This window comes from Pelmatolapia mariae, linkage group LG23 (assembly GCF_036321145.2).
Source record: "Pelmatolapia mariae isolate MD_Pm_ZW linkage group LG23, Pm_UMD_F_2, whole genome shotgun sequence".
Lineage (NCBI taxonomy): Eukaryota > Metazoa > Chordata > Actinopteri > Cichliformes > Cichlidae > Pelmatolapia > Pelmatolapia mariae.
The window spans coordinates 6,241,069-6,385,247 of NC_086246.1; the positions used below are offsets into that span (position 1 = coordinate 6,241,069).

Here is a 144,179-nt window from a genome sequence, read left to right on the forward strand (position 1 = left end):
GATCGTTTGAGTTTGAGACCTGAAGTAGAGTTTGGACCTGGAAACGGCTGCTGTGACTCCACATCCACTGGGAAGCTGACCTCCATTAGTTTTGATCTTCCTCTAAATGCATTTTTCTGCTGTCATACACACAGAAACCATGTCTGGTGAAGGTTTCTGGAGACCACCTCTGTCTTTCAGCTTAAAAAAAAACTACGCACAGCGCCATTGGTTGTCAATGTTTGTCAACAAGGCAAGCAGGTGATTTTCTCTTTCATCTTCTTTACTACAACTCCTGTGATGTAGCTGACCATTTCCTCTTTGTATTCAGAGAAGTTGCATACATCTGGGAGGTCAGGAATCAAGTGATCTTCTGGGTCATTTACTTCCACAAAGTGCACTTCCATTCTGCAATCAACATTTACAGCTGCAGATGTTGAATTGAGGATGTAACTGTTGTCTCGAAGTAAACAACTGCCTGTGGCCATTTTAACTTGGTGCCTAAAAAGTAAATGTTTGTAGGCTCCCTGAACTGTCTGGCATTGGGATTATGGCAGCGAAGAAGAGCTCAAAGTGATCTTGACTCAGTTTGTAGATCAGAAGATACCTGCATGGGGCATCGGTCCTCTCAACATGTTCATTATAGATCTTAAGTGCATCTACCCCATTAGCAAGGAAGACATATATGGCAGTCTTCTTTTTTTGTTGTATGAAGTGGCACCATCTTGTTATACTGCTGAACCTCCAACCAACAAAGCAAGTTTTCTGTATCCTTCAAGATGGTCTCAGCTCTGTGTTTAGTTGTTGGCTTAATTGGAGCTTTGTAACCTTTTCCAAGTGGATTACGGCTGTTGAGCACATCAAAAGCTGGATTTACAGTGCACACAAACCCCACAGTTGCAGCACAACCTTTAAACTCATCCAACTTCAAGCCTTGCTCACAGAACTCCATTGAGTCCGCTACACTTCTGCTGAAGAGCTGGAGGTGGAATTTCATTTTTTGTTTTCTCCACTGTAAATGAGCCATTTTTAGTCTGTTACCTAGTCGCACACTAGTCGCAGGGCTTCAAAGCACTTCCACTTAACCTTCCTTCCTTCTTCTGTCTCAAATTCCATTCAAGATGCAAAGGCATTACAAAGAAGCTTTAGAATATGGCACTCGTCCAGGATCACAAGCATTTTTTGTGTGGGATTCTCTGGATGAAAGAAGTAGGGCTTCATGTTGTCGATATTTAAGTCTGCGCCAAGTTCCCTTATCATGGCGAGGTTACTTGTAAGTGTGTTGGCGTGGAGCATATAACCAGTAAAGGTGACTAAAGGATGTTGACAACGCCACCTGGGGAGGGAGTTATAACCCAGGAGAGATTTCTATAGCCAATGCAAATGTTATACTAGTTACCAAAGCCCACAGGCTCATTATTAGCAAGCAGAGGTGAGGCAGGTCAATTTTCCAAATAAAAATTTATTAGGGAATACTACTAAAAGCATAGAGCTGTAAAATCAGAGAATTTCTTAAGGTAGCAGGGCTGACAATGCAAGACCATTAAAACACTTTATTAATAAACAATGAACGAATCGCTACCTTATCTTGGTGGAGGGGTTTGTGTGTCCCAGGGATCCCAGGGGCTATGTTGTCTGGGGGCATTTGCCCCCTGGTAGGGTCTCCCATGGCAAATTGGTCCTGGGTGAGGGACCAGACAAAGAGCGATTCAGAAGACCCCCATGAAAAGAGCATCGAGGGAACAGTTCACCCTGCCCGGGATAGTTACCGGGGCCCCGCCCTGGAGCCAGACCCGGGGAGGGTGCCCGAGGGCAAGTGTCTGGTGGCTGGGCCTTAGTCCATGGGGCCTGGCCGGGCACAGCCCGAAAAAGGGACATGCACCCATATTCCTGCATGCCCACCACCCACAGGAGGCACCCTAGGGGTCGGGTGCAATGTGAGCCGGGCGGTGGCCAGGAGCGGAGGTCCTGGCGGACCGATCCCCGGCTACCAAGACTGGCAATTGCGACATGGAATGTCACCTCTCTGGTGAGGAAGGAGCCTGAGCTAGTGCGTGAGGTTGAGAGGTACCGGCTAGATATAGTCGGGCTCACCTCAACGCATGGCCTGGGCTCTGGAACCAGCCTCCTGGAGAGGAGCTGGACTCTGTCTCAGTCTGGAGTTGCCCCTGGTGAGAGGCGTCGGACTGGGGTGGCCATCTTGGTATCCCCTCGGCTTGCTGCTAGTATGTTGGGGTTTCTCCCAGTGGACGAGAGGGTTTGTTCCCTTCGCCTTCGGGTCAGGGAATGGGTCCTGACTGTCGTCTGTGCTTATGCGCTGAGTGGCAGTTCAGAGTACCCAGCCTTCTTTGAATCCCTGGGTGGGGCACTTGAGGGTGCTCCTCCTGGGGACTCTGTTGTCCTACTGGGAGACTTCAGTGCTCATGTGGGCAATGACAGTGAGACCTGGAAGGGCGTGATTGGGAGGAACGCCCTCTCTGATCTGAACCCGAGCTGTGTTTTGTTATTGCAGTTCTGTGCCAACCACAGTTTGGCCATAACGAACACCATGTTCGAACATAAGAATGTCCATCCGTGCACGTGGCACCAGGACACTCTAGGTCACAGGTCGATGATCGATTTTGTAATCGTATCACCAGTGCCAGTGTCCTGCAGGTTTTAGATCTCACACCTGAAACAAATGATTATTTCATTACCAGGCCTCTGGAGAACTTCAAGACATGTTGAGGAGGTCATTTAGGGTGGATGTGGCTCAGGTGGTAGAGCAGATCAGCTACTGACTGGAAACTTGGTGGTTCGATCCTTGGCTTCACCAGTCTGCATGCCAAATATCCTTGGGCACGATACTAACCCCAAGTTGCTCTCTGATGTGTCCGTCGGAGTGTGAATGTGTGTGATTGCTTAGATTGTACTTAAGTATAGAAGGAAGTGGGTGTGACTGGGTGAAAGAGGCATGTTGTATACAGCGCTTTGAGTACTCTGGGGGAGTAGAAAAGTGCTATATAAGAATCAGTCCATTTACCATTTAGCCATTTAAATGTCTAAAACCAGCAGGACACCGGCCCTTGAGACCTGGAGTTGGACACCCCGAGTTTTGGGCAAGTTTCTTCTTCAAAAAAGTAACTGAGTTAGTAACTGAGTTACAAGATTCTGAAAGTAATTAATTACTTGAAAAGTAACTATTGCGTTACTTTTAAAAAAAATGTTTAACCCTCTGGGGTCCAGGGTATAATTGGCCATTTTTCACTACTTTGATGTTTCCTCTACATTTCACCGTTAAAAACTATTTACTTTGCCTTGTTTGGTATCATTCTTTTCAGCACAACCTCACGTCTCTGAATTTACAGTCATGTTTTCATTTTGACATACTGTATTAACACAATTGATCTAAAATCAGACAAAAACCATAAAATCAGAGTAGAAAAAGTTATATTTTTACTGTAACAACCACAAACATGTTTAATGAATCATATTTCATAACTTTAAATGCAAATATATCAATTGTCAGTTTTAAAATCATATGCACAGGTTTTGCAAACAACAAAGTTATTTGCAGCCATTTACCTTTTATCCTTTTTTAATAACCATTTCAAACTATTTACAGAACAATCAGCTGTTCTGCATTCAATAAGATGCCACACAAATTATTTGTGTCACTCCAAAAACATAATTTCTGTCCACTATAAAGGAGAACATCACAGCCTGATACCTGCAGGTCTGACAGCAGCAGGTGTATCACTCCTGTTTCTACCTGGAGACAGCAGTCGCCTCATCGTTCTGACACACAACACAAAACTATCCACAACACTACACACTAACTACACAAGACAACACATTAACTACACACTCCAAACACGCTAAACGTCACAAATCTCTCACATCTCAAAACTCGCTCTCTCTTTTTCTGCTGTCTCTCTCTCTCTCTCTCTCTCTCTCTCGCCGTCACTCCTAAATCTTCCCCCTCTTCCTAAACAACCAAATGTCACGTATATATTATTTATCATGACTCTGGTTTTACGTGGCCTATCAACACAATTTATAAACTGGTATATATCACCTTGTTGCTTTGTCATCTTGAAGTGTTCATGTGATTGACTTACCACGACTACTTTATTCTTCCTCAGTCAAACAGCAGCACTCATGCGATTGTTTTGCCCCCTGAGCTCCAGGTGTTGTGCTAGACAGTGATCACGATTACCGTCCGCGGGAGCGCGCAGCTGCTTAAAGCTGTAGCACCCAGATTACTTACAGCTACTTCCGTGCAACTGATATAAGCTGCGGTAAACTGAACACAGCTTCAACTGTCTGTTTGTTGAAAAATAGTAACGCGACCGCATTTTCTTGTTAGTAACGGTAACGCCGTTGTAACGATAGGAATAGTAATTAGTTAGATTACTCGTTATTTAAAAACGTAACGCCGTTAGTAACGCCGTTATTCCCATCACTGGACACCCCTGACCTAAAGGGAATAATTCATGAATTTTGAAATAGATTCCAAAGCTAAAAGATCTGAATCTCGCTTCAAACCTTAACTCAGTGTATTTTCAGGATTAATCCCCTTCTTTTCACTTTAGTGTTTTATTTTATTTATTCAAGCAAGTCGTACTGCTTTGTTTGTGCCACACTTTAATAGGTTATTCATATGCTAATAAATAGAAACAGGCAATTTTGCCTTTTGCTTCCTGCTTATTACACAGAAACTACCACAGGTAATTGAGTGGTAATAACTTTCACATTATTACTCCCAGTTTTTGGGCCCTTATTATCCAATTACACACATTTCAGCTTAATATTACTTAACTGTAACCACTGTTGATACCATGATATTACTTGGATATTAAGTGGTTATTACTTTGATAATTGAGTGGTAATAACTTTAAAGAAATTGCCACATTATTCCATTCTTGTTCCTGCCTAATATTACCACTTTATTAATAAACTGTAATAGAAAGTGCTACCTAAAAGGTTAAATGCTATTTTAACATGCCAGAGTTAAATGCCCGAGTTAAATAGTGAAAAGGGCATTTTATTTTCTACTTTTTTATGATTTTAAGTACTAAAATCATAGAAGTACTAACTCCCATTCACACACACTGATGGATGAATTGGAGAGCAACTTGGGCTTAATATAATGCCCAAGGATACTTGCCATGCAGACTGGAAAATTCACTTACTGGAGGTATACATTTTCTTCCAATCCTGAGCAAATCACACCCAGGCAATATTTAATACAACCTTCACTTAACTAGTTGCTACATCAAAAGTCAATTATAATGATTGGTAATCAAAGAGGTACCTTTCCTGTTAAACTATAAAAGCTGGAACTACATATGAAAATGTTTCCCCATGATAGCAATCCATTTCATTTCAAAATGATATTATAACAAGCTTTCGTTTTTTATAACATGCACATGTTATTCGTTCCTAACATCATCATCCTAAAATTAATACAAGATCCTATAAACTGTGAAAGGTCAATTAAACAGGTTGCCAAAGTAAGAAAGTTGACATAACACAGATTTTCTGCATCACAGACAATCCCCACTGCAACCATCACTAAGACTAATCAGCTGATCTACACCACGGCATCAGTGATCATGGAGATGCTTGGGTACAGTGAACAGCCACAAGGTGCAGTGCCCTCCATGAAGAAGGAGACTAGAGGCTAGGATCAAGGTAGCACAGAGGGAAGTTAGCCAAGTATAGCAAGCGGTCCATAGCTGAGGACTTGGAAACTGCCAAGCAACGACTCACAGCCAAAGACTCCAGGCAACACTGCAGACATCGAGGACAGCTGTGATTCCCATTGCCTGAGGGAATCCTACAGGCAAATGGGAAGAAGGAACATGAGAAGTAGATCTCAGTCCAGAAGAGCGGAGTCCTGGGAACAGCAACGATACTGTGCCGGACCCTCAAGCTGCCAGGCCTCTGGTACAGGACCCGAGCTTGAAGTGTGTGTGTCTGTGAGAGACTGTATTATAAGTATATATTTAACAATATATTTTCCCAAGTAATGTGCAACAACCATCAGGAGTTTTGTTTTATTTCTATCAAAAGTTGTTTTTGTGGTGCAACTTTTGATATTTGCTCAGTCCATGAAAATAGCATTTTCTTATTTTTGTGACTGAAATGTCATGTTTAAAAGTTTTCTACACATTTAATTTTATATTTTTTCCCAAATCTAACTACAGAGTATAAAGAAACTGTCAGAAGTTGTCTTTGGAAATGCACATTCTTAAATATTGTACTTTACAGGTGGTCTTTTCATATTTTAATGAAGCAACACTCACCTATATTACAGATCCTGATTCATTTTGATGATAAAACTGGTAAAAAGCATTATTTTAATAATCTTTCATGTTCAAACACAATGTAGATAAAAAGGACACCTGCAGATGGATTTCTAACTTCCTCACAATCAGGACCCATTAGTGAGGAGCGTCTATCTGAGTCCTCATTCAGTACATCTGCTTAGCTATCTATTGCTTTGTGTAGAGCCACATACACAGGGGACAAAATAATTGTTGTGTCTATTATTGTATCTATCAGATGCTTCTTGGGCCTCTGCCAGTAGGCTTGCTGCCATGTATCCTGTCATTCATTGCTCGGTCAGTCACCTTACATCCCGCGTTCACTAAAGTAAAAAACAACAATAAAAAGGAATAGATGTCAGTATAAAAATGACACTCGGCTAACAGTGGAAATTGAAAAAACTCTTTTTACCATATAAAGAGAGAATGCTGACCTGACTTATGTCTGGTGTGTTTGATGGAGAATATACTCTTGTATGAGATAAGTGATGGAGTCAGCACTGTACCAAACAAAGTGGCCCTGTGTCAGTTGGCTCTTTTTGCTGTCAGTCCAGTAGCATCTGATCCCAATTACAAGTTCACTCTACTTGGTCTGTTCCACCTTCCCTACTGCAGAGAAAAGCATTCTGCCTGCCAAGCCCCGACACTGATGCCATCACTCCGGCACAAACAAACCCTGTTTTTCTTTTTCAGCTCAGCGCGTCACATGTCAGGTCTGGCTTTCAGTGTCAGTAGAGTGACAACAGAGAAAAGAAGGGCTAGTTGATGTGGAGTTTTCCATCGAGGGTGAGACAGCAAGTGCTCTGAGTGGGACCGATTCTTCCAGACACAGAATTCCAAGGATGGCTATAATGTGTGTTTGTGTTCCACTTATCCCAATCAGAACTGCAGTTGGGCTGGATCCTGTGCCTGCTCTCATGGCTAATCTTGGTCACCAATCTTTGGTGGGGGTAAACAAATTAAGCTTTTGTGTCATTAATTTTAGTTTATGTGTGAAACTCTGTTCAGAGTATTAGAGTTTTAAACTTTGGACAATAAATTCTTACATTCCCAAAGCATAGATTTGAGGTTATCCATCATAACTACTTACTAGTTCATTTTATCTCATGTTAATTAAAATATCAAATGATATGGTTAATTCCATTCAAATCCAGGATGAACTCAGTGTTCAGTCAAATTGCTGAGATCCATGAATTCACTGTGAATGTTTTATTACACATACATTATGTCAGTCACATGTATTTTTTGTATATTTTATGTAAAACTTGTTGTCACAACAATGTGCTTGGTGTAACCCCGGATGAAAATTTTGTTTGGACAGAGCTTGGAAAAGCATGTCCAGACAACCACCTAGTCCAGGAACTCCGGAGTTCCACTATGAAGCTGTGTTGAGACATGGATAAAGGCAAGGCAAGCATTTAAAACCTTCCCACTGAGTGTTTTAAAGACCACAGTGTTCTCAAAAATTGGAAGTCTGAAAACCCAGGCTTCAATGTTGCATTGGGCAGCTGGTCAAACTAAGGAAAATAGGTCCCTGGTGAGGGTGTTGAGCAGCGCCTCCATAAATGTTAAAACAAGTACAATGTATCCTCTGCATAGATGAGAGAATTAACCAGAAAGGACAACCACCTCAGCAGCACTCTGTTAATGAGAGCAACGTGTCCTCAGTGCAGAAGGCAGAGCCTGAAGCAACAGGGAACGCTCACTCATTGCCTTGGCAGAAGTTGTGGAGGTGCTTAAAAGTCTCCCAGTGATTCTTGAGATAAGGGACAAAACATGTCTGCAGATAAAACCCAATTTTGGGGTTAAAAATATGCACACAAATGTTAACCCAACTGACTAAAAGACAAACCAAGGCAATGTTTATACAACAAAACTATGATTTTGCATTTTTTATACATATATATTTATTTTAAATGGTACAATACATTATCAGTACCTTAAAAATCCATTGTCCAGAAGCAGGTGTGATAATATTAAAATACAGAAAAAATAAATAAAAGTAATGTAAAATTAAACATCATGGCTCTCTTCACTAAGTATTTAAGTCAATACCTTATATAATATCAAAATATGATATTGAAAATGTATTTTTACATATTTTTTAAGTGATTAAAATCGTGTCCAGAGTTTTTGTCAACACCATCAGATTTTTTTTAAAAGTACAAAAAAATCAGGAATTATTGTGGGCAGCTTACACTCTGAGGACCCCTTTACCACTTCCTGTTTGATACACATGCCATGAGGTCACTGCTGTGATAAGTTTTTTATTTTTATTTCATTTATTGCACACCTTTCTGATAAAACTCTGTGTCACAACCACAGTGTGTCAACACCACAGTCGATGAAATGCAGGATTTAATCATTTTTTTTGGTAAAAAGAGCTTCATTTAGGTAGATTGTAGAGGCCATAAGCAACTGATGAAAACAAGATGGCTTCTGTCAGAAAAACATGTGTTATGAGAGGAAGTAGGGTATTTTGTCAGCACCATCAGATGTCAACACCATCAGGATTTTTGTCTGACGGTGTTGACCCGTTTTCTAATGGTGTTGACAAATGCCACAAAAGTGTGCTATTCATCAATTATAATAAGTTATTTTTATTAATATTTCAGTCATATTACTTCCTGTGTATTTTACTGATATTTCTGCTTTTCAGACGTGTCGAATATTATCAAATTTGCCGTATCTTGAATCTCATTGTTTATGTATACATTATTAATCCTGTAGGAAAATGCTTAGTCCTCTGCATTTAACCCATTCACTCAGTGATGCAGTGGGCAGCTACAAATCCAGGATAGCCGCTGCTTGTTGGATTGGAATGCCAAACTTTCCGATCATTTGGCATCTACTGAGCTATCTCTGCCCCGAGAGCTGGTCTTTAAGTGATGATGTATGAATCCTGCTTCCAGGCCTAAACTACTCTGTGTTTATTAAGCCTGTTGTGCTGTTAAAATGTTTTAATGCTTTTTATCTTGTTCTAAACCCTGCATTAACTTTTATCAAAAAAGTTAGCATTCATCCTCCAGCTTCACTGTGTTTATGCTATGCTAACATAGCTGTGTCGCTAGCAATCACATAGCACATTATTATATACCAGCTAGTCCAGCTTCAGTAAGCCGACAAAAGTCACTGCTGTTTAGTTTTCTGTCTTCATTTATGTTGGAATGTAGGTGGAGACCAGCGAGCTAACTTCTAACTCCATTAAATTTCATATACTCTGTTTTCATGGATGCCTGGGTGTTACCCCTGATAGAGCAGCCACACTGATCATTTTATCAAAGATGAAAGAATTTAGACAGTTTGTAACTCTCGGTGATGCCGCAGAGTTCCTTTGACTTTGGGATCTGCAGCGGAGTTTGGACCTGGAAACGACTAATGACATCAGACTTAAAGACCGGATAGCATCTCTATTGCTTAATACATAATTGTGTTGTGAATATTCATCCTTAATCTGTATAAATGGATATGGTTCAGAAAAATTATAGTAATTACAAAATGGTACATTTCAGGCTAGAATGGCAAAGGGGAACCTGTCAGCGGGAGGAACGAAAGAGAAGGAACAGGGAGGATCAAAAACGGAGAAAAAAAATTAACAGCCTGAGTTGAAGAAAGAGGAAAGGGGGAAACATAAAGAACATCAGTGATCTGAAAGAAAGAGAAAAAAGGCAGAAGAGAAGGTTTTGGAAACAAGCACAGAGACACAAAAGGAGAGAAAGTCCAGCAGGGTCTAAACACACAACCACAGAGTACTTTAGGAATCAACGAGTAGCAGGCAGCTACTGGCTGGTGAACTATTAAGATGTAGAACTTGACATGTGCAAAAACAGAATTGTTATGATGTGTCTTGTGATATTACATAAGTTGTTAAGGTTTAATGGTCATTTTGAAAGAAATAATATCTTGTTTTCTCCTAGTGTGTCACCACCGTCAGATTTATGTCACCACCGTCAGCACCTTCTCAACTCCATAATATGGAGTTTTGGTTTATTTTTCTGTTTTGGAGAACCATATATTTTCCTCTCTCATGATCTTCCAATAAAAATACATAATGTTCTCAATAAATGTGTCATTTGCATGCTGCTAAATATGTTTGTTTCTTATAGAGATTAAATACAAGCTTCTGAAAATATGTATGACTGTAACTCTAATAATAAAAAGCCAAAACAATCTTACTTTTAAACGTGGTATAATTAGTTTGAAAACATATGTGCATAAACAGCAGAACAGAGAAGCTGCTAATAGTCAAAATAGCTGAAACAACTTAATTTAAAATATTGATTTTTACATTTCTTTGTGTCTGATGGTGTTGACAAAAACCTTGAACTTCTCCAGCAAAAACATAAATTATTAAAAAATGTTACACCTGGGAGATCGTACCAAAACACGGTGAGACAGCCAAAACTTTGTGTAACAATTATATGTAAATATGTTTTTGAAAAATATATTTTAGAAAATTAAAACCTGTTTTGTCCCTAATCTCAGGAATCTCCACGTTTGCAAAGCACCAAGTTTGGAGATTTGCAGTGAGATGCTGTTGGGCCAAAGCCCTGGTTTGTTTTTCAATGTTGTCTGGGGTTTGGAGACATAACCTATAGAGTAGCAGACTAGGCTGCTGGTTCCCATCTTCAAAAAAGTGAAATGGTTGTCAGGCTGCTCTGACACCCTCTCTACATGAACTTCAGGGTACTGGAAAGGAGCTTCAGGTTATTGTTGAACTTTGGATGCAGAAAAAGCTCAAACATCCTTTGGGAGTTTGGGGTAGATTCTCGATTTCTTCATATTGAAAGGAGCCAGCTGAGGAGGTTGGGGGACTGATCAGAGATCTGTGTCCCTCTGGAGATTTTCTGGGTATATCATACTGGGATTAGAAGTAAAAATCATGGATGGACAAATTAAATTTATGAATGACTTTGTAAATAAGAGATTTTACTTTTTCACTTTGTCATTTAGGATTACTGAAAAGAAACTGGTCAAAAATGCGAATTTGATTAATTTAGAAGTAAACACTATAAAGTGTGCATGTGAAGGGGTTTGAGTAATATCTGAAGTATAAACAGCAAAGTTGTTGCTTTGAAGTTGCTCGGCTGGGGCATTTCTTTGTGAAGTTTGGTAATTCTCTCTGTGCATGCGTGGGTTTTTCTCCTGGTGCTGTGCTTAACTCCCACAGGTCAAAGATATGTTGTTTGATGCTTTTGAAGCACACTGAGCTTACATGTGATCAAATGTGCATCATAAGTATAATTTCTATTCTATTTCCAGTGTATAAAATCATTTACTGTGTGGAAAAAGAAGAAAAGAAGAAAAATCATATACTCTTATTAGCACTGAAATGAATGAAATATCAAAAAAGAAAAAGTCTGTTAAGGTGCAATTCATTTCTTCCATACCTGGAACTTACAGCAGCATGAAAATGTTTGGCCATTACTTTTTCATTTTATCATTCTGTGCAGTGAGTGTGCAGCTTTTGTTAAATGCTGAAAAAGAGACATGCACTGATGGATTGTACAACCTGGCGTCCCACGTGGAACCTGAGGCTTTTTGCGAGGCCAGCTAAGGGCACCAGCACCAACTCTCTGAATGAATCCTCCTGAGATTGAGCCAAAACATGTGAGAGCTGCAGCTCATCCCTCATTATTGATGTGTAGAAGGCCCTGCAGGCCTTCAATTCACACTGTGCTGTGATTTCTTACTGTCAGTTTTTCTTTGTCTGCTATTTGCATGATACACTGGGGATAAGAGCCCTGAAGCTGGAAACATGAGTGTTGCACTGGTCTTCTGCTGCAAGAATATCATACTCTTTCTCTGTGCAAATATGTGTTACTGTCTAACAAAAAAAGAAGGGATAACATGGCAAACAGAAGTCTGCTGACTGATGACACTGGAATAATTAAGAGGCCGTTCAAGTAGTTCTTCAATCATCACTCACTAGGATATATTCATGTTCAATGAGAAGCAAGAAAAAAACTTCCTCTGCAGGATTTTTTTGACATGGCCCCAAATTAAAGCACAGTAACAATTACTAAAACATCAATAATAGTTTAAAGAGCACATTCCCCTTGCTAATTAGCATGCCAGTGTCACCTCTTCTCCAACTCAATAATGTGACGGTGTGCATACAGATCATTTGTGGGTGTGAAGCTCTGCTAATGAAAACATTAGGCACCATCATTAAAAACTCTGGATCTGTCCATATATAATTGTATATCATCATAACCCACAGGCTGATTAAAACCGTGACTACAGTAATTAATGTGTCATTATGAAGTGCACAGTTCAACCATATGCTGCTGTCTTTGACCTCTTTGACCAGTTAGATGGAGTTAGTGTAAAGTTAACTGAATTAGGCTAATGGTTAAATATGGATATGTAGAGACTAGCCTGAAGCTCTGAGACATTTTTTCATTGCAGACTGTGAAGATGCTACAACATGACTATACTACAGCGCAGTGGTGGAGTGCCTCATGTGGAGCCTGGATGGGTAATTTATAGTATTTTTTCTTCAAAAGTAATTAATATTTAATCCCTCTTCTGCTTTCCTCTGCCATTTGCTAAGACCTTTTCATTCAGTTTGAAAGTACTGCATCACCGAGAGCTAGCTGATTAGGGAGAGACTATTATCCCCATCACATCATGTATAATGTGATATAATTTTATTATGATAAACACATATGCAAATGTTCAAATGTTTTGGTTAATAAGATCTAAAGTTTAAGAAAAAAAAATCTCAAAATGTTTTTTGTCTTCTCACATGCACGTTGAATGGGCTCCCAGCTGTGCACAGACCCATCTGCACTGCTTAGAATAATGCCCATTGGATAATCAGACTAGAAGCAATGTTTGAAAAATAATAATTTATTTTGCAAGTTCGGTTTTAACAGAAGACATAACTGCAACACTGATTACGTGTCTATTGGAACATAGTGCAAAGTGATACTTTTACTGTACTAGTGTAGGGCCTGTTCAAAACATGCCTTTTTGGAATATTGTGACTTTCAGCATGAGTGAGTGATTGGAGTCATTCATGGCAGAAGGGACAAGAATGTCAACAATATGTGCTGTTTGATTGCCAAAATGTAGCTATAGTTTGAAATACTGATCTTTAAATAGCTACTATTGACTGTTTCCTTGTCACGAGGGGCCACAGCAGTGGGTGGCTGTTTGATTTGGCAGTTTTACACTGGATTCCCTGCCTGACACAACCCCAAAGGGGATTTGTGTCTCCAGCTGTTGAACCAATAACTTTTCACAAATGTAATAACCACTCCACCATAGAGGCAACAAACATCAGTTTTGCAATCAAGATATATAACATAATCTAGGTTGATATTGTGTGTTATTCTAGCATTTAATGTTACTAAGGTTAGTTGTGGAGTTCCAAAGGGTTCCATGCTAAAGGTCCAATTGTTTACACTGTACATGCTTCACCAAGGCAGAAGGAGGCATAGCATCAATTACCTCTAGGCTAGACTATAGTTATTCGAGGTCCTGAATAATCTTGAATAAACAGGCCCCATCTTATCTTAAAGACCCCATAGTACCATATCACTGCAACAGAGCACTTTGCTCTCAGACTGTTGGTTTACTTGTGGTTTCTGGGATATTTAAAAGTAGAATGGGAGGCAGAGCCTTCAGCTTTCAGGTCCCTCTTCAGTAAAACTAGCTCCCAGTTTGGATTTAGGAGACAGACACCCTTCTGTACTTTTAAGATTAGGCTTAAAACTTTTCTTTTTGATGAATAATATGTAGGACTGGATCAGGTGACCCTGAATCTTCCCTTAGCTAGGCTGCCATAGGCCTAGGCTGCTGGGAGAGTATTTCTGTCACGGCTGGGGCAGCAGTCGTTTTGTGGAATGAGGGAAAGAGGACCCAAAATGCAGGCAAGCGACGGATGATATGAGTGAGAGTTTATTTACAGAGTGGCAGGGTGACAAAAATGGGCAATGAATGAGGCTAAGGAACAAGATACCAAGAGGTACAGAGAAACACGGAGAAAACGCAGACGAGCCGACAACGAGCACAGACCGACACCCACTAAATATACACACACAAGGTAATCGGGTAATCACACACAGGAGGGAAGAACAGCTGATCCTAATACACATGATGACTGAAGGACACAAGCTGAACACAATGACAACAGACACAGACCTTCAGAATAGAACAGGAAATCCAGAACACGAACCTTCAAAGTAAAACAGGAAACACACAGACTGTTTTACAACACAAACACGGGGACATGAACAGAGCACCGAGGACAGACACAGGTAGGGCTGATAAAACACTAAACTCCAGGTTCAACCCTAAACTAATACAAAATCAGAATAAACACAAGGCACAAAATGAACTCCAAGGAAACACAAAACGCTGGGTCAAACTGACCCAGGATCATGACAATTTCTTCTTCCCTCACCTTTTTTCACTCACTATATATTTAGAAGCCACTCTGAATGTAATCATTAATCATTTTTAATTTCATCCACAGTGTGCCTTTTATCCTGTTTTCCTCCCTTCAACCCCAACCAGTCACAACATATGGCCCTACATATAGTAGCAAAGCATATAGTTAGGGCTGGATCAGGTGACCCTTTACGAATTTCTTTAACTAAATCCTTAGTTTGCATTTTAGACCTCATTCCTACAAGACTGCTCGAAGAAGGTGACCATTAAATAATGCTTCAGTTTCAAATATGTTTAATCTATCTTGATTAGCAGACTACATGGCTGGCTTTTAAGGTGGCAGCAATTAAACCATTACTCAAAAAGCCTTTATTTGATGCAGCTGAGTTAGTTTATTATAGATTGATTTCTAACCTGCTTTTATTAAAAAACAAATTCTTGAAAGAGTAGTTATAAAACGGTTAACTTATAATTTGCAGAGGAATGGTTTATTTGAAGAGTTTCAGTCAGGATTCAAATGTATCATAGCAGAGAAACGGTACTAGTGAAGTGTCTCGATGCATGCTCAATCATCCAGGTAAGGAAATCCCAAAAAGTTCATCTGGACATAACGTTTTCTCCCACTGAAAACGTTATGTCCAGATTATAGAATCAACTTTCTGGGAGCACGAGTTAGGTTAAGAACGGGTTGAAAGTGGATTCAGTGTTCTTTGCCCTACAATATAAAATGCCTTGAGGTGACTTTTGTTGTGAATTTGAACTAAATATATAAAACTGTATTCAATTGAATATCAAAAAATGACAAAGCTAATGTAGTCTGGGGCAGCATGCATGTGTATGGGTTCTCTCCGGGTACTCCGGCGCCCTCCCGCACTCCAAAGACATGCAGTTTGTGCAATTAGGGTAATTAAATCTTGCCCATACGTGTGAATGTCAGTGCAAATTATTGTCTCCTTGTATCACCCTGTGATAGACTGGCAGGCTGTCCGGACTGGAATAGCGCCCCCCCCCCCAAACAACCCGACCAGTGGATGGATGGATGGATGGATGTTTCAGTATTTGCTTTGCTTTCTTTGTATCATGGTCTTGGCTAGTTTCAGCTGTGTCTTGTTCCCCAACTGAGTCCCCGAGGCGCCTTCTCATAATTCCCTTATATGTAGGGTAACTGCATGTAATATGTAATTATAAAGGAATTTAACAGCCTATTTCTTTTGTAGTTTTTTTTATGTTTGCCATTTGTCCTTCTGTGGTCTTTCCCTTTACTGTGTCACAGACATCTCCATACAACTTAATTAAATGTTAGAAACGTGCAGGTTAAACTGAAAACTAAAGCATTGACATTTCTTTAATTCCACAATTCGCGACAGATCACAAACGCATATGCACATGAAAAAATCTGTTTCACAATAAAGTGCACAATCAATACATAGGTTATTCATTTTTAATGAATTAAAAATGTACTATTTTAGAGTTACCACTCTTTACAATCATATCTCTTAATCACACTGTTCCAGTATAAAAATGACATTCAGTCTCCCACCCCAGCACCAAGATGCTTTTTTTTTTTTAAATTTACACGGGAGGCTTAATTACTGATTTATATTTCTCTAATTATTTTTACCTTATTTTATTTTATTATTTTTCTATTTAATTAAACATGCCTTTTCAAGCTTAATCCCAGCAAAGGATAAAAATATGGAGTAGAGAACAGGGTGCTAGTAGTAGACCAGCCAGTTCTGGCATTCTCTGTGTTTGATCTGCATGGTGCTGAGCAATGAGCACAGGTCCAACTAAAGGATTGTGGGACCTCATGCCACTGTCATGGAGTTTGTTTCTCACAGTTCTAACTGGTGTCACAAACTGGGCTGCACGACTATGACAAAAACCTGCAGATGCATCGAAATGTTGTCCAAAAAATGATTTTATTTTAAGTAAACAAAATAAAACAAAACAAAAAAAAGAAACCTTACACAAACCATGGCATGTGTAGTCAGTACAATCAGTGGTATAGAGGAATCCATGGGTGGAGGAATGGTGCATGCAATGTTGTTTAATGCTAAACCAAACTAACCCAAACCAAAGGCTACTAAAGTCCAGCAGGGTATCTCAGGGGAAGCATCACCTAGCATCTAAGCTTTGAAGGCTTTTATACAGCACTGGCCACAGGTATTGCAAGTGTCACTAATTGGGAACGGAAACTCCCAGTTAGTGAGTTGGGGGTCTGCATGCAGATAAGACACACAAACAGGCAAAAAGGAGTCGTCAATAGGATCTCCGTCCCCTGATACCAATTAAACTTCTCGGAAAAGAGACTGACTGGCCTATCACCCTGTTCATCTGTTCGCATCAGCCCAGCTCCTACACCCACATAACTTGCAGCTACCATCAAAGGCTTCTTGGCAATCTGCTGACAACGCAGTTGAGCATTTTCCTGGAATGCCAAACGGCATCACTTTATAAGAATATAGCCCGGATGGAAAAATAAACATTGTCACTTCCTGTGCTCTTCGACAAGGGAACCTGCTAATAGCCTTTCAATAGATCAAACTTGCTGATATACTTGGCCGCACCAACCTGGTTCATACTGTCCTCCATGCGAGGCAATGGAAAGGAGTCTGGTCTTGTGACCCTGTTCACCTATCCAAAGTCAGTACAGAACCTAGGTGTGTTATCACTCTTAGGCACCAATTAACATGGAGATGCCCAGCTATATGAAAAAGGCCAACCAAGGTCATGTTTAACCATGTATTCCACCTCAGCATCCAGATATTCACGCTTCTTGGGAGAAACTTTATAAAAATGCTGTACATCCCCTACATAGATATCATACTCTGCCCAGTCTGTAGAAGGCACATCATCAAACAAACCTGAATACTTTTAGTTTAATGGCCCAAAGAGTCTCTTCAGGCACCCAGACAATAACCCCTCACCTGGTTCAAGAACAACGTCAGTACATTCCCTTGCAATGGCATTTATTGCACCAGCCACAAAAACAGGATACACAATTGTCTCCTTTTCTTGGGAGACAGGACAGGATTTTTTTTTGGCTCTTGGCGAAGGTGGTCGCACTTTTCTCCCTCTCCCTTATCTTTCCTGCTTGGCTTCTCATGTCCTTGTCTAGTCTTGTCTACTTTTCTACTTTTACCCTGGAAGAGTCTCACGGTCTGTTCTATAAAACCTAAAAGAGGAATTATGGATTTGATCAACTGGTCCCTGAATGCAATTGACACCCTCTTCTCAACGAGAAGCCTGCGTTCAGGAGAGCCCGAGTGTCCTGAAGGGACGTTCCCTGTCGGATACACGAAGAACGGGTGGAGGAACATTCATGGTGTTGTGATGTGGAGATTTATGTGCTTTCTGTGCATAGGAGTTCTTTTTTTAGTTTTCTGTTTTCACACTGACCTCTTATGTTTTGGTTCTGTGTTTGTATTATGCCTCTAAGTTCAGTCAATGTATTTCCTGTTTTATTGTGAATGTCCGTGTCTTATGCCGGCGTTTTCAGTTTCAGTTTTCCCTGTCTCGTCAGGTCAATTAGGCTGAGCTGTGTCTCCCTCCTGTTTGCCACTCTGCGTCTCCCTCTGTGTGTATGTATAGTGTGTGTCCTCTTGTGCTCGTCACTGGTTCGTCTGCGTTATTTCCCTGCATCTCCATTTCAAGTTTCTAGGTTTCAAGGTTTCAGGTCTGTTTTTGGTTAGTTTTTCCCAGTTTAGGTTATTCTTAGGTTTTGTTTCATGCCTACTACATTCCTGTTTGTTTCTCCTATCGTATTAGTAAAGCTCACTCACTTCAGAAGCTGCCTGCATCTTGGGTCCTTTATTAAAACCCACATGGCTTGCCCGTGACACATGTGATGTCTGTGCTATGTATGTATGGTCGGGAGGGTCCTGCGCTTTCCCACACAACACACACTGCAAAAGCAAAATCTGTTCAGTCCTACCACTTTCCTGCCTCGGTCACACGTTCAAATAAGTAGGATCTTCTGTCTTTCTAGCTCCCACCTTTGTTTTTCCTTTTCATGTGACATTTGCAACAACATTAGCTCTTTCTGCTGCTCAAAAATCAAGTTTCCTGGTGACACTCCCAGTGGCTGTATTAATGGCTGACCAGTTCTTTGTCAACCAACTGCAACTTAATCCCAGAATTTATGTTGTCTTTACGACACTTATTACCAAGAACATTCAAATCAAGTTCATACTCATCTACAGCTCTCAAAAGCTGGTCTCTTTAGTGCAACTATCCAGGAAACTTTCATATGGCGCAACAACATATTCCTCTGTTCCTTCCATGACTCTTCAAGGAGTAGGCAGAGAAACAGAGTCAACAAAAACAATGTTGCCCCAGGTCAGTTAATGCACTGAAAGACAAATATCCCTCTCTAAAGTGAACGCCCTATCTCACACTATCTACATCATAGATGGTGACTCAGGAGGGGAAAGCGGTGCTCTACCTGCACTGTGTGTAGTGTGGGTGGAGCGCTGCTGGAAGGAGTGCTTCGAGGACCTCCTTAATCCCACTGGTACGTCCAGTAGCGGATTTAGATACGGGCGACACGGGCGGTTGCCCGGGGCGGCATCGTGGTGGGGGGCGGCATCACGGGCATCGGCAAAAAAAAAAAAATTGCTCGTACTCATGCTGCCCCGACATCAGCCAGCGCATACTGGGAATGGCATAGGCACCGATCGATTTTCTATCGCCCATTTGCTGGGAGTAAGGGCGCCCTCCGTTTGCCTGCTGCTTGCGGCACAGGGAGGAGAGGGCGGGGCGGCGGGGCGGCGGGGGATTCTCTGGGTGGCTGGAGCAGCGTCTAATAACCAACTTGCAAAATAAAACAAAATAAAAACAAACCAACAACACGAAAACAGCAGACATTATGATACAGACTTATAATTTGCACCGATGTTTGTTCGAAATTCTATACGCGAAAAGTGAGCGCGAGAGCCCTCGGTGCGCCTGCTCGCTGCTGAAGTCAAAGTAAACTTTATTGTCATCTCCGCTACATACAGTCCAGTATATAAAGAGACGAGACGACGAGGCTCCAGTTACAGCAGTGCAAGTAAACAAACAATAAATATAAGAAGAGTAAGAAAATAAATATACACTTTAAAGGGATCAATAACAATTTAAAATGTATATTTTATATTTTGTTGATTTAAAGTCTCACACACAACCCGTTTTTAAAGTTTAAAAAAAAGAGAAAAGAGGAGGAGTGTAGCGACTTCCACAGTCGCTAGAGGCCGGGGATGGAGCCTATTTGCCTGACACGCTGTCAACTGTACGCAATAATGCGAGAGGTGGAATTGCTTGCTTGTTTATTAAAGTGCTTGAAAAGTTTACAGAGCAATGTGATCGGCTCGCGATTCAAACTCTTAAAACATCACAGCTCTAATGCAACAAGGGGAAACTCGTTGTGCTGCGGTCAACAAAAACTACGGCTACCCAGCCCTCCTCTCTGTCAAAATCAAACGAGTGAAAGACAGACTGACAACGCCCTCTTAATGTCACCGCTAGCACCCACGTGACTCCCGTTACACATCACCATAGCAACCAAACAAATGAAAACCCAGTGATCATTAAAATTCAATACATTTAATTATGGCTCCTACAAGGAGAAACGAGCAAAAGCTACAGGTAAGCAGATGTGTCATTGGATAATGGCAGGTCATGTATCCTAAAACATTAAGAATCAGAATACTTTCTTAATCCCTAAGGAAATTATGTGGGTTACAGTTCCTCCAAGAAGAAATGGTAAAATAGTAACAGTAAGAGACTAAACTCCAAACAATATATACAATAATATAATATTAATTAGTCAGTGTCAATTGTTGATTTGTCCTGTTCTCATTGTATGACGAATTATGATGTCTGTTTGGTAGCCGTTTGCATACTATGCATACTCTCTCTCTCTTCATATATAGGGTCATATATGTGCGTGTGTGTGTGTGTGTGTGCGTGCGTGTGTGGGGGGGGGCCAGAGGGCGTGTTCTCCCGGGGTGCCAAACAGGCTAGGACCGCCACTGGGTACGTCTTCTGTGGAGGAAGCAGAGTCTGGGGATGAAGGGGATGACCCGCCAGTCTCCGGGGACGAGGTGACTGAGGCAGTTAAACAACTCTTTGGTGGCAGAGCCCCTGGTGTGGATGAGGTCCGCCCTGAGTTTCTGAAGGCTCTGGATGTTGTAGGGCTGTCCTGGTTGACACAGCTCTACAATGTTGCATGGAGATCCGGGGCGGTATCTCTGGACTGGCAGACCGGGGTGGTGGTTCCCATCTTTAAGAAAGGGGTGTGTTCCAACTATAGGTGGATCACACTCCTCAGCCTTCCTTGGAAAGTCTTTGCCAGGGTGCTGGAAAGGAGAGTCCGTCCGTTAGTCAAACCTCGGATACAGGAGGAACAATGTGGTTTTTGTCCTGGTTGTGGAACACTGGACCAGTTCTCTATCCTCTCAAGGATACTTGTGGGTGCATGGGAGTTTGCCCAACCAGTCTACATGTGTTTTGTGGACTTGGAGAAGGCATTCGACCGTGTCCCTTGGAGTGTCCTGTGGGAGGTGCTGCGGGAGTATGGGGTGTCTGGCCCATTGTTACGGTTCATTCGATCCCTGTACAACTGTTGCAAGAGCTCAGCAATTACGATAGCAATAACTACTCTGGGCTCTTCCTGGGTGAGGTGTTCCGGGCATGTCCCACTGGGAGGAGGCCCCGGGGCAGACCCAAGACACGCTGGAGAGATTATATCTCTCAGCTGGCCTTGGAACACCTTGGTGTTCCCCCGGACAAGCTGGAGGGGGTGGCTGGGGAGAGAGAGGTCTGAGCATCTCTGCTTAGGCTGCTGCCCCTGTGACCCGGCCCCGGATAAGCAGAAGAAGATGGATGGATGGATGGATAAATAAAACAAAACAAAAACAAAGAAACCTTACACAAACCAAGGCATGTGCAGTCAGTACAATCAGTGGTGTAGAGAAGTGCATGGGTAGAAGAATGGTGTATGCAATGTTGTCTAATGCAAAAGTAACCAAGATCCATCAGGGTGTCTCAGGGGAGAGCACCACCCAGTACCTTAGCTCTGAAGGCTTTTATAGAGCACCAACACACTGGGCCCAGGTGTTGCCAGTCTCACTAAGTGGAAATGGGAACTCCACCCCTCCAATACCTGCAGACAAGACACACAAACAGGCCAAAAGTAAGGCAGGGTGGAGTGGGTCATCACACTGGTGGCCCACTGGAGGTGATCTTGTGGGAGTGACAGTGTTTTGTTTAATCCCTCATGCCCAGAGAAGCAGATGCCAGTTCTGTGACTGGGTTGATGCCCTTTTCCAGTCCTCTCCCACTCTCCTTATGTAGCAGCCTATATCATGGTATCTCTGCCACACTCTCCCATTATGATGGCACTAGACTACCTGAATGGACGTCTCATACTACCAGTAGTGACAACCACAGTAACAAAAAGCAAAACTAGAAACAAAATCAGTCAGGACTGATATGGAGAGGGCAATGGTGCAAACATTTTTCACCTACCTTTTTCTCAGGTACGTAGGTTTCATAGGCATGTTTCCTGTAACCAGCCTTGAGTGTTTTTTACTGTATGTTTATAGCCCCTCAATGTACTGAATGTATGAAACGCAGCATTTTTTAATGCAAGGGTAATACTGAATTCTTGTCCCATACTGAAAAAGATTCACTTAGGAACAAACCTTTACTTAACTTAATCTCAACTAATGGTTTGAGGCTCCTGTGGTCTACATCACCTGCTAAAATGATCTAATTTCACAGAAATTAGGAGTGACCACCCTCACCACAATTAATCTACATAAATATCTGTACACACAGCTCCTACCTTCCACCCAGAGAGCCTGAAGTCTAATCATGAATTTGAGATCAACAGCTCAACATTCCTCTTGGCCTCCCTCGGTGATAGCAATCTGAAATGCTCCTCTGCTGTCTGTTTTATCTGTGTTAATATGGCTCATTACTCCCCAAGACTTGCTTTTAGCCGCTGGTGAGGAAAGATGTAGGACACCTTCAGATCCTCCCCATGTCCTATCAGCCTGCACTGCTCATCTCCATGTCCTCATTGGGAGAGAATATCAGCAGATGTGTGTGTTTTAAGAACTGTGTTTATCCAGAGAGAGCTGCTGTGCTCACTGCTGTTTTTCAGTTATTTCCTGCTCTCACACACTCTGTGCATCGACACCTGGGAGCTGCCTTTAAGTATATCACTCAGGAGCAATAGGATGGAAGCTGCTGAGCGAAGCAGGAGTGTTACTCATCACCTTCTCCTCCCACACAGTTCTTCAGCCACTGCTGTGAAATACAACATGCCAAGATGCTTGTAAATGCTCATCTGGCTGTCCTGAAGAAGAAACAATGCACTGGCAAAAAAAAAAGAGGCCAAGAAGCATTTCTTCTTCTTAAACTGTGATGCACAGTTTAAGAATATTGCTAAAATATTTACATTACTGATTTGTACTTTAATAATATTTTTGTTTCCAAATACTAGAAATCATAGAAAGAAATACTAAAGCTGAAAACAAGGATTAACAACAGGCTACAATGAGCTGCCTTATTTCCAATGTTGCATGTCATCAGATGATTTTGGGTTACAGATTTGTGGTCGTAACTGAGGGTGTACGTAGGGAGCTGAACAGGATACAACTGCCCCACCCCTGCAGTGTATCAAATCCACAGTGGTCAGGGAGTTATGTGATTAATCAGGGTGATTTTTACTACGCTGGAGTTGGACATGTACACTGAATTGACTTCACCATCAGCAAGAAGTATCGCTCTTGTCATCCTTTAGAGCACATGTGTCAAAGTCAAGGCCCGCGGGCCACATCTGGCCCGGTGTACATTTATATCCGGCCCGCGAGATCATTTTATATAGATGCACTATTATTGTTATGCATGGCCCGGCGATATGAGGCGCTAATAATATACAAACTACAGATCCCATAATGCAGCGCTGCAGCCTCCTTGCTGAACGCTAGGCTAACCGGGAATATTCCCGCGTCAATCAAGTCAAACTTCTGTTGAAGCTAGCCGCTCACAATGGTGGAGAGAAAAGTTGATTCTGAAAGCAGAGCCTTTCAGCGCCAGTGGGTGACTGAATATATGTTTAGTGGAGCTAATGTGGCTGTAATGAAGGAATTTAATTTAAGACGGCACTACGAGACAAAACGTAAGCTGAAAAACCTAAATGCAGAGCAGAAACTACAGAAAGTAGAAGTCTAAAGAAGAATCTGACATTTCAGCAGACTTTTTTCACCAGAGCAAAATCACAAAGTGAAGCTGTTGTGAAAACAAGTTTTATTGTAGCAGAGGAGCCAAATCAGCCTGGTACCACTCTGAAGAGCTGCAGGATGAAGCTGTGCGACGTCTTGTGTCCAGACAAAACGCAGATTTTGGCAAATATGAGCCTGAGGAGAAATACGATTGCTGATCGGGTTTGTGAGATGGCCACTGATTTAAGAACACAGTTGTGTGAAAGAAGCAAAAACTTTATTGCATACTCTCTTGCTGTGGATGAAAGTATAGACATGATGGACATTGCACAGCTGGCCATCTTCATCCGTGGAGAGGAAATATTGAACATTAAATCGATGCACGGGACAACGACAGGAAAAGACATTTTTGAAAACGTATGTCAAAGTGTAACCGACATGAAACTGCCCTGGGACAAACTTGTTGGACTTACAACAGATGGAGCGCCGGTGTTGTGCGGTGAAAAAAGCGGACTAGTCAGCAGGATGCGAGTAAAGATGCAGGAGGAGAACTGTACCGGTGAGTTATCAGCATATCACTGCATCATACACCAGGAAAGGCTGTGTGGTAAAGTCCTAAAAATGGAGCATGTAATGATCACCGTAACGCAAACCGTGAATTTTATCTGAGCTAAAAGATTAAATCACCGTCAATTTCAGGCTTTTATGTGGGAAATAGATTCAGAGTTTGCCGACATTCCTCATCATACAGAGGTCCGTTGGCTGAGTTGGGATAAAAATTCTCAATAGAGTTTTTGAGCTCAGCAAGGAAATCTGTCAGTTCATGGACATGACATGTATGATGCAGTGAAGGCATTTCAAGTGAAGCTGTCACAAATGCACCAGTGCAACCTGCCTCACTTTCCCTGTTGCAGTAATGTTGAACCAAGTCAGCGGACTTTGCTGAACTGCACCTGTGCAGACTCAGATGGAGCTGCAGTGTAATGATGCACTCAAGGGAAAGTACGACACTGAATGGGCCGCACAGTTTATTAGTTCCATTCCTGAAGCAATGCCCAGCTCCGTCTACATGCGGCTCCAACCTTGTGTTTGCTTTCATTTATTTTTTCTGGGGTTTTGGCAGCATGTTCATATTTCTAACTTGCATAATTTTGACAGGATATAGTTTTATAAAGAGCAAAATATTTAAAGTTAAAGTTTATTTTTTAAAGTTTATTTAATCTGGAATAATATTCCTGTCTGTTTTTATTCATATTTATGTTTAAAAAACATTGTTTTAGTGTGTTCAATAAATGTTTATCTTGTTTGGCCCGCAACCTAAAGTGTGCCTTGAGTTTTGGCCCCCTGTGCAATTAAGTTTGACACCCCTGCTTTAGAGGCACGCGCTATTCTTTGGCTTGTATTTTTGTGGCAGCGGTTTCCTACTATGGGTGGCATGGTGGTGGTGGTCAGCATCATCACCTCACAGCAAGAAGGTCACTGGGGTTATTTCCGGATACTCAGTTTCCTCAGTCCAAAAACAGGCAAGGGGTTAGGTTAATTGGTGAGAGTGAATGACTGTCTCTTTGCCTCAGCCCTGTGACAGACTGGCAACTTGTACAGGGTAAACTCTGCTGCTCACAGCAAAATAATGAGCCCAAAAACAACACAAAGCTTTCCAACAAATATATGAAGATGTGAGAATATCCAGGAGCGCTGGATACGCAGAGTCCCTACAGTCACCAGAACTCAGGTGACTGTGTTGGAACTCTTATTGTGGCACTGAAACAAAAGCCAAGCATTATTACTGGAATAACATTGTTTATAATATGGCTTATTAATTAATATGGTCACTAATTATTAATATGGCCACGAATTTTCTGCATTTTTTCCACAATTTCCCTTCACTGTCCTAGCCGCTCGCCTAGCTTGGGAGTCTCTGCAACTAGTGCTCCGATTACCACGGGGACCACTGTTACCTTCACCCTCCACATCTTCTCCAGCTCTTGTCTGAGCCCTTGGTACTTCTCCAGCTTCTCGTGTTCCTTCTTCCTGCTGTTGCTGTCATTCAGTATCACTACATCTATTGGTTTTTGTCCATCTGCATCTGGACGTCCCACAGGACATTAGCTCGGTCATTCTATAGATAGATAGATAGATAGATAGATAGATAGATAGATAGATAGATAGATAGATAGACAGACAGACAGACAGATAGATAGATAGATAGATAGATAGATAGATAGATAGATAGATAGATAGATAGATATGCCCTCACTCTGTAATAAAATTCCATGGGGAGATTGAAAATGGAGCACAGAATCACTACTGAAGGTGTAAAAGCTTGTTTCACACCATGATGCACAACAAATAGGCACTCTGACAGTGGTGAGTTGTGCACCTGAACTGATTGCTAACCAGAACGCTCAACACTTCAGTGAGAAAAGGGCTGGAAGTCACACTTAATCACGGTTTGCAGAGCTTCCCACCTTTACACTTTACAGTAAATTATGGTTCATAACTTATAATGGAGACCCCGGGGATTATAATCACCTAAAAGAAAAAGAAAAACACAAGCAGTTGCTCTACACTGATAGGAATTGTTATTACTTTTGCTGAGTCATGAATAATGGATTGAGTTGCTGTATAATCTCCGGGTGATAACTACCCAAATCAGCAAGGAGGAAAAGGTTTGAAACAGAAGGTGCTGAAGGAAACAAGAAGGAAACGGCACTTCTGTCACAGGGTGACAGGCATTATGCAGCATCAGCCTTCCCTCTAATAAACCCCAGGCTTCCCTATAGCAGCTGTGACATAACCGCCTTTTTACATTCCATTGTATTGTTTGCAAATCCATCCACCTTGACCAAGTGTACTCTGCCAGCACACAGAGGTCTGACAAGAGATGTGGAGGATCGCTATAGCAACAGTGACTATAGGATGTTTTATGTCCGCAGCAAATTCAGGCTGCTATCCACTCCATGGATGGATATCGGTAACATCTCTTAGGTAAGTGATTGTATTACAGCGACTGACGGGACTAAAGCACATCTATTTCAGAGCACTATTCTTTGGATTGTGTTAGAGAGCTGAATAACAAGCAGATTCAGGAGCGCACAAAGAGCAGCTGCAGAGCAACTGCTCCCCCACATGACAGTAGATAGTACTACATGTCTCTGACTCCATGCTGCCTACGAAACACACAGCGTTTTAGAAGACACACCTACGCATCAGATGTAATTCAGTGCATGTGCCTAAAGACACACACATGTGCATGTTACAAATGTCTAAGCTTAAAAAGCTGTTGACATCCATGCTGTACCAACACAACCTCCAAATACAATGTTATGACATAACACATCTGATGAATACAATGAACACAAAAAAAGATAGCATTAAATTAAAAGAATTTACTCCAATTAATATAAAGATGTCCTGTCCTCTGGTTTACTGATCTTACTGATTTTAAAGTTTAGCAGAGCTATTCACACTGCAACAGGAAGCTGAAAGACACATCAGGAAATGGATTTAGTGGGAAAATGAGCAGGCAAAGATAGTAAAATGAAAGTTAATATATGTTCACAATTTGTTACTAAGTTTTAAATGCAATGATGTCACAGCTAAGTGAGTATATTGCCCCAAGAACACAAAATATCACACAAATTCTTCTGTTAAGCAACTTTTACAGGTCATAGTGGAGGAAGACCTCTTTTGTATTCTTATCAAACCACACACACACACACACATACACACACACACACACACACACACACATACACATTGAACGTGGTGCAGAAATTGTGATATAAACTCCTGGGGTGAAAGAAAATGTGTCAAATGAAATGCCATTTTTTAAAGAAAACTACACCGCTGAGCGGCAGGTTGACTTTTACAGAATAGTAGCCTAACCTTTTTGGGTCAGATTCACAGGAGAATGGAAATAGGCGAGAAAAAGGGCATCTGCATTCTGGTTGGTGTGCAAGAGAGGCTGTTCTTCTCTGACAGAGCAATGTCAAAACTCAAGGATAACTCTCATCTAAAAATAAACTCACTGGATAAGACTTTGTTTGAGGAATAAAAATAATTGGCATATGGTCCAAACAGTTTATCACATTGTCTCATTGGTTACTGATGGTACAGCGACATCATGCAGGCTGAAACATTAATTGCAGTCATAAGGAGTGGCTAACTTTCTTGACTTTAATGGTTACTGTAAGTTTCTTCTAGTCACAAATAATTCAAACCCCAACAATGTCCCAGCCTGCTCACTGCCAGGTACATCTGTTTAGTCGAAGTCACTGGCATACATACAGGAGGCCTGTCAAATACTGACTTCTAGTAACAGTGAGATCTGTGCCAGACCAATACCAGTGGGTAAATGATCATACAGAGCTAATGTTGTCTAAATGTTTTATCCAAACAATTATCTGTCCCTAACCAAGCTAACAAGCAGCTTGTGGTGCCTTAAACTAGCGAGTGAAAGCAAATGTAAAACGTATGCAAAAACATCGGACAGCAGCAGCAGCCCAAGCCTCATAGTGCAGGAATCTGAGGTGAGGCGCACACTGAGGGCAGTGAACCCCAGGAAGGCTGCCGGACCAGATGGGGTAACCGCAAGGGTCCTAAAAGAGTGTGCAGACCAGCTGGCTGGGGTCTTCACTAAGATCTTCAACACTTCACTGTCCCAGTCCTGCATCCCGCCGTGCCTAAAGTCAGCCACAATTGTCCCACTGCCAAAGCGTACTAACATTAGCAGCCTCAACGACTACCGACCAGTTGCTCTAACACCTGTGATAATGAAGTGCTTCGAGAAACTGGTCCGACGTCACATCATGTCCTGCCTGCCACCCACACTCGACCCGCTCCAGTTCGCATACAGAGCTAAAAGATCAACTGAAGATGCCGTTGCTACAACGCTCCACACCACCATCTCTCACCTGGAAGTGCAGGGCCGTTACGCCAGGCTGCTCTTTGTTGACTTTAGCTCTGCTTTCAATACGATACTCCCGGACAGACTAATAGTTAAACTGCTGGAAATCGGACTTCCTTCTACCACCTGCCGCTGGATCAGAGACTTCCTCTTAGACCATCTTTCCTCAGCTCTCAGGCTTAACACTGGCTCTCCACAAGGCTGTGTACTGAGTCCCCTACTGTACACTCTGTACACACATGACTGTGTTAGTACCCACCCAGACAACGCAGTCATCAAGTTTGCAGATGATACCACCGTGGTGGGGCTCATCTCTGGGGGAGATGAGACGGCGTACAGAGCTGAAGTTCAGAGGCTGTCAGATTGGTGTGTAGACAACAACCTGGACCTCAATACCACCAAGACAAAAGAACTGGTAGTTGATTTCAGAAGAAGGACGTCTGAGCTGCAGCCTGTCAGCATCAACGGGGAGTGTGTGGAAAGGGTCTCCAGTTTCAAGTTTCTGGGTGTGCACATAGACACAGACCTCCAATGGAGCTCTAACACCTCTGCGGTTTTAAAGAAGGCCCAACAGCATCTCCACTTTCTGAGAATCCTCAGAAAAATGGACCTGAAGAAGGAGCTGCTGACCGTCTTCTACCGCTGCTCCATTGAAAGTGTGCTGACATATTGCATCAGTGTGTGGTTCTCCAGCTGCGCCACAGCACACAGAAAGGCACTCCAGAGGGTCATCAATATGGCCCAAAAAATCATTGGACATCCTCTTCCCTCCCTGAAGGACCTGTACAGCACTCGCTGTCTCAAGAGGGCACGCAGCGTCCTACAGGACTGCACACACCCAGGACACCGGGTGTTTAAGCTGCTGCCATCTGGCAGGAGGTTCAGGCTGCCGAGGTCCCGAACAAATAGACTCAAGGACAGCTTTTACAACAGGGCAATAGCCCTGATCAATGCAAATAGCTGACCTGACTGGCTACCTACCTGGACTTTTTGGGAGGGGAGGTAACAATAACAATAACAGTAACAATAATATTTATATTTATAACAAGGTGCAATAATAATTAATGTGCAATAATAACAGTGTGCAATACAAATACACTTATTCTTCTTTTTTATTACTAAGTTATTATACTGTGTTGTGTTGTTTGTGTTGTTTGTGTTGCGTTGTGATGTGTCGTATCGTGTCGTGTTGTTATATGTAGTGCCGACGTAGGACAGTTTTCCAATTTCATTGTACTATTATACTATGTATGACTGTGCAATGACAATAAAGAGTTATCTAATAAAGAGTTATCTTATCTGTTTACACTCACCAATTTGTTTTGTCTGCAAAGCAAAATCTGTGGGTTGCAAAGTGGTCTGCAGCAACAGGCAATTTAAATAATGGAATAAGCTAAGCTATCAGCTGAGCTCCCTGACAAGCTTTGACTCTTATGAACTAATATGATGCTAGATTTATAATTTACATAAAGCATCTCTTCTGGGACCAATTTCCACAGCAGACATGCAGGAAAAAATCCTCCTGTGTAGTCCATGGTGGCCATGTCAGATTGCTTTGACAGACCAATGATCGGCCTGTGTCTGACTGGACATTCACATTTCCAGACCAAATAAATAATTTGGTCAATTCCCATCGTGGGACTAATAAAGCATTCTGACTGTGATTCTAAAAGTAGCCAGTAGGGATGCACAAATATCAGCACATTACAGACAATGCAGTCCACAAATATGTGGACTGCATTGTCTGTAATGTGCTACGATACATGTCTTTGTTTATTTCAGATTCAAACAGCTCTCTGATGAGTGTTTTGTTCATGTCATTTCAATTTCATTTATATAGGGCCAACAACAGCCACCTCGAGGTTTTCATCTACCCGTTCATCCATCCTGAAGCCACAGTGGAGTACAGAGGACTCCAAGGCCAGCAGAGAGATATGCATCATTGTCTGCAACGTTGTTCTCATGCCATTAATTTTCTGCTGTCATATATGCCTGAAGGAGAATCAACTTAAAACACAATCCTATCAGAGCTTAAAAGAAAAGTAAATCTAGCAGTGCTACATATTCCATATGTATATGTAAGAGAGCATTTGCATCATATATGGTTAATTGTTACAAGTGTCCTGTTTTATTGTGAAGTTGCGACTGAAGGTAGGAGCAAAAGTTTGTGCAAATGTTTGAAATGGACGATCTGCTCGACAGACCGCTGAGAATCCTGGGACATTTCTGCTGGAAATCCACAGTGCATCTGCTCACGTATCAAGAGCCTGCACCATGTTGGAGATGTCCACTGACCACCCTGCAGTCCTTCACACATAACTGTTAGGATCTAGTCCCATTTTAGAAGGTAGCATAGTGTTCCAGATTATTTTCCAATGACTTCATTTGTTTCAGACACAGACGATAACTGGAGACACATACAAAGGTGTAAATAAAGCTACGGAAAAATTAACCGTGTCTACAATGAGTCTACGGGTTTGACGTTGAAAATATGGATTATAAATAACCTGTACACGGAGTTCCTATGGACATCAACACTAGACGTTCAGTAGGCATCGAAAAAGAGACATCGCCTGGCAACAAAAAAAACCCTTCAGTGCTCCAAAAATGACTCCAACGCCACTTTGTGCAGTGGGCTAATGCACTAACCTGCTGTGGAGCACAGTATGTTCGTGAGAAACTTACTGAGTTCATAACCACCTTTATGTGGTAGGATAAGTAAAGTCTGTTGATCTGGCTTTGTAGTAAATGTCATTTCTCTTGGAAAGCAGATCCACCACAGACGGGCTGTTATGGCTGAATTCTGATTCATGAGGTCGTTCTGATCGTTTTGATCCAAATAGATTTTGACTGAGTCAGAAACATTATAATCATCTTGGACTGTCGTACTGTCGAAAGAACCTCCCGTTTATATCCAAAGCAGTTACAGTATTGCACTTGTTGTTTAACTTTGTGATACACACTGATTATCATGGCGCCTCAGTGATAGTGTAGTGATACTGGTAATCCTGTTAACCTATACAGTTTCCATTATTTTCTGCAGTTTTCTTCACCAGCTTTGGCCGTGTTGCTTTCAGCCTCTATTTCAGGATTGTAAGATTAGGCTGTACTTGATGTGGGATCATTTGCAGCTATATCTGCAGAGATTTGCGATTCATCTTCTGCCAACACCCCGTTTAAATATGACTGCAGCTGTCGGCTTAGTGCAGGCAGGTAATGAAAAAGATATCATGGACCCAAGATGACTCCTTGATGTCAGTGGTTGGGAGTACATGTAATTATTCTAAATTTTAAAGGAGCTTCAGGTAATTCAACTGATTCCAGTAGTTCATTTTCACCAGGCTTTGTATTTACTAACACTGAAATTACAGTTTTATGCCATCAGAGGAAAGAATGATGATGATCCATCCATCTCCAGCCACCTTCTCCAGCTCATCTGGGGGAACATCAAGGTGTTCCAAGGCCTTATTCCACTTATTCATTTCAGCATGGTTGAACTGGAGTCTATCCCAATTGTTGTAGGGCAAGAGCCCTACTACTACTATTATTATTATGATGATGATCTTAAAGATTATTATTGTTATAAGACAATTGCTTTTCTACTTTAAGTGGAGCCCCTTTAATTTCCCATGTGTGCGACTAATAAAGGTTTCTCTTATCTTACCTTATCTTAATAAGTCTCATCCATTGTTTCCATCATGCTCCTCATCCTCATCACCTGTGATGAGCATGTCACAGTGAGAACGTTCCTGGTTCAAACCTCGAGTGGGGCCTTTCTGTGTGTATGTTGTGTGTTCTCCTTGTGCCTGCATGGGTTTCCTCCAGGTGCTGCATTTTCCTTCTATAGTCCAGAGACATGTGAGATTCACTGATTCTGAGCAGAACATGTGAGGAAGATAGAGTGTAGTGTATAAAACATGTTTTAGCCTGAAGTACCTTGAATAGCCAAGAAGAGTGGAAGTGCTGTGTAAATGTGAGTACATTACATTACATCCTGACCACTGTAAAGGCACCCACGCAGAGGTTTCCCGTGAATTGTTTGGTCTTATATTTTTTGCTTTTATGCACAAACTTTATTCACCAAACTAACTGCTATAATTTAATTTTTTCCACTGTGAAAACATGCTTTCAAATTATTTTCTTCAACACTGCACAAGGTTATTGTGTGATGAGTAACAGAAACTTCCAAAATGCCTAAAACTGCACAAGACTGTAAACTTCCTCCGAGGCAACTTTTTGAATTCCGTCCTTGTGAACACTCGATCCCAGTGTTGCTGTCAGCACTCCTTCTGTTGGCAGGAAAAATCAGTATAAAGACACATTTTTATAATACGCACATCAGGACACTTGTTGCTTACATCCTCTGCCAGTGTCCTGTCTCTGAATTTAATGTGTGCATATGTGTGTAACATGCACACAAAGAGAGAGAGAGAGAGAGCAAGCGAGGATGAGTCAAAATGCACTGAAATACCTTAACTCTTGTGTCTGAGGAGGAAACGTTGATTTCTTCCTGCTGAGCTGACATAAAAACTGCTTTTATCAAATAAATTGCTTTAGTGAAGAAGTTTGTCTGGCTGCTTTTCTCTCATCTACTCTGTGCTGTTGTCATAGTTTGGAGTCGGTGCGAAACAGAATGAAAGGTTCATCATTGCTCACATGCTACTCATGTGTTGTAACCAGGTTTCCTAAGTGGGGCAAATTGGTGTATTGCTATAATCCCCAAAAAGTACAGAGGGAAGATGGAAAGTTCTGTGTGTGATCAACAATGCACACTTTATAAGCAAAGATGTTGCCATTTCATTTCAGTAATGAGCAACAAAGTCTGTCAAGACCATCACTGGTCTAAAAAATTAGAAAACCTGATGAGGGAGGGAGTAATCTAACCAAAATAATAGTGTGAGTACAGGTTTGACAAATCAAAGAAAGGCAGCTGAAAAAGACTTGATATGTTTTTGATAAAAGCGCTAACTCGCAATAACTCTGAAAGATCTTCAGCATTTATTGAGAGAAGGGATGCTTAATAACAAGCAGATCAACTCTATAAACCTGAGAAACAGGAGACCTAAGATGTGTAGGAGATAAACAGAAAAGATTACTTGTCATCTCCTGGGTGACTCATAGCCAATTATGACCAACAGTTTCTTCAGAACTCTGAAATGCATATTGTGAGATTCAGACATTAAGCTCTTCAATAGATGTATTTTGACAATATGCAATTGATCTGATGCTAAAACGAAGCACGTCAAAGTCAGTTTGCAATTGCTCAGATTTGTGTGTGTGTGCATGCATGTGCACTAATAAAGACACTGGTGCTTTGTACTCTGTGCAGCCATCATCAGTGACTGATTTCTATTCTTTCTATTAAGCTGTGCTTTGCTGCATTAAAAATGTATTTCTGCTGCAGTAAGTCAAGTTTGTATTGTAGCGAGTCAGGGCTGTTTGGGGTTTGACAGCTATGTCCTGTTGTTCCAGGCGGCAGCGTTACGGTTGCCATGGTTACAGTGTGACGCGCTGTCTCTGCAACTGTGTGTTTCTGGGTGGAGAGAGCACCATTGTTGTTGTTGTTGTTATGCTAAGCTACGTTGGGTTTAGCGGCGGTGTGTTCAGTGTTCACGGCTGTGCTCCCTGGCTAACTCGGGGAAGCAAGACCGAACGACACCTCTGTCTCCTCCTTGTCTGAGCTCGCCACAGCATAATTCCTTTAAATACCCTTCCTTCCAGATTTTGTGATCTGATGAATAAACTCTTACATATACAAATGCAATAAGCCACAAAAATAACCGCTGCAGTGAGAATTTTGCTATTAAAAGGAGTCTTCTATATCCTGTTTAAAGTTTGCTTCTACAAAGCAATAGTAAATCCAACTCTTTGTTAAGAAATTCTAACAAATCATAACTATTTTTCACATCCACACACAAAAACATACACATACTGAGAACGTTCATATTCATCCACTGCACTGAAAGATCTTTTAAACTGCTCTTGAAGGTTAAATAAGTGAAAAAAGGTTATTCACCAATTATCCTCACATGAGTCGTCGTGCACCTAGGGCTTGTTTTATGACATTAGACATAAGCAGAGACAACACAGGTCATCTGATGACGGAATAAGTTTTATTTGTACAAATATAGACAGCTGTACATTAGTTATGCCACAGAACAAGGCTGTGCAGCAGTTAAATGTGGCATTTTTCCAAAGGAGTTTCCTTTCACGTTTCAGAAAATACTCATTTGGAGCCAAGTCTCTTTTAATGTAATGTTAAGAGAGGAACACAGATTAGAAAACTGATTAATGTTTCCTGGGATTCATCACCGGGAATATGAAGTGAATAAAATTATTCCACCTTAATTTGGAGACAAATTTCCCTGAATTATGATCTTTGTCAGATGCTCTTCTTGAATATCATCAGGCCAAATCTGTGCAAAAATGTGCATTCATTGTCATTTTCTGTCAGGTAGTCACATTGTCGTGACGTTCTCATGGCAAACGTTCCCTTTGTGAACGTGGTCGGGTTTTTGAACTCCATAAGCAGCGTCTCTCACAGTGCGCCATCCCTGCTAAGGTGGGACGCAGTAAGACGGTCATTTGGAATTTCTTAAATGATCCTGAGGGTTATGGAACAAAAACGTCAAGTGGAAAACCCCTAAAAATTTCACCAGTACTGAGTCGGAGGATCCACTTGGCTGTCCGTCAAGACACTGGACGATCGTCGACCCAAGTTAAGGCCGTTACTGGTGCCGACTGCAGCCCCATAACCATCAGACGTCATCTGAAACTGAAGGGCTTCAGAAACAAAAAATGTCTTCAAAGGCCTCGCCTCTTTGAACGCCACAGAACTCACTGTTTGGACTTTGCAAGAGAGCACCACACATGGGACAGTGAAAGGTGGAAGAAAGTTTTATTCTCTGATGAGAACTGCCCACTACGAAACCTGGTTACTCATCTTTGTACATGGGATAACTAAAGAGTCTGAGATTACAGAGATGCTTGGCAGCAGTGCACTCAGTGAAAGGGACTCCAGGAGGAAGTGATTTACTCATGGAGATACCTGCATGCTTGGATAGGCTGGGGCTGAAATGGACCAAATTGGCAGGTGTTACATGTGATGGCTGTCCAAAAAAACAAAATTGGGCTTTTGAAGTGGATCAAAAAGTGAGTGAAATTAAATGAGAACTGAAATTGATATTTTTTGCTCTGTATTATATACCAGAAGGTGTTAAAAATGAACCATCTTGTTGATGTTTTAGCTAAATTAGCTAACTTCATCAGGGACAGAGGACTGAATCACTGATATACTGTTGCACTTTTGGAGGGACACAAGAGCTTAGTGACAAAGGCACAGATGACAGGTGGCTCAGCCTGGGAAACGTGTTTAAAAGACTCCTAAGAGGAGAAAGAAAAACAGTCCTTAGAAGGCACAACACAAAAAGAGTTTAATCCCTAGTGGGAGTTGTCCCTTAAGAAGGTTGTTGACCCACTATTGATCATGTGCCAGACAGTTGGTATCACAAGCCACCCTGTGATACCAACCACCCAATATGGTCATTCACAGTGGACATAGATGCTTCTTTCACTCCACTTTAAAACCATTCGTCTTCTCTGCCCACTGGCATCCTTGAAAGAGTGACCTTTGACCTTAACCTGTACAGCTGAGCCGTGTCCTGTCGAGGCGGCTCTTCTGTGTTGTGCCACGTGTTTGTCGAGTGGCTGTTTCGTTTCTCCAGTGTACAGGTCTGAGCACTCCTCGCTGCGCTGCACCGCATACACGATGTTGTTTAGCTTGTGTTTAAGAGTTTGGTCTTTGGGATGAACCAATTTTTTTCGTCTGAGTGTGGCTGGGTGTGTAGTGCAATTGGATGTCACGCTTAAAAAAATAAAATGCAGACACTTGGAGACAGTACTAATCTTAACAGAATCAAGCTGTTTATTAAGGCTGATTAATAACATACAAAAGTACTAAGCCTTCCATTAACAGAAAACTAAATTGGGTAAACACTAGAACCATAAGCGGCACACATAGAAGATGAACTGACATTCTGGTAAAGGACGAGGGGAGACTTGGACAATATAAACTCAGACGGGTGATTAGGAGAGTGGAAACATCAGGGGAACACAGCTGGAGGAAATTAGACACTACAAGACAGGAAGCACATCAGAAAACAACTATCAAAATAGGACAGGAACCACGACAAACACAGAAACAGAGACAGTAAAGCTGTTCTACAAAAGCTTTAACTCTGTGAGGTCTGTGTCATCACCGGTGATAACCCTAACCCTAACCTACTGGAGAAAGGCAAAACTGACGTTTCTGGAAAAATGTAAATAGTTTTTCAAACTTACTGACGGTGTCTGACACTCTTAACCAGAATGGTTCTTTTATTTGCTTGCCAGAATGCCAATATTTGGGAGAACATGTTTTTGTAAAAACTAAAATTACATAGACTTCATTGCCAGCAGTTAGACTGTTTGTGGTTGAGGCTGGGGTTGGGATAATTACCAGTGGTGACTCAAATCTCAGACGGCGTAATAGCCCTCATTTTTTGCATCAACTCTGAGTCTAAACTGGAATTATTATTTGTAAGTATGTAAAAAGGAACGCTGTGAAAAGGTTATTGAGAGGAACACAAGGCATGGTTATTTAATCAAACTAAAGAGCTTTCATACAGACTGCAGTCTGTTTTCATTTTGAGTTGTGAAGTGGACACATTATACAAACGCAAATGCAACAAAAATATTTTGAAAGTTTAAATCAAATCTAAATCAGACGACTCTGAAATCCATGCAAACTGAATCTGTACTTTACAGTTAATCAAATGAAGTCATTAACAGTATGTCTGCAGGGAAATGACCTGTGAGCTGCTTAGCATATGCATTTCTGTGTGCTTCTAATGACTGCTGTAGCTAATTATGCAGGTTTTCCTGGTCAGCATTTCCAGGCTTACTGTGATCAATGGAATTATCAGGAGAACATCCCACTTTGACCAGAGGCCTAAACAAAACACTGGAATGGCTAATGTCAGTCTGTGGAGGTCTCTCTTGGTATTGATCATGCTTTGCCCGTGGACCTGTGAGGGAACTTGCTGAATGCTCTCATCCTGTGATTGAGCTCTGACATTAAAAACAAAATGCCTCGTAGCCTCCTGTTTATAATCAGTTTGTATGTTGTTCAAATTAGTCAGGACATGGAATCTGTCTCCTTAGTGACTTACATGCCTGAGGCATACAAGCATGAAATGCTGTTATGTGTCATGCAAGAAAAAAGGATCCCCAGTGAAATTAGAAATGTACCAACATCTCTGACTGCACTGGTTTATTTTAAGTAAGAATCAGCCCTCTCAGACAGCAGAGCCGTTCTGGCAGAAAACAAACAAAACTGCAATTTTTCAAAAGCTCACATGTAGACAATCTTTAATGGCAAAGAGCTAAAGGCAAAGATTTTTTTGCAGGTGAACTTCTCATCCTTGACATAATTATTGGATATTTAAGGTGCAAAGTATTTGTCAGAGTCGGTCCATAGATTTATTTTTATCTGGACTGGATTCAAACCCAGTGCAGTCTTGCTGTGGACTACAGTGCTAACTACCACACCACCTCGTCAGTATCTGAGCAGATCTGTGGCTCAAACTGTGGTCAAAAATTATTTTGTACTTGTAAATCAACAAACAACAAAAACAAACAAAAGAAACAAAAACAAATTGGTACTTGTGTAATTATCTTTTATCAATACAAATCTTTTTTACACGCACAAAAATTCTCATCTATGAATGCACAAACACAAAACTTCAGATATTTTTGTTTACAAGGTTACAAAACTCCTGCATGATGGAGACATTGCATGTGAATAACATGTACATTTATAACGCACTTTAAGTGTTTAACAGAGCTATGTATAAATGAAAGCCAACAAAACCCAAGTAATTTTAAATAGACTTGTGCTTATAAAGTGGTACTCAGTGCTCTCATTGACCCAGTTACACACATTCATACAGCTTAGTTTTCTGTACATAACACTTACTAACTTTGACACACACACACACACTGATGGATGGATCAAGAGCAACTGGGTGTTCCATACCTTGCTCAAGGCTACCCTGCCATGCAGACTGGAAGAGTCCAGGATCAATCGTTCATCTGAAGGTTTAGTCATGGACTGTTTATCATATACTAATTCTGCATTTTGGCTTAAATAACGTCATGTGTTGTTTTGTATGTGTGTTTTGTGTTTTATCTCAGGTTGTAGTTACCTAATTTTAGGGCCCTGTAAGTACTACTATAATTTTTTCAGTTATAAAATTATTATAATATAATATAATATAATATAATATAATATAATATAATATAATATAATATAATATAATATAATATAATGATTTTGAAATTCATGTTTAATTTTCATAATTATGATGCATGAGAAAAATGCAAAATGATTCCTTTTATGCAGTATAAAATAATTTTTATTATCAATTATCAACTTTTAAATTTATTTTCCACCTAAACACCGTTGCAGTGTTTACCCACCCACAGGATTTAAATGTTCTGCCGGCGTTGTTTAGTGTCAAGACCAGCTCACAGTAAAGCCACTTTAACACTTGTCTCTAACTTATCGACCATAAAAACAAAAACAATACAACAAAGCAATGATATAAACCCAGAGCGGTGGAAAAGGGATGGATGCACAACAAAGCAACTGAATGCTGTCTGGAGTCTCGTGGAAATAAAGTGGATGACTCATAAGTGTTTGGTTAATGGAGGGAGAGATATAGATAACAGTGAAGATGCTATGTGAAAACTGCCTGTGCAGCTAGTGTGGAAAAAGACGCACAGCTGTACTAAAGAAGCTTTATGGTAATGTGATGAGGATGGCACTGTTTATTGTTCATCAAAGTTGCATGATATCTGCCCTTTTCCTTCGTGGTCAGATTTATTTCTGTCTCCCGAATGTTTCGATGCTCTTTTTTTGTCTTATCTTCTCTTACATGTATGTCGATGTTGTGGTGGTCCCCGGTATATCCTCTGTATCATTTGCCTGCTGTCCTTTAATATGTGCAGAATGATCTTTGATATTTATATGGTTGCCATGCAACAGTAAAGCACCTGAATCAAGGTGGTCATAATGTTTCGTAAAACAATTTAGAAATTTCAGAAGGCAATAACCCAAACAAAGTCTGCTAAAGAAGGATCTATAATACGAGGATCTACCGATGTGTTTCGACCCCTCTGTTTGAAATGTACTTCAAAATTCTGGAGTGACCCTTTATTTCTGATGGATCCATTATTAAGAGCTTACAGTATGAACAACAATCCGCCTGCAAGGATACAATATGGAATATCTTCAGGATCATCTAAATAAGAGCTCAGTAGAAAAAAAAAATAGATCGGGTTCTCTGTGCAGTGTTAAAGAAATACATTCAGACGTCCTCAAAAGCATTTATTTAAGGCTGGATGTACATATAAAAGCATTTTGCACACGTACATTTTTGTAGGGTTAATTGAGGTTACATTTTAATATGCAAATGGTTAATTTGAGGAGATTAAGATCCTAATTATCCTCCTTGACATTCCAAATCTGACAAAAATACATTTATATCTCTCTGTGGGCATCCATTTGTTTTGTTTTGAAATGTGCAATATTGCATACATCCATCCGGCCACTGGATGATGTGCTGTAGTAGAATATATTGTCATATGGACATGGAACAAAGGAGAGCAAAGAATGTGTTTAAGGACTTATAATGATACAAAATCCCTTCTGTCTTTTCATCCCAATTCAGAGATGGATTTTCAGATTTATTTTTAGAAAAAAAGGGATAAATATTTCATCAGCTTGAGCAACCCACAGAGTGAGGACACCGTCTGCAATTAGCTTCAAGGTTTGACAAATAGCAATTCATGACAATTAGTTTTATTCATGACCATTTTTTCATGTTTTGTTTATGTTTTAGGCTGCGGCCCCAGCAACTTTGATGGCAGAGGATGGATCGATGGACGGACGGACAGATGGACAGATAGACGGAGAAATGGACGGACGAATGGTTGAAAGGATGGATGGACGGGTGGATGGATGGATGGATGGATGGATGGACAGATGGACAGATAGACGGAGAGATGGACGGAGGGATGGACAGACCGATGGAGAGATGGACGGACGAATGGTTGAAAGGATGGATGGACGGGTGGATGGATGGATGGATGGATGGATGGGTGGATGGATGGGTGGACGGGTGGATGGATGGATGGATGGATGGATGGATGGACAGATAGACGGAGAGATGGACAGAGGGATGGACAGACCGACGGAGGGATGGACGGACGAATGGTTGAAAGGATGGACGGACGGATGGATGGATGGATGGATGGATGGATGGATGGATGGATGGACGGGTGGATGGACGGGTGGATGGATGGACAGATGGACAGATAGACGGAGAGATGGACAGAGGGATGGACAGACCGATGGAGGGATGGACGGACGAATGGTTAAAAGGATGGACGGACGGATGGATGGATGGATGGATGGATGGATGGACGGACGGATGGATGGATGGATGGATGGATGGATGAATGGACGGGTGGATGGATGGATGGATGGATGGACGGACGGATGGATGGATGGATGGATGGATGGATGGATGGATGGACGGATGGACGGACGGATGGATGGACGGACGGACGGATGGATGGACGGACGGATGGATGGACGGACGGATGGATGGATGGGTGGACGGGTGGATGGATGGATTTTTTCTGAGCAATAACCTTTGTCCTATAATCAAACCTTATAGTGGTTCCTCATGATGGAATAGGGAGTTTTTCCCTTTAATTTTTCTGTATCTAGATGACCACCAAAGTCAGCTCTCACTGGAGATCTGGGGGTCACAGTGTCACAAGTCTTTCAGTGTGAAAGAGAATATGCTGGTGATAAGAAAGAGTGTAGTTCACACTGTGGTTATTTGTTGTGACACAACCAAATTAAAGCTGAGATTTAGAACACAGTAGTTTCTGTAAAGTTGTTCAGTAACAGCAAGACCACAAAACTTTTAGACCTTCTCTTTCAACTAAACTGGTCTGATTGCAGAAAACGATTGAGTTTCGACTGGGTATAATGTGATACAGAACACAGAGTTTTCCTTTTTCCTCCCCTGCCTGGGCATCCGTTCTAAAAATCGCAATTACAGTTGTTCCTCTTTTCTCCTCCTGAAGGATATCCAATTTTCTCTTCCTTAAATAGTTTGTCCTCCATTTTCCAGAGGAGACACTGTAAGATTTTAGAAATTGCTCTGAGACGCCGGGCTACTGCTCATTCCTGTGATCGATGCAATTCTACTTTTTTCCTGCTCAGCTTCTCAGAATGTTAACAGTCTCACATGGCGTGACACTGTCCTTTCACTTCGGCCTCAACTCAATCTACACCGATGTTATTCAGTCAGGGCTGCTTGTTTTTATTTGTTGTCTGTAAGCAGCTAATCTTTAGTCCAATAGGAGATTGCTATGAAATACCACTAACACAGAGCTGACATTATGATGAGTCATCTCCCAGTGAGGTGAGTAATTCTCACCTCCTCGTCCTCTGTATGCAGATCTGCAGCAATATGACAAGTACATGTTTGTACTGTGTTGATGTGATTGGCCTAATGGCCTTTCAGCCAACCATCACCTCTCATCTGTCGCATCGCGTCTGTTCTCCTTTTCTTGCTGTTGTTGTCTTCACACCCACATGCTGCCTTTCCATCACAACCTCAGCCTCTCTGCTCTGCTTTCAATTTCACTTTGATTTTCTCCTCTCCTGGCTTGGCTACAGATTCCCTTTTTTGATCTACAGGAACTATTTGATCTTTTAACAGATTTTCTTTATCTGTATGACCTTGTGATGGCTTTCCAGCAACACGTGTGAGAGTATATAGGGAGGACAAGGAGGGGGTTTTCTTTCTCTATAATTGGCCTGTGGAAAAAAATTAAAGCTCTGCCAGCTGGCCTGAGCCCTGAGAAATATAATTCCTCCCACAATTTCCTCCGTCCACTCAAATACAAAAACATTCAGGCCATGTTCTCACAGTAAATGTGACTTGAAGGGATAATGCTTCCTCCATCATTTTTCTGAAAGTGCCTCTTAATTATAACTTTGCTCTGGATAATGACTCTGATATCTGAAATTGGAGTTCTTCGTTTCTTTTATCCCAGAATTTCACAGACTGTGGGATGACAGTGTGTCACACGTACACTTTCTAACAGCTAAGCTTTGCCACAGGCTTTCCACTGAACAACTACCAGCTCCTTTGTCTAGAAGAATAATTAAATCACAGCTCAAGGCTAAATCATCATGAATTTAACCTCTGCTGCTACTTGAACAATGATGAATGACTGAGGTTAGCATTGCTCTGGTACTTGTGTCACTGTGTTTGGGTATCTAAAAAAAGAGTTTCAAAATAAATAAAGGTACATGTTTTATTTGTGCTCATGAACATCTCTTTATTTGTTTCAGTGAGCTCCAATTTTTGTAGAAAATGCCGTGAGCGGTGGTGAAGAGCATTCACTTAAGGAAACAGAAAAAAGAAATGCTTTCTGGTTAGAATGTGACTTGATTTACTGACCTTCCTGTATGAGCATTTCCAAACCTTTCAGCCAAATAATTCTTTGACAAGTGACAGGTACATTGTCTTCTTTATCAAAATGTTCCCTTTTCTGGAGAGTTATACAACTGTATGAGCAATGGCAAATGCACTGCAAACATATATGATATAAAAGAAGACCTGCATAAGTATACATTAGACATAATTGGTGCTAGATTACATCAAAAACAAATGCAGTTGAGAAATTTTGCACAATTTAGCTACACACCTGACACGTTCATAGAATACAAAGCAGACAAGGTGTAATGAACCTGCATTGTCACTATATGCAGTCTGTTTGTTGAAATGACCCTAAATATCTTTCATAAAAAATCACAACCATATTTAAAGAAGCACAGTGATCATTAGAATTCTTTTCAACAACTTAAAATCCTCAGAGGCACTGTTTTCTAATAATGAAGGCTGCCTCTAAAATAATAACAAATCTGACCTCTTCAACTTTCAACCCTGAGAGCACAAGTGAGTCACTCCCCGGCTGTGTCCCAATCCAGTGACCGCACGCTCCGGAGTACGCATTTTGAGGCCTATTACGTCACAGCGATGCGACGACGGCTGTCCCAATCCAAAGTGTTCTCCAAATGCGGTCTCCAAATGCGCCGTCGATTTCCCCAAATTTGAAGTGTGGTCCGGTGTACACTTTGTGGTCCCATATATCCCACAATGCATAGCGCAGCGGTGGGTGTGGATAATTTTGCCGAAAAAAGTGGCTGAAGCAGAGCGGCCGAAGAGTGAACCTTCAAAAGTAAGTACTGAATATTATGTCACTTATTTATGTGCGAATGTTTAATAATGAAGAACATAAAAACATTACTGTTGGCCACATGTCGGCAAAGTTATGTGACATTAGTGATGTTTGTACTTTCAGCGTTAACTTGGTTTTAAAGCCTTCTAAATATATATATATAGTCGACCTTAATCTTACAGAGAATGTGATGATTTTATGGATAATTAAAGTCAGTCATATATCCACAAACACAACAAGCTGAAAGTCAGTGATGCTGCTCGGTTTGCAGTCCTGAATATCACGGCACAAGCAGGATTCACTGCACTGTTAATGTTAGCTATGTTATATTGCTGCCTCTGTTCGGTGGTGTCGAGCCAAACGGACTTTAACGTGTGTTTGAACGAGCTGACGGTTCACTCGTTAAGCTGAAAGAAAGATGCTTTAATCACAGGAGTCACACATGTGTCCACTGTACCATCTGGAACTCTTCTTGTTTAGCACTCGTAATAACACAAACACTAAATCCTCCTTCTCTTGTGCTGTTTTGTAGCAGTGTGTACACCTGAGACTGTCACCTGTCTGTCTGTCCTGCACTCTCTCTCTGTTTCTTTCTCTCTGATTGTGGAATAAAAGTATGAACATGTATTTATAAGTTACACTTGTGTTTGAATCCTGCAGCTTATCACACATTTGATTTCCATGTGTGACGACTGCAAGTGTCCAGAGTGAGGCCAGACTGAGGGACCCACTGCTGCACATCATCTGTGAGGCTTTGCACCCCTGATGATCCACCAGGACAAACTCAGCAGTGTGTGAGGAAGAGGAGGAGGAAGAGCCAGCAGCAGCTGACAGATGGAGAGAATAGACAGACTGTTCCCTGTTTGTGAAGGACTGCTAGGAAAGTTTAACATAACTAATTGTCTGTCCTGAATCAGTCTTATTAGGTAATGTTCAAATAATGTTATCATTCCAGTGTTTTCAGTGTGGGAGAAAGTACTCAGGGCCTTCAAGTTACACACTATGAAAGGCAGCAACAAGTTTAATGTTCAGAAACCTAAAGTATGTATCAGCAGCAGAATGGAGCTAAAAATAAATGTTTGTTTCAGTTCTATGAAGCTTTGAGTATTTTGGATTAGTAGCACTGCTGTGTTTGTTGCATCATATTGCTGTAATTGTTTATATGCTTTACATATTCTGAGGTAAGTGGATCTATAGTGTTACATCATATTCTATAAGGATGTTATGTGTTTGTTTACTTTCTGCACAGTTTGACCCATTTAGCAGAAGTCAGCCTGTTTAAGGCTCTGATATCTATTCTGTATGACTTAAAGCAGTTATGACATGGTCTGATTTTCTCACCCAATAAAGGAATATTTAATATATCAGTCTACTCTTCATTCTATCAGCAACAGTTTTCACAGCTCGTACATTTTCTTTTTACACATATATGTAAGCATTGAGCCAAATTTAGTAACGCCAACATATTAAAAGAACAATATTTGTCTCTTATATATGATACATCTATATCTATATGTGGGGCGATCGTGGCTCAAGAGTTGGCAGTTTGTCTTGTGATCGGAAGATTGCCGGTTCGAGTCCCGGCTCGGACAGTCTTGGTTGTTGTGTCCTTGGCCAAGACACTTCAACGACTGGTGATGGCCAGAGGCGCTGATGCCATGATATGGCATCCTCGCTTCTGTCAGTCTGCCCCAGGGCAGCTGTGGCTACAACTGTAGCTTGCCTCCACCAGTGTGTGAATGTGAGTGAATTGTAAAGTGCTTTGAGGGTCTTGAAAAGTGCTATATAAATGCAATCCATTATTATTATCTATATATATACTGTCAAAGATACTTGTCTTTGAGTGGAGATTTAAGGTGATAGGCAGGGGCGGATCTAGAGAAATTTTCTTAGGGTGGCATGAGGGTGGCAAAGAAATCAAATGGGGTGGCAAAATCAAAGCCTTTTTTCCCTCCCAAACACATATGCAGGTGGTTACATATGGTTAAAATGATTCAAATGCAGTAAGTATACACGTTTTTCATATAAATATAGTCTATAACTTAATTATTGTCTGTAGCCCACATAATTACACACTTTAGTTACATAAAACATGTGAGTTTTGATGTTATGTACTGTATAGCCTGTATAATAAATAAATATGTAGCCCAATAAGTATAAAATCCAGAAAGCTACACAACATGGGGCGGTTCATTTACAAACACAAGTCTAACTCCACTGTGTTTTTGTTAGAAAACAATTACATTGTTACAGCTTAAATTACACAAAATGTCAGAAATCTGCACGGTCATGAACAAAAATTTAAACCTAATTTTTCATGATTTGTTGGATTAACCCTCTGAGGTCTGAAATACAACCGGCCATTTTTGACTCCTTTTGAGTTTACGTTTGTAGTTCACCCTCAAATTGTTTCATTTTATTTTTTCCCCCTTGCCTTGTTTGGTTTCTTTTCAGCTCAACTGAATTTAGTTGTTTTTTTCACTGAAATACTGCATTAGCATTACTATTACTATTAATATAACTATTACTGATCTGAAATCACACAAAGAACTTAAAATCCTAGCAGTATTTTTTACTGTAAAAAAAACCACAGACATGTTGAGTAAAGTTTTATAACTTGAAATGCAAATATAAATTGTACATTTTGTAAACATATACAATTATTTATCTAAAAATGCAGCCAATACACCTGCTGTTTTTTTCATTTTCTACAACCATTTAAAAATATTAGTAAAACTAAAATGAGAGAACAATCAGGTGTCGCAATAAGATGCCCCACAAATGATGTGTGCCAGTAAAAAAAAAAAAGTTTGTCCACCAAAAGACAGAACAGCACAGGGATAAACCTGCAGGCCTGACAGCAGGAGGTGTATCACTCCGCTGGTTTTCTACTTAGTCACAGTGTTTACATTGCAAATGTGCCTTTGTGACATTCATTAGTGCCCTCACTGACACACAAAACAAAACGACTACACAACAGAACAGCTACACAAGACAACACAACACACTAAGTATACACTCCACACTAAACGTCACAAATCTCCCACATCTAAAAACTCTCTCTCTCTCTCTCCCTCTCTCACTCGCTCGCTCTGTCTCGCTGTCGTTACCGTCACTCCCAAAACTTTCCCCTTTTCCTAAACCAAATCCCACATGTTGACTATTTTTTAATTGGTCGACATGGTACATTTTTCCACTGACAGGAAAGAGGTGGCTTTTTTTCCCCTTTCTTTACTGTTTTCGCGCTGTCCTTAGAAAACGCTTAAAACACACACACACAAAAACGTGACGACAGTATTTAGAAAAAAGCGTGGCTTATATATATTATCATAACTCTGGATTTACTGGCCTGTAATTAAAATTTAAAAACTTTGAAGTCCGAACTTTCAATGTGGGCTGAAATAGAGACTCAGCGTGGCTGCAGCTTGTTGTTGTCAGCTTAAAATAGTCATGTGATTTGGAGGTGCAGCGTGTCCGTGGACCACAGAGGGTTAATAACACTCACCTTCCTTCCATTTCCAGAGTGTAACATCCAAACACCTGTGTAAAATCCATGGTGTTGTTCAAAATGTGCTCTGGCACAATAATAAGCATCGCTTGCTACTGAAAACAAGAAAAAAGCCGGTGTTCTGACAAAACGTCCTACGGTCCCGCTATGGGCTGAACCATTTGTTAATGGTGGAGGGGGGGGACACTATCCAATATACTCAGTTTTAGCATTTATATTCACTGTTGACTGTAACTACGCTCAAACTGTTAATGCTATCTTATTTTAATAAACAACACTGTCATATGCAAAACTGGGGTGGCACTTGGGGAGGCAAGGGATCATTTTAGGGTGGCACTTGCCACCCCATGCCACCCTTCTAGATCCGCCCCTGGTGATAGGACATATAAATAACTGCAACGTGAATCTTTACTGAAGCTCAGTATTTGACACAGAGTTCAAGTTCACTGCTGTAATAACTAATCATGATTAATATAATACTAACTTTAATATTGGCCATATTATATTTACGTTACCAAAGTGAGATGATTTTAGGCTCATGAACAACATTAGCTAATTGTTATTTACTAACTAATCTTAAAATGACTGTTCAGTACAGAAATGAAGCCAAACTATCATGTTTTACAGTCCCGTGGTCTCAGCCTCAGATACTCAACTAATCAAAGTGATGTCATAAAAAAATGAATGAACAAAAAAACATTTTTTCTCCTTCATTTCTCTCAAACAATGCTGTATAAAACGTTTCTTGCGGTTAGTATCATGGTTGCTAGGCAACCTGAGCAGCGCGACGAAGGCTAGACTGTCCCATTTCACGAGCCTCGCACTTCCGTACGTAGTACGCGAACTGCGCGTACTCCGAAGCGTGCGGTCGCTGGATTGGGACACAGCCCAAGTGTCCGGCTTTACAAAATCCTGATTGGCTACTGCAACACACAAAGTAGGGAATCAAAAAACAATAACACCACTTGTTGGTGAGATTTCATAAAGAAACAGGACAAATTAAACAGGACACATAACTGTGGCTGACACATGACTGTCCAGCCTTCAGTTAGCTGTTCTGGGCGTCTCTCATCGTGCTGCCAGATGCTTGTGGAGCGCACTCAGCTTCTTCAGCCACTAGATGTGAACCATGTCAGGGCCTGCTGTTGTCCAACCCATACTGGAGACCCTTTCTTGGATGTCTGCCACTGTGATGGTTACTGGACCCTGTTCAGGGAGGTTGCTGTGGTCTGCTCTTAGGTCCAGTAGCCACTGAGCATTGCTGTTGTGGGTTGCATCCTTCTGCCATATGCTCTCCAGCCTTGGTGGTGCTGTTCTTATATTGTTCACCTGCCACTGACCGTGGATGGTTCTGTGGAGAACAGCTGGTTTGTTCTCCTGCCTTCTATCTCTCTGGTGTACCTCTTCAAGCCGCTGTCCAAGGCCTCTGGTATGGACAGCTACCCCCTGTCGTCCTGGCTCTATACTGGGTCTGGGCCATCGCTTTGTTTTTTAGCATGCGTTTTTCACTGGTGTGCACAAAGCCCTGACTTGAATCTCTTTGAAAATCTATGGGGTGAACTGAAGACCAAAGTTCATGCCAGAAAACCATCAAATCTGAAGGAGTGAGAGAAATTTGCCAAGAAAGAATGAGTTGTATACAGTAAATCATTAGCGAGATGTCTTTGAAAGAAACTAGAATAAACAAGTGCAAATAAAGTAAATTTAAGAACTTGTAAAATACATATAAGAAAAGATCCAATAAAGTTACACCATAAAACACAGATAATAAAACATTAAAAACACTTCCACCCCATGACAATATGGGTGTTCAACATTTGCTCTGTTGTTCCATTTTCCAAAGCAGTTTCAGTGAGGACAGTAGGTGCTCATTCTGAAGTAGCAAAACACCAAGACAGCAATAGTCCAAATTATGCTCTATAATAATATTATTCAATTATAAAGTTTTGCTAATGGCACACAAAGGTTTATTAAATTTTAATTTCATTACTTTAGAGTTCAGATTAGATTTCATGTGGACATTAGAAAGATTTTCACCTTTGGACATACATTTTGAGGGTCTGTGGGGTTGGTATGTTGCACAGTACTCTCATGAGTATATGGATTATACATGCTGACCAGAAAAACCAAAAAAAAAAAAAAAAATCAATCCACTCTTCTGTCTCAGAGAAGCAGACAGATTCAACATCAGGGGCTGAAAATCCAGTTCTGACAAATTCTGTTGGAACTTAGGCGACATTTAATAATGCTATGGCGATTTGTGTCTTTATCAAAAAATAAACAAACAAAAACATTATTATAAGCTAAAGAAATTGATTCTTATGTAGCGTTTTTCTAATCTCCTGGAGTACTCAAAGCGCTCTATACAACACACCACATTCACCCATTCACTCTATGCTTTGTCAGGGATTTCTAACTAACGTACACATTCATACTCATGCATCAGAGAGCAAGTGGGGGTTAATATCTTGCCCGAGAACATTTGATATGTAAACTGGGGGAGTCAGGAATCAACCCACCAACCTTCTGATCAGCAGACGACCTGCTCTACCTCCTGAGCTACAGCCACCACTTTCTGTGCAGTAGCCAAAGAAAAGAAAAAAACTGAACTGAGCCGAATGCATGTGTTTAGTGCCAGAGTTTGGAGGGCCAGGAGTGACAAAATTAATTAATTAAAAATGCCATTAAATAATTAATTAAATGTTTCATTAATTAATTAAAACTGGAATTAATTAATGTCATTAATATTTCAATAATTATTTAAATGCCCATTCATTTTATTTAAAACATGTAATAAATTATTTATGTTTTTATTTCCAATTTTATTTAATTAATGACACATTTAATACATTTTTGACACATTTAATTATTTATTTATTTATTTAAAATTTTAATTATTTATTAACAGATTTAAATCATTATTGAATGATGTATCTATTTAATATATTTTGGCACTACCGACCCTGCGGCTGTCTTCATGAATTTATTTTATCTGTCAGCCTCACCCATCAAAGTCAGGGGGTGGAGTCAACACCATGGCTTCGGCCTGATGCCCATGTTTTTAGTGGGTGTTTCTCAGTGCCAACAATGGACATGTGGAAAATAACTGAACTGTTCTTTGAAATACCCTTTTTGTATGTCACCAGATATACTTTGAATATTTTTCTAGCCGGGAATGTAGTGTTTTATTCTTCAAATATCTGGTCGGTTTGTCAAGATTTGTCAAGAAATTGGAATTAATTGATTAAATAAATATTGCAATAATTAATTAAATGTCCCTTCATTTAATTTAAAACATTTAAGAAATTATTTATTTATTTGTTTCATATCTTAATTTTAATTATTGACACATTTAATTAATTATTTATTGGTGTATTTAATTAATTCATTTTGTCACTCCTGGCCCTCCATCCACAGAGTTGAAGCCGCGTTATCGCGAGGTTGGTCTTATTTTGAATTCAGGAGCAGGGGCATCGTTTACTTCCGGTGTACACAGAAAGGTTCAAAAGGGCTGGTTCTGCAAGAAAAGGTACTAAATATGTTGATAGTGATCGTTTCAGCATCAACCACTGAGAGCCGTATTATAGAAAATGTGTCTTCGTCACTTTTTGTGTGTGTTTTCAGCGAGCTTTGCTTTTCTGTCCTGTTATACGATCACGACGGTAAAATAAAACTGAAGTATACACAAGTAACAAGCTTGGTGGCGCATACGCGATGAGGAGTGCGCGTACACGCTGAAAAAAGGGGCTTTCTAACGGACACGTGTGTTCATACAGTCATGTTTGGAGCAGAGCGGAGGGGTCAGTTTTCCCTGCCTTCTTGGTTTATTTTATACGGGCTTCGTGCTACTTATATATGTTGCACTAAATATGCAGTAATCACACGCCTGGATTCAACAACACCACGTGTGACTCATGTCTTGTTTGCATGTTTGTGCAGGTGTTAATGATGACAGTCCTGAATCTGTCCTTTGCTGCGTGTGGTTTCCTGGGGATCTATCACTTGGGTGCCATGGAGGCCTTTCTCCGGCATGGGGACAAGCTGCTGGGCTCCCTCGGGGCCTGTGCAGGTGCTTCTGCTGGGGCACTGGTGGCTGCTGTAATGATCACAGCTCCTGAAAAGCTGGAGGTATCGTGTACAGTCCAGGGGTATGTGGGGTTAGTGAAACCCTCTGGTCTCTCTGAGCAGAATGGAGATAAACATTTAATAGTATTTCTCTCTCCCGATTCTTGTTTCTTCTTCTTTAGTACTGGCAGTTTTTATATGTGTGTGTATGGGACTAAAGACTTTGTCAGGGTGAATGATGCTCAGGGATACTTGCTGTCACAGACTGGAAGAACTGTCTGTTTTAGTAATACACACTTTAACAGCCGATCCTATAAAATAACAACTCAGATCTTAGCATACGCAGAACGAGTAATTAACTGTAAATTCAGGAATCTAGATGAACAGCAAGTGATTGAGTGAAATGTTATTTACAAGGCGCAGTGAGATCATATATTCTCTGTTATGCAGTTAGTTTTGCAGATTGCAGACTTTGATTGTATTGAGATAAATTACAGTTGTCCAGGAAAAATGAATCTATGAGTGTAGAGCTGAGTGAAAGAACTTTGTTACACTAGGTGTGACTGAATGATATAGGAAGTGTGCTCTCATCATGGTGTTTTTTTCCTTCTTCCAGCACTGCAAAGATTTCACCTACAGGTTTGCTGACGGTGTGAGACAGCAGCGGTTTGGGGCCGTCACACCAGGATACAACTTTATGCTCACACTCCGGTAACTACTTAGCAGACGTCTCCTCAGAAATCACCGGACAATGTTACACGATGGAGGTGTTGATGTCTCACATTGTGGACCTGTAACATATGTTGCTGTGAATACTGGTTGGTGGTCAATGACCAGCTTAAACATTGAAAACATTGTGGAGATATTTTCCACCTGCTGCAGCGTCATAGCTCTGTCTCACACGGTGGAAGGTGTACTGGGTTTGTTTAATGCCACAGTAGCAGTGAAATAGACGTATTGCCCCGACAGATTCCTTATCCCCTGAGGTTAACTTGCAGTTACTTTTATGATCCTCATGCTTCTGTACCTTACACCATTATCAGGTCAGAGAGCTAATGCCACTGCCTTTACCAAACCAGTGAGTCTCTTCAGATTCAACAGGCATGAATCACAAGTAGTATCCATGGGTTAAAAAGCCTGTTTCAAGCATTCCCACAGTTCACACTTCATGTCAGGACAAAACAAACTACGTAGTTCACATAACCCTGGAGCAGCGTCGCCTGTAGCTGTGTAAAGATGTTTGGTTCTTTCTAAAGAATTCACTGTTTGGCTGAATTGAGAGCCTGAGCAAGAGTTGTCTTTGGCACGGATGCTATCAGCGATCAGGACTTTGTGGAAGAACAAGATTCGACTGAACTCTTAAGACAGCACACACATGCTGTCTGTCAGTGAGCTTGGGACCATTTGTCAGAAAGACTCAACTCCAGGTCTGTTAATCAGAGTAATCATAATTTGGTTTTTAATTTTCATCTTGAGTTTTTGTTTTCAACCTTGTTTGGTTTCAGTTTGCTTCCACAGTGCGGTTGCATGCTTCAGTTTAGTTTTTTAGTTTTATTGCAGTTTTTGTTTGTTTTTATTATTGTTCATATTATTATATGTGTAGTATATACACTGCCAGTCAAAAGTCTGGACACACCTTGTCATTTAATGTTTTTTCATTATTTTTACTACTTTCTACATTGTAGATAAACTGAAGACATTTAATATATTTAGCAAGATTCCTGACAGTAGCCGCCCTTTGCTGTGTTGACAGCGCTGCAAACCCTCGGCCTTCTCTCAGTGAGCTTCATGATGTCATCACCTGACATGGTTTCCCCTCACAGGTGTGCCTGTCAGGGTTCATTGGTGGAGTTTCTTGCCTTCTTAATGGTGTTGGGACCATCAGGTGTGTTGTGCAGCAGTCAGGTTGGTGCACAGCTGACAGCCCTATTTGACAACTGATAGAATTCATATTATGGCAAGAACCAATCAGCTAAGTCAGTGGTTCCCAAACTTTTTTTGCTGGACCCCCCTTTGTTTATAGGAAAAATGTTCGCGCCCCCCCACCCCCCGCGCATGCGCGCACGCACACGCACGCACGCACGCGCACATCCATTTAGAAAGGCAGAGGCGTCACAGTGTGATTATTTTACATGTAGTTGTTTTTTTCCTGTGTAATAATATTCAACATTGCTATCAATACAATTTTCAATCCCTCTGCAAAATGGGTTCAAAAATATAAACAGCTGTGGGATACTGTTTGTCCGTGATTTGAACCGGGGGAACGAATCGTGGCAGGATCAGCCTGATGTTATTTGTATCCTGCTGTAACTTTACTGTATAAAGAGCTAATGTCTCCAACATGTCAGGAGTAGTTAGTCATTACAAGTGTTTGTGAACTAAAAATCAAGAATGTGGGACACTGTTTGTCCGTGATTTGGAGAGCCCAGCGCTGCTCCCGACACAGGGAAAACCAGTTATGCAGATGAGACCTACCTCGGCACTTGTGCAGGTAAAACCAAGGGAAGATATGCTTCACCATATTTTCTAGTCTTTGGCTTAGAATGAAGTTGGTTTGGAAACATATTCAGCGATGCTTCATCTCCTGATTTGCGTTTGTGGAGGAGCCCCGTGCTAGCAGTGTCCAAGCGTTTTGTTTTTTCCTTTTCATGTCGCGCCCCCCCTGCAATGGCTTTGCGCCCCCCCTAGGGGGCAGGCCCCACACTTTGGGAAGGTCTGAGCTAAGTAGAGAGAAACCACAGTCCATCATTACTTTAAGAACTGAAGCTCAGTCAGTTCGGAAAATTGCTAAAACTTTGAATGTGTCCCCGAGTGCAGTCGCAGAAACCATCAAGACCACGATGAAACTGGCTCACGTCTCAAAGGACAAACACAGTAGTAACTGAAACTAAAAGCACAAAAAGGTGAAAAACTAAATAATAATCTAAGAATGACAAACAGCACCCAGGACTACAGCACGTCAAAGCTTCTTTGTTGTTAATCTTGGCCCAGTATTCCTCATTTTTCCAGCTTTAGAGTCTCAGGTGTGTGTATGCTATTAAAACTCATGAAATTATTAATATTTAATGATTAATCATTTGCTGCTGACACTGTGTGACCACAGAGTTTGTGATAGAGACAGAAAACAGAGGTAAAGAGGCAGGGGGCGACCTGCTGCTGGTGATTAGTTTGTCAGTATCTAAGGCTTGAAGTGTAAGCTGATGTGTGAGGAAGTCACACCGGCAGCTGAATAAGGCCAGCATGCTTTGGTCAGTGTAAGTGCTTGATAGCTTGATTAATAATCGCACGTTCCTGTAAAACAAACTGTTTACGATGCCCTGTGGAGATGATTTCATTAAAGCTCTGACAAATGAACATCTGTGTCTGGATTTTCCCACAGGGAGGGGATAGAAGAGATTCTCCCCACAGAGGCTCACAGTCTGGCCACTGACCGCCTCTATGTCTCAATAACACACTCAGAAAGTGGCACGAACCACAACGTATCGACGTTTACCTCCAGGGAGGAGCTCATAAAGGTACGCACCCCTCTCTGTAAACACATACAGCCCGTTCTTTCAGTTTCAAACATGGTCATAATTGTTTATGATTGTTTTACACCCTTGTTTCTCTCCAGTCTTCAGTTTAGTGCTTTTACTACTATAAATGACACCATGCTGTATATGAGCTGTTACCTAACTGCATGTGCCGAGCTGCCGAGCGTGACTTTGATGAACAAGTGTTTTTCCTGGATAACTGTCCCCCTCTTGTACCTGTCCAGGTTCTGTTAGCCAGCTGCTTTGTCCCAGTCTATGCTGGACTCAAACCAGTAGAGCTCAGAGGAAAGGTAAGGGTTTATCCACGGTGCTGGGAGGATTCAGTGACTCCTCAGAACAAAATAAATTGGTTCATGATGTTCCACAGGAATGAGCGACAGCTGCTAGACTGTGATAAATCGAATGCTTTGCTGACTTCAGAGTGTACGGTGCTAGAAAAGGTTAAAAATGCAAAAGTAGATGTTATTGAAATAACTCGTGTCACAGGGTCTGAGGAATACTTGACCAGGGAATACATGTCAACTCTACTCTTTACTAGTAAAGACAACAGCCAGATATCACAGTCCAGGGTTAAAATTAGCTTTATGTACAACATGTGGGCATGAAAGAGGTTATGAATAATACCTGAGATTTTATTACAACGAGCCAAAATGCCTGGTAAAGAAAATATTTGAATGTGTCTTGAGCCACTTTTACACATGAATTGTGGACAACGATGGCATTATCTGAAGTTAATATAGGCCTTTCCTTCAAATAGCACATAACAGGTCCTCTTCAGATGTGCTCTTACTACTGGAAACCAATGGAAACCTAGTTCCTTTGGTTTAGGTGAGGGTACAGGAGGCACCCACTCACTGTAAATCCACCAGGCCTGTGCTGTTCTCACATGGATGTAACCTGACATCACGTGGACGTCATAGAGCGGACAGGTTTCTCTGCTCCGGCTGCTTCATGCACTAGATTTGAATGTGTCTGTGCTGGTTGGGTTGTAGGAAAGTTCAGGTTTGCAGGGCTTGTCTACAAAGTATTTAATGACAAGATTATTTATGCATTTGGTGTGGCTGTAGCTCAGGATGTCAAGCAGGTCATCTGCTAATCAGAAGGTTGATGGTTCCATCCCTGGCTGCTACACATATCCTTGGGCAAGATACTAAACGCAAGTTTCTCCCAGTTCATCCATCAGAGTGTGACCGTCAGATAGAAAACACTGAAGCACAGAAAGACTTGCCTGTATGAATGAGGCATGTTGTCTAAAGAGCTTTGAGTAGAAAAGATTCCTGTTAGCATGTTTATGATTCTCTGAAAGTCTAAACAGCTTTCTTTGCTATAAACTTTATTTGTAGATGTTGTGTGACCAGAAGATCGTCTTTGTTTTCTTTAGAAATGGATTGATGGAGGATTCACTGACAGCCTGCCAATCCTGCCTGTGGGACGAACCATCACAGTGTCACCCTTTGCTGGACGGCAGGATGTGTGTCCTACCCACAGGGGGCGGTTCAAAACTCAACTCAGATTGGCCAATATGAACATACTGGTGAGAACCGGAGCATCTGATTGGTCTGTAAGGAGAAACCTGAATTACCTGACATCGTCAGCAAGATTATTCTCCACGTTTCAGCTTTTTACCATAACTGAGCAGCGTGTACGGCTAATAGTGCTAAAGATATGCGCCAGGCAACAAGCAGCCCCACAAACCTTTCTCACTCTGTGAAATAGTACTTCCTGTTAGTGCACGTGGAGCACCACACCACCACCACCCAGTGCTCCAATCTGCTGGTTGTATTCAGCTTCTTCAGCAGCTTCGACCTCCGTCCAAAATGCCAAATTTCCAGAGAGTCCGAAACAAGTGCTGCAGTTATGAAAAAGAGTCATGTTCAGATATGTGGAAGGTGTATTCAGACAGAACTGACAGGTGTCCTTCACATCGTCACAGTTCAAATATTATTCTTTGATATTATTTTAATTGTTATATAGGTAAAGACTTCTGTAATCTTAGATGTGTTGCCAGAACCGTAAATCTTTTGATCTCATTAGAAGATGAAGTCGAGCTGTAAATGTTATTTGACCTCATCCAGCTTACAGCACAAAGTGCAGCACGTTCAGCTGTGCTGTGAATGGCTGCGTGTGAGTGCAGAAGGACGTGTTTCTGTCACTGACTTTGTTGATGTGAATGCAGTGTTTCCATTGGTTTCCTCAGTTTTCCGTGGAGAACCTCAAACGTCTGAATCGGGCTCTGTTCCCTCCATCCCCCGGCACCATGCATTCGTTATGTGAAGAAGGTTTCACGGACGCCGTGAAGTTCTTAAAGAGAGAGGGCTGGATGAGCTGAGCGTCACATCCCTCATGGACAAACGTGACACAGAGCATGTGAAGCCTGGAGTGTCATTTACCAAGAATGAATAAACATAATATTTTCTGTATTTATACGTATTTCCTGGGTGATTTTATTAGCTCACCCAGGAAACAGATACATAGTTTGCTAGAAAAGTAACTGCACCAATGTTTGCATGCAGTGATGTTGGAAGTGATTCAGCCTTTTGACTTGGTGCATGTTTGGAAAGAACGTATGTGACATTGTGGACTTCACTCAGATTACTTTCATCACACAGGCATCCTCTCTCTGTGACAGCATCTGAACGTGGACTTTTATCACAATTTCATTTCTTTTGACTTGAAGCAGAGCGAAAAATATCGGATATCCATTACCCGCTTCACAGAAAAGTTTGTGCCGCCATCGTGGATGCTGGTGGCTCCCCCAGGACACGAGGGAGCATGAGTCTTTGAAGTGTTGGATGTTTGTGCAGGTTTGACTGCTGCTGGGTCACCGTTTGATTTCCTTCAGGAGCCGACTTGATGGTGTGCGAGAGCTGCTCTGCCTCTGCACTCAGCCACGTTCTGCAGTGATGTCCAAGCAGCTGGAAGAGTGAGGCTGATTTATCTTATGTTATCCACACAGCGAGGCAGCAGTTACACACATGCACTCGACTGCAGACTGCAGAGGACAGTCTTGGATCAGGAGTTTTGCTGTCAGACTTACTTTAATATTCCAGGAACCCTCGGTGGTATTTCCATCTTTTATATACAGTCTTTTTGGTAAACACCCGTGTGAAGGCTGCGATGGGACTGTCAGTACTTTTGATCACTGAAGTTCTGCTGATCTTTAAAACCAGAAACTTCGTGTGTTCTGTTTTTTGATATTTTATTTAGTGTCCTTTAAATGATGTTTGTTGTTAAATGAGTGATTTGAATGAGTAAACAAAGGAATGTCAAATAATATTGTTCTTGTCGTCACTGTCATTATTCTCTCAGATCTGAGCCGGCTGTTGGGATGTCTTTGCTCCCTTATCATCTCTTATTTAGCATGTCTGTGCTGACACGCACTCCAATGCAGCAGATCTGATGACCGTATGAAATCCATCATAGATACTGTGCATACTCATGAAAGTGACAGGGAGCCCCACAGCTTCATTTTAGGCTTAAGACGTGCAGAGGTCCACCCAGGGATGTGGATCATGAACAGTCCTGAATAGTACAGAACCTGAATGTTGTATCACAGTCAGTTAAACATTATCAGTATTAGAGATCTGCGAAGATCTGCTGCAAACACAGGAGAGGTCACGGACATCCTACTGTTTCTGCTGTCATCAGTGAACTTTTATTCTTACCTTTAAAAACAAAAAGTCTTCAATACTAATGTCAGCAGACAAACATGACATGTACCTGAGTCCACCTGGACAGGCTTGAGTTTGGTTTCATTTGGACACAGTTCCCAAACATGTGGCTGTTTTTGTTTGAGTTACATCTTACTGAAACGATTCAGGATTGTTTTGCATTTTAAACTTGTAACATCTAAATTTGATTTAGACACACACACACACACGTATCCCACTTGTGCTTCCTCAGTGTTATTATGTAAGCTCACCTGCTGGTTGTGGTAATAAGGCTCATTTAAAGCTTCCGCCTGCGGCAAAGAAACCCCAGCTTATGTTTTTCTCCATAATGTTGGGCTGTTGAGTCCCGGTAATGAACTACAGTAGGGGACTGCTGTGTGGACGGAGGCCAGCTGAAGGAGCTCATTTGTTAGTGTAATTATTCAGCTGTTGACTTCAGTGTATGGGACTGAAAAGCTGTTGTTCACACCTGCAATGTGTTATTTGTGTGATAAGCCGTTCAGATCCATTGAAAAGCAGAGGATGCCAGCTCCCGAAAGTTTTTCATCTGCGAGCAGCACTGTCCTCTGGTCCTAAATGAATGCAGTGGAAACTGATTCTACAAAGGCCCAAAGAGGATGGAGTGGAAAAAAGCAGTCCTCTCAGGTCTAGTATTTATGCAGTCCAGGAACATCCGTGCCCTTTGTTGTGTTTCTGTCCACAGTTATTTGGGGAAATGGGATTCTGGGCTGTAACCACATTACTGCAGTAGAAGCTCCCGCTGTGCCCCGGGGCTGCTGGGAGATCCATTCAGCAGATATGATTGGTACCTTTGCACAGGTTAATAAACAACTCCACAAGCTGCAAATAATTCTTTGTTACCCTAGCCTGCATGCTGAAGAAATAAGCAAAACATAACGGCTATTTCCTGATTGTTTTCTACACCGTACTATCTGTGTATGAAGGAACGTAACATGTATTAAAGTATATGGCCTAAACTGAGGGCGAATCAGGAAGCGTGATATCCCACCCCGTGTTCTCAACAGACAGTCTGTTATCACAAGCTCTGATGTGACTTAAGGTCTGCAGTCCTCATAGTCAGCCTGTCCACGTCTGTTCCCTCAAAGCAAAGAGCTCACATCACTGCTGAAACACACCAGGCTACACGTCTGTTTAGTGATGCTGAGGGTTGATTTTATATTTTTTTTGCATGCACATTCAGACAGTGTATCCAACTACAACAGGGCTGTCGAACTCAAGGGCCGGTGTCCTGCAGGTTTTAGGTATCACCCTGGGTCAGCACACCTTAACCAAATGATTAGTTCATTACCAGGCTTCTGGAGAACTTCAAGACATGTTGAGGAGGTCATTTAACCATTTGAATCAGCTGTGTTGGATCAAGGACACATCTAAAACCTGCAGAACACCGGCCCACGAGGCCTGGAGTTGAGCACCCCTGGCCTAGAGCAGGGGTGTCACACTCCAGGCCTCGAGGGCTGGGTACTTCAGACCCAGCAACACACTCGGACAATAACTAGAACTGAAGAAGCTTCTCGGATGAGAGGTGAAACGTCTTCAAGCAACTTAAAGAAGTCCAGATGCTTTTCTTTCCAAGCTCCTTAAATTACCTGGCTTGTTTGGCCAGTGTGCAGGTTTTATGCCTGAAACACACTGAACACATTTACAGGTCACATGCCCTGATGCTCAGCCCCAGACTAAGCTTTCATTGGTTGTTTGTTCACACGCTCACATTCTGTTCAGTTTAGGCTGATTTCTTTGGATATTGATGAGTTCAAATGAACTTTTAACTTTTTTCCTCAGCTCTGAGGAATGAATAGATACTGCTGTTCTCTAATCTCTCAGTCCACTACCACCAGTGCCAGATATGATTACAGAGGTCCTGCAACTGTCATCAGCCACAGATGCACTGTTCATGGAGCTTTTCAGAGAAGTCAGGCTTGAACCTGTTACAGTGCTGCACAAGATGATGTTTTTCAGCCGTACATCTAAATGTGGTTCCAATAAGTTTATTTGAATTTCAAGCTCCAGTGACTGTGTACTGAACCTAAACTGGAACACACACAGACACAGTAACTGATGGTTAAAAAAATGCTAGGGCAGGTCCTGACTTAAACACATGGTGGTGGGGTGTGGAAAAGGGCTCAGATAAGACTGGCTGCAGGGAGGGCTGGGGCTCCCGGGCCCCAGCCCTCCCTGAGCATAGTTCTGCTGCAGGTTACTTCCTGTTAAAAGGGTGTTTTTCCTTCCCACTATTGTAGAGTGCTTGCTCACAAGACATTTATTGTTTTCACTGTAATTATAAAGCACCACTGACACCATCAGTGAACTGGTGCTATAAATGAAACTGAACTGAGTCTTCTCTGGGAAAATAGAATAGAATAGAATAGAATAATCCTTTAATTGTCCCACAAGGGGAAATTTGGTTGTAACAGCAGCAAAAAGACACATATACAAACAAACAGTACACAGGACACAGAACAGAAACATACACAATTTTTCTTACATATTTACATCAAGGACAATGGTTACTATAAACAGAGTACTGTACAGTTATTAAATTAAATAAAATTAACTACAGATAAGAGGCAAACCAGGTTGTAGTGCAACTCGGTTAATTAACTTATTGCAGTTACAGCGCTGATGTAAACATCTGTGTTTGTTGGGAGCAGTTCTGATTGTACAGTCTGACAGCTGCAGGGAGGAAGGACCTGCGGAAACGCTCCTTCATGCATCTAGGATGCAGCAGTCTGTCACTGAAGGAGCTCTGCAGTTCAGCAACATTTACATGCATGGGGTGGGAGACTCTGTCCATCAGAGATGTTATTTTGGCCAGAGTCCTTCTGTCTCCCACCACCTGCACTGGGTCCAGGGTGCATCCCAGAACAGAGCTGGCCTTCCTGATGAGTTTATCCAACCTCTTCCTTTCAGCTGCCGATAAACCGCTGCTCCAACATACCACACTGTAAAAAATGACAGATGCCACCACAGAGTCATAGAAGGTCTTTAAAAGCGCTCCCTAAATAACCCAAATGGCAGCAACATGGCTCTCTTCGTGGTGCTGCTGAAAGTTGTCACTGTCTCCCTGGCTGAGGTCAGTGTTATCTTGGATTCCAAAAGGTTTCATGCCATCCCACAGAGGTCGATTATCTTGTTAACAATTTCACTTCTTTACCACATACGAATCTGCTCCTCTGTTACGGCCCTGGGCCGTCTGTGTACTTTTGTTGTGCTGTGTCTTTAAGACTCCACAGGTCCTTCCCGATTGGAGAGCTGGCGGCGGCTGATTGGTCCCTGATCATGTGACTCTTTTCAAAATCCCTCACCAGCAGTTGTGCCGCGGCAGCCACTGACAGCAACAGCAGACCTGACCCTGGCTTCCAAAACCTGTGACATTCGTGTGTGTGACTCTTGCAACTTACTGAGTTTTGTAAATAGTGTGTACATTAGTTTTCACTTGTAAATAGCACATTGTAAATAGGCACTGAAACAGAAGGGGTGAGCTGCCTTTTCCTTGTACTGTTTTCTCCTGTTTATTTCAGTTAGGGAGTTAGGTGTAGCGTTTGTCTTTTGTTTGGTTTTTGTTTCACATAGGGTTTTAGACAACACCTCCTCACCTGACTTAACTTGTTTTGTTTGTTATTTTGGCTTTTGTTTACCCCGGAGCTTCATTTTCAGTGTAGACAAATAAACCACCGTTCACTAAGAAATTGTTTTTTCTGTGTATGGTTTTGGGGACCAGGGCGGGGTCACTTCCTTTTTTAACTCTTATGCTACGTTCCTGTACCCCTAGACTGGGGCGTAACATAAAGTGGGGGCTCGTCTGGGACTTTTCTTTTGCCATTCCTTTTGCTCATTGTGTTTTGTAGGTTGCCTACAACTTTTGGTTGGCAGTTTTCTTGTCGTGTAGGGGATAAACTAGCCACAATGACTTTTGACGTGGATGATTTTGCACTGCAACCCACCATGGATAAGTTGGATCGATGCACAAAGGCAGATTTGTTTTTGGTGGCAAATTTGTTTAATGCTAGTGTGCCTTTGAATGCAAAAAAGGCAGAAATTAAGCAGTGTCTGACAGCACAGCTGTTGGATAAAGGGGTAATTGCGAAGTTGAAACCTCGGCCGGTTGATGCGACTGGAGGTTTGGTGGTGGATGTGGGAGCAGAAGCTACTGCAACCATCCCACAAGCTGCCAGTGGACGGATGGCGCCAGGGGCGGAGGCTCCTGCTGCCATTCAGATCCCAAACGTTAGCCCAACCGGACAATTACCAGGTTCGGTTACGGAGGATCTCAAGCTTTCTCTTCGCCTGAAAGAGGTGGAGCTTGAGGCAAAAACCAAAGAAGTTGAGCTTATGCATCTCCGCATAAGGGTTATGGAGCTGGATCCCTCCCGACAACGCAATGTTACCTCTACACCAGTGAGTAAAATTGCGAGTAAAACTTCTGATTCATTCTCCTCTGATCAGTTTGATGCAAGCAAGCAGATTGCTTTAGTGCTACCTTTCAGAGAAAGAGAGGGTGACTCTTACTTTAATGCCTTTGAACGCATCGCTACTACTTTAAAATGGCCCAAGGATGTGTGGAGTTTGTTGTTGCAGTGTAAACTGGTGGGGAAAGCACAAGAAGTTTGTGCAAGCTTATCCATTGATGACAGTCTGGATTATGAAATTGTGAAATCCACTATTTTACGGGCTTATGAGCTAGTTCCTGAGGCATATCGCCAAAAGTTTCGGTCATGTGAAAAATCTGCCAACCAAACACATGTAGAGTTTGCCAGGGCGAAGTCTCTCCTGTTTGATAAGTGGTTGGCTGCAAGTAAAGTGAAGGACTTTGCTCAGCTAAGAAAATTGGTTCAGTTGGAAGAATTCAAAACATGTCTTCCAGAAAATGTTGTTGTGTATCTCAATGAGCAAAAGGTGGATTCGTTGTCTAAAGCTGCTGTTCTTGCAGATGAGTTAATGTTGAGCCATCGCGCTACGTTTTCAGCTGTGCGCCGTGAATATGCTCCGTTGTCTAGACCTGCGAGGAGTTTAAGGGTTTCTCCTAAGCGTCAAACGCGCCCTGATCTGGTTCCCATGACGGTCCGAGAATGCTTTTATTGCCATGATACTGGCCATCTCATTGCTAGTTGTCCGTCACTTCGTCGCAAAGAGCAAACTCAAACCTGGAAAAAACCAAAAAGTGTTGGGTTTGTTCGGTCGGTCTCTACTCCTAATCCCGTCCGTGATGAACCAAGAAATGGCGGCGTTGACAGCAATTACCGGCCGTTCATTTCAAAAGGGTTCGTCTCACTAACTGGGAAAGAGGAGGATTGCGTGCTGATTGTAATTTTGCGCGACACTAGGGTTGCCCAGTCTCTCATTTTGGAAAGTGCGTTTCCTTTTTCTAGTAACTCGTTTTGTGGTGTTGATGCTCTCGTGTGGGGAGTGGAAATGAGTGTGTTACGAGCTCCGCTGCACAGAGTTTTCCTACAGTCACCTCTCGTTTCGGGTCCGGTAACAGTTGGGGTGCGCGCTCGCTTGCCCGTGCAGGGGGTTACTATGATTCTGGGGAATGATCTAGCCAACGGAAAAGTTTTCCCAGTCCCTGAAGTAATTGAAAACCCCGTCGATGATTCTGGTTTTGTTTCTGAACCTGCTGCTGACAGTCTGCCCTCTGTTTTTCCTGCCTGTGCTGTCACGCGCGCCCATAAGCGCAAATACGGTGATGTTGACTTGTCTGACTCTTTTCTATGTTCTGAAGCCGATCCTAAGAAAGCTGAACTGTCTGTGGAAAAAAACTGAAAAATGTGTGTCTGATAGAATGCTACCTGCTACACCGGACCTGTCTTGAGGTAAACAAAACAGATTTTGTCCATGCGCAACAGAATGATCCAACTCTGGCCAAATGTTTACTCGCCGCAAATTCCAGCGATCAGATTCCATGTGTTTACAGCATTGAAAATGAAGTGTTAATGCGTAAATGGCATCCTCCTTCATCTAGTGATCTTGGCTGGAATGTATTTTTAACAGGTAGTTGTACCGCAAAACTTCCGACCCCAAGTACTCAGCCTTGCACATGACAGTTTCTCCGGACATTTAGGAATTAGGAAAACTTACCATTGTATTCTGCGTCACTTTTTCTGGCCAGGGTTGAAGTCTGATGCAACCAAGTACTGCCATTCTTGCCAAATTTGCCAGGTCAGTGGAAAACCCAACCAGGTTATTCCTCCCGCTCCATTGCATCCAATCCCGGTTTTAGGGGAACCATTTGAGCACATAATCATTGATTGTGTAGCTTCCCAAAACGAAGTCAGGACATCAGTACATCTTGACTTTGATGTGCGCCGCCACACGCTTCTCCGAGGCTATTCCGTTACGCACTCTCAAAGTCAAAGCTGTTGTCAGAGCCCTAGTAAACCTTTTCTCCACTTTCGGTTTGCCAAAATCAGTTCAAACGGACCAAGGGTCAAACTTTATGTCCAAGATTTTCGCTCAGGTCTTAAAATCGCTGTGCATCAAAAATCCAGTGCGTATCATCCCGAATCACAGGGTGCGCTTGAGCGTTTCCACCAAACATTAAAAGCCATGATGAGGAAGTTCTGCCTCGAGTCAGGAAGAGAGTGGGACGAGGGTCTGCCACTTCTCCTTCTAGCGGTGAGAGAGAGTGTGCAGGAGTCGACGGGTTTCAGTCCCGCAGAACTGGTGTTTGGACACAGTGTGTGGTCCCCTGCGGCTGCTTAAAGAGAAATATCTGTCCGACACAGCCATCCCCGAGCAGAACGTATTAGATTACCTAAGTTGTTTTAGGGAGCGTCTGCATAAAGCATGCGAAATTGCACGCGAGGCTCTTTCAGCGTCTCAGGAGAAGATGAAAAGGAAATTTGATAAAAAGTCTGTGCAAAGAAAATTTGAAGTGTTGACTCTCCTGCCCGTTCCTGGATCCTCTCTCCAGGCTAAGTTCTGTGGGCCCTATACTGTTCAAGAGAAACTGAGTGACACAGATTATGTTATAGGTACTCCAGACCGTAGGAGAAAACGTCGTGTGTGTCATGTTAATCTGATGAAGCCTTATTTTATTCATGATGAACGTGTAAAACTCCTCTTCGTCCCCCGCTGCGCTGTCTGCCGTGCCGATAGTTGTGCCAGCATCCCCGTCTCAGTATAGCCCAGAAAGTGATGGCTTAGTTTTCGTTTGTGCTGAGGGTTGCTCCCGACTCAGAAACTCTGAAATATTGGAGAATTTAAAATCCCACCTAAAACATTTAGGTGAGGCTGCCCAGAACGATGTGTGCTGTCTGATCAATACTTACCCATCCCTGTTTGCTGACACTCCGTCTCGCACTACTGTCCTTGAACATGACATAGATGTAGGTGACCACCCTCCGATCAAACAACACGCTTACCGTGTGAACCCTACCAAACGCGCACTTTTTCAGCAAGAAGTTTCCTACTTGCTGGAAAATGGTCTAGCTGTCCCGAGTTCTAGTGCCTGGAGTTCCCCATGCCTTCTTGTGCCAAAGGAAGACAAAACCCCACGTTTTTGTACCGATTTTCGAAATGTGAACAGTGTGACCAAACCTGACTCCTATCCTCTTCCCCGCATGGAAGATTGTGTTGATAGGGTTGGCTCTGCAAAGTTTGTGTCACCAAGCTGGATTTATTAAAGGGTTATTGGCAAGTTCCCCTCACTCCACGTGCATCTGATATTTCCGCTTTTGTTACCCCTGATCACTTCCTCCAATACACCGTCATGCCTTTTGGCCTTTGAAATGCCCCTGCCACATTCCAACGCCTTATGCACATTGTCTTAGGTGGTGTCAAAAATTGTGAAGTGTACTTAGATGACATTCAAAGAGAAAAAGAAATTCTCACATCAGAGGTATAACTTTAAACACTCACCTTAAAGCAGATAACTCGTAAGCTGGAGAGTCACAAATTTAGAAGATCATCATTTAGCCTGGAGAAATAGTTTGTTGCTTTATAAGAAAGTAAAGCCAGAACATCTTACTATTCATCACTGATTGAAGAAAATAAGAACAACCCCAGGTTTCTCTTCAGCACTGTAGCCAGGCTGACAAACAGTCAGAGCTCTGTTGAGCCAACAATCCCTTTAACGTTAACTAGTAATGACTTCATGAACTTCTTCACAAATAAAATTTTAATCATTAGAGAAAAAATTACCAATAATCATCCCACAGATGTAATATTATCTACAGCTACTTTCAGTACCATTGATATTCATTTAGACTCTTTTTCTCCAATTGATCTTTCTGAGTTAACTTCTATAATTACTTCCTCCAAACCATCAACGTGTCTTTTAGACCCCATTCCTACAAAACTGCTCAAAGAAGTCCTGCCATTAATTAATGCTTCAATCTTAAATATGATCAACCTATCTCTAATAATTGGCTATGTACCACAGGCCTTCAAGCTGGCTGTAGTTAAACCTTTACTCAAAAAGCATCTCTAGACCCAGCAGTCTTAGCTAATTATAGGCCAATCTCCAACCTTCCTTTCATATCAAACATCCTTGAAAGAGTCAAACAGCTAACAGATCATCTGCAGAGGAATGGCTTATTTGAAGAGTTTCAGTCAGGTTTCAGAGCTCATCACAACACAGAAACAGCTTTAGTGAAGGTTACAAATGATCTTCTTATGGCCTCTGACAGTGGACTCATCTCTGTGCTTGTCCTGCTAGACCTCAGTGCAGCGTTCGATACTGTCGACCATATTTTATTACAGCGAGTAGAGCACGCAAGACCTGGATGGCCGCTAACTTTCTGCTTCTTAATTCAGATCAAACTGAGGTTATTGTACTCAGCCCTGAACATCTTAGAAATATGGTATCTAACCAGATCCTTACTCTGGATGGCATTACCTTGGCCTCCAGTAACACTGTGAGGAACCTTGGAGTCATTGTTGACCAGGACATGTCCTTCAATGCACATATTAAACAAATATGTAAGACTGCTTTCTTCCATTTGTGCAACATCTCTAAAATTAGAAATATCCTGTCTCAGAATGACGCTGAAAAACTAGTTCATGCATTTATTACTTCCAGGCTGGACTAGTGTAATTCATTATTATCAGGAAGTCCTAAAAACTCCCTGAAAAGCCTTCAGTTAATCCAAAATGCTGCAGCAAGAGTCCTGACAGGGACTAGAAAGAGAGAGCAGATTTCTCCTGTATTGGCTTCCCTTCATTGGCTTCCTGTTAAATCCAGAATTCAAAATCCTGCTCCTCACATACAAGGTCTTAAATAATCAGGCCCCATCTTATCTTAATTACCTTGTAGTACCATATCACCCTATTAGAGCACTTCGCTCTCACACTGCAGGCTTACTTGTTGTTCCTAGAGTATTTAAAAGTAGAATGGGAGGCAGAGGCTTCAGTTTTCAGGCCCCTCTTCTGTGGAACCAGCTTCCAGTTTGGATTCAGGAGACAGACACTATCTCTACTTTCAAGATTAGGCTTCAAACTTTCCTTTTTGCTAAAGCATATAGTTAGGGCTGGACCAGGTGACCCTGAATCCTCCCTTAGTTATGCTGCAATAGGTGTAGGCTGCTGGGGGATTCCCATGATGCACTGGGTGTTTCTTCTTCAGTCACAGTTGACATTATGTTTATACTCTGCATTCAATTATTAGTTATTATTAATCTCTGTCTCTCTTCCACAGCATGTCTTTATCCTGTCTTCCTTCTCTCACCCCAACCAATCACAGCAGATGGCCCCGCCCCTCCCTGAGCCTGGTTCTGCCGGAGGTTTCTTCCTGTTAAAAGGGAGTTTTTCCTTCCCACTGTCGCCAAAGTGCTCATAGGGGGGTCATGTGATTGTTGGGTTTTTGTTCTGTTTTCTTTGTATTATTGTAGGGTCTACCTTACAATATAAAGCGTCTTGAGGCAAATGTTGTTGTGATTTGGTGCTGCATAAATAAAACTGAATTGAACTGTATACAAACATGTCAGACCACACTACACTTTCGAAATCTAGCTGACTTTCTGTTTACATAGCTACAGTCCAAAATGTTGCTCAGCTCACAGATGGTCACCATATTCTCTGGAAACTAGTTCAACCAAGCCTGATTTTCTTTACCTTAGCTGCCTCAACAAAACCAGAAAATCAGTATCAGATCGTGGGTATCACAACAACATTTATTGATAATTCATGACCCCCCCCCGTCCTTTAGTCAGAATGATGACTAATGATGACGATGAACGACCACTGAATTTAATCTTTGCAGCTCATAGCTCTTAGAGTTGTATAAGACGATTCTCTGAACTTTTATTGAGGTCTAAGTCTCATAATATATTTTCTGATTTGACAGCTGACAACTTTACTGTGTTAATCGCTCAGCTTTGTTGTTATCCAATCTATTCTACTTTATAATTGCCACCTGTGTACTGACTAGATTTCTAAATATGAAGCTTTTGTTACTACATCGAGTGAAATAAAATCAGCGCAACAGATGACTGCACCCTGACAAAACAAAGGTTTAATCATGGATTTGAGAAGTTCATATGAAGTGTCCATATTCAGATTAGTGTGACTCTAAACAGCAGCAAGGATCTTCCAGTGCAGCCTCCACAGAAGCCTACTGGTACAGCTGGCACTGACAGAGCTGTGTGACTGTGGAGCAGCAGGGCTGCAGCCAGGGCTTCCACATCAGGTTCGCTCGACTTAACTGGTTCTCCACTGGCTTCAGTGAGCGCTGATGCATCTTCACAGCTTCCTTCATTGTGGCCACGACAAAGTGAAAGGCAGGCTCAGTGTCTGGGGTCAGCGGTGTGCTCTCTGATGGGTCCTTTGAGAGATCGAAGAGCAGAGGAGGATCGTGGAAGGTAACGTACTCCGGCGTGCAAAAGCAGGTAAGTGTATGGAAACATGCCGTCTTGTCTTCTGGGTAGAAGTTTGGAGTGAAGTAAAAAGCTTTCCACACCGAGCTACCTGAGAACGATAAATGAAAGCACTCAGTGCCACTTTCCTTTCATGAAGCAGGGTGTTGAAGTGCAGACTTTCAGCCTTAAATGTAAGACTTTTACAAACCAAAGGAAGTACAACATTTATACATTTTCAGATGCACAAAATTAATTCAACAAACTAACAATTTTATTTTAATGCTTGGATGAAAATCTGTTGTAGAAAATGACCAGCTGGAGTCTAAAACCCATGGACATCAACAAATGCAGCATTTCTTCCTCAGAGACGCTCCGTCAGGCATTTACTCCATCCACCTTCAGTTTGTGGATCCTTCTGGTTATCAGCTGCTCTGCAAGATTTAGATCAGGTTTCTGCAGCATTTGTCTGAATCTGAGCAGAGTATAGCCCTGTGCACTTCACAGCTCGCCCTTCAACATTAGTGCTCTTCCCCACACTATAACATTAGCTTTATTGTGTATTGAATTCTGTTTGGGCCTCTTATTTAAAATTACAGCGAGAAGCTATAAACGATTAATTCAATATTCTCTCCATGGATGCCACTCTCTTCCTTACTTTTGGTGTCCCAAAGTGTTAAAAATAGCTTTGCAAAGTCATGTTTTCCAGACTCATAGATGTTAATGACTTTGGTTCTTATCTGTTCTAGAGTGTATTTTGTGTTATGATGTGTAACTTTTTGAGATCTTTTATCCTCCTTGATTCATCAGGTCACACAGTATCCAGTCAAACTGAACTCAGCTTTCCATAAAAATGGATTAATCACAGTCAATTCCTGATTTAACAAGAGAGGGGGATTACTTTTATAGCTATGGCCAGGTAGGTTTAGTTTCTTTCTCCTAAATCATCATGTGGAAACTGCATTTTGTATTTACTTTATCTTTGTCTAATATTAAAATTTGTTTGATGATCTGAAACAGGATGCGGCAAATACTTTTTCACATTTAACTACCTAATTAATTTTAGGCCTCTGTATGAAAGTGGCTGTAATTCAGTTAATGCATGTTTGTAAAACCCCTTAAATGAAAGCTGAAATACTTCAGTCACATATGGTTTGAAAACTACAGGGTGGGTCGTTTATATGGATACACCGTAATAAAATGGGAATGGTTGGTGATATTAAAGTCCTGTTTGTGGCACATTAGTATCTGTGAGGGGGCAAACTCCTCAAGATGGGTGGTGACCATGGTGGCCATTTAGAAGTCGGCCATCTTGGATACAACTTGTGTTTTTTCAATAGGAAGAGGGCCATGTGACACATCAAACTTATTGGTAATGTCACAAGAGAAACACATTTTCCATTTTCCTTTGCTGGTTATTTTTTCATGACCTGACATGGTACATTACAAAGGGTACACCCTGCACAGGCCGCCACTCTGTCGCAGAGCTAACACTTACAGGCAGACAACCATTCACACCCATAGAATTATCAGTTAAACTCACACTCTGCACACAATGCTAACAACTAGGGCTGTTCGATATAACGATCTATATCGGATGACGATATAAAAACGTCTATCGTTTGCTTCGTGGTGTCGTAAAATAAACTGTTTACAGCAATATTTTTTCATGGTTTTGATGGTCACTGTAGTGGCTATATTAATTTGTTAAAGTTCTCTCTTTCTCTTATATTTAATATAACCACACTACGGACGGACAAGCGCCTGTTTTTACGTGTTGTCGTTAGCAACAGTGACGGTAAAACCATCGCCATCTGAAGTTGTTTTCATCCATGCACTTGTATCATTTGGTCCATGTGATGGCTCACATCGCCTGCTGGTTTCATGCTTTCACTTTTTAAATTGTAACTCCAAACACGTGTATGTGTTAGTCCCTGTAGGGAAATTACTCCTAATTAATTAATTAATTAGGAAGCAGTGGGCAGCCACCAATGCAGCGGGGAGCAGTGTGTAGGGACGGTACCTTGCTCAGGGGTACCTCAGGGTAGCCGTTCAGTGGAGTCGAACCCCCGACCTTCCGATCATGGGGCAACCACTCTACCTACTGAGCTATCCCTGTCCCCCCGCCTTTTTTTTTCTATAATGTGTAGCAATATTGTATATGTTTCAGTGTGCCTTAATACGTGTGATACAGATCAGCAGTGGTCGGGCCCTTTGGCCAAACTGCTGTCTTTAAAAGTTATGATCAAATCATTCCGATCCTGGTTTCCACCATTCACGCTCCAGCCTGTAAACACTTTTTGTGGCAGTTAATAATTTTAAGCTGCCACTCCTGCAGTTCACTTCAGCTGAGAGATCTTTTCAGACTGTCTTGCTGTGTCAGATCTCCCCTGAGACCTTCTCTGATATTCAGGCCAGGGGACTGTTACAAATATTTAAGTCTGCTTTGGATGATTGTTCTTTTGAGGAAGCCAGCCTCTTTTCATCTTTGTATGTTGACTTCAAATAGCACCAGAAATATGGCCTCAAATAGCAGAGTGTGTATCTGTCTGGTACAAAGTGAGCCAACAACTTTGTCCTTTAGTTTGGTAGGTTACATTTTAAGTAGTTTATTAATCTATTTCAGGAGTGGCCAACCTGCAGCTCCTGAGCCGCATGCAGCTCTTTGCCTGCTTTCATGCAGCTCTTTGCCTGCTTTCATGCAGCTCTTTGCCTGCTTTCATGCAGCTCTTTGCCTGCTTTCATGCAGCTCTTTGCCTGCTTTCATGCAGCTCTTACGTTTATATCAAAGTTTGTGTTTGTGTTTTTTTTAATCTGCGTGTTCAATACTGTATTTCCGTCAAATGCATATGTGCGTGAGATGAAAATACCGCAAAGTTTCCCAGTAGGGGCAAGTGACCCTGTGTTTTGTGTTTGATTTATACTTCTTGATTATTGTTAACGATTCAATTCAATTCAATTCAATTTTATTTATACAGCGCCAAATCACAACAAAAGTCGCCTCAAGGCGCTTTATATTGTACAGTAGATCGCACAATAATAAATACAGAGAAAAACCCAACAATCATATCATATGACCCCCTATGAGCAAGCACTTTGGCGACAGTGGGAAGGAAAAACTCCCTTTTAACAGGAAGAAACCTCCGGCAGAACCAGGCTCAGGGAGGGGCGGCCATCTGCTGCGACCGGTTGGGGTGAAAGAAGGAAAACAGGATGAAAGACATGCTGTGGACGAGAGACAGAGATTAATAACAGATATGATTCGATGCAGAGAGGTCTATTAACACATAGTGAGTGAGAAGGTGACTGGAAAGGAAAAACTCAATGCATCATGGGAATCCCCGGCAGCCTACGTCTATTGCAGCATAACTAAGGGAGGATTCAGGGTCACCTGGTCCAGCCCTAACTATATGCTTTAGCAAAAAGGAAAGTTTTAAGCCTAATCTTAAAAGTAGAGATAGTGTCTGTCTCCCGAATCCAAACTGGAAGCTGGTTCCACAGAAGAGGGGCCTGAAAACTGAAGGCTCTCCCTCCCATTCTACTTTTAAATACTCTAGGAACAGCAAGTAAGCCTGCAGAGCGAGAGCGAAGTGCTCTAATAGGGTGATATGGTACTACAAGGTCATTAAGATAAGATGGGGCCTGATTATTTAAGACCTTGTAAGTGAGGAGCAGGATTTTGAATTCAATTCTGGATTTAACAGGAAGCCAATGAAGGGAAGCCAATACAGGAGAAATATGCTCTCTCTTTCTAGTCCCTGTCAGTACTCTTGCTGCAGCATTTTGGATTAACTGAAGACTTTTCAGCGAGTTTTTAGGACATCCTGATAATAACGAATTACAGTAGTCCAGCCTGGAAGTAATGAAGGCATGAACTAGTTTTTCAGCGTCACTCTGAGACAGGATATTTCTAATTTTAGAGATGTTGCACAAATGGAAGAAAGCAGTCTTACATATTTGTTTAATATGTGCCTTGAAGGACATGTCCTGGTCAAAAATGACTCCAAGGTTCCTCACAGCATTACTGGAGGCCAAGGTAATGCCATCCAGAGTAAGGATCTGCTTAGATGCCATATTTCTAAGATTTTCAGGACCAAGTACAATAACCTCAGTTTTATCTGAATTAAGAAGCAGGAAGTTAGCGGCCATCCAGGTCTTTATGTCTTTAAGACATTCCTGCAGTTTAACTAATTGGTGTGTGTTACCTGGCTTCATGGACAGATAGAGCTGCGTGTCATCTGCATAGCAGTGAAAATTTATGCTATGTCTTCTAATGATGCTGCCTAGGGGAAGCATGTATAATGTAAATAGAATTGGTCCTAGCACTGAACCCTGTGGAACACCATAATTGACCTTAGTGGGTGAAGAGGACTCTCCATTTACTTGAACAAATTGGAGTCTATTAGATAGATATGATACAAACCACTGCAGTGCAGTACCTGTAATACCTACAGCATGTTCTAATCGCTCTAATAAGATATTATGGTCAACAGTATCGAACGCAGCACTAAGGTCTAGCAGGACAAGCACAGAGATGAGTCCACTGTCAGAGGCCATAAGAAGATCATTTGTAACCTTCACTAAAGCTGTTTCTGTGCTGTGATGAGCTCTGAAACCTGACTGAAACTCTTCAAATAAGCCATTCCTCTGCAGATGATCTGTTAGCTGTTTGACAACTACTCTTTCAAGGATTTTTGATATGAAAGGAAGGTTGGATATTGGCCTATAATTAGCTAAGACAGCTGGGTCTAGAGATGCTTTTTGAGTAAAGGTTTAACTACAGCCACCTTGAAGGCCTGTGGTACATAGCCGATTATTAGAGATAGATTGATCATATTTAAGATTGAAGAATTAATTAATGGCAGGACTTCTTTGAGCAGTTTTGTAGGAATGGGGTCTAAAAGACACGTTGATGGTTTAGAGGAAGTAATTATTGAAGTTAACTCAGAAAGATCAATTGGAGAAAAAGAGTCTAACTTAACATCAATGGTACTAAAAGTAGCTGTAGACGATATTACATCTGTGGGATGATTATTGGTAATTTTTTCTCTAATGATAAAAATTTTATTTCTGAAGAAGTTCATGAAGTCATTACTAGTTAACGTTAAAGGGATTGTTGGCTCAGTAGAGCTCTGACGAAGCTTGGAGTTTCTATTTCTGTGCTCTCCCCATGTTTCACGTTTGGTTACCCTTTTTTGGAATTTCCACTGCATCATCCACAGGGAGCAACTCGTGTCTAAATCATTGAATTTAGACAACGTCATGAAGCCCTTGATGGAAATCATCAACTCCATCCACACACATGCGCTTAACCGCAGGCAATTCAAGAATCTCATCGCTGAGCTGGACCCGGGGCTTCCAGGTGACCTGCTGCTGCACTGCACTGTGAGGTGGCTGTCATAAACCCAGGTACTCTCTCGCTTCTTTGAGCTTTTGGATGCCGTGAAACTGTTAATGGTAGAGAAGAACAAGGACTATCCTGAGCTCTCGGACCTCAAGTGGACTATGGATCTGGTCTTTTTGGTCGACATGCTGTGTCACTTGGACAGACTGAACCTGACCCTGCAGGGTAAGTTAAAAATGCTGCCTGACCTGGTGCAAAGTGTGTTTGCACTTGTCAACAAACGGTAGAGGTTATCAATACAGCTTGCTAACCATGCTTGCTAAGATTATGTCATGATGGTTACATCCATCCATCTTTCTCTGTTGCACACTTACTGTTTTGGGGATGCCATCTGACAGCGTTCAAGTTGGCATTACAGTAGTGGAAGAGAAATTCATGCTTGGAACTTTCAGCTCTCCCCTGTAGCAAATCCATGAGGTCATGACCATCTATCTCCCTGCAGAAAGAAAGTGAACATGAATTACAATGGTGGCTGAAACTGATCAAAGCCTCTGGATTACCTTAACACCCCACTGTTCATTAGAAAACATGTTTCCTCTGCTCACATCCAGGATTTCCCTGACTGTGAGCCCAGTGAATCACTCTCACTGCCTCTCCTTTCTTTAAATGTGACCTAGATTTCAGGCTGCACTTGTTTTGACTGACATAAGGAAGGAGCACAGTCTCACCGCTGAGCAGCCTCACCTGTCCTCTGGGACTGAAGCTCCACTCAGCTGCACCACAGTAGGAAACAGGTCCATGTTGCTGGTGGGCTCATCTATCTGTCTGCCACCAGGGATTTTACCGGGCCAACGTAAAATTCCAGGGACCCTGATTCCTCCCTCCCAATTCGTGGACTTCCCTGCTGCTCGGTAAAAAAAAAAAAAGAACAAGAAGTCATGAAAACAATTCTCATCCGGCTACCAGTTAAGCCTAAATTATAGTACTACACCAAATCCCCACTGAGCCGTCTCCACAGGTGGTACCGTCATTGTCTACATTTACTCTGCCGGTATGTCTGCAGTGCTCTGCCATCACGATTACAAATGAGCTGATCATGTTGAACTTGGAGCTCATAAATCTTAAACAACATTTGAAACACAAGAGAGCATAACGGCACAGTACCACCTATTTTACCAACATAAGCTAGACTTACACTACAGGCTATTGCGTTTTCCTTCATTAAGTTAAAATCCCAGTGGAAATCAATATATTGTGTTTACAGCACATACCAATCAAATGTATTACAGTTGTAGTGGTCTGCAGCACTGCAATGTGTAACTGCATTCCTGGGTAAGTGTTGAGAGCTATGCTGGCATAGCTTAATGTACCATACATTAAGCATTACCTCAGCATGTGTAGTGTGAAAACAGTGCTGGCTTAGTAACTAAAGACTAAAGATGCTCTCCCTCCATCTTTACGTTACCTTGATTGTATTTATTCTTTTAAAAAGCAGCTTAAGACTCATTTATTTAGATTGGCTTTTAATTAGATTTGTGCTGTATGTTTGATTATTAATGTATTTTATGTATTTCTGTTTTATATTACTGTGAAGCACTTTGTGGTTTTTATCCTGTGAAAAGTGCTATATAAATAAATTGATTTAATTTGATTTGAACTGGCTTCTTAAGACTCGCATCCTGCAGAGATAAAAGGGCAGGGCAGCGAGTGGCTGCCTTACAAAAAACTCACTGCTCTTTGAATCAAACCTGCTGAGCCCCAACAAAATCACTGACACGGGTCTGCTGCTGACTGCGTTAAAACAGACTAGTGAATGTGAATAAAATTAAGAGTAATATTGCTAACATTTTTTGATATGGAGCTTTCGTATGGGCAGAAATCTGTGCCATCAGAAACTGAATTTGAATAAGTTAAATTTGAATTTGAATTGCTCAGATTGAATCTGAATTGTAACTTGAATAAATGCTTTTGAAAACTGAATTTGAATTAGTCTAATTTGAAATTGAATTTATGGTTTGAAAATGATCATCACTAAATTGAAATTGAATTTTATATTTTGAAAATGAATTGATTTGCTTTGAAACTGCATTTTATCCTTTAAAAATTCAACTCTCGAATAATTTCAGTTTCACTCTCACCATTCAGTTTCAGTTCTACAATTCAGTTTCAGTTCTACAATTCAGTTTTTTGGAACTTACATCCGGTTCCGGTTCAAGAGTAAACGAGCGCAGATTAATAGAACTACGTTTTACCAGCGGACTGAAAGTGTTACTGACGGGAATCTACAGCATCTTGAGCTGAATTAAGACTTCAGAAGTCATTCGTCATGTCGAATGACCAGCGGATAAACTCTCAGGTTGGTAATAAATGTATTACATGTATAAGAACAAGCGTCATGTTAACAAATGATAGCCGTACGGTAACGTTTATGCTTATTGTAGCTGTTAGCTAAAAACGCTAATTTAGCCTAGTTTGCCCTGGATTTAGCTTTGACAAACAAATATGATCGACTGTTTCTAGTAGAATTCCAAAGTTGTCATCTTGTACCCTGTCAGAGCCCTGTATGCTTGCAGAGACCCCTACAGTAGGGAAACAGGCAAAACGGTGTCCAAACCTTTGTATTTGAGCTTTATTTATGTCTTACACAGCATCCCAACTCTTTAGCTAACTTAATAACTTTAGCTAAAGTGAATAGTTAGTCTAATTTATTAGTGCAGCATTACTGGATCACCTGTTTAAAGTGATATAATATGATATACAACTATCACTGTGTTTAACTACCATAATAATTCTTAGGGTACTGAGTGCATGCTTAATTAGGTTGTTTTTTTTAACATACTGCTCCATTGCTATGTTTGACAGGCTGAAGTTGTCGGGTCACCTCCTAAATCAACCATCTTTTACAGGTGTTTTGTGCCAGAAATGGAGTGTCCACTGAAGACTGAAGATACTGAATCTCTACGCCTTGCCATTGATCCCTCTTGTGCCTTCATCTAGACAAGAGATATTAACTTCACCACTCTCACATGCTCTGTACCTACATCACCTTCCCTGACAGTCGTAGTTTGGCTCATCTGAGGGTGAAATTATAAGAATGTGTTATTTTGCAAAGTGCTCTCTAGGGTTCCTAAATAAAATATGGCATTGAGGTCATTTCTTTTGAATTAATCCCTTCTTCTGAAATATAAGAACCTCTCCTGGTTTTAATGGCACTTTGGATTTCCTTACTTTCTGTTCCACTTCCAAACCCAAATAGATGCTGACACAGTAACATGGAAGAGGGAAAGAAGTTGGAAAGGACTACTATAAATAAACCTAATGCCTAACAATGAAAAATGTAAAATAAGAACAATAATAATAATAAAGATAAAAGATGAAGTAACAAGTTTTCAGTTTTTAGTTTATTCCAAATGATCATCCAGATGTCTGTGACGTAATGACAAACACCATAATGGAAGGCCTTAGTCATCACATGCTTAAACTCATCATATATTTTTGCATATCCTGAACAGGCAGTCAGACATGCTGTAACTGTGGGGTAGAAAACAGCATGAACACCATACGGCAGGGGTCTCAAACTCCAGTCCTCGAGGGCATGGAAAAGTTGCATGACACCGGCCCTCGAGGACTGGAGTTTGAGACCCCTGTCATACGGAATATGACAGGTGTGGTTGAACTGCATGAAGACTCTGAAGTTTCTCTTCTCTTCTGGCAGGACAGGAATGTGGCCTTGTCCTGTGAGCCACCGTAAGGATGTACTTAGACTGGACTGTCACCGGCCTCAGGCTCTTCACCTTTTCAAAGACAAAGCAGTCATTTAGATAAAATATTAGATATTGTTTACCTGTAAATGAACAAAGAGAATTTAGAAATGTAATTCTTGTCAAGAGTGAACAAGCACTGATAGTGTAATCTACAGCTGTGCCCAAACGTTTAGAGAATGAGAAGTGTTGTTTGTTTATTTACAAAGTTTGCTGTTTCAGTGACAGTTGTATATCATATTATATCACTTCAAACAGAGGTGATCCAGTAATGCTGCACTAATAAATTAGACTAACTATTCACTTTAGCTAAAGTTATTAAGTTAGCTAAAGAGTTGGGATGCTGTGTAAGACATAAATAAAGCTCAAATACAAAGGTTTGGACGCTGTTTTGCATGTTTCCCTACTGTAGGGGTCTCTGCAAGCATACAGGGCTCTGACAGGGTACAAGATGACAACTTTGGAATTCTACTAGAAACAGTCGATCATATTTGTTTGTCAAAGCGGAATTCAGGGCAAACTACGCTAAATTAGCGTTTTTAGCTAACAGCTACAATAAGCATAAAAGTTACCGTACGGCTATCATTTGTTAACATGACGCTTGTTCTTATACATGTAATACATTTATTACCAACCTGAGAGTTTATCCGCTGGTCATTCGACATGACGAATGACTTCTGAAGTCTTAATTGAGCTCAAGACGCTGTAGATTCCCGTCAGTAACACTTTCAGTCCGCTAGTAAAACGTAGTTCTATTAATCTGCGCTTGAACTGGAACCGGATGTAAGTTCCAAAAAACTGAATTTTGGAACTGAAATTGAATTGTAGAACTGAAACTGAATGGTGAGAAGTGAAACTGAAATTATTCGAGAGCTGAATTTTTAAAGGATAAAATGCAGTTTCAAAGCAAATCAATTCATTTTCAAAATATAAAATTCAATTTCAATTTAGTGATGATCATTTTCAAACCAATAAATTGAATTTCAAATTAGACTAATTCAAATTCAGTTTTCAAAAGCATTTATTCAAGTTACAATTCAAATTCAATCTGAGCAATTCAAATTCAAATTTAACTTATTCAAATTCAGTTTCTGATGGCACAGATTTCTGCCCATATTTTCGGCACATCCAACAGCAGAGCTTCATTGTCTCATAATTACTTGTGAATGTTCCTGAAGGAAACAGAACGAAGCAAAGCTCAGAGGCAATGATCTGAGTTCTGTGTGCTTCCTGCAGCTGTTTATTCCAGTGTACTGACTCTAAAAGCAACTCAATTTAAACCACTTAAATATTTCTTTGTTTCTCTGTTTGCTTGCAGGTCATTTTCTAAGGCAGCCAGTCTTTTAAATGTAAATGCTTATAACTGGTACATATTGTAATATATTGTAAAGCACCTTTAGTGCTCAGTAAGACTAGAAACACGTTGTACAAATGCTACTCGATTATATTCTGTTTACATAATCTACTTCAGGAGCTTCCTATAAAACTACTGAGGTGCAAATTTTTCGGTCTTTAGCTGTCACTGGGAAGAAAACATAATACTGTAGCAGTGAAATGACATATAAACACACTCGGCAAAGTTACCCCATCACCACCCTGGTTGTCAAGTCCAGAAACTCCACATCCTCCACATCCACAATGTGGCTGCCCCCTCCCCAAAACTGTGGGGAACTGCTTCAGCGCTACTTGCTACCATAGTCTCATTCGTTTCCTGATGTTTCTTCTAAATTAGCCTGGTTCCTGTGTCTGCTCAAACTAAAGCGTTAGTCATGCCTTACAAGGGGCCTTTTTCATTCATTAAATGACCAAACAAAAAACAAACTGGCTTCCCACAATGAGTCCACCTGTTTTGAAGCCTTGGTTTGTGTACTTATTAGATCAATAACCAGCTTTGTAAACGCAATGGAGAAAAAACTACAAACTACAACTCCTGACAGAACTCAACAAGCATCTCCACATCGGCAGCTCGCGCCGCTTGGCCCTCTGCTTCTGGGTCCAGCACTGTACACACTTGTAGGGAAAGCCCCACCGAGCCAGTGCAGCTCAGGAGAGCTCACCTTTCCTTGAAGGAATGGCAGAGAAAGAAGCTTAGGTTTTTGTCTTTGTTGAAGCCAAGTGACCTGCCTGGTGTGACCACCAGCAAAAGTGGGGATACTGGTGGATGGTTCAGAGACAAATGGACTGGACTTCTTTACGTTTCTTGACGACGTGTCATCCGAGAAGCTTCTTCAGTTCTAAGAACAACTGGTGGAGAGTCCCAGATTTCAAGCCCTATGGGAGTGTCCCCAAGGGGAATTTTATTGTGTTTGTCCTCCTGACTCTCCCTCGTTGGTGTCTGATCTTCTTTTCTGTGCATCTTTGCTGATTTGATGAAAGCCCAATTAGGATAACCACGTTTTAAGAGTCAAAGAGGATGTTCTCCTCTTTGACTCCCATCACCCTCTGGAACACAGACTTGGAGTAATCAGGAACCGACAACACCGGGCAGAAAATGTTCCCTCTGAGCCAGAAGGGAAAAAGAGGGAACACACACATGTAAAGGAGGCTCTTAAAACATGTGGATATCCTAATTTGGCTTTCATGAAGTCAGCAAAGACGCACAGAAAAGAAGGTCACCGGTCACAACTCCATGACCTCCACAGCAACAGCTCTGGCCCCATTCGAGTCAGCTCTGGGCTATCACCGCCCACTATTCCCAGCCATAGAAGGTGAGGTCTCTGTCCCTTCTGTGCACCATCACATGCATCTGTGGCAATGTTTGTGGAAATCTACTCAAATTGGCCTCCCATGGACTAAGTTGGAGAACAAAGGCCTGACCAATAACAAGAGTTATGGATGTCAGAGGGTCTCGTGGATTGGGAGGGCTAAAATAAAGATTTGCTTGTTTTCTTGAACTTCACTAACAGACACCCAAGCCTGTATCATTGCTTTCCCTGTTATCCTGTAATTATCTTATTAATAAAATACTGAAATTTTTAGTTTGCAGTCTGGCATGTGAGTCCAGTCTGCCTGAAAGGTTATGACAGCCATATTAATGAAAATGTATCATCAATACTCCTCTATAAAATGTAATAATATGACTCCAGCCTTTGGGTTAAATCTCTTATTGGTGTTATGGACATGGACAATTGAGAGGTTATACTGATGTTGCCACATTGAGGCATTTGTGATCCTGATTGGATGACAGGATACTTACATAGACTGAACCACCATTAATTTTTTTTTTCCAACAATATCTTTATTGCGTTTCAAAATTACATACAGAAATTGGAGTGCTTCCACAGCAAAGAGAACATCCAGGGCAGCTAAATTATTGTACAACAGTCACTCGCCCTCCCTGGCAAATCAAACACTTATAAGATGTTAGAGAGCAACAGTGAAGTGGAAGTACAAACTATATGACCCGTAAATAATAACTCAGTCAAACAAAGGAAGAGAAAAGAAAAAAAAAAAAAAAACCACAAACCCCCCCCCCAAAAAAAAAAAAATACATACAATAATAACAATAATTATAATAATAAGCTTCTCTATTTCCAAGGGTTGCTCAACACCAACTCGGTTACACTATTGTGCATGGTTCAAAGTTACAAACTCAAATGTATAAATCACACAGCATTAAAGATCAAGTATAAAAAACATTAATTTAGGAAACTGCAGAGGACCACCAACATTTACACCCCATCTGCCCCATCCACCATACTGCCAAGATCCATATTTCCCATATATTGCATAAAGGAACCCCAGATGTTTTGAAAAAGTGGTAGTTTCCCCTTGATAATGTAAGTGATTTTTTCCATAGGTAAAGTTGTGGACAATTCCTTAATCCAGTTAATGTATTTTGGTTTACTGGTCTTCCTCCATGAGAGTGCTATGACTCTTTTTGCCAGCAGTAAACATAGGTCCAGGGCGGTAATTACTTTTCTAGACATAAGATGTCCATCAGGATATAACCCTAAAATAAAAAGTTTAGGGTCAAGAGCTAATCGTGTACCCAAAATAGTATCCAGAGCTTGTTTAATCTCTTTCCAAAACCGTTGTACTTTATTGCATTCCCAGACACAGTGGAAAAACGTCCCTTTCTCCTCACCGCACCTGAAACACAAGTCTGGGGTATCACCATTATACTTATTAAGCTTTTCTGGAGTCACATACGTCCTCATTAGCCAATTATATTGCAATACTTTGAGACGAGTACTGGTAGTTTGTGTTTGTGCTTCAGCACATGCCTTCTCCCAGTCTTCGGAGGATAAGTCCTCCCGTAGATCTTCCCTCCAAGCATTAAGTTTTCCTAAAGAAGATTCAGGGGATCCCTCTACTAACATATTATATAATTTGGAGATTATTCCTTTTCCAAAGCAATCTCTTTTCATTTCTGTTTCCAGAGTGGAAAACGGAGGGATTGACAAACACTGATTTTGAGATGATCTAATAAAGTTTCTCACTTGTAGATATTTAAACCGATGTTTGCATGGGATATCATACTTGGAAATCAACTCCTCAAATGACATCAAAATCTCACCCTCTGATCCCGCGAGATCCCCTATTGTCTTTAAGCCTTTGTCAGCCCACTTCCTAAAACCAGGGTCTGCTCTGCCTGGAGGGAAAAATTGATTACCCCATATTGGACTAAGGCGTGCGAAGGAGGTGGGTTCACCCAGGTATTTTTTAACCTGATACCAGATCATAATCATATTTCTGACTATAGGATTTTTTGTCTGTTTTTTCAACATTTTGACTTTCGCTGAGTATAGGTACTGGGGAAGGGGAAGAGGCACTGAACTGTTTTCCATATTTGTCCAAGGCGGGAGGGATTTATCTGTAAAATAATACATCATAGTCCTCAATTGGGCTGCCCAATAGTACCAAAGTGGATTGGGACATTTGAGGCCTCCCCTGTCATACGGTAAGTACAAAAGTGATAAACGGAGCCTTGGTCGTCTATCATTCCACAAAAAGCGTACAAAAATTGTCTTCAGGTGTGAAAATAAGTTAGCAGGGGGTGACAATGGGATGTTCTGGAACAGGTACAAAAGTTTGGGCATTATGTTTAATTTGAGAACATTAATTCTCGCTATAAGTGACAAGGGCAAGGGCTTCCATCTATCTAGGGATGAGGTGATTGAGTCTACCATAGGGGTGTAGTTAACTCCAACAATATCTCTCAAACATGGCACTATCTTAATCCCCAGATAAGTAAAACAGTCTACCATTTTGAATTGGAAAGGATTTCCAGCACCCTCCCTCTCTCCTGAGTTAAGTATCATTAGTGAAGATTTTTCTTTGTTCACTTTATATCCTGATATCCGTCCGAATACGTGTAGTAGATCCAGCAAGGCTGGGATAGACTCCTTCAGCATTTTCAAGAAAAGAATAACATCATCTGCAAACAAGGCAATTCTGTGTTCCTGTTGGTTTACCGATAGACCAGTTATGCTCTTATGGGACCGCACTGCAATGGCAAACGGTTCAGTTGCTAAAATAAACAATAAAGGGGACAAAGGGCACCCTTGCCTACAGCCCCGTTTAATTTCAAACGGCTTAGATATAATTCCATTTGTCAGTATTTCAGCATATGGCTCATTATATAAAAGTCTAATCCACCGACAGAAATTATCCCCACAGCCAAATCTTTTTAATATTTCAAATAAATAGGGCCACTCAACTCTATCAAAGGCCTTTTCGGCATCTAATGATAGTAGAGCAGTGTCCGGTTTTCCCTCCTGACTATGAAGAATATCCAACACTCTCCTCACATTATGAAATCCCTGTCTGCCCGCAATAAACCCATTCTGATCACAGGCAATTAGATCAGGTAAAGATCTCTCCAGTCTTCGAGCCAAAATTTTGCAAAGTATCTTGAGATCCACATTAAGAAGACTTATCGGTCTCAGGTTACCACATTTATTGCACGGTTTACCAGGTTTGGGCAATAAAGTTATCAGGGCCCCTCTTAATGAAACCGGAAGGATTCCCTTTTCAAATGAATCCGAAAACATGTCAAAAAGAGGGGACAGCAGTTTAGTTTTAAATGCCCTATAAATTTCTGTCGGCAGCCCATCTGGGCCTGGGGCTTTACCTACTTTCAAATGGTCTATTGCTACAGATATCTCCTCCTTTGTTATAGGTGTATCAAGATCTGCGCTCATTAGTCCTGAAATGCTGGGCAACTGAAGGGTATCCAAGAAGAGATCTTGCTCTTGTCCCATGTGTGTTATGTCTGAGTTATATAACTTTTCAAAAAAAACCTTAAAAGTTTCATTAATTCCTAGAGGGTCGACAATAACCTGTCCGTCACTGTTTTCAACTGAGGCAATGTTTTTCTCATTCTGTAATTGACGGAGGCGCCAGGCTAATAATTTCCCGGGCTTTTCCCCTTGATCATAGAATGTCTGTTTAAGACGTAAAAGATGTGAGGCTGCCTTAGAAGCAGAAAGTTCATTATACTGTGTTCTTAGTAACAGAAGCTTTTGATGGACTCTTGGACAAAAACTTTGAAAATATTCTCCCTCAAGCACCTCAATCTCTGCCTCCAACTTTTTTGTTTCCTGATAAGTTTGCTTTGCTCTATAACTTGTGAAGCTAATAATCTGACCCCTTATGTAGGCCTTAAAAGCTTCCCATCTTGAGCAGGGTGATGTTTCATCCCTATTAGTATCAAAAAATATGTTTATTTGGTTATCTATGAAAGATATAAATTCTGGGTCCAGGAGCCACTTTTGTTTAAATCTCCACCTAGGGGGATCTCTCTTCAGTCTCAGATCCTCATATATTAACGAGTTTGGCGAGTGGTCAGATATTAAAATATTATCATAGTGACAGTCCTTTATTTTATAACTCAAATTGGTAGAAACTAAAAAGTAATCAATACGCGAGTATGATTTATGTGTATGTGAATAGCAGGAGTATTTTAAGACCTTAGGGTTCATATCCCGCCAAATATCCCTCAGATCAAGTTCTTTCATAAAATGTTGAATAGTTTGCCTACTTTTAGGATGAGAGAGATCAGTACCCGAGCTCCTATCCAACTCTGGGTTCAACGTACAATTAAAATCCCCTGCCATAATGAGGCTACCAGACAGACATGATACTGTAAGAAAAAGATTATGAAAAAACTTTGGGTCGTCAATGTTCGGAGCGTAGATATTTATTAGGATTATTTTTTCCGTAATAAGAGTGCCCTGTAAAATAACATATCTCCCAGCCTTGTCTTTAATAACCTTTGTCACCTGAAATGGTATAGATTTGTGGATCAAAATCATAACACCTCTTGCCTGAGAAGTGAAGGGCGCAGAATATATACTGCCTTGCCACCTCCTCCTAATCTTCGCCTCTTGACTAGACAACAGGTGCGTTTCCTGCAGCAGCATGATATCAGAGTGCATAGAATTCAGTCTAGACATTACCTGTTTCACCTTCTCCAGTTTTTGTAGCCCTCTGCAGTTCCAAGAAGAAATTTTAATTCTTATCCCACCAGACATAACATATAACACTGAATGAGCTTCCCAACACATTTGAGATATTAAAGAACAGAGAAACAAATAATACCTGAATGTCAAAAACCACATCCATAGCAACGAATACTGAATATGCCCCTTTAACTTGAACTTGGGCACCCATTTCCCTCCCCCTATACATATTGGCACCTGTCTAACAGCTAAAGGTTGTTCCACCCAAAAGCGAGGATCAACCGACTGTGCCTGAACACTTTCCCCTTACCCCACTCCGCTATGCGACCAAAAAAAAACTCGTTATTGAATACGATAAGGAAATCAGGGTACTAACAGTGGCTGTAAACCTCCGGACCAGTAAACAAATAAGTATAACAAACTGGTCTTTCTCTCTCTCCCTCTCACTTCTTTCTAAACTTAAAGCTCAGTAATCATCCCTCCATGCCAGCACACTGTAATATGACCATGATTACATCATCTCACCCCAGTTCACTTTCCGACCTCAGAGCCTTCACAAAGTTCTCCGTTTCACCTGGCAGGTTAAAGATGCGGGACTGTCCGTTATGTGTCACTATCAGTCGCGCAGGAGGAATCATGCCGTACCGGATACCCATGGAGCGAAGCTGTTGTCTCACGGCGTCAAACTCTTTCTGTTTTTTGTGCACTCCAGTCGCTAAGTCCTCATAAAATCTCACCGGGCGGTTCTTGAAAAGAATCTGTCCCTTTGCCCTGGCAGCTCTTATCACGGTCATTTTATCCTTGTAGTTTAGAAACTTCATGATCATAGTCCTTGGTGCAGCGGTATTTGACATATTCTTCTGGCCGACCCGATGCGCTCTCTCCAGCGTCAGAGCGGTCCGTAGCGGCGCCAAGTTCAGAGCCTCTGGTAGCCAGTTTTCCAAGAAAGCGCACGCATCTTCTCCTTCTGCGTCCTCGGGCAGGTTAACAAGTCTCAAGTTAGATCGTCGCGATCTGGTCTCCAGATCCAGCACTTTGTCCTCGAGGTTTTTGTTGTTATTTTCAAGAGTCCGTACCTTTGCCTCCAAGGTGGTAATGCTATCTTCTGCTGCAGATATCCGGGCCTCCGCCTCGCTGACCCGCTTGACACACTCATTAACATCCTTCCTCACGGTTTCTATTGCTGACAAAATATCGTCAAGCTTGGAGGAAAAGTCGGATTTCAAGCTTGCAATAGCCGTTAGTATTACGTCTGAGCCTTCGGCCGTCTCTTCCTTCTCAGTCGGCTCATCATTTCCTTCCTCCATCGCCTGGCTAGCGTTGATACCAGTCCCGCTATCTTCACGGCTAACGCTAGCTTCACAGCTAGCCTCAGAGGTCAACTTAGAAGTGAAGTTAGATAATTGCGATTGAGTCGGTCTACTAATGTTTTTCCCGGGTTTCCTTTGCGAGAGAGGCATCACAGCTGTCCTAGGTGTCGTTCAATGTCTAACAAACGAGTATTATTCAGGATTTTTACAGAAAGATAGCGGAGCAGAAGTGGGCACGTCCTTTCAGCCAGCCGCCATTACCGGAACCCTCCAACCACCATTAATTTAATAATACATGAAAAGGGAGCTCATTAAATATCTTATACAAAGTATTTGGATTATATGCACCATATGTCCAGATTTTTTTAATTGAATAGTTGCAATAAAAGGAAGTGAAGACGTGAACATTAAGAAACAGAGTGTTTTTGTTATGTGCATTCTAAAAGTTTTCAAAGGGAGTAATCTTCATCTTTACATTATCTTTATAGTAATCTCTTTTATGATTTCTCTCTCATTGCCCTGTAATCATTTGTTGCTTTCTTACTGAGCTCTGTATCTTTACTGATACCTGCTCTTAGACCTGCAGTGTATCTCTCACCACCTTACCAGTTTAACAGTAACTGCCAAGCTAAGAAAATTCTCTCATTTTTCTGTTCTGCTAACGTGACAATCTTTGGTGACTAACACATTCATATGGACACAGATAATAACCACCTTCCCAGAGATGTCACATCTTGTCTGGATAGTTTTGGACTCCAACAATAAATAGAGTTTTCCACTCACTGTAAAGGTCATATATTGGATCTGCTGTTCTGGTGTCATTCCCACTGACTGCAAATCCCCTATCTGATCATATGTTTATCTCATATTACATTCAGGAACATCAGAACCATCCATGTTAACACTTTCTCATCTGTCTTGATGCATTCTCAATCATCCAGGAAAGTAAATCTCCAAAAGTTGAATCTGTTCATCTGGACGTAGCGTTTTGTGGGAGAAACGTTTTGTCACTCATCCAGGTGACTTCTTCAGTCTCAGCTGACTGCAGGTTTCAATCTTATAAACAGTACATTTGCATAATGACTGAAACCAGCCCACTGAAGGAACAATGGGCTGGGAGGTCAGTTCCTTAATCATAATTATGCAAATTCTCATGACCATTGATCATCAACTACTGACCAAAACCCACTGTTTATAAGATTGGGGAAACCTGCACCAGATGAACACATTCAACTTTTGGATACTTTCTCATCTGCTATAAACAACCACCCTTTAACTTACAGTTTTTAACTCCTGATGATCTGACTTCCTATTATAATACCAACCAAAATATATTCACTCTGCTCAAACACAGATCTGTTTCCTTTTCAGCACCTTGGTTTACATCCACCCTCTGCCTTCTCGAAGTTAAGGGGCACCAAGTGGAACACCTCTTTAAGAAAACTGGACTCACCATACACAAAGAAACGTGTGTATGGTGAGTCCATACACACGTTTAGCCTCGGCTAAATCTACATACTATTCTGGTTTAATCTGTTCTAGTGCATGTAACCCTAAGTCTTGGGCTCTTTTCCTTCTCATATGTATTCTGCTGACTTTTCTAAGTCTCTCATGTCCTTCTTCACATTCAAAATCTCTGATATCCACCAGCAACTTAGGAGCTATAGTCTTTGTAGCTGACTCCCTGCTCCCCTTTCTGTCTATCATTCAGTCATGTTCAAGTTTCACTCTCCCCCCAGTATCTGATTATCAGTCTAAATCACATGTGTCAAAGTCAAGGCCCGCGGGCCACATCCGGCCCAGCGTACATTTATATCTGGCCCGCGAGATCATTTTATATAGATGTATTATTATTGTTATGCATGGCCCGGCGATATGAGGCGCTAATAATATACAAACTACAGATCCCATAATGCAGCGCTGCAGCCTCCTTGCTGAACGCTAGGCTAACTGGGAACATTCCCGCGTCAATCAAGTCAAACTTCAGTTATTGCGAAGCTAGCCGCTCACAATGGTGGAGAGAAAAGTTGATTCTGAAAGCAGAGCCTTTCAGCGCCAGTGGGTGACTGAATATATGTTTAGTGGAGCTAATGTGGCTGTAATGAAGGAATTTAATTTAAGACGGCACTACGAGACAAAACGTAAGCTGAAAAACCTAAATGCAGAAACTACAGAAAGTAGAAGTCTAAAGAAGAATCTGACATTTCAGCAGACCTTTTTCACCAGAGCAAAATCACAAAGTGAAGCTGTTGTGAAAGCAAGTTTTATTGTAGCAGAGGAGATAGCCAAATCAGCCCGGTACCACTCTGAAGAGCTGCAGGATGAAGCTGTGCGACGTCTTGTGTCCAGACAAAACGCAGATTTTGGCAAATATGAGCCTGAGGAGAAATACGATTGCTGATCGGGTTTGTGAGATGACCACTGATTTAAGAACACAGTTGTGTGAAAGAAGCAAAAACTTTATTGCATACTCTCTTGCTGTGGATGAAAGTATAGACATGATGGACATTGCACAGCTGGCCATCTTCATCCGTGGAGAGGAAATATTGAACATTAAATCGATGCACGGGACAACGACAGGAAAAGACATTTTTGAAAACGTATGTCAAAGTGTAACCGACATGAAACTGCCCTGGGACAAACTTGTTGGACTTACAACAGATGGAGCACCGGTGTTGTGCGGTGAAAAAAGCGGACTAGTCAGCAGGATGCGAGTAAAGATGCAGGAGGAGAACTGTACCGGTGAGTTATCAGCATATCACTGCATCATACACCAGGAAAGGCTGTGTGGTAAAGTCCTAAAAATGGAGCATGTAATGATCACCGTAACGCAAACCGTGAATTTTATCTGAGCTAAAAGATTAAATCACCGTCAATTTCAGGCTTTTATGTGGGAAATAGATTCAGAGTTTGCCGACATTCCTTATCATACAGAGGTCCGTTGGCTGAGTTGGGATAAAAATTCTCAATAGAGTTTTTGAGCTCAGCAAGGAAATCTGTCAGTTCATGGACATGGCATGTATGATGCGGTGAAGGCATTTCAAGTGAAGCTGTCACAAATGCACCAGTGCAACCTGCCTCACTTTCCCTGTTGCAGTAATGTTGAACCAAGTCAGCGGACTTTGCTGAACTGCACCTGTGCAGATTCAGATGGAGCTGCAGTGTAAGGGTTAGGGTGGGCTAACTGTGTTAGCCCACCCTAACCCTTACACTGCAGCTCCATCTGAGTGGGCTAACTGTGTTAGCCCACACAGTTTATTAGTTCCACTCCTGAAGCAATGCCCAGCTCCGTCTACATGCGGCTCCAACCTTGTGGATGCTTTCATTTATTTTTTTAAGTTGATTTAATCTGGAATAATATTCCTGTCTGTTTTTATTCATATTTATGTTTAAAAAACATTGTTTTAGTGTGTTCAATAAATGTTTATCTTGTTTGGCCCGCGACCTAAAGTGTGCCTTGAGTTTTGGTCCCCTGTGCAATTGAGTTTGACACCCCTGGTCTAAATCATCTTCCCACTGTCCTAGCTAAAGCCTGTCTTTCCCCATTCTTCAAGTTCATTTCCTGCTTTTGATGGTGTGCCCCAGGGTTCAGTTTTGGGGCCTTTTTCAGTATTTAGTATTTACATGCTTGCACTTTATCACATATTTCAGAAACACAATATTAACTTTCACTGTTATGCCGATGACACTCAGCTGTATATTGTTTTGAAACCCAATTTACCCTTCTGCCTGTCTCCCTTTGTGATTGCTTTATGGACGTTCAATCATGATTCTCCTCCAATTTTCTCAAACTCAACAGTAGCTAGTGACAGTGTTACTCCTGCTCTACCCGCGGCCCCTATTTCATCTAAAGAGGACTGTGACAATTTTCTTTCTTTTTTGCTTGCAAAGATTAATAACATAAGAATGAATTTTTCACATTCAGCACCTGTTTTGTCGATCTCCACCCATCTCGGCCGGTCATTTTGGATACTTTCTCTCCTGTTTCACTACCTGAGCTGGTGAAACTACTGAATTCAGTGAAAGCATCCTCCTGTTCAGTTGACATTGTACCTGCATCATTATTCAAAAATGTCTTCCAGGCTATTGGTCCATCTGTGCTCACTCTAATCCACTCTTCACTGGCGTCTGGTATAGTTCCGGTTTATTTTAAAAATGCTGCTATTCTCCCACTTTTAAAAAAACCTCAGCTAGACCCTTCTCTTTTGAGCAGCTACAGACCAATCTCCAAATTACCATTAATCACTAAGCTTCTAGAAAATGTTGTGGCTAAGCAACTTCTAGCGGCCCTGGACAAACACAGCATTTGCGCTAAGTTTCAGTCCGGCTTTTGTAGAGTTCACTCCATGGAAACAGCCCTTCTTAGGGTCTCAAGTGACATTTTGATGAGTAATGATGCAGGAAAATGATCTGTTCTGCTTATGTTGGACCTTGCGTCGGCGTTTGACACAGTTGACCACCACATCCTGCTTGAAAGGCTTAAACACTGGGTTGGTGTACCTGGAACTGCCTTGGAGTGGTTCTCATATCTACATCACCGATGTTTTTCTGTAGTGGTCTCTGATTTTAGGTTATCCTCTACCTCCCTAACATATGCTGTCCCTCAAGGTTCGGCTATTGTTTTTAATATATCTTCTCCCCCTCCAGCATATAATGGGCTCCTTCAAGAACATTTCTTATCACTGTTATGCTGGTGACATTCAGTTGTACGTTTCTTTTAAGCCCCAGGATTTATCTAAGCTTCAGCTTCTGAATGATTGCTTAGATTTGATCAAACGTTGGATCACTGCAAATTTCCTCCAACTCAACAAGGGGAAAACTGAAGTCCTCGTGTGCGCTCCGGACAGATTTTTATCCCAGATAGTGAAAGCCCTTGGTCCTCTCTGTGTATGTTAAACCCTTTATCAGGAATTTAGCTGTCACTTTTGATTCAACTCTTACATTGGATGGTCATGTGAATTTTCTGGTTCGGTCTTGTTTTTATCATTTCAGAAATGTGGCTGAGTTAAGCACTATTTTATCTTGCTCTGAACCGGAGATAGCTATACGTGCATTTATTTCTTCACGCTTCGACTATTGCAACTAACTGCTTATGTGTCTAAGCAAAGGTTCCCTGGAGCTTCTGCAGGTTGTGCAAAACACTGCAGCTAGGCTTTTGACTAAATCCAGTATTCACATGTGACACCGCTGCTATCTCAGCTACACTGGCTTCTTATTGAACTCAGAGTCCATTTTAAGATCCTGGTTTTGACTGGCACCAGCCTACATCTCTGATCTGCTACAGTCCTACGTCCCTAGCAGGTCCCTGAAGTCATCTGATCAGGGCTTACTTGCTATGAAACAGACTAAGAGGAGAACTAAGGGTGACAGAGCTTTTGCCACTGTGCCCCTAGACTGTGGAACTCTCTCCCTCATACATTAAGAACTGTGGACTCAGAACTGTGTTTTTAAAAAACAATTCAAAACTCACCTTTTTAAAACTGCTTTTGATTAATTTTGGCCTGTTTTATATTGTCTGTTTTACCTTTTATTATTTGTTATCTTATGTGCAGCACTTTGTGACTCTGTCTAGAAAGGTGCTATATAAATACAATTTTATTTATTCATTTATTTAATTATTTATTAAATAAAACTGAAGTTCTACTTGTACAGCTTCTACTCTAACCAAATCCCACAAGTTTTCCAGTAATATTGACAACTCCTCCATCCTTCCCTCCCCTCAGGTTAAGAGTCTGGGTGTCATCCTCAACAGCACTTTGTCATTTCAGTCTCATATTAATCACATCACCCAGTCTGCTTCTTCCACTTAAGCAAAGTCAATCATCTCAGTCCTTTCCTTAGCCTCCATGCTGTTGCCATCCTGGTCCATAGCCTTGTCACTTCTGGGACTGATTAATGTAATTCTCTTCTCTTTAGTCTAACAAGTCCCTTCATAAATTCCAACTCCTGCAGAATTCTGCAGCCCGGATCATAATACAAGTTTACAATACAGATTTATTTATAGGGATGGGTATCGTTTAGGTTTTATCCGATACCGGTGCCAAACCGGTACTTTTGAAACGGTGCCGGTGCTTAAACGGTGCTCAAACCGGTGCTTAAAGAATGGAGAACACAAAATTGGTCCAAAAACCTCTCATGTTCAGCTGTTTTTTTGTAAAAAGATAACAATGTTAGCCTTTTCTGCAGCTATGGGGCATATATGGTATCACTCTTGGCTGGAAGCAGAGCTTAATCAATGGAAAAAACACAAACTTGGTCCAAAAACCTCTCATGTTTAGCTGTTTTCCACTTTTTCTTTGGTCATTTTAACCTTTTTGGCCAGGGTGAAGGGAGTATCTGCCGTCAAACAAGAAGACAGCCGCATGTAGCTATGATGATGTTTGCTAGTTCACCTTACATGCATTAATGTAATAACATGGTTAGCCTACTCAAAGTGAATTACACACGAACAACATTAAGCTACTCACGCAGAGAAGAACGGCTGCTGCTGCCATCTAGGGCTGCCACGATTAGTGGACTAGTCACGATTACGTCGACTATCAAAATCGTCGACGACTGATTTAATAGTCGACGCGTCGTTTGAAGCTTTGTAAGATCACAAAAGACGCAGGAATAAGTAGCAGGATTTAAGAGTGTAATAATGGACTGAAACAGAAGATGGCAGCACTGCATGTACAAGGATGCCAGCTGCCGTTAAACCCCGAAGAAGAAGAAGAAGCTGTGTCCCAGAATTCATAGCGCAGCCCAGCTCAGTTTCCAACAATGGCGGCAGCTAGTTAGTTTTAATATTACTCTTATTATTCTTTCTGGGTCACAAAATAAACGTTTAACATATTTTCAGGCGAGAATGTAGCTGTGTAAACCTCAAATATCTGCTCAGTTTATCAAGACACCACATATTTTCAAAAGCGCTCCGACGTTTTCGGAGACGTCTGTTAACCACTAGCTCGATAGCTAGCCGGGGGCAAGGCTCACTAGAGCCGCTGAGAACACCGGACTCCCGGCAAATCGTTTTCAAACCCACCGTCGTCTTTCGCTACTCAGGTTAAACATACATAAGTCACTTAGATAACTTACAAATGTTATTGTTTGGCTTTTTTTTAGTATTTTATTTGTTCCTGAGTAAATCGGTTTGGCTGAGATTAAAATTATAGTTTTTACACAGCTGAATAAACGTCAAGCAGACAGCTGATTATCAGAATTGTGAGATGCTCCAGAATATACTCCGGTGTCCCGTTATTGGTTTATTTTTAGTTAGCACCTTAAACACTTAAAGCTGTAAGCTAATGATAGTTATATAAGAGCAGATGCATGCTGGTGCAATAAGCTGTACGTTTTACGTCCAATGGATGCATGATCTGATTAGTCGACTAATCGCAAAAATAATCGGTGACTAGTCGACTATCAAAATAATCGTTTGTGGCAGCTCTACTGCCATCATCATCCGTCATCATTTCTGCTACACTGGCAGGGCTAGGGGCCACGACTCTACTCTTCGGGTTTTTGGGGGATGTTGCTAACTCCGGGTCCGATAACAGGCACCACACCCGCAGTAGATGTGCTCGGTGTGAGGTCTCGCAGCAAGTTATCAAATACGGTGCATTTCTCGGCTTTTAAAAAAACGCTATGCGTCGCCAGGTGTTTCATCGGATTCGAGATGTTACCTCCTTTGCACAGTATCACATTTAAAACCAAAGGTACACCACAGTGCTTCTCAACAAGGTTAAAACATAACAGATATAGGACCATATCAGGGGACAAATAAACTAACAAGTGAGAAACGCTAAAAACAATCAGTACAGATAAAATAGGAAATAAAACATCTGAGCGTAATTTAAAAGATAGAATCACTGAGTATTTGTAAGTGTAAGGTGGGGGTATTTATACAGTCATGCATCAATAGAAGATAAATAACATAGGAATAAAAAATAGGGAATGAGCACTAACTAACTGAAAACGCTCGCTCAAACAGGTTTTTAACTGTGATTTGAATGAATGGATGGAATCAGAGGCGTGAACAGCAGCAGGAAGATTGTTCCAGGTTAGTGGCAGCCAGGGCAAAAGTAACTAATGCTGGGCATACACTGTGTGATTTTTGGCCCATTTTGAGACGATTTTTCAGTCGTGCAACCGTTTTGGTGATCGACCTTCATCATGTGTCGTGCATCGTGTAGTATACGTGGGGTAACGAGAAGCGATAAACACCTCACGACCAGCTCCCGATCATCAGTCGCTTGGTCGTAAGAAAATCAAACCTGTTTGAAATCTTGTCAGCCGTCGTGAGGGCGTCACCGCAGCCTCTCACACTGCGCACGCGCAAACACAGAAATGGAAGTGAAAAGACGGAGCAGCAGTGCAGTGTGTGATCTGGACACGAGCGATGGAGGCACAACTTGTAGAACTTTGGCTCATCCGAGCCTTTTCCATGTGGCCTCACAAAATTATCAGGACCACAACAACCGTGAAAATAGTTGGATTTACATTGCTGCTCAATCACAGCTGCCTGATCAATGTTTTTTAAGATAAGATAAGATATCTTTATTAGTCCCACAAGGGGAAATTTCATGTTAAGGCTGCCGACCTATTGCACGCAATGGCGGCGCCATATTACCCTCCGACCATACATACATTACACAAAAACATCACATGGGGAAGACAGGTCAGAGAGGTATAACAATGGAAAATGCACCACATGAGGAAAGATAAGGAGAAAAAAATAACTCCCCCCAGACTGAGCTCCAACAGGGAGATCAGTTTGAGAACAGAAAAAAAACACCTCTGCACATAGCACATGAAAAAAAACTCTTAATACACCAAAGAAACACATGACAAGCAACAGGGGTGGGTAAAGGGTGAGAGACAGCCGATGTAGACAGTACATCCGGGCCTGCAGCATAAGCGCTGGTCTCCTTGATCCACCGTCAGCATTGGAGGGGAATAAGCGTTAGCAATTTAGCAAAGCTGATGGTGGTGTGTGTGTCTGTGTGAGTGAAAGACAGAGAGGGAGAGCGAGCGACAGATTTTGTGTTATAAGCTTCATGTTATGGACGCACAGTGTGAGCACTCAGGTCGCATCAGAGCATCGGGCCGTATAGTGTGAGACCCTGCATCGTGACCTACGAACGTCTAACCCCTGCGAGTCAATCCAGGGGTTAGAAGCATCAGCACAGCGTATGCCCAGCATTACATACCCTCCAGAGAGCACATCACCCCTGTTCCTCAACAGCTTCACTGGCTGCACATAGATTATAGAGTCACTTGCAAAATATTTCTTCACATTTTCAAATGTATTCAAACCTGGTCCCTCCCTACCTGTGCTCCTCCTTTCTGCTCCCTTAGGTCTTTGTTCATCGCTCACCTTGTTGTTCCCTCTGGCCGTCTCACCACTGCGGGGAACAGAGCAGAGCTGATCTGTTCCCCGGCTCTGGAAAGAACTTCCTCTTGATATCAGGAATACTGGTTCTCTTCCCTTATTACAAACTGGCTTACTCTCTTTAAGCACTGACTCTAATTGTTTTCTATCCTTTTGCTTTTTGTTTTCATGCTTTGTGACCTTTGCTTTTTTCAAAGGCACCCACAAATAAAATGTGTTATAATTATTAACTAAATGGTTAAAATTCTGCTGATGTATACAGGCACTTAAGTCTTTACCTTTAAGCATTAAAACCAAAAACAGTTTTCAGTTTTCCTTCTCGGTGTACCTTTATATATTCCATTCGATCCCCCGTGGACATCGCCTCTGGCAGAGATTTCCTCCAGATGAGCCCCTTGATCTGAAGTCAAGTAAACAAGAGTTTTTTCTCTCAAGCTGAGTCTGTCCAGCGTCTCCATGAGCTGACCTGAGAATACACACAAAGCAAACTCCAGTCTGTAATTATTTGGAAACATTTTTCCGTTGCGTTTGAGTGTGAATAACAGAACGAGAAAGTAAAACTGTAAAACAACACATATGTTAAAGATGGAGCTGCCATGCAGGAGGAAAAGAAGAAGACCTCAGAGGAGGTTCATGTTTGTCGTGAATGATGTCATGCAGGAGAGTGGGTGTGACAGAGGCAGAGGGACAGGGTGAGATGGATGCAGATGAACTGTGGTGACACCTAAAAGGAGCAGCTTAAAGAAGAGGAGGGGGAAAAATACATCTTCTATATTAGATTGGTCAAAGCAGCCAGTGTCCCGGTCCCTCAGTGCTCGCTGGCTGACTGCTCTAGGTTTGCTTTCTTTCTGTCCCTCTCTCCTCTATCTGTGCACGTGTGTTTGTGTCCTCATCTCATCAAGGTCATTCTTCACTGGACCGTTGAACTACATAATGAGTTAAACCTTCTGTGTTTGTGGTGCCTCTGACATCCTCCAACACTAAGTGTGTTTCTTCTGTACATATCCCTGGATTCCCCTCCTTGGTGTGTGGTGAGCCTAACCCTGAGATGGAGTGTTTTATGTGGATTCTCTTCCTCCAGGACCCCTGGAGCACTATTCCACTATTTGCATTGTGTCTTTGTGCAAATATACTTTCACTGTAAACAAACACACTGAACTTTGATCTTCTGAGTCCTGCGCCTGAGTCCAGCGTGCCCATTAGCCTCGACACAGGGATAGTATTGATCATGTCCATCATTACTATTGGACATTAACTTTTTTCAGTTGCTGTCGCCAAAAACATCAAAGAATACTGTGTAAGAGACACACTTCAATTCAATTCAACTTTATTTATACATCAAAACAACTGTCACTTCAAGGCGCTTTATTTTTAGACCCTAATATAGAGAAAAAATGTTGGTTTTGAGAGTGCTGATGGAGAAGTAATGACTAATAATTGACAGCAGAGAGGTCTGTTAACACATAGTGAGTGAAGAAGAAACTCCCAGTGCATCATGGGAATCCCCGGCAGCCTACGTCTATTGCAGCATAACTAAGGGAGGATTCAGGGTCACCTGGTCCAGCCCTAACTATATGCTTTAGCAAAAAGGAAAGTTTGAAGCCTAATCTTAAAAGTAGAGATAGTGTCTGTCTCCTGAATCCAAACTGGAAGCTGGTTCCACAGAAGAGGGGCCTGAAAACTGAAGGCTCTGCCTCCCATTCTACTTTTAAATACTCTAGGAACAACAAGTAAGCCTGCAGTGCGAGAGCGAAGTGCTCTAATAGGGTGATATGGTACTACAAGGTCATTAAGATAAGATGGGGCCTGATTATTTAAGACCTTGTATGTGAGGAGCAGGATTTTGAATTCTGGATTTAACAGGAAGCCAATGAAGGGAAGCCAAAACAGGAGAAATCTGCTCTCTCTTTCTAGTCCCTGTCAGTACAGTAGTTATGCTGTAATAGTTGTTGATGATGATGCAGTTCTTCACTCCTCTTTATACTCCTCTATACACCAGTATTGCATTTAATTATTAGTAATCTTTACCCCAATCTAGTTGGCTCAGATGGTTGAGCTTCCCTGAGCCTGGTTCTGCTGGAGGTTTCTTCCTTTTAAAAAGGTGTTTTTCCTTCCCACTGTTGCCAAGTGATACTCATAGCGATTTGTCTGATTAGAGCTTCCTCCCTGCTGTTGTAGGGTCTTTACCCTGACATGCAGTATACTAAGGTCAGGTCATGATAAACACTTGAATTAGGGGCAAACCTATATGGGTATATTTAAAGCTGTTATAACATATTATGAAATGTGTTATCATGCTTACAGCTGCACCGATTTACAGTCTTAACAGGTTTTATAAAATAATCAGCTCAATTTTTTCTAATATATTTGTGATAAATAATTTTAGCTGATGATTTGACAAGAAATGTATAAACAATATTTCCTATTTTGACTACAAAGCACAGTAAGATCAGTTCTCCATCCACGAGGTTTTATATAAGTGGATCTCACTCGTCTCACTTATTGGTTCCTCTCTCCTCTGCAGCAGCAGCAGGTGAAAGCTGGGGGGGATTTCACAGAGCCCACCCTCCTAACATGATAAGATCGTGACAAGATGTAATTGCTAGTGACTACACACTTATCTTCTGTTCCCACTTTAATGATTATTTTTGAAGGCTCTTTCTTTCTTAGTGTCATTTGACTGAACTGGGCAAAGAGGAGAGGCTGGAAGCTTCTGGGCTTTTTTTACTGGATTTGAAGGAACTCACAGACATAGAACAACAGCAGACTTTTCCTTTAAACAGACAGACTGACCTACCCACACTCCAGTCCACCTCCTGCACAGCGTCCCCGTAGATACCGTGGCGGCTCGTTCCTCTGAAAGCGGCTGAAGCAAAGATGGCTGTGTGGACTTGGAGGAAAGAGAAAAGGAGCAGGAAAGGCCTGTGTGAATTTCTGCAGAAACAAACAATACACTTTGATTACAACACATGTAGTGGAATAAACTCAACAGTTCAGATCAAATCGTTATCCTGTAATCTGAAGAGAGTATTGGCATGAATATGAAACATTGCAACAAGAGAGTTTTCTGATCCAGGTGAATCAGGAAAGCTTCACGTACCTCTCTATGAAGTCCACTGCCTCGTGGATCATCCTCTGCGTCATGTTTTCAGACTTATATGGCTGCTCCACAATACTGTGGTCCCTCAGGAGAACACAGTTTAAGTATGGGACAACCATGATGAACACTACTGCCAAACCAGTGACCAAAAGCAACAGAAACATCAAGCTCAGGATCAACCTTCTGCCAATGCTGATGACCCCGCTGTAGTGGAGCACAACCGCAGTGAGCAAAACGATGCCCATTGTTCTGTATGGCAAATATTTATGGAACTGGAAAACAGTGCCATGTCCAGGCTGGCAGTCCCTCAGGTTAGTCAGAGGGATACCGAAGAAATAGTTGAAGCCGTGGTTGTTAGGGTGGTGGCAGTGATCGTCACTGCTCTTACAGTTGAGGCCCAGGTGCCATTTTCCTGCAGACAGGAAAAGAAGGTGAAACAAAAACTCAGAAAGTAGAAACCCGATTAAGCTCGAAGCCACAATAAGAGAGGTTTTAAACTGTACACGTCCTATAAAAAACAAATCTCCACATGACATGACTCACTGCAGTTACTGGTATAAATATTGATATCAGTGTGAGCTCTGTCACTTCATTTTTAGCTGCTAATAACGCTCAAAAACTGTCTGCGATGAGCACACGAGACACTCGGCCAAAGACCTCTTTATACAACTTGTTTGACATAACATTTAATACTGTACTTAATAGACTGGCGCTTACATAGCACCTTTCTGCTGTCTGCATTCATACACCAGCTTTTTTCTGTACCTAAGCACTTTTAACCGTATGTTCACACACTCACAGGCATGCACTGGGGTCAACTCAGGGTTCAGCATCTTACCGAAGGATACCTCAAGACAGAGCCTAGGGGATCTGGGGCATTCACCACCTCTCTCCTCAACCTAGCTTCAGTCTTTCCCATAGTATACTTCATGGTATGGCTCATCAGCATTAAAGCTCTGTGGTTACTACATCTGTGCACACCACCCTTGTTCTTCAAAATTCACTTCTCCATTCCTCAGGCATCTCCTCACTCTCTGTGACTGTTAAACAGTCTGGTCAAAAGGTCCACTGCCCTGTCTCCTAGACATCTCCATCTCCAACCAACCACCTTTTCACTCTTCATACACCTTCATAGCTGCCCTCACTTCCTCCTTTCTTAACCTCTGCACTTCCAGATTCAGCCATTCCATCCTCTTTGCATAATCCACACCATCGGTCCTTCGGCATTTCTCTCCTTCAATTCAGTTCAGTTTTATTTATATAGCACCAAATCACAACAGTAACTTCAAGGTGCTTTATATTGTAAGGTAAAGACCTACAAAACTATAGAGAAGACGCCACACACGTCCTCATCACCTCTGATTCCTTCACTTACATGTCCATTAAATTCTGCTTCAGTTACCACGCTGACAACATTCAACATCATGCTTTGATTTCCAGCTTCAAACTCATGATCTTGTCTGACCCTCTCTTCACCTGCAAAACACTATTCACATAAAGATTAAGTAAAGATTACCACTACTCTATTTCTCTTCCATGTAGAACAGTGTGAATCAAGCTCCCGTGCTCCTGGCTTTGCTTCCCTTCCACTTGGTCTCCTTCCATTAGCACACTGTTGGCCCACAGCACCAAAGGCAGTTATCATTAACCGGGCCCCACACGATCCAGTGTGGAAATCTTACTCTTAATGATTGACATGTTTGATTTGGTAGAGACTTTACACCAGAGGGAATAAAAAACAGAAGTGCATTGGCTTGTACCTGTAAATGCACTGTGCTGGTGATGTCACGATCTCAAGCTCTAGACACACAAACAGATTTTAACTAAACTAATAATACACAAAAATCTGATTCACAGGGAAGGATGGAAAAATCAAGTCTCTGTACTAAGACCTATCTACACGCTGATGTTTCAAAATGGATTTTATTGCATTTCTCTCTACAAATACAGCAACATAATTGTCATCATTAAGTCATATCAGCAACGCAATCTAAACTGCAGATGTTAGAGATAAAACCTTCTTCCAAATCACTAAGTCGAAGGTAAACAGGACTGGTTACATTGGTTTGAAATTTACTGTAAAACACTAAATCTTAGAATTGGTGTTCATGAGACTTTAACTGGTGCACTGCAGTGTGTACCAGTGTACCACTGGTTAGACTCCCAGTGACATTGGTAGTCTGCCAATGAAATGCCTATCCATGGTATAAGCTGCTCATTTCTTTCACCCGTGTCTTCTGCCTCTAAAACAACTACACTGGTTCACAGAGTCACCAACCTAGACTCGATATCAGACAAATCACACCAAAGTACAGCACTTATAATGTCAGCTTCTAAACATGTTTCTTCATGACATAATGCTTTTTCAGCGTTTCCACATATTCATAACTCATAATTCCTAACAGATGTGTAAGGGTCTGTAATGACAAGCCTTTTGTTTGTTTTTTCTAATAAGACAAATAAGAGTTAGGCATGCATGATATGTGCATCACACCTATAAGAGCAGTCTCGTAGCCTTGTTGTTTGACAACCTTGGCAAAAGTAATCTCCTGGCTGGGGAGACCTCCAGATGCTGCATTAAATAAAAAGACACCTGGTCTGATATAACCAGCTATACCTGAAAAGAAAGAAAAACAAACAAACAAGTGACTTCAGCATGCATAAATAAATGACTCAATTCACGACAATCTGCATAAAGTTTTATAGACAATGTCCTTTGTAATTGGGCTCAAAGTGATCTTAAATAATTCACTAAATGAATGGCCTTTTCATCCAGAGTACAGCTCTGTTAAAGGTGGCTGTGTTTAACGGTTCTGTATTCTGGAAACTTCTCCACCAGGCCAACATTAAGCACTGCTCCTGTCGGGAAAGCTTGTTTCTGTCTGCAGCTTTTAACTGGCCTGATCGCACTGGGTATCGTCCGGTGAGAAACGCTGCCCTGCTGGGAGTGCAGAGGCTTGCTGCAGCAATGTGGTGGGTCAGCTTCACCCCTTCCTTTGCCAGCTGGTCAATATTGGGGGTCCTGCAAATCACATCATCAGCAATTACAGAACAGGTTTATCGTCAAAGCAAAATATGTCAGACTTGTAAATGCCTGAAATAAAGTTAAAGCAATTTATCTCCAGCTGTTGCCCAAGAATCTCTCACTCAGTTCTTAATGCCCAAATTTTCCAATCAATCACAAATCACCACTTTACTGTTATTTTACAAAATCAATGTCCCTGTTTCATAAAAAAGGTCTTATCAAAGAAAAACTATGACTTTGAGCACTATTTTGTTTGGTAAAATCAGTAAACAAAACTAACCGGGACACACCGCTGTGAGCTACTTATTTGTCCGTGATAATTCTGAATCTACTCAAATACACTGGAGATAAACGTAAATATTTGAAAGCACCAACTTCTTCGCAGAATTAATGCTCTATTAAAATTCCACTCACCTTTACTGTAGCGAGATAGAGAAAGAAATATCAGAAAGAGAACCTCGACAAATAAAACTTACTGCATGGAAACAAGAGCCAGGAATAAAATCTCATTCAACAAATATAAAATGGTATGTATGTATTTTTATTATTGCACTTGGATGCAATAATAACTGCTTGACAGCAGTCATCTATAATAATATTGAAACAGGAAACAGGACAAGAAACAAATTAACAGAGAAAGAAGATGAAATCTTTATTCTTAATTAGTCTGCCCCAATTAAGTCAAAGGAGAATTTTAGAGCAGTACATTGAGTCAAAGGTAGTTTGAGATTGATCTAGAAATATCTTTTAAAAAAAGTTCCCTTGATTTTTGTACCTAGCTCACATAGGCTTCATATTAGCTTATATTCTTGGATAGCATCACTTTAGTATAATAAATGCTAAATGTAGCATTAAATAAAGAAATAAATGCTGAATTTATGTTGTTTGCCCAGTATCCAATACAGTGAAGTAATCCCAAATTGTAAAATTTCCACTGGCACATGTCACAGTTTCTGGGAGAGGCTATCTTTGGTCTGCACAACACAGCTCCTGTCATGGTCCTGGGTCTGTGGGTCCAGTGTTTTTGAATATTCTTTGAATTAGTTAGTTTCTGGTTATATTTGCTGTTTCTATTCCCCAGGTTTTTGTTACTGTTCCTCCCCTGTGTTTCATGTGTCGCGTCGAGTCAGTCATGTTCTCATGGCCTGTAAATGGTAAATGGCCTGTATTTGTATAGCACCGCAGCCACTGAAGGAGCTGCTCAGTGCTGTCAGAGTCTCCTGCATGGGGTGGGAGATGTTGTCCAACAGGGATGACAGCTTAGCCACCATTCTCCTGTCACTCACCACCTCCACTGGGTCCAGAGGGCATCCTAGAACAGAGCTGGCCCTGTGGATCAGCCTGTTCAGTCTCTTCCTGTCCCCGGTAGAGATGCTGCTGCCCCAGCAGACCACACCATAAAAGATGGCTGAGGCCACCACAGAGTCATAGAAGGTCTTCAGGAGTGGGCCTTCCACTCCGAAAGACCTGAGTCTCCGCAGCAGGTACAGCCTGCTCTGCCCTTTCCTGTAGAGGGAGTCTGAGTTATGAGTCCAGTCCAGTTTGTTGTTCAGATGAACACCAAGGTACCTGTAGCTGTCCACAGCCTCAATGTCCATACCTTGGATGTTCAGTGGTTGCAGTGGAGGATGTTTGTGCCTGCGGAAGTCTACCACCAGTTACTTGGTTTTACTAGTGCTGGTCTGGAGGTTTTTTGTTTTTTTTTTATTTAACCTTTATTTAACCAGGAATGTCCCATTGAGATTAAAAACCTCTTTTTCAAGGGAGTCCTGGCCAAGAGGCAGCACATTTCCAAACAAATACATACAAACAAACAAGATTAAAAATTACACAAAACAATTACACATTATTGAGGCAGTCTGTAGGCCTTTGAGTTTAGTTTTAAAAACATTTAAAGACAACAGTTCAGTCAGTTTCCAGTCTTTCTGTAACAGGTTCCACGAAAAAGGCGCAGAGTGGACAAAGGCTTTCTTACCCAACTCTGTGCGGACAAGGGGAACAGACAGCAGCAGCTGATCATTTGAACGCAAGGAGTAAGAACCACTATTTTTCCTTGTGACCAAAGTACAAATATAAGGAGGCAGCAATCCAAGCATAGCTTTGTAAATAAAAGTGTACCAATGCCCCTGTCTTCTAATGGCCAAAGAAGGCCAATTTACTCTTAAGTACAAGTCACAATGATGGGTCAAATATCTACAATTGGTGATAAACCTCAAGGAAGCATGATACACCGTGTCCAACATTAGAAGGCATGAAGAAGAAGCGTTCATATACAGAATGTCACCATAATCTAACACAGATAAAAAGGTTGCAGTGACAAGACGTTTTTTTACTGCAAAAGAAAAACACTGTTTATTACGGAAAAAAAAACGAAGTTTCAGCCTCAGTTTCTTTACAAGTCTCTCTATATGTGGTTTAAAGGTAAAGGAGTCATCTATCCAGACACCAAGGTATTTATATTCATGAACTATCTCTATGACATTTCCTTCAAGGGTGGACACCACTGGAATAGGCTCTGGGACCTTCTTTGACTTAGAAAACAACATTAGCTTAGTCTTATCAGCATTGAGAACTAATTTTAGCTGGATAAGTGAATGCTGGAAAGCAACAAAGGCTTTCTGTAAGGTTTCAATGGCCTGAGTAAGAGATGATCCATAACAGTAAATAACTGTATCGTCAGCATAAAAATGCAAATTTGTGTCTGAGACATTTTGACCCAAGTCATTGATATATAAAAGAAACAGAAGGGGACCCAAAACTGAGCCCTGTGGCACCCCCTTGTGGACAGCAACAAATTCAGAACAAAGACCTTCAAGTTTAATGCACTGGGTTCTATTATTCAGATAATTTGAGAACCACGCTATTGCATGTTCTGACAATCCAAGGCTGAGCAGTCTGTTTTTTAGGACAGCATGATCAACAGTGTCAAAAGCTTTTGAGAGGTCAATAAAGAGTGACGCACAGTACAATTTCTTATCAAGTGCCATAATAATATCATTTATCACTTTCATAGTGGCAGTGTTAGTACTGTGTTTTTTCCTGAAACCTGACTGAAATTTAGAAACAATATCATTAGAGTACAAAAACTCCTTCAACTGGTCACAAACTAGAGATTCCATGATTTTGGATAAAACACACAAATTTGATATTGGCCTATAATTAGTCAACACCGATGGATCACCTCCTTTCAATAAAGGCAGGACAAAAGCTGATTTCCAAACCGATGGAATTTCTTTGGTTTTAATTGAAAAATTAAATAGAATTGAAAGTGGTTCTGCAATATAATCCGCTGCCAACTTCAGAAAATAAGGTTCCATCAAGTCTGGACCAGGAGGTTTTCTGTGATCCAAAGCCTTTAAAGCTTTATGCACTTCATAAACACTAAAAGGTACAAAGTTAAAACGGTCTCCAGAAAACATAGAGAATTCTGGGCAAGAATTTGTTAAAAAAGTTTCTGCAGAATCAAACAAGGAACCCACTGATAAAAAGTGCTCATTAAAGCAATTCAAAATTTCAGTTTTATCATTAATTGAGACTGAATCTTTTACAACAAATTTAGGAAAGGTTTGAGTCATTTTATTGGCAGAAAAAGACTTGATTACTTTCCAAAATTTCTGTGGATCGTTGAGATTCTCAGTGGTGACAGACAAAAAGTATTCGGATTTGGCCTTTTTAATAAGAGAAGTGCATTTATTTCTAAGCTGTTTGAAAACAGACCAATCAGTGGTAGTATCTGTTTGCCTCGCCTTGTCCCATGCTCTATTACGCTTGTGTATGTTATCTGCGAGTGTCTGCGAGAACCAGGGATTTTCTCGGCCTTTAATTCTAACTTTCCGTAAGGGGGCATGTTTATTAACAATTTCCATAAAACTTTCCTTAAAATATGTCCAGGTTAACTCTACATCTGGTAATAGTCCGATTTTTTCCCAATTAACTACTGACAAATCATGATGAAAAGCCTGTTCATTGAATTGTTTAAGATTCCTTTTACACACTATGCGCGGCTTACATTTTGGAATTTTAGCATTTCTACAAACAGCAACAACACAGTGATCACTTAGGTCATTACAGAAGACACCAAGCGAAGAGAATTTATGAGGTACATTTGTTAAAACCAAATCAATTAATGTGGACTTTTCAGGGCATTTAAGATTTGGCCTGGTAGGAAGATAGACTAGCTGGGTAAGATTAATTGAATCGCAAAATTCTTTAAATTCACCAGAAGTTGCATTTAGCCAGTCCCAGTTCAAATCTCCAGCCATTAGTAGTTCAGTGTAATTTAATTTAGCCAAAAGATGCTTTAGTGAAGATAATGCCTCTCTGGAGGTAGTTCTTCTGGCACCAGTCCACAAACTCTTGGGTCAGTTCTCTGTACCCCCTGTCGTCCCCATCAGTGATGAGGCCGACTATAGCAGAGTCATCAGAGAACTTCTGCAGGAAGCACTGGGTGGAGCTGTGGGAGAAGTCTGCAGTGTAGATGGTGAAGAGGAACGGAGCCAGAACCGTTCCCTGTGGGGCCCCCGTACTGCAGACGACCCTGTCCGACACACAGCCCTGAGTTCTCACATACTGTGGTCGGTCAGGGAGGTAGTCCAGTATCCATGCTGTGAGGTGATGGTCCACTCCTGAGTTCTCCAGCTTGTCCTTCAGGACCATGGGCAGAATGGTGTTAAAGGCACTGGAGAAATCAAAGAACATGATTCTCACAGTGCTCCCAGCGGTCTCCAGGTGAGCGAGGGAACGATGCACGAGGTGGATGACGGCATCATCCGCTCCGATGCCAGGCTGGTAGGCAAACTGAAGTGGGTCCAGTGATGAGCTCACCAGGCGCCAAAGCTGAGCCAGGACCAGCCGAATGGCTAGAAGATCAACAGGACCCTAAGAGCCTTCATCAGGAACTCCATGGGGAGGTGGCGGACAACACTAGAGACTAACTTCAAGCCAATAGCACAAGTCACCATCAAGTGTGGGATCTACCAAGGAGATGCGCTGTCCCCACTGCTGTCCTGCACAGGCCTGGTGCAAGATGCTAGCAGGCAGAGCAAACACAGAACGCCATAACCAAGTGGTCAGCATAGTATACAGAAACATCCGTATACTATACTATACTAGCAGCTGAACAGATGTACCCAATAAACTAGTTGATGAGCATATGTAAAAGTTACAACCAACTGAATAAAGCCTTGGTCACCAAGAGGTGGACCATGGTCCAGATCTGGACCCAGATCTATTACTAGATTTTAATCTGCACAGCCTTTTCCTTTGTCTTTACGGCAGTCAGTCTATATACACAGGAAACACAGACGAGTCACATGCATTGTAACTTATCTCACGTGACGCTACTCAGCCAATCAAATCATTTATTCAGAGCACATGGGAAAATAAAAGAAACTGTGAATTATGATCCATGTGGAACTTTATGGTCTTCTGGACTTTGTTTGAGGATATTTTCCCCTAACTGGACCTCACTGAATTTTAATTGAATACCCCTGTTTTAAAGTATGTAGGTTTCACCTTCAGTGAATCAAAAGTAGAAGTAGTGATACTGTGGCTGATATTACATATCATGCATTCCTTTATTAATTTTGTGAGTAATGCCTGAATTACTTATTACTTATTCATTCCTTTGATGCTCTCGCTCATCCTTTATGCCATGCAAGTGTCAAAGAGTTTTCAAACAGCTCCCAAACTACAGATTAGATTGGCTTTGTTAAAACACACTTGGCTTTGGATGCCTTGCACCTCTGCCTTTTCCTACATATTTTTATAGCACTGTGCTGTCATCAGCTACATTATCATAAGACAAGCAAAACCTTTGACCCGAAACGTAGACACTACATTTATTGATGTGTCAGCCTCAGAAATATTACCCCTGTGTCAGTTACTCTCACAGAAGTAGGCCAAGTCTTTTGTGAGTCCTCTCTCTTCTACTGGGATTCCTGTAGTGTATATCCAAAATATCAGAGGAACATGTTGTGCTCTTCTACCCTCTCTGCAGCCTGCTGCCCTGTTTATCTACAGATTCAGTAGTCTAACCCCCTGGACAACTGTGAAGCAATCAACAGAGCCACAATCAAAGATATTCACTCCAGTATGGGAACAAAACGGCCTACAATAACAGGAGGTAAAATGAAAGAGTTCTGGGAGTAGCAGCTTGAAGAATTACAAGTTCCCCCCATTTCTGCCAATCACCTCTCTAAAAACCAGTAGCCAATTTACACTTAAGCTTCACCAGCGTCAGTGAGAAGCAACATGTTTTTACCTCAGTGAGTTATTGCCATAACAGCCGAGGTCTCCAATTCCCAGGTCATCCACCATTATCAGGACAAAATTAGGCCTGTTGGTCTCCTGAAGAGAAACACTGTTCACCTCTAAGAGCAGCAGCAACAGAGAGGAAAGTGGCCACATGGACTTCATGTTGTCAGAACAGAAACACTGGAGGAAAAATCAAACCACATGTTATTGTAGTGTAAAGATACACTGACAGATACCTGTATTACAGCCAGTAGTTCTGGAGTTTCCCACCAATGATTCTGAAGCATCCGTCAGTCACTGTCAGTTACCAATGAATATAATTTAACTGACCATAGTGAACCATAGCTTTGACGCTAGAGTACCATTTTCACAAACATTTCACAAAACGTGGTGAAGTGGTCGAGCAAAGACATAAGAACAAATTACACTTTGCTGCTGACACGGCTCATCAGCATTAACCAAGGACTGTACTCATGTCTTCTTCTAGTGTTTTTAATCATGAATATTACAAACTGGTTATGATTCAATGAAGACTGTTACAGGCATATTAGGCAGCATTAAAGCTGAGAAAAAGCTACTAACTCCTTTTACTGCTTTACATTATATTTTTGTTACTTGTTTACGTTTACACGCTTAGTCCCTTAATTTTTGAAACACGGGAAACTTGAACTGTCTGGATCAGTGCCTATAAACCATGGTGGAAATGGTGTCCCCACACTTAAAGCAGCCACAGCCTAACAGGTAACAAAATCAGTAATGAGTAGTCAGACTTCAAGACTGCGGCCACTGTTCCTACTGTGGTGACCGCTGTGAAGAGGTCTCTGGTCACATGAAGGTAAAAATAAACATTCAAACACTGAAGGTAGAAAATATGAAATGACTTTTGATTATTGACAAAACTGAAAACAGCATTACTAACAATTACTAATGACATTCTTATGCACTTGGGAAATATTTGATTTCATTCCTACTTGACCTGCAGCAGGTGACACCATTGATCATGCCATTCTGATTGATGAACTGTGTCTGTGACACAGCTCTCAAATGGTTCTCATCAGACTTAACCAAGAGACATATTCATAATAATACGAATTCTGAAATGTACGTATAAATTTAAATGAAGTCCCTCAGGGCTCAATCCTTGGACCAATTCTATTTTCATTACATATCCTATCCTACTAAACAGGAATCTCACATATCAAAGCTTTTCCAATCTTATGTATTTAATCTGAAACGTTGCAAAAATGAAACATTTAATGGTTTCTAGTCATTTGGAACTCTTAGTTCCACCAAACTTTAATTTTTCCTGGTCTCGATTACCATAACTCTAAAAACTGGCACCTTATAACTGCAGCTTATTTCAAAAATCAGTCGATTAGGTCGAATGAATCAGTGGTTTGTTTAACAGAACTGTTTAAAACTCATTTTTGTATGTTCATTTTTTCTTAATCTTCCACCTGTTATTTTGATTATAATTCACATGTAATGTGGATGTGGAAGTGTATATGCAGGAATGAGTGTAACGCCATGAGTCCCAATGGTCCAGGGGCGCCAAAATACTACCGTAAAATAACAGAAAATAACTTTCTCATAAAAATACGGTTATTTACAGTAATGACAATACAGTTTGTTGCGCTAATTTTACATGGGATCTTGCCTTTTCAAGTGATTTTAAACATTAAATTAGGAACATGTTAATGTGATTAAACAATGAAATTATCTATAAATAGGGAGAAAAAAACAAATCCTAAAAAAACAGTAATATTCCGGCAGCTGGGGCGCCAAAATACGACCGTAAAATAACAGAAAATAACTTTCTCATAAAAATACGGTTATTTTCAGTAATGAAAATGGAGTTTGTTGCGCTAATTTTACATGGGATTCTGCCTTTTCCAAGTGCTTTTAGACATTAAATTAGGAACATTTTAACGTGATCAAACAATGAAATTACCTATAAACAAGGTCAATGAATGTGGCAATATGACTCATAATACTTAAATGTACAGAAATATACAGTTAACAGTTGGTATAAATAATAATGGATTGCATGCCCTGGGACAGACTGACAGAGGCGAGGCTGCCATATCGCACCATCGGCCCCTCTGGCCATCACCAGCAGGCGGTAGGTGAAGAGTCTTGACCACAGACACAACGACGGAGAGTGTCTGAGCCGGAGCTCGAACCGGCAACCTTCTGCTCACAAGGCGAACTGCCAACTCTTGAGCCACGATCGCCCTAACTAGCAATGATCATAATACTTATGTGATGTAACACAAGCTTATAGGAATCATGTTATATACTTTTCCATAGCATTACATTTGAATTCAACAGTTCAATCTTTCAAATAACGGACAGATATTTGTGAAATCATGATACATTTGTGAATGTATTTTAACAATCTAAATATGCATATGTACAGACAGATACATTTAATAATCATGAAAATTATGTTTCATTACATTACAGTGATTTAACGTTAATTTACATTTGAAATGTGAAGTCACAGTCTATTTACATAACTTTAATGATATTCTAGAAGAACAGAACAAAACTGTAAAATGCACAGTAAAATACTTTTATATTAGGATTTTTTCCTACAGTGCAGCCATACCCGCGACCTTGTGGTTGTTAGTTCACATTCATTGGCCGATGCTTAGTGTCATGTTATTATGTGTCCCACCATCCAATGGCATGTCACATTGTTTTCATGGCCACGCCCTCACCCCAGGTGCAGAGGCCTATTTCTGTTCAGGAATGTTGTGAATACTTTGAGATTTATATTAATTGCAATTCCTACCTCTACATTTATTTTTTAAAATATATAATTAGCACAACGTGGCTGTGCAATGTTTTATATTTTTTTTTTAGTTTTTATTCCTATTAATTATATTTTCACTTGTTACCTCTGAATTATTGAATCAGACCTAGATGACATGAAATTTTCAGCAAAATTATAATTCAAATACTCCTTTAATTATTGATTATTCTCATTAATTTTCGATCATTTTATATATTTTTCCATAGTATTACATTTGAATTTAACAGATCATTCTCTCACATAACAGACAAATATTTGTGAAATTATGATACATTTCTGAATGTATTTTTTAGAGATGGACCGATCCGATATTACGTATCGGTATGGGTCCGATACTGACGTAAATTACTGGATCGGATATCGGAGAGAAATAAAAAATGTAATCCGATCCATTAAATATCAAAAAAGCACCTCACAAAACTTGCGACATGGCGTAACTCGGCTCATAACCGTAGCACGTCACAGCAGTATGCGTCACGTGATAGAGCGGCTGTGTTTATTTGTAGCCTCACTAGGGCATTTCATCTCCGAGGAAGTTATCCCAGAGAGAAGTAAAGCAAATGTGTAAGTTCATCTCTGAATGTTTGTAAAGCGTTCCCACGTTAAGCTTAACAACCGATATATGGAGCCACTGCCTCTTCTCTCTCCCTCCCTCTCCTGCTGCTACTTCAATCATGAAACTGATTAATGATCAGCTGATCGGCTTTTCTGTCGCGAGTCCGTCTCTCTTCTTTGTTTTTGGCCCACTTTGCACCAGAAAGAGGAAACCAGCGGCTGAACAACAGCAGCACGTTTAAGCTTGATAAGCTGTTGTTAGAATGTATTTAATATCAATTTTAAATACACGTAGACATTGAGGGCTATCAGGAGGGGCTATGCGCTTACTTGCTGCTCTCTGGCAGGTAGCTCCATGCCCTCCTGGGTTTTAATTGCACCTTAGAACACACATACATCAACACTACATATGAGCGGGTAGAGGGAGGTTTGGAGTCTTCTCACACCCCCGGTCTCTGCGGCCTGCTGGAGCGGGGGGGCTAGGAGGAGGAGTTGGCCGTCCGACTGGGGTCTGGTGTGTGGGGCCTCCCTGCTGCTGCGGAGTCGGGGCAGTCTGCTTCTCCCCACTGCAGGGAAAAGGGTAACACCACCTGGGTCTGGGTGCAGTTTCCCCCTCCAGGGGCAAGGGTACCTAGACCCGGTTCTTAGAGTACGCTTGGGGAGTGTGATTGTGTGTACAGCGTCTCTTTATGTCTGTCTCCACGTTGGTTGAGTGTGGAGTAATTGCCCATGAGAGCATGAGGGTGGGAATGGATGTTTGTATTTGAGTGTGCCTGTATGTCTGTGTCTATATGTCAGGTTGGGTATCAGACGCCACCTCTCTGGGGACATCTCAGGCCCTCCAAGGTTTGGAGGCCTATCTCCCCCCACCACTTCCCCTGCCGGTGGCAGACGCCCTCAGACATCGATGCGTTGGTGGTTCTTTGTGTCCGGGGGTGGGCGTCCGGGTACACACCGGCTCACTCCTTGGTGGCTGCTTATCCGGGCCTGGAACCTGGGGCTCGCTCGGGCCACTTCGGGGGTGGGGTGCCCTCGGCCTCTCGGCCTGGGGCTCGGTCACTCAGGCACAGCTGGCTGCCGGCGGAGCTCACGGGCACGTCACTGCCACCCCCCCTGGCTTCTGCTCCGCGGCTGCTGAGTGATCCCTCATCTGGGACTCTCCTCAGCTCTTTCTGGGACAGTGGCGCGGCTGCCCCTCTGTTGGTCTTCCTTGGTCTCTTGTGTTCTGGGGGCCTCTGGATGTCTGGAGTTTTGATCTCCTCCATACCTGCTTCATGCCCTGGTGGATGGGACTGTGGCCCCCCACACCCTCTAGGAGATCATTACATTAAGGAACCTTTTAAATACAAGCGCGCTCATGCTCACAGGTGTACACACAGGTGATCACACACACAAACTACACCCTTTTTGGCTCCTACCTCAAAGCACACTGTGCGCTGTCGATCTTACGTGCTGCACAATAATGTTTAATATTAAGTATTTAGTGTTATATTCCCATATATCATTGTGATGTTGTTTATTCTATTACTCTTGTTTTCTTCTGCTTGTTTTCTTTTTTCTTTCTCAACAGGTGATCCAGGTGATCGATATATGTATTTTTTGTCTGCTTATTTTGTTGGTTTTTGTTTTTTGCCCTTTATCCCCGTCCCTCTTCTCAGGTTTTTTTTTTTTGTTTGTTTGTTTTGTTTTTTCCCCCCTCTTTCTTTCTCCCTTTTCTTTTCCCCTGTCCCGTATTTAGCAAGTAAAAAAAATAAAATAAAATAAAATAAACAATAAAAGGTAAATCAAATGGACCATTACGGCAAGGCTGGGATGGTCCATTTGGTAAAGTAAATCCGTTGGGCATCTTTCTTCGCCTTTAGACAATAATTCTGATGGCAAAAGAACCAAACGGGACAGGTTTTAAAAAAAAAAAAGAAAAAAAAAAAAAAGAACTTATTTAATATTACTTTCTAGACCAGGATCCTTTTCTACGTAGCTGACGGCTGGTAACTGTGCAGGGGCAGATCTAGCAAAGTTTAGCCAGGGGGGCCGATAGGGCATTAACAGGGAAAAGGGGGCACAAAGACATACTTTTCTTTCTTATTCTCATTTAAAATGTCTAGCCTTTAATAAATATTTATCTGAATCTTACACCCAAAGTTTTAATCTGATGTAAAATGTATAGAAGTCCATTACTGCATATAGTAACTATTAAGTCTAATATACCCTAGTAAGCTATAGTACTTTTTCCTTTGGGAAGGTACCATCTGTGCAGTCTGCAATTCTGTAGAAGAAAGATGTTGAATCTATTTAATTATTCTTGAAAAATAATTAATTTCTGTGCATTTTTTTTCACCCTGCATCAAATTAAAGTTGATTACGTCAATTAAGCATCATGAGGCGGAGGGTGGGTGGTTCCCTTTTTTTTTTTTTTTTTTTTTTTGCTAGGAGTTTTAGAACCCTATTGGTTAGGTAGCTTACTCTTTAAAATACCAGAATAGGGAGGATGGTGCAGGTTTAAGTTTATTAGATTGATCAGTTTTGCTGAACTATGAAATATTTTGGGTGCAGTGTATTTTTTGCATACAGGTATAACAGAATAGCTTTACTGTTTTGGGGGGTTAACTTGAGTATGAACTTATACAAAAAGCAGCAAGATATTAAAAAAAACAGTTTTATTGATTAAAAAACACATTATATCGGATTCATATCGGTATCGGCAGATATCTAAATTTATGATATCGGTATCGGTATCGGACATAAAAAAGTGGTATCGTGCCATCTCTAGTATTTTTACAATCTAAATATGCATATGTACAAAAAAAATATTTAAAAAACAAGTAAATTGTGTTTTACTATATTTACAGTGATGTTATGTTATTTTACCTTTGACATGTAAAATCACAGTCTACTTATGTAAATGTAATGATATTCTAGAAAGACAGTACAAAACTGTAAAATATACAGTAAGATACTTTGACATTACTATTTTTTGGAACAGTGTGGGCCATCTTTTCTTAATAGAGAGGAGAAAATGCTGTCCCATAATTCACTGGGACAGACCCTCCGGTCATTCATGAAAACAACAACATAATAAACAAAGTCATGCAGATCATGTAAATGTTCATTATAAATGCATATTTGCATTCAGTTCAATTAGTGAGAAATGTTTGATTATCATAAATTAATTTTTACCTCAGGTCTCGTGGGGTAAGTGATGGATGGAGGGAATTTTACTGCAGTCACAGAAATCCTAAACAAGGAGGAAGAAAGACATTCCACTGGATCAAAGCAGTTAAATAAGTAATTAGGACATTTACATATAATATTTAAATATTAACAAAAATTTCCCACTCGTGGGATTAATAAAGGTATCTTATCTTATCTTAAAATAACATGTAATTGATTTTATAGGCTATAGGCCATGATCTACTAATGGTGTGCTATAATTTATATATTATGATGCAGTCAGTTTGCAGTAATAACTCGCATTCTGCCAAGAGCAGCAAAAATTAGTGGCTCAAAAAACCGCAACCCTGAGCAGGGAGAGTCTAGTCCTATCCAAAATAAGTGTAAGCTCAGGCTTCACGCACGTTTGCCTCTTAAAACAGTGAGGCAGTTCAAAGGAGGAGCCTGAAGGGAAATCAATATGGTTTTGATGGAAATCTCTGGCCACTGTTTATTATTACAAACTGCAATGTGTGTGAAAGAAGACCTAACATTATTTGTCATCAGATCGGGAGACGTTCCAGTTACTATGTAGCACATTATCACATGGAGATTAATCTAACGCACTAACACGCATTCATTGATAGGACTTGTATTCGTTACAGATTCTTCAGCTTGCTGTGTGCACACTGCTTCGAAAAAGAAGCTCGTCACACCTCACTTCCTCACCCTGCGGACCGAGTGATTTAGGACAGAGAGTTTTGGCACTGCGCTCACAGCTTAAGTGCCAATTATGCAAAAGTTTTAAAAACATCTACCATTCCTTAAAAATCTCGAAATTTCGGCTTTATTCTAAAAATGATCAATAATATTGTTTTTTCTTATCCAAGCAACCCGCAAAGATCAACAGGGTAAGAACACGTTGGTGAAGCAAGATGATTTCTACAATTTCGTTTGCACATGTTCAATGACAACAAAGGTCTATTCTATTCTATTCTATTCTATTCCATGCGCGTGCTGTCACCCATCTTCTCCATACTGTAGTTTCAACACGGCGAGCGCGCTACATCACGCGTCACGTAAGGTTGTTGGAGTTGTCAGAGCACCGTCCTTTCCTCAGTCAGTGTTCAGGAAAAGCGACAGGACTGTGTGTCTGCATGCTGGAACATTTATCTTTAATGTGTGGCTTTATCCAAACTGCTATAAATGTATTATTGTTATTTATTGTTATTGTTGTTGTTACTGGTCTCCATCCTCTAACAGAGGAGTTTTAGTAGCAAATAACTTTTGCTTTTGAGTTTTACTTCTAACCTGCAGATAAATGAACAGAGGTCACAAGTATTCAGCACATTTGCTCCTGCAGACAGACAGAAGTGTTACTCACCCAAAAACAAAGAAACATGAATTCTGTTGGTGTGCTGAGTGACAGACGGTGACACGGAGCGCAGGCTGTACTGTCGCTCTGTAGGACGCTTCTCCCAAATTTCTGCGCTACTCAAATCTTGCAAAGTTGTTTGAGCTCCTGCTGTGAACCCAGAATCACGCGAGAAGTGGGGGCTACTCTGTTTTTCCGTTTAGCTTTAGTAAATAGAAGTACTTCCTGTCATGAATTTCAAAACAAAACTCCACAGTCAGACCAAGGAAAACAATGGAGAAAAATGAAATAAAAATTCGCCCATCATATTTGACTAAGCCTGCACCGCCTGTCTTTGATGCTCAGCTCAGGGTTACACTGCTGCTCACAGTACAAACTACTGGCCAATATGTGACCGATATGAGTCATGAATCAGGCCACTTTTTAGCCCTTCCACTTTTTCGTCATTCAAGAACGTGATTATGATTCTGTCTTGTTTCACCACCTCAGTGATTATTTATTGTACTTTTCTTTCTTTCAGAAGTGTCACTGACAGCACCACTGTCTCAAACCTACACACAGAGATGGTACAAAGAAAATGAAGTGTTTATGTAGCACCCTTCTACTCTGCTTGAGCATTCAAAGCACTTTATACATCATGCCTCATTCACCCAATAGTGATGGGATTTTTAGAGAGTCGGCTGTTTTGGCTCGGCTCACTAAAAAGAGCCTGCTTTAATTGTTGTTAATTAATTTATTATTAACAACAATATAAAATTATGCACAAAAGGAATTACTAATGTAAAAAAAAAAAGTGGTTTTATTTATATGTTTATATATAAATATATACGGTGGCCCCTAGAGACAAAGCACGTACAAACTCCAAAACACATTTCTAGCGTTAACTGAACTTCCAAAACAGAGCTACCTAGATCACTTAAATTACACAATTGAAAGCATATGTGTATTATTTGTGTATTTATACACAAGCACTCATATATATTCAAATAATGAAAAAAAAAGTTCATTTACCTGTTACTACCACACACCAAATCCGGTCGTTGGTACTTCCTGGCTTGTGTAGCCACTAGGTAACAAAAGCTCAACACTGGGCCTAGCATCCTGGAGCACTTCTGTTGTGTTTTGTACGTGTTTTGGAGTTTTTACGTGTTTGGAGTTTGTACGTGCTTTGTCTCTAGGGGCCACCGTAAATATATAATATATAATATACTCGCATCGTTCACTTCAAAGAGTCGGCTCTAAGAGCCGTTTCATTCACGCCCGACACATCACTATCACCCAAGCACCAAGTGCTTTCTATGTAACATTCACACACGTTCATACAATGATGAATGCATCAAAGAGCAACTTGGGGTTCAGTATCTTGCCCAAGGATACTTAAGCATGCAGGCTTGGGCAGCCAGGGATTGAACCTTCAGATTAGTGGATGACCTGGTCTACCTCCTGAGCTACAGCCATCCCCACATAGATGGAACTAGCACACTTTCCATTCACAAACTTTGCTCTGCACTGTCAACATATGCACAAATATTTGATTACAGCATGATTCTACGAGTATCTGTAAATAAGACAACACAGTGATACTGGTCAGTGCATTTCAGAGAAAGACACCACTAGCTTCTTTCTTGGTGGTGCTCTCCCACTTTTTTGCTTATTAGGATTAGGATTCAACTTTATTGTCTTTACATATGTGTGAATGCAGGGTAACGAAAAACAGTTTGCGTCTAATAGGAAGTGCAAAGAGCAGTAAGTGCAATAAGAGCAGATTATATACAGATAAGTTAAATAGAGAGCAAATACATAGATGTACTGATATATACAGTTGAGGGTCATTTAAATGGTGGAATAGTCATGCACTAATTATGTACAAAGAGACCAAATATACAGATGAACTACAGACAGATATACGGATGATCTGTATAGCTATACAGACGGGCAGATATACAGGTGTAATATGAACAAATATACAGATGTGCTACATATATACAGATGTATGAGGTAAACAGATCAACAAAGTGCTATGAATATATCTACAGTAGTGGAAGTGTAGCGCTCTGAACAGACTATAACAGTGAACAGTGTAGGCACTATAACAAAGACTATACTATGTCAGTGTCCTAAACCAGCGGTCCCCAACCTTTGTTGCGCCACGGACCGGTTTAGGTTTGACACTATTTTCGTGGAACGGCCTTTAAGGTGCAGCGGATAAATACAACAAAATAAAACCAGTACCGGCACCAAAAAAAAGACGATTTGTTCATAACACACGGGAAAAGACCCAGGGAAACCGAGTTAACGATAAAAATGATTAAAAAATAACAATCAAAACCGATAAAAACCCTGAAAACCATAAATTTCACACCTGAGCCTCAATTCTCGCGGCCCAGTACCAAACGACTCATGGACCATTACTGGTACCGGTCCATGGCCCGGGCGTTGGGGACCGCTGTCCTAAACTATAGCTGTACCCAATTTGAGCATATGGTGAATGTTGAGAATGAATGACAGTCATGATCATGGTCATTGGGAGGGATGGTGGGAGGAGGAGTGTCCAAGGATCAAGTAAGTGTGGAGGGAAAGGTAGAAGTTACCCAGTATGTCAGCAGACAGGTGATTCTTCTTCAGTGTCCTCAAGAAAAAAAAGGCTCTGATGGTCTTCTTGACCAGGCTGGAGGTGCTAGTTGACCAGGGCAGATTCTCAGAGATGTGGGTCCCCAAGAACTTGAAGCTGGAGACCCGTTCAACAGCTGTGCCATTTATGTAGATGGGGACATGGGTTACTGTCTTCTCCCTCTTGAAGTCCACAATGAGCTCTTTGGTTTTGCTGATATTCAGAAGCAGGTTATTGTCAGCACCACATAGCTAGGTGCTTTACCTTTTCCCTGTAGTAAATGTATCTACTCATGTGTTTCTTTACATCATTTAACACTAAAGCAAAATAAATGAATATGAAACACATAAATTGATGCTTTTACATCCAGGTAGGTTACTGCAACTCTTTGTGTTCCTGTCTGACTCCGTATACAGAAAGGCAAGACCTGCAACCACCAAATTACCTACAGCTATTATACATGTATTAGACCACCTGTCATTTAAACAAGAAAATTTTTTTTATTATTTACTCAAAGTGCAAACATTTGTTGTACATTTGACTATTAACTTGTACTATAATACATTGCTCAGATGGGGTTGTTAATCAGTGTCAATTGCTTTAGTGTTAATGACAGTAGATGCACTAAAGGGGCAACAATTCCCTAAAACGGGAATGGTTTTACAGGTGGAGGCCACTCACATTTTCTCATCTTTTCTGTTTTTTTCTACTAGATTTCCATTTGGCTAAGGCCACTATCACTACTGGTAACATGAGGTGAGACTTGGACCCTAATGAGGTTGCACAAGTAGTCCAGTTACTCCAAGATGGCACATCAATACGCAACATTGGCAGGTATGCTGTGTCTCCCAGCACAATCTTAAGAACATAGAGGAGAATCCTGGAGACAGGCAGTGACTCTATCAGAGCTGGAAAGAGCCTTAGGAGGTCCTTAACCCACCAGCAGGACCAGGATCTCCTCCTTTGTGCAAGGAAGAACAGGATTCCAGGGCTGCCAGAACCCTACAAAATTACCTCCAGCAGGCCACTGGTGTGAATGTCTCTGACCAAACAAACAGGAACAGACAGAGGGCCCGACATACTCCAGCCTGGCACCATGGACCCAGACTGGTATTAGCCGTAGAATACCGGAATTGGCAGGTCCATCACTGGCACCCTGTGCTTTTACAGATGAGAGCAGTTTCACCCTGAGCACACATGACAGACATGAAAGGGTCTGGAGAATCTGTGGAGAGTGTTATGTCACCGGTTACATCATTCTACAATATATACAACAGTGTGAAGACCCCATACCTCACTCTGCCCGCTCATATGTGGTGTTGATGCATGCTGTCCTAAAGTGCATTTGAAACAGGGGAGGGGCATGGTACCAACGAGCCTCTGCCAGATAACAGCTGGTGTCAGCATGGCCCCTCCCAAGAATCCTCAATATCTGCATGTATTTAAAATTGAGAGGTGGGCACCAGCACCTGAGGTGAGGCTGAATAAACAGACTGTCCTCTGGACGCAGTTTAGCTTGCCCACCCCCAAGGCCCTATGTGTGTGTGTCATGAGAGTGTAAGTAATGTGAGTGCCTAAGGTGTGGAATAAAACTGAGACAGGTGGCCAAGAGGGGACAGAGGAGGAATGCCTCCCCTGAACCTCAGTGACACACCTGTACCCCAAGGCCCTGCATGTGTGGTGGTGTGATGGAGCGGGAGGAGGGAGGCAGTTGGGGATGGGGAGGGAAGGATTGAGGGAGGGCAAATTACCTCCTTCCTGGATCCAGCTCCCAAAGCAGCACCACTGCCAATCCCCACAGAGCATGAGGCAGCCCACCTATCCGCATTAGGTTCTGACGTGTTCTCAGAGTGTTTCTTTAATTTGCTGAGCTGTGTATTACACTGGACAGTACTGTTCTTAGCATAGCCTGAAAATGCTGCAGTCAGGTTTTTTTTGTTTATTTCATTTCAGTAAATGTTCCATAACAGATTAGAATAGTCATGTTATATAATCCATTTAACCTGGTATTGATTTGCCTTTTATACAATATCTTTCTTTTGTCTTTAAAGTGCATTTTTCCTGCCCATATTTCAGAGTTACAAAGCTGTGGGAAGTTACTGTGACTTTTCAGACTAACTTGCTAATCATCCAAGGATTCGAGAGCATAAATACTATGGGTCTTTGACCCAAAAGGTTTAAATATCTGTGAATGCCTATGAACATTTTTTGAAGCTTTATGAAATGTAGTAACATACTTGCAACTAAATTGTTGAGGCAGCAATTTGAGAGTTCAAAGAATATGATAATGACATGTTATCATTATGAGGTGGCTGTAGCTCAGGTGGTAGAGCAGGTCTGCTACCAATCAGAAGGTCAGTGGTTCGATCCCAGGCTGCCTCCTGGCTGCATGCCAAATATCCTTGGGCAAGATACTAACCCCATGTTTGCCTACTGGTGGTGGTCAGAGGGCCCGGTGGCGCCAGTGTCCTCGCCTCTGTCAGTGCGCCCCAGGGCAGCTGTGGCGCACTGTGGCTACAATGTAGCTTGCCATCGCCAGTGTGTGAATGTGTGTGAATGGGTGAATGACTGAATGTAGTGTAAAGCGCTTTGGGGTCCTTAGGGACTGTAAATATCTATTTACAGTTATGTAGTGAGCACAGTATCACCTAAAAGCAGTCTTTTCAGCACCTGTAATGAAGACAGTACTTCGGAATGGCTTCAAACATATAGCTGATGTTTGTTTTCTGGCATACAGATTGTTGACAACTAATAAAAAAGAACACGGTGTTGGACTGCCACATGTTGCTATAATGCACTTTAGCAATATCCCTATTTTTTCCAGTTATTTATTGCAATTCAAGTCATTTAAGTCCAATGAATAGCTTGAAATGGTACAAAGGTAAGTGGTGAACTGCCAGAGGTTAAAAAAATAGGAAAGGATGGTTCCACAGTGTGTGGCATCAACTGTCAAACATGGAGGAGGAAGTGTGATGGTCTGGGGCTGTTTTGCTGGATCCAGGGTCGGTGACTTGTACAGAGTGAGAGGCTCCCTGAACCAAAACAGCTACCACAGCATTCAAGCAGCACCATGCAATATCCTCTGGTATAAGGCTAGTTGGTCAGGGGTTCATCCTACAGCAAGTTGTGTCAGAACTACCTCAGGAAAAAGAACAAGATGGTGAGCTTGAAAACATGGAGTGTCCAGCACAGTCTCCAGACTTAAACCCCATCGAGCTGGTTTGAACTGGACAGAAGAGTGAAAGCAAAGCAACCTACAAGGTCCACATTTATGGGAACTTCTGCAACAGATATGGGAGAATACTTGATTTCTATTGTAGAAAGAAGCCACGGCTGTGTTCAGCTGTTATATCTGCCTTTGACTGATGAGTCAAAGGTTAGAATACATTTTGGTCTATAAACTGATTCCATGAATTCTTTTTTAACTCCGCTTTCTTATTTGTACTATGCTTTCATTTCAGAGTTCAATGAGACATTAAACTGAATAATTTTCAATAAAAAACTGGAAAAATTGGGGTGTTCTAAAACTTTTGATCAGTATATGTAAAATTACCCTCTGGCCCCTGCAGGCAGTCTTTATCCTTCAACCTCAGGTCCTCTACCAGAGGCCTGGGAGCTTGAGCTCTTAGGACTGTGCTCTTCTGGACAGAGATCTCCGATGTTGTTCCTGGGATCTGCTGGAGCCACTTGCCTAGCTTTGGGGTCACTGCACTGAGTACTCCAATTACCACTGGGACCAATGTTCCCTCTAAGCTGCGCACATGCACAATTGCGCACTGCTGGCACGGTCTCTGCGCACAGAAAATCCGAGTTGCGCAAAAAAAAAAAATCTAACCTGAATTTAAATTTAAATTAAAACTTTAACAATTCTGTTTTGCAGTGTTAGTCAGTAAGTCACTGGCTGCTCCTGTATGGGATTAGAACGATGCCACCTTATCCCATAGTCCAGCCAATGATGCGATTCACATTCGTATATACGCAGCTAATCAACGTGGTTGACAGGCTATGACAGCGTCCTTATGTGCCGACACCGGTGTTTTAGCTAGCAAAGCGGCGTGGCTGATGTGGAGTGAAGCCACGTTAATGACAACGTGTACAACCATTGGAGATGTGAGCAGGACAGACGGAACAATTGACGGGAAAAGTGTGGACTTTATACCAGTTTTTAAATTGTGTTGATCGGCCACGTAAAACCAGAGTTATGATAAAAATATCTGCAATGTTTGGTTTTCTTCCTGAATATTATCGTTGTTTATATTTACTGTGGGAAGAAACGGTAAAAACGGCGTTTTATAAGGAAAACACTCGAAAGCGCTCTCCACCTGTGAGCAAAAACAGCCCCCCTCCCAACCCCCCCAGCCTTTCCTATTGGTGGAAAAATGTACCATGTCGACCAATCAAAAAATGATATGGCAACATGGAATTTAGTTGTTTAGGAAGGAGGAAGTTTTAGGAGTGACGGCGGTGTTTTGAGATGTGAGAGATTTGCGACGTTTAGCGCAAATCTTGTGTAGTTAGTGTGTAGTTAGTGTGTAGTGTCGTCAGTAGTTTTGTTGTGTGTGTCAGAACAATGAGGCGACTGCTGAATGTTACAGGTGTTACAGGAGTGATACATCTCCTGTTGTCAGGCCTGCAGGTATCAGGCTGTTGTTCTCCTTTATCTCACAGTGGACAGAAATTATTTTTTGGAGTGGCACAAATAATTTGTGTGGCATCAGATTTGATGCAGAACAGCTGATTGTTCTGTAAATAGTTTGAAATGTTTATTTAAAAAAACACCTTGGCTGCATTTTTAGGTAAACAGCTGCAAAAAACTTTGTTTGCAAAACTCAGTTACTTTTTTGAAGAAGTAACTATATAATTAATTGTCCAACATTGGTCATTATATCCTGTATTTTGCAGACAGAGTTACAGGACTCTCTCCCAGACCACAGACTCATAATACAAGTCACAGCTTTATAAAAGAAAAAAGAAAGTTGTGTTTTCAAAATTGGAGTTCAAGTTATTTTTACTTCCAATAGTGTTAACATACTACACAGGTCATGAACAAGATTTTTTAAAATTTTCATTGTAAGTGGGCTAAAGCAGTTAATTAAAAGTAGTCTGACATAAATGTAAATGCTGTAATTTGATTATTTTAATAAACCATGTAACTTGGATGGATTGGATGCTGGCGTGACCACAGTGCACACGTCTGCTGTTGCTCACAGTGGTCCAAGGGATCGCTCAGGGAGTTTGTGTGTTCGCTCAGACACATGAAAAATTAGAGGGAACATTGACTGGGACCACTGTTACCTTCACCCTCCACACCTTCTCCAGCTCTTCTCTGAGCCCTTGGTATTTCTCCAGCTTCTTGTGTTCCTTCTTCCTGATGTTGCTGTCATTTGGAACCGCTACGTCGATCACTACGGCCGTCTTCTTCTGTTTGTCTACCACCACTATGTCCGGTTGGTTAGCCACCACCATTTTGTCCGTCTGTATCTGACCTTCTGTACCTGACATGCTAAGATCCCACAGGATCCCACAGGATCTTAACACCGTCATTCTCAACCACCCATTTTGACCTTGGGACTTCCAGGCCATACTCCACACAGATGTTTCTGTATACTATGCTGGCCACTTGGTTATGGCGTTCCATGTATGCCTTGCCTGCTAGCATCTTGCACCCTGCTGTTATGTGCTGGATTGTCTCTGGGGCATCTTTAGACAGCCTGCACCTGGGGTCTTGCCTGGTGTGATAGACCGCAGCCTCTATGGATCTTGTACTCAGAGCTTGTTCTTGTGCTGCCATGATTAGTGCCTCTGTGCTGTCTTTCAGTCCAGCTTTGTCCAGCCACTGGTAGGATTCTGGATGTCAGCCTCCTCCTCTATCTGCCGGTGGTACATACCATGCAGGGGCCTGTCCTTCCATGATGGTTCCTCCTCTTCCTCCTCTTTCTTGGGTCTCTGCTGCCTGAGGTACTCCCTAAGCATGCAGTCATGTTTGGCCATCTTCCTGATGTACTCGCAGATGTTCGTTGTCTCATCCTGGACCATGGTTCTGCCGCTCACTAGTCCCTGGCTTCCTTCCTTCCGCCTAGAGTACAGGTGCCGGACTTGGGGTGAAACCCTCCACACATGGTCAGGAACTTTCTGGTCTTAATGTCAGTTGCTTCTATCTCCTCCTTTGGCAAGCTTACTATTCCAGCAGGGTGCCTGATCACTGGCAGGGCGTAGGTGTTGATAGTCTGGATCTTGTTCTTCCCATTCAGCTGACTCCCCCTTACGCTCTGCAGGTACTTGTGCTTGAAGTTGGCCTCTAGTGTTGCACGCAACATCCCCATTGAATTTCTTAAGGTCCTGTTGATCTTCTACAGTTCTAGGCATTCCAGGATTCAGGTGTGGGACATTGAGTCATAGGCCTTCTTGTAGTCAATCCAAGCAGTGCGCAGGTTGGTCAGTCTGGTCTTGCAGTCTCGGGCAACTGCTCTGTCTACCAGTAGCTGGTGTTTCGCTCCTCTCGTATTCCTGTCTATTCATTTCTGTGCCCCGCTCATGTATTGACCCATGTGCGTGTTCTTCTTAGCCGCTACGATGCCTAACAGGAGCTTCCATGTGGTACTGATGCAGGTTATTGGTCGGTCGTTGGATGGGTCCGGTCCCTTCTGGGGGTCCTTGGGGATCAGGACTGTCCGCCCTTCAGTTAGTCATTCTGGGTGTCTCTTGTCAATTAGAAGCTGGTTCATTCGTGCTGTCAGATGCTCGTGGAGTGCAGTCAGCTTCTTCAGCCAATAAGTGTGAACCATGTCGGGGCCTGGTGCTGTCCAACTCTTCATACTAGAGACCCTTTCTTTAATGTCAGCCACTGTGATGGTTACTGGATCTTTTTTTCGGGGAGGTTGCTGTGATCTGCTCTTAGATCCACTAACCACTGAGCATTGCTGTTATTGGTTGCATCTTTCTCCCATACACTCTTCCAGTAGTCCACTTCTCATCAGTGTGTCCTGGTTCCTCAACACCTGACACGGACCCTAATCCAGGCGACGTCCAAGCCGGTATGGCTTCAGTTTTCGGTCTCTCACTCATATCTGAGGTTGGCTTGGTTTAAATGGGACCTGGCCTAGGGACCATTACTGGGTCCCTATTCAACAAAAAAAATCTCCTGTCGCACCTGTGGGTGGTCTTTAACCTTCAAGCTGAGGTCCTCTACCAGAGGTGTGGGAGTTTGAGCTTCCTGCGCAGTATCTTTGCTGTTCCTAGGACCGCGCTCTTCTGGACAGAGATCTCTGATGTTCTTCTATCTCCTCCTTTGGCCAGGTTATTATCCCTGCATGGGATCTGATCACAGGCAGGGCATAGGTGTTAACTGCCTGGATCTTGTTCTTCCCATTCAGCTGAGTTGTCCAGACTTGCCTGACTGCCTGGAGCTATTTAGTGGCTGCAGCTTTCCTGGCCACCTCTTCATTATTCCTATTTGCCTGTGGGTGAGATGGCCCTGTTCAGTGAGCCTTTGTGCTCTATGGATGTGGGAAGATCAACCAGGATAGAATTATTTTTCATTACAAGATTGAAGTTAGCCAACAACTTTGTTTTGAACCTTACGTCTAAGAGGACCCAAACAATGCCAGCCAAAGCTCTGTCACAGCATGACAGAGCTGCTGCCAAATTTCATCACTGTAAAATTTTCAGTTTTTTTCTGACTGAAATGACTAACTGAAGAGGGGGAGCTGTGAGTCAAGCCCTGATCCCTCCAAATAATCACTATCCTATTTACCAGTACTACACCTGTACAGTTCACAAGAAACTCAGCCTACAAAATTCTGATAACTGCATCTACACTATGTGGACATATTTCAAGAGATGTTTGGCCATGGAAACCCATGCCCTGAAGCTGCTGGCACACAGATGTCAGTGCCACAGTAGGTTTGGAGCTCTGCAGTTACTGAGTCAGCAGTGTTGGCAACATTTACGCACTATGCACCTTAACACATGCACAAATTAGTGACCTAATTCTGTAGCGTTACTTGGTCTGCCACTTTGTCAATGGACTGATTCTTATATAGCACTTTTCTACTCTCCTGGAGTACTTCAAAGCGCTCTATACAACATGACTCATTCACCCATTCATACATGCACTTCTTCTCAAGTGCAAACTAATAAACATCCACACTCTGATGAACGCATCGAAGGGCAACCTGGGGTTAGTATCTTGCCCAAGGACATATGACATGCAGACTGGGGAAGCCAAGGATCGAACCACCAACCTTTCAATCAGTACCTGATCTGCTCTACCACCTGAGCCACAGCCACCCCTGAACTCAGGCTGTCTGAGTTTCTTTGATTCTTTAACTCTCCCAATATGCAGTGAAACCATTTACTGTTGATCGTGGGATATTTAGGTGTGCAAATTCATAACCTGACTTGTTGCAATAATGGCATCTCATTACACTCCCACATTCAAACATTTGGGAAATACTGACCCATTCAAACAAATGTTTGTAAAGGCAGGAGGCATGGCCTGATTTTATACAACTGTGGCATTAGGACTGAAAACATCTGAATTCAAAGACTAAGATCTCTGACCCATATGGCATACCTTGCCATTGTGCAAAAAGCTAGTAAAATAACATTCACTTAATATTCTGAGGATTCACTAAGTTAAACAACCTCCACACATTTAACTTGTTTGTTTTTTAAAGTATCTTGAATTTTATCTTGAAGAAATAATAACATTTCTGCATATGCAGAAAGTGTGCATGCGGATAATTTTGTTCACTGTTGCCTGTGCACATGTACATCAGTGCGCCCCAGGGCAGCTGTGGCTACGATGTAGCTTGCCATCACCAGTGTGTGAATGTGTGTGTGAATGGGTGAATGACTGAATGTAGTGTAAAGCGCGTTGGGGTCCTTAGGGACTAGTAAAAGCGCTATACAAATACAGGCCATTTTACATCTCTTTCTTGAAGCAGTGCATTGTGGCCAGGTGGACCATCTTGTAGCTTGCAGTGAAGATAATAAACCATCAGCACTTGACTACACCACTATTGATCTGCCTCAAAACCCAGCTATTAAGCATCGTCGTGAACAGTCAATTCACATCCCTGCAGGTTTCTGCAGCCCCCACTGTGCAAAGCTCTTAAAAACACTCCCCTCTTGTCTGTACTATCTGATGCATTAAATAATTTTTATTCTCTTCAAAGACTGTTTCATTGTCAGCCTCCTACACAAAGGTTGGAGAACACAGCACACCATCCTCCTGCAGGCTGTCTATTAAACACCTAAGGAACTGAGAGGCATCAAATGCATGCTGATACGATCCACTTATGGCAAAGCCCCTTGAACTAGTACTGCGTCACAGGCATTAGGACACAAAGTACCACAATATATAATACAGAGTATGAACATGAAGTAAATAGAAAGCATATTGGCAAGGTCCAAACAAATGAACATTTTTAACCAAATGAATACAAAAGCTGAAGCAGGACATGGCTCTGCAACCTTCAGTTCATGTTTGAATGGTTATAACAAACTAATAATTTCACATACTAAGAAATCTGATTATCCAAAAGATAATAATAGATCTCTGCATCTAATGTGATGTATAAACTGTTTTTATGATAGACAAAACTACAAAGTACCGCTCAGATGGTTGCTAAATGTTTTTCTGTTCGAGCATCTGACTGACGACTTGTAATAGGTCTGGAAAGAAAACTACATATGCAAAAAAATGTAAGCACAATACTACCCTAATTATTTATCACAACACATGATCACATGGCTTTGGGGGCTCGAGGCAAAGCTCTCCATTTACCTGATTACTTCTTGTTCCGGACCTCACCTCATGCCACTGTCACCAGGCAGAGATCAGGAGAGTTTGTAAAACTCACACTGATCCACAGTGTCCCTTTGTTGACACTACTTGCTAGCTATTTGAATACCAGTTAAACAATCCATGTTGAATGGTACAGAGAATTGATCTGTTTGATGGCAGAGACCTCAGGATGGACCAAAGACACAGAGGGCTGTGACAGAAAATGTAAAATACACCATTTACACCTTCATTTCATAAAAGACGCCGAGCATAGAAACCTTTTACTTTAAATACTCCAAATTTCATTTGGAATTTTATAGCCGTATAGAGTCAACAAGAAAATCAGATATGATACCAAGCAAGCTTTAAGCAAACCAAGGAAAAAGCAAAATTAAAAAGAAAAATGATCATGAAACAAACCAAAGTGAGAGAAAACAACAAGAATACAGTGAAAAATAAGCTCCCAAACTGAATGTCTGAAATAGGAAAGCATGAGAACAAATACAAAGATGTGAATAGGATACAGGGATGCTCTGCCAGCATTGGGTTGGGTTTTTTATTAGCTGGCTTGGTCCAGAGATTGTGTCAGGGTTTAGAGAAATCTCTAGTATTTCCCCAGCAGTAGTTAAATGTGATTCATTACAATATGAAAGAGTCACACAAGCAGAATGTGGTGTCAGAAAAATAACACAATCAGCATAATATGGGGGATTATTCAGATTTTGGCTCTAGTGTCTACACACACCATTTTTAGTGCATTTTACATAGAAGCTAGTGAGCAATGAAGAATTTCAGCAGCAGCTGTAATCATGTGAAACACTGCATATCGGCAGAAGGCTCATGTGTGTTTCAGCTAAGTGCAAAGTCTGATAAAGTTCCAGTGGCAAAGTTTCCTTTCAGGATAGTGCTTGTGCTCATTGTCTCTCAGCTCTCTGCTGTGTGTTTGCTCCCATCTGATTTAGCTCCTCAGACTTTACCTTCAACTGAGATGACTCATGTTCATAACAAAGCACATCATGCCTTGTACTGTGCCTTGTATTTTGTTAGGAATAACTCGGGTGGAGCCAGGTAGCAGATCACAATGACACGTTTGAAGTAATGAAACGATGTTTGTTTGTTTTTTACTGTGAAAGAATATTGAAACAATTGGATACTGGGAACGCGGGGTCAGCTGGCAGAGACACTCAAGCGCTCTATGGGGGAAGGAGAGAAAGTAGTGGTTAGGGCACGCTGAGAGGGATGATGGGGTTATGTGAGGAATAGGGTTGGAGAGCGTACTTATCACACGCTTATTTATAGGCTCGGACAGGAGTGCGTGGAGCTGGTGGCTGAGGCGGCGCAGGTGGACCTGGTGATGGATATCCAGAGGGAGACAAACTCAGAAAGGCAAACTGATGAGCGTGGAAGGGGTCCTCAGGAAGTTTGGCGGCCAGGGAAAACGAGGCAAGCTGGAGGAAGGAAGACAGGCAAAAAAGGTCCCATAAATACTTTGGGACAGAATCGGACACTAAGCACAACTGACACATTACTACCTGTGGGTGAGACAACACTTTGACACCAGACGGCTGATGACGCCTGATGCTCCACAGGTGTGTCGGGGAGTCTCGAGGATCACTTCCCAAAAAAGGGAAACACATCCCATTGAGCTTTTTGAGTTCTCTGAAACACAGTGGACCTACAGTGAAAATGAGCCTCACACAATAAGCCAGCAGGTAGATGAATGTGCAGGGTGATTCAGGCAGCAGCAGCTCGTTTGGATGCAGGACCTTAACACCGTTAGCCTAATAGATTTTCTAGAAAGTCAGACTCAGATTAATGTGTCTCATGTGGAAAGCATACACATTTGCAATGCTGTCCTGTTTACCCTGATATAGAAGTGTGTGCGATGGAGGTGACATGCAAAACAAAATCCATACAGACACAAACGCCCATTTAAGGAAATGCATGGCTTAAATGAAGGTTAGCTGTTACACTGTAGAGACATTAATCACAGGAATTTTGAGGTTGTGTTGACGGTGCGTTCATACACCAACCAGTGACAATGTTATTGGTGTCAGCAGTGCAAACTTTAATGTTCAGTTTGAATATTAAATTCTTTTTTTAAATTCAACGCAATGTACAGAAAATATATCTGATCAGAACATAACAAAACATGCACCTTTTGTGACACTGATTGAAAAATAATACATGTGACTCACTGTGTCAGCAGCATCTTTTCCTGCTGCCTAAACAAGACACACACGCTTCATCTGCTATCAGCCCAGAGTCTCATGAATGTGACAAACAGTGCAGTGAAGTCCAAAGGTACTCGTGCACTAACGACTATGTAGAAAAACCATTCCATCCCATGCACACGTGTAAGAGCGTGTGCAGGTTGTGTGCAACAACTAAGGCGTCATTTAGAGTTTTTAATCTTTTCATTGAAATAGAAAAACAAGCTGTGAAAAAACTGACAAGATGGTGTTACACTCATTTGATTTCATGCAATGCTTCAAAGCAAGGTCATTTCATTTTAGGTCATTTTCATTGTTCTAAAAAACTCATTCTTTTCCATTTCAGGAAACTCTGCTTTCAGATGAACATTCCTCTTGTCTTCTTGTTATTTAGCTAGAGGATTTTTGCAGTGGTAAAGCTGTTCGGCTGGTTTGCGGTGTAATAGCAGTCAAGGCTGGAAACTAAATTCAGCAATAATCAACTTGACAGCTGTCTCCTTACTGTACCTGGTAAAATTTGAAGCATACATATGAGACTGTATGCTTCAGTTGTGTGGCTAGAAGTCAGTGTTGAGCATGAAGTCTGTCTCTGGCTGATTGTCTTTGTAGTGCAGTTTGCAGTCAGTGCTTTAGATTTGAAGAATATTCTAGATATATCTTCGGGCTTTTACATTGATCTCATATTCTTTGTTTTCCTCTCCACCTCCCTCTGCCTCAGTCTTCACTAGGTTTTCTCTTTTATTAAGCGCCTTGAGGAGACTATATAAACAAAACTGAATTAAACTGAATTGAATTATTAAAGTACCTCAAGACCCATTGTTTCAACTTACTTTTGATTGCTGTTCTATTGTTTTATCTCAGTAAAAAAAACTATTTTTATACCGTGTTTGGTTTTTCTTCCATTGTGTTGTGTTTGCCACTCTAGAAAATTGCTGCATCAATAAAACTCATTTAATTCTTTGCCAGAAAGTAACAAGGAGCTAAATGTTAAGGTAGCACAGTATCAGCAGCAGGGAGCGGTGTTGTTAAACATTCCCAAAGGGCATTAAGAGTATCATTCAGGTCAGGATGCAGTAACCAGGTATTGATTGTGTTCCTGAGGTAGGAGATATAATGTTTCATTTGAGTCACATACAGAAGACCCTTTTTTTAGCCTTTAATGAACAAATGTACTGTACATATAAATATTTTGGCTTGAAGTTGCATCGTCCCGCTGCTTGTTGTTGTAACCTGACTTTAATCAACACGGAGAACCTGAAATATTACATATAAGTCTAATATAAGTGTTTTAATTTTTTTTAAACTTGCAAAATGAAGGTTCAAATGATCAGTTATCATTCATATGCAGTAAGAAACTATGAACGCAGCGCATACAGTGACTTTACAGTCTTCTTCTAACATGCCTCATTCACTCTTTCATTCATTCACAGATAAACAGTGTGAAAAGAAAGACAGCTTGTCTCTGGGTAATTCATGGATTTGAGCACAACTACAAATCCCTAAAGCAGGAAAATCGTCTTCACTCCATCGTTACCTTCGGAGGGCACTGTATGTACAAGGGAACAGTGACAGAACTGATTAGCCTCCATATTCACCACAGTTACTATTTCAGTGTCACTGACCACATATGCCTCACTCTGGTTTGGCTTTGCCATGGTTCACAACAAGACTAAAAACCTGCACATGCATAAGCTGAGGCAGTCTGAAACTATTTGCACTTATTTATTCGCACATGGAAATAAAAATACAAATAAAACAAAATGATCTTTGCTAAAAAAACAAAAACAAATCCAGTCTCTGTTGCTTGAGAATCATGCTCGGTTTTAACAGCGTTACAGCAGAAGGGTTGGATGAAATTCAGTGTAGAGCCCATGAACACCAAGAACATCTGGTCTGTCAGAGCACACAAAGTCTATGTTAAAAGGTTACTGTCACTTTTATAGCAAACAACAACAAGAAAAACCATAGCAGTGATGAAGTCCGGCCATGTCTGAGATGAAGAGAGTTTTTAGTTGATGCTTGAACCAGAGCAAAGGCTGCAAACTGCTGTAGTGGGATCTGAACCACAGCAGATGCTGATGTGTTTGACGTTCCTCACAGTTTGACAATCATGAGTCAGCATTCCAGCCGATCTGTACATTACTGTGGAGTAATACCATGTATGTATATTTATATTTCATGAGAGCATGCGCGTATTTCCAGGGTAATATCAGCAGCCGTACTGTTTTTTTTCCTCTTCATTGCTGAACTATGTGTTCACCTCCGTCTCTACACACATCCACACACACTCGCTCTGCAGGTCAAAACCATGAAAGGCATCCGCAGCCTGCAGCAGTTTGGAAGAGCTCCCATATACTCAGCTCTGACAGCAGAATTAGGTCAGAGCGTGCATGTGGCAACAGGGAGATGCAGATGTATGCGCACATGATTCAATACAGCAGTGCAGTAACACAAAAACAAAAAACATGAAAGAGACTTGATCAAAACTCTTGGCCCTCAGGGTTTTCTGTTACACAGAAAGGCAAGATTCTAATAAAAATGAAACAGCTTTCTTTTGATTCAGAAATAAAGCAAACCTTCACATAGTTTGTTTTCTCTGAACATGCCAATGTTATGCTTCTTTGGATTTAATCCCGTTTTTATCTGCATGCAGTTGCTGACTTCAGAGATGACGGGAGACACATTCAGACTATTTAGATGAATGTTGTGTGCTGGCATTTGGACCGGCTCTTCATGATTTCATTTGGCTGAAGATGCAAAGGTTGAAAGTGTTCATTCAGAGGCCCAGCTCTCTCAGTCTGCACCCACAGACTTCAGTCTTTGCAGTCAAGTTTCTCTGCTTTTAATGGTTTTACGCTCCTTATACAATATAAAGCACCTTGAGGCAACTGACATTGTGACTTGGTGCTATATAAATAAAACTGAATTAAACTTAGAGCTGACCTGGACCTTTAGTAACTATGTGTGGCTTTTTAAGGGCAGGTACGTATGTATCCAAGCAGTAATTGCTGCATATTTGTAGTGTTTCTTCAAGATTTGAAGGTACAATATCAGGATGCAGCCCTTGTGAGCCAAAGTAGATCCATTTACTTTGGAATTCTAAGAATATAACATTCCAATATGTGGAGAAGTGTTCCTGAAGAACATCACAGAAAGCTGGTTTTGTTGGACAGACCTGGCCTCGGGAAGCTGGATTAAAATAGGAGGCTTGCAGCAGAGATGAGGAGCAGTCCAACACTGATGAACACAAAACAAAACAGTGTACCCCAGTGGTGAGACACGGTTCAAGCAGGAGCCTGATGATTATATGGCAGCCTTTTGTCTGGGATTATAGATTAATGAACTAAATACACAGCTTTGTGTATCAACATTAAATCAATGCTGTAAAAATGATAACTATTTCATAAAATATTTCCACACTTGCCTTACAGCTTATACTCTGAAACTGATGCTTACTTGGTGTTTGCTACCTGGAACCTTTAAAAAGTACCCAGGATGCTTGGGGACTCTTTCGGTCCGAACACGCTTTAGAGGAAACACAGGTGGGTCAACACAAGCCTCCTGCTCGAACATTTCTGATTATCCAAAATGAAATTTGGTCAAAGCTTCAAAATATAGAACTATTGCTCTGAACTTTTAGCTTTATAAATCAAATATTTAAAACTGGTCCCCTGACCCATTTCTAGGCCTTTGCTTCACACACTGACGTCTGATGTTTGACCATGAATATCTCAAAAACTCTTAAAGATGAAAGCCTGAAATTTTCACTTGCCTTTCTTACCATCAGAATGGATCCAGATCTGTAATTTGGGACCAACATGTCAAAAATATCTGAGTATTAGCTTGCTAATCTATTAAAAAGGGTCAATTTCTGAATGGTACATACTTGTATTTCACAATAATGCAAAAATAAAGCAGTTCAGGAAGAGACAACATGGTTCTAACTGCCTGCTTTAATAGCCCAGACTTTGAACCATAAAGGCTACTTAGTTTCAGTTTTGTAGAACATTTGTTTGATTCTTGTTCAGAAGTGTGAGTTAGTCGCACGTCTTCACTGACACTGCTGTTTGTACTGAACATATCGGACAGCCCACCACTCTTCACCATTTGACTCTTAGATTTGGTGAAACTATAACAGAATTTAGTTTTCTTGAATATTTCAGACATTTACTGGATGTGAAGTAAATCTTAAACTTCTGTGTAGCTTTGTGAATTTGTTTGAAGATCATTGAAGACAGGGAAATGTAAGGCCTTTTGATATTTGTTCATTTGCCCACCACATCTGGTTGGCTTGGTGAGCTTAGCACAAACTTAGTTTAGCACAGATTTAGCTGTCAGAACATTTTGACATGTATCTCAGAGCAGAGAGAACTAAAATAGATACTTTGTGTTTTTTCCTGAAGGGCAGCGTGAGGAGAGGAGGAGAACATATTAATACCTAACTGCTGGAGCAGAAACAATGTGACCAAAGTGTTTTTCAGCTGTTGCACCACTGCCTACATTTGTAGTGTAAACTGCAGAAGCTTCATGTTGCACCTAGCCATAGTTATGATGCCACTGATCCCTTCTCCCAGCACTTTCTTGCATTTCTTGGTCTGGATGCCGTGAACACCTTGGATGGCAATGTCTCGGTGGTTCTGCTTCCAAACCCCGACAGGAGACTGAATTTATCATACGTCTGTGATGATTTAATTAAAAATGCAATGACATGAGACATCTGCAAAACAATACCAAATACTGTCAAACTAATCAAACTAATACTGTTCCTGGACAGATTTTTGTCCAAGTACAAATACTTGGACTCTCTCTCCCCCAATCAGTCTGGTTTCAAACAGCAACATAGCACTGGCACAGCGTCAACTAAAGTTTTAATTGACGTTGTGGAAGCTTTGGATGCCAAGGACTGCTGTGTGGCACATTTTGTACATTTGTCAAAAGTATTTGACACTGTAGATCATAACCTGTTATATCACAGACCTTTCCCTACAGACCAAGCTATTCACTGGCTTTCAAATAATCTTTCTGATCGTAAGCAGTTTGTTACACTCCATGATTGTTCTTCTTGTTATCTAAATGTCATCAAAGGTGTGCCTCAAGGCTCTCTATTAGGGCCAACACTTTTTGCAATTTAGATTATTAATTTACAGCAGAATCTCTCCAGCTCTACACCTTTGACACAGTTGTTTACTGTCTCACAAACTCTACTGCCCTAGTGATTTAATGATTGTACAGATTGCAGATTGCATTTAACATTATTCAGTCACATTTGTTCCACCTTAAACTGGCACTTAATGCTGACAAAATGAAGGGTATGTGGTTTTCTCCCTACTAATATGCACAGGCTTTGTGTCTTGCTATAAATACCTAGGTAGATTAAAACTAGGGCTACAGAAACAAATCATAACATTTAACGTGAACAAACGACTTGTTGTTGCCACATTCTTACCACACATTGATTATGGTGACATTATTTATATCAGAGCTTCCCAAAGTGTGGGGCCCATTGCAGGGGCGGTATGAAAAGGACAAAAAAAAAAGAATGCTTGGACACTGCTAGCATAATGAACAGGTTTTTGACAGGGCTCCCACACAAACGCAAAGCAGGAGATGAAGCATCGCTGAATATGTTTTCAAACCAACTTCCTTCCAAGCCAAAGACTAGAAAATATGGTGAAGCATATCTTCCCTTTGGCTTCACCTGCACAAGTGCCAAGGTAGGTCTCATCTGCATAATTGGTCAAAGGAGTTTGCGAAGAAAAGCGTCTGGACTTCTTTAAGTTGCTTGAAGACGTTTCACCTCTCATCCGAGAAGCTTCTTCAGTTCTAAGGTCAAATGGCCGAGAGTCCCAGATTTAAACCCAGTGGGAGTGTCCCCCCAAAGAGGGACAAAGGACCCCCTGGTGATCCTCTAATCACATGAGCCAAGGTGTGAAAGCGGGTGTGGGACCTAATCAGCCAGGGTTTCGGGTGAGCTCATTGTGAAACCTGGCCCCACCTTGTCATGTGAATTCCTGAGGTCAGATGGCCCAGGATGTGAGTGGGCATCCCACTGGGTTTAAATCTGGGACTCTCGGCCATTTGACCTTAGAACTGAAGAAGCTTCTCGGATGAGAGGTGAAACGTCTTCAAGCAACTTAAAGAAGTCCAGACGCTTTTCTTCACAAACTCCTTTGACTACGATGACCTGGATGACTGAGAACCTTCACAGACATCTGCATAATTGGTTTTCCCTGCATTGGGAGCACGTGCTGGGCTCTCCAAATCACGGACAAACAGTGTCCCACATTCTTGATTTTTAGTTCACAAACACTTGTTGTAATGACATTTTGGAGACATTAGCTCTTTATACAGTAAAGTTACAGCAGGATACAAATAATATCAGGCTGATCCTGCCACGATTTGTTCCCCCGGTTCAAATCACGGACTAACAGTATCCCACAGTTGTTTATGTTTTTAAACCCATTTTGCACAGAGAGGCATTTTTCGAAAAAATGTATTGAAAGCAATGTTGAATATTATTACACAGGAAAAAAACAACTACACGTAAAATAATCACACCGTGACGCCTCTGCCTTTGTAAATGGAGGGACAGTAACTGCGTGTGTATATAAAACCTGCAGACAGTCAGATTAACAGTATTTTGTCTCTATCTGCCATTCTGCAATTCATCTCATGTAAACAATAACGTGGCGCACAGCGTGATGTGAAAAGAGGCACATACCTTTGACGTTGTGTGACGAACTCTGTATTCCTCGTCCACGCGTAAACGCAAAAAAGAAGTTTTAAAAAATCTCCTTTTCGGTGATTCGAAACGCCGTTTACGTGTGGACGAAACAGCTGCATTTTCAAAAATACCCGTGTAGGTGCGGACGTAGCGTAAAAGAGTTAGTAGTTTATTTCCTTACTACCTGTAATTTATTGCAGATTACTTGTATTTGCTTAATTGTTTAGTAAATGTTTGAGGTGTGAAATAAACCGAAATGGAGTTTGAAAACAAAATATCGATGTGTGTGGTTGGAGGATGTGTTTTTTGTTTTTTGGTTTTTTTAGGGGGGGTGGGGGGGTGTTTAGGTGGTGGGGGGCGCGAACATTTTTCTTGTGAAACAAAGGGGGGCCTAGCGAAAAAAGTTTGGGAACCACTGATTTATATGAACACTCCTGTTAGCCCTTTACAGATGCTGGACGGTGTTTATAATGGAGCACTAAGATTCATTCATATAAAGCACCTTGAGGCGATTTTTGTTGTGATTTGGCGCTATATAAATAAAATTGAATTGAATTGAATTCATCACAGGACTTAAAACTCTTATCCACCATACTTTACACTCTGTGTCCACATGCAGACTATTGCATTGGTATATTTTCATTTATAAATCAGTCACTGGTTTACTCCCAGTGTATCTAACTTCCTATATGTCACCTAAACAGAGTAACTACAGCCTCTGCTCACAAGGTTTCATTACATCCACTGTTCCTTCAGCACTTACAGAACTTGGGAAAAAAGGCATAAAAGGCTTTTTTGTTTCTGATGACAAAATGAAATTATTTCAGCGAGATATTTGAGTATTTCTTACAAGTGTGTGAGCTTTGAATGCTTAAAGCAGTTTTTGTGATCAGCTAACACTTTTCTCACATAGAGGAGATGGTGATGATTACCCAAAGTAATTAAAGGCCAAAATGAAACCTTATGACACGAAATGTTTGAAGAATGACTGACAGTAACTGGATAGCTAAAGCACTCAGGTGTCAGAAATATTCAGGTCAAGACCAAACGTCTCAAAGGCCATTTTAAATGTGTTCTTCAGAATAAATTTCCTGCACTAAATAACAGTTTATCAAACACTACAGCTTCATGAAGAGCTCACCTTTAGTGTTAGCAGTGTGTACTATTGATATGTTATAATGAACCTCGATCAGAAGCATGTGAAGGAGCCAGTGAGCATTTAGTCAATGACTGAGAGGCCAGTTTGGCATGTTTAGCTATTTTATATTGACTAAAATCATATTAGCCATAATAACACCTGATTAAAACTATACCAACGTATTGTGAGTAAGCTCTGCAACCTCCATCCACCAATGAATGAAATGACAATTTGTAATCCACAGACATACAGGTCATACCACACCATTATGATAGAGAGACGCTGGACCCGACACAAACACAGGCAGCTTAGCAGGGTGAGTGTACAACACAACAACACTATAATCATGCTTGCTTCTCCAGTTCAGTGCTGCTCAGTTCTCCTCCAGTCCCAGCAGACTACCAAAATAGGGAGAGCATGTTTAGACATCAGTCCCAGCTGCCCTGCCCGTCTCCCTGCACTGCCCCCTGAACACACCACCCCTCCTCTGCAGAGGAGCTACAGACCACAGCCCTGTCACAGTGGAAAACACTGGTCTCATCCTTCTTGATCGTCGTGACAGCATGCCAGGTTTCTGCTTTATCTGGATGAATGATTTCTCTGATTATTCATTATTTTCATTAAAAATTAAGCAATAAAAAAAATCTATTTTCATTTTCACTGGGATAACATATAATGAGTTTCATAAAAACTGAATGTGAGCTATGAGAAGCATTGACTTCACCAGCAGTGATGCTTTGACTTACTTTAGTTCAGCAGTTCATTCAACTTTCCATTTTCTGTCACTGATCTGACTGAAGCTTGACTGGTCATTTGAAGCACTGTTGTGCTACATAAGGAATATATAAATCCCTTGTTTTGTCTGAAAATATGATTCAGTCTCACTACTAGAACAGAGTATAAACACAAACATACTGGAGTCATTTTCAGATCATATAAAACGGTGGTGTTGAGGCCCGGAGGGCAGGATTGGCAGAAGTTTGGAAAATGTAAAGGTCATCAATTTTGGACTTTTATCTGTGTTTTCATGATTTTTTCTGCTGCTAAAGACTTCCCCCATGGCCATTCATGCCACACCAGTGTAATTAAGTAACACATTATGAAACAACAGATATTTTTTCAACATCTACCCTAGAGCTTTCCATTTTTACAGTAAGTCCACAAAACAACAAAGCAAACAAACGTCTTGATGCACGCTAAATCATCCAGGTAAGTAAATCTCCAAAAGTTGATTCTGTTCATCTGGACGTAGCGTTTTGTGGGAGAAATGTTTCGTCACTCATCCAGGTGACGTCTTCAGTCTCAGCTGACTGCAGGTTTCCAATCTTATAAACAGGACATTTGCATAATGACTGAAACCAGCCCACTGAAGGAACAATGGGCTGGGAGGTCAAACAAACAAACAAACAAAGAACGCACACAAAACAATTTCTGTGGATTAAAAAACACTTTGGTTTAATAGTTACAGGCCAGATCTTTTTCTGTAATTTTAAACATGTGTGAAGGACAAATACCAAACAACAAACGGAGACCAAGCAGAGGCGTAAAGATTGTAGCATTTTTTCATCGGTTTGTTTCTTTGAGTTTAAGAGTTGTGCTGTTTATGCTGTTTGTGATGTGCAGTTGACCATCATGCAACATAAAGTGTTTGTCATTGTATGGTGCAAGTATTGGAAGTACTGTTACTTTTGTCCTGTTGGTAACATGGTTTCTTCCTTGCTGGTTTAATAGAAATTCTACATTTTCTACTCCTTTGAGTGTCGTTACAGCGTTTCATTCGTCATCTTTCTGTAAACCACTTCCATCCTCCTAGCTCACTCTCACCCACATTAATGTCCAGTCAGATGTGCTTATTACTTATAGAAGCAAAAATATAACTACAACTATGCACGAGTGTTCAGTCTACATCTAATTTGTGTCTGCTAGTACTCTCAGGTCAAGCAGGCTGACCTACAAAGTAACGCAGTGATAACACAACACTGTGTTATCACTGTGTTGTGTGTCCACATTCTTAGACTTAAGAGCTTAAAAGCTCCTCTCCTCCTTCCGTTCCTCCGCCCTCGTCCTGCTTCTTCTTTTGACTGGTCACGTTTGGATTGCAGATAACTCTATAAGAAGGCAAGCGCTCTTCAACTCTTTAGAATTTTGACAAAATGAAGCTTTTTCGAATTAAAAGAAAAATCCTCTGTAGTTTGGCCCAGTGATGTCACATGACTCTGACAGCAGCCTGCCAGTCGGATTCAGATTATTTTAGACAGAAGGTACTGCTGTCAGTGTAGATTACTGTTAAATGAACCATGTTTGTTGTTTTCTTATGATTTCATACAGATATGCAGTACTTTAATATTCTTAGGGTTTTGCAGGTTAAAAGTCATGTGTCCAATGAATCCACTTTTTTACTTTGCAGCAGCTGCCAGGCTGTAAAGTCAAGTCTCCATGATCAAAAAGACAAAGATGGTTGACCAAAAAATATTGTATTTGGAAGCTTTTAATTTATATACAATGAAACCCGGGCTCATTAGAGGAAGGAACATAACATTAACCAACCAGAGGGAGAAGTTTACAGTTAGTTTAGTTGTTTTGTTGTGTAAGAACAAGAAAAAATAAATCCATCCATCCATTCATTTTCTTCCGCTTATCTGGGGCCGGGTCACAGGGGCAGCAGCCCAAGCAGAGAAGCCCAGACCTCCCTCTCCCCCGCCGCCTCCTGCAGCTTATCCGGGGGAACACCAAGGCATTCCCAGGCCAGCCGAGAGATATAATCTCTCCAGCGTGTCCTGGGTCTGCCCCGGGGCCTCCTCCCAGTGGGACATGCCTGGAAAACCTCACCCGGGAGGCGCCCAGAGGGCATCCTTGTCAGATGCCCGAACCTTTCCTTTTGATGTGGAGGAGCACCGGCTCTACTCTGAGCCCCTCCCGAATGGCCAAACTTCTCACCCTATCTCTAAAGCAGCGGTCCCCAACCCTCGGGCCACGGACCGGTACCGGTCTGTGAGTCGTTTGGTACCGGGCCGTGAGAGTTGAGGCTCTGGTGTGAAATTGATGGTTTTCAGGGTTTTTTATAATTAACTCGGTTTCCCTGGGTCTTTCCCGTGTTGTAGTTGTGTCTCTTATTTTGAAAGAAATACCATAGCGACCAGAGAGCATTTAGGGGCAGAGAGGAGGATGTTACTCTCAGTCTTGACTAGCTAATAAAGTTACACAATTACACAGTTAATTCGCGTTTATTGTTATATTTACAAAATACCACAGTTTTTGTCGTATCATTTTATTTTGTTGTATTTATCCGCCACACCTTAAACGCCGGTCCGTGAAAATACTGTCTGACGTTAAACCTTCCGTGGAGCAACGAAGGTTGGGGACCGCTGCTCTAAGGGAGAGGCCAGCCACCCTTCGGAGGAAACCCATTTCCGCCGCTTGTATCCGCGACCTCGTTCTTTCGGTCACTACCCACAGCTTGTGACCATAGGTGAGGGTAGGGATGTAGATCGACCGGTAAATTGAGAGCTTCGCTTTTACACTCAGCTCTCTCTTCACCACGACGGACCGGTGCAGCACCCGCATCACTGCAGCCGCAGCACCAATCCAGCTGTCGATCTCCGGCTCCCTTCTTCCATCACTCTTGAACAAGACCCCGAGATACTTAAACTCCTCCACTTGGGGCAGGGTCTCATCCCTGACCTGGAGTGGGCATTCCACCCTTTTCCGGCTGAGGACTGTTATGGAATAAATATATATTCTTAGTGCTTATTTTCTGTTTATATTGTTTTATAGAGGCCAGTGAAGTAAAACGCCACTTTGAGTTATAAGGTGTGTGAAAGGTCACAGAGTACTGTCTAAGACAGGAAACTCTGCATGCTTTGTGCAGGCTTGCAGAGAACAGGAAGTGAAACTAGGTAGAGTGCAGCGCAGGAGTTGTTTTGATCAAAACTATGTGTGACTACAGTGGCTTGCAAAAGTATTCAGCCCCCTTGAACTTTCCCACATTTTGTCACATTACAGCCACAAACATGAATCAATTTTATTGGAATTCCACGTGAAAGACCAATACAAAGTGGTGTACACGTGAGAAGTGGAACGAAAATCAGACATGATTCCAAACATTTTTTACAAATAAATAACTGAAAAGTGGGGTGTGCGTAATTATTCAGCCCCCTGAGTCAATACTTTGTAGAACCACCTTTTGCTGCAATTACAGCTGCCAGTCTTTTAGGCTATGTCTCTACCAGCTTTGCACATCTAGAGACTGAAATCCTTACCTTGCGCGGGAGTCTAACTCATTGATCCCACTCCAGTGGGAGCTCCAACACTCTCCTAAATAGCTCCCCCGACGAGCCCTGATCAGCAGCAGGTGTGTGGCAGAGGCTTCGGGTGTGACCAGTCCCCTAGCAGGGCCACACCCACCAGGCCTGAAGGCGCCTGTAAACAAGTGTTCGCAGACACACCTGCATCCATACACA

At 41.5% G+C, this 144,179-nt stretch overlaps 2 protein-coding genes across 10 annotated transcripts; one reads left to right on the top strand and one right to left on the bottom strand.

Annotated features, from left to right (window-relative positions):
- Positions 1 to 51,142: 51,142 nt before the first annotated feature.
- pnpla4 (patatin-like phospholipase domain containing 4) lies at positions 51,143 to 58,563 on the top strand. Of its 6 annotated transcripts, none has more exons than XM_063467154.1 (7): positions 51,143 to 51,220; positions 51,316 to 51,491; positions 51,631 to 51,819; positions 52,373 to 52,467; positions 55,136 to 55,271; positions 55,514 to 55,579; positions 56,671 to 57,600. In XM_063467154.1, the coding sequence occupies exons 3-7, from the start codon at positions 51,637 to 51,639 to the stop codon at positions 56,998 to 57,000; spliced, it is 810 nt and encodes a 269-aa protein (XP_063323224.1). In that variant the 5' UTR covers positions 51,143 to 51,220; positions 51,316 to 51,491; positions 51,631 to 51,636; the 3' UTR covers positions 57,001 to 57,600. The 6 variants fall into 6 exon arrangements, with proteins under 6 accessions (XP_063323224.1, XP_063323226.1, XP_063323228.1 ...); XM_063467158.1 differs by having other exon boundaries at positions 51,174 to 51,491; positions 56,671 to 56,823; positions 57,487 to 58,563; XM_063467155.1 differs by having other exon boundaries at positions 51,181 to 51,220; positions 51,371 to 51,491.
- A 2,993-nt stretch (positions 58,564 to 61,556) lies between these two features.
- On the bottom strand, positions 61,557 to 117,401 carry sts (steroid sulfatase (microsomal), isozyme S). 4 transcript variants are annotated; one of them, XM_063466727.1, is made up of 11 exons: positions 117,253 to 117,401; positions 115,896 to 115,953; positions 109,353 to 109,525; positions 102,966 to 103,087; positions 102,560 to 102,682; positions 100,066 to 100,477; positions 99,763 to 99,899; positions 97,294 to 97,431; positions 75,860 to 76,019; positions 75,490 to 75,611; positions 61,557 to 61,920 (listed from the first exon to the last, which is right to left on the bottom strand). In XM_063466727.1, the coding sequence occupies exons 3-11, from the start codon at positions 109,505 to 109,507 to the stop codon at positions 61,781 to 61,783; spliced, it is 1,509 nt and encodes a 502-aa protein (XP_063322797.1). In that variant the 5' UTR covers positions 109,508 to 109,525; positions 115,896 to 115,953; positions 117,253 to 117,401; the 3' UTR covers positions 61,557 to 61,780. The 4 variants fall into 4 exon arrangements, with proteins under 4 accessions (XP_063322797.1, XP_063322795.1, XP_063322796.1 ...); XM_063466725.1 differs by lacking the exon at positions 61,557 to 61,920 and adding an exon at positions 69,410 to 69,883; XM_063466728.1 differs by lacking the exon at positions 61,557 to 61,920 and adding an exon at positions 74,688 to 75,219.
- Positions 117,402 to 144,179: the final 26,778 nt, after the last annotated feature.

Bases quoted from the DNA above. Each gene is read 5' to 3' on its own strand.
- sts (XM_063466725.1), bottom strand. From the start codon at position 109,507: ATGAAGTCCATGTGGCCACTTTCCTCTCTGTTGCTGCTGCTCTTAGAG. The intron at 99,900-100,065 runs GTACGTGAAGCT...TTGTTTCTGCAG, and splicing joins GCAGTGGACTTCATAGAGAG to AAATTCACACAGGCCTTTCC. The intron at 97,432-99,762 runs GTAGGTCAGTCT...GTGTATTCTCAG, and splicing joins GGAGGTGGACTGGAGTGTGG to GTCAGCTCATGGAGACGCTG.
- pnpla4 (XM_063467154.1), top strand. From the start codon at position 51,637: ATGATGACAGTCCTGAATCTGTCCTTTGCTGCGTGTGGTTTCCTGGGG. The intron at 51,820-52,372 runs GTATCGTGTACA...TCCTTCTTCCAG, and splicing joins CAGCTCCTGAAAAGCTGGAG to CACTGCAAAGATTTCACCTA. The intron at 55,580-56,670 runs GTAAGGGTTTAT...TGTTTTCTTTAG, and splicing joins CAGTAGAGCTCAGAGGAAAG to AAATGGATTGATGGAGGATT.